Genomic DNA, 144,179 nt, shown 5'->3' with positions numbered 1-144,179 from the left:
AGAAGGAAGAAACATGAGCCTCAGCCTTGAATATATATCTTGTATGGGTGTCCCCATGGCACAAAATGTTTTCTACCATGCACCCACAAAATTGGACCTGTGGATGTGCATGCGTACATATACCTGTGTATGAACACATATCACACACACACAAGGCCGCTCGGGTGGCACAGGGGTAGAGTTCACAGACTATATGGGCACAATATACAAGCACAATTAAATAGGCTCTATGCACAGCAGCCATATTGGAAAGAAATTGGGCGTCTTCCATACTTCCTTCACAGGTGTTACCAATGCTACTAATGAAGGCTTTGTTCCATTTCATGTAGCACAGTGATTCTCAAACCTTTTAATTTCAAGGACCCCCATAACTCTCAGAGTTACACACCTTCTTAAGGTGCCATTTGGAACCCCCTCAAGGAACCATGAGGGTCCCTGGACCACACTTTGAGACCCACTGGTGTAGCAGAGTGTTTCCAGTGAGCCAACATGCACAATATCAGCACCCTGACTCTGTTTGACCAGAATGGAACAGAGCCTTCATTAGTATCATTGGTAACACCTGTGAAGGAAGGAAGGGGCCCAATTTATTTCCAACATGGCTGCTGTGCATAGAGCCAATTGGCCATGTTCACGGGAGGGAAGCCGAAATGGGAGGACACTTCGTTGTCGCTGCACACGCACGTACACACACACACACACACACACACACACACACACACACACACACACACACACACACACACACACACACACACACACACACACACACACACACACACACACACACACAGAGCCTGGGAGCCTATATCTTGGGCAAGGGATTCCCCTTTGGATGAGAGGTAGATGTATGGTTTCCCTTACACCATGCACAGAGTCAGTGGTTTGGGCCACAGAGTGAGGAAGTCAATTACTAAGTATCAAGCGGGTGGATGGACCATCCTAAAGTGCTTTGTCTTTATAGGACCCCTCCTATCTTACAATATCCCATCCTTCAACCTGCTATACCTTCTCATTACAACTCTGCACAAGTTGTCTCCCCACTACTCCCACTTTAATTTCCTCCCTCTGTCCGTGTCCCGGGTTTGAAGTGGTGCACCTTGCCTCCTCTCCTCATCTGTTCACTCATTAAGCAGCTCTCCTCCTAGCCTACACCACGCACCATTGACACGGCTCTCTCCACATTCTTAGAAACACTCCGCTCGTGGCGTGGAGTGTGCGCGCATATTTTCCATCAATCACTCCCAGCACCCCTTCTTCAACCCATTCCCCATGCAGGTAGCTCCTCCTCAAGCTCCTTGGTATAGGCAGACTGCTTTCCAATGCTCCGTCTATATCTCCTCGAGCCCCCCACCCCCCCTACCAGCTGTTGGCATGAAATGACAACAATCGCGGTCTAGGACACGCGCCAAAACCTCTCTGGCTCTAAAGAGCCACTCCACCACACCTGGACTGCACAAAGTAGAGCACAATAGCAAATACAAAAGCGGAATAAATCACCTGAACGTAGACAATACACAGTGGTGGAAAAAGCACTCAAATGTTTTACTTAGGTAAAAGTATCAATACTGCAATGTAGAAGTACTCTGTTGCAAGTAAAAGTCCGGAATTCAAAATTGGCTTGAGTAAAAGTACAAAAGTATTGGTATAAAAATGTACTTAAAGTACCAATAGTAAATATACTAAAATGTTTGAAAATAGCCGATCTACAAGCTCACAACGCGTCGCCATGCGACGCGTTGTGAGCTTGTAGATCGGCTATTTTCAAATAGCCTAGGTATAAAATAGGGCTAAAGTGGTTAATGTATGTTTTTGTTTTATAATGTAATCATTTATATCTGCAAAGTAACTAGTAACTAAAGTTTTCAAATAATTATAGTGGAGTAAAAGTACAATATTTGCCTCTGAGATGTAGTGGAGTAGAAGTAAAAGTATAGACAATTGGAAATACTCCAGTAAAGTGAAAGTACCTCAAAATTGTACTTAAGTACAGTACTTGAGTAAATGTACTTAGTTACTTTACACCACTGACAATACGTTATGTCCAGATCATGTATGATCTTTGTTTGGGCCTTAACTCTCGCACTCCAACTAATAAGGGAGTCTGAGTTGGTGATGAACAGCCCTTTTTACAGAACATAAAACAGTCATGTAAATCAATTCTAAATAGTTTTGTCCCTTCTCAAGTACCCACCACCCAACCGTCCCTTCCTCCCTAAAATAAAAGGCCAGTAGAGAGACAGTAAAGTGAGGGAAGACAGGGGGGAGGACACGTTTCTTTTTTCTTTTTATTTAAAAAGGACACAGGTTTCAACACAGGTCACCAGTCAGAATTGAACCGGGGAAGTTGTGATCAATTTGTGGTCAACGAGGTGACCATAAATAATATTTGAATTCCATCAAATTCCAGGATTTCATGCAAATGGACAAACCCTGAGTCATTATTTTCCTACTCTCCCCTGTTTGACATTGACAGGACGAATCCCCCAACCATGCACACAGAGAACAATCTACTTTCCAACCTCTTAGTACAATGTTTGGTTGAATCAAATACACATTGCTGAGCAAAGTTTCAGGTGTTTACCAGTGAACGCCAGGCTGCAGACAGTACTTGTTGAGCTAAACGGGAAAGGTCAGAGAGAGGTGGTGTTTAAGTGTAAGTAAGTGTTCAGTGTGAACTTCATGTAAGTGCACCGATCTTCGCTTACTGAACCAAAGTCTTACAAACCATGCCTTGTGTTTTCAGCACCGCAGGAAAACGAGAGCGGTGGGGCAGTGAAGAGAAGGAGAATATTCAGCATGAGCGCACTGCTGCACAAAACATCCCAAGCCTTGTTTAGGTGGAAGAGAAGCTCTATGTGGTGTCCTGAGCTTGCTGTGTTTGTGCTCAAAAAAGGTTTTTCCAAAAAACCTAGAAGACTTTTGCCTTTTGCCTCTTCAACCCTGGTAGCTTTAATAATTCAACCGCAAGTAGGATTCTGGGATGGAAAAGTAGCTCAGACAGACATACAGTACGTAGGGTCTTTTGAGGTAAGATCTGAGGAGAGCTTATAGTCACAGAGTTGCATGGTGTCCACTGAGAGGGAGAATCACACCAACATGTAACTAGTGCACATATTTAAACGGGTAATGACTTACATGTGAGGGTTCCACAGTGGGAGGTGATTGCCAGTTGCCACCAATGTTTTGAAGAATGAAAATGTATCCTGTGCGAGGGATAAAGTTAATTAATAGGAGAAATACTGTAATTGTACCTGCGAGGGTAAAGAAACAATACTGTACATTGGCCTGTTCACATTGATGTTTGAAAGAAAGGAAAACTGAGCAACCAATGTGTCTGTCAAGAATATGATGAAGTTTATATACAATCTGGATGGGATAATAATGATGATGCTTCAAGTGCAGAGTCTGCAAAGAGACACCATTTGACCCATTTGATCAGACATTAACATTTTAATGAATTTAAAATAACCAACGGCTAATGAAAATACTACATTTCGCCCTCCCTTCCGTCTGTTTTTGCTAAGTTTGCACACCAGGGGTAGCCCGGCATGCTGCGTCACCCTTTGAGGATGTCAGCAATCCACTATCTTTAAACTACAGCACTTGAGAATCATTCAAGCAGATACCTTTTGTAGTGCAGGGAATATATCGTTGATGTAGGGTGGAAACCTCATATCATACCTCAAATAGATTCATCTTTTGTCTGAAATAGTGAAACTAGCCAGTATACAAGCTCACAGCGTACCGTGATGCGAGAAGATGTGGGCTTGTAGATCGGCTATTTTCACTACTTTTGCTTGTACGACGAAGTAGGGCATTAAGTGACGAAAAAAATGGAGATATGAGGTTTCTGCCTGACAGTGACGATATGCAGGATTTATTCAGAAACCTGAGTCATGTGTGAATATTCTTGATGTACCACTCATCATTTTAATTCAGCAGACTGAATTGTGGGATATCTGACACAAACATACAGTGTCCTTTTTTTGTGTCCTTATTTAAGATGCCCTTCACACTGAAGATTTATGCCTGATTTATATTTAGTTGCGCACACCGAAAATAACAGATCTACAAGCTCACAACGGGTCGGATTAGACACACCAGTGTATACGGACCTCCATTATTTTTTGTATCAAACTTGCTTTTTGCTGTAAAGGGCAAATGAGTCTGTGAGGAAGTAAGACACATCCAAATCTGTGGACAGATTTAGTGTATGAATCATTGCCGTTTAGTGGATGAATCATAAGCAGACTCTATCCTTTAAACCCGTCAAATAAACTGGATCAGTTTAAGCATTACAGCATATTATGCCTCAAGCTTTTATCTATCGATGAAGAATGGAGAGGAGTCCACTCCTCCAGCATATTATTTTTCTTCATTCAGTGCGAAGGAAGTTTAATGGGAGATATCCAAGGAGAAGCGCAAAAATGCACGAGTGGGATCTGAATCAAGGCCAGGCAAAGGCATGTGTGGTCTTTGATGTATCAGCCACGTGCAGAAAAAACATTCTGTAGATTTTCTATTTTTCAGAAATATACCAAAAATGGGCACCAAAACACTGACAAGACTAATAACCATTCTTTGCCTGGGTCGATACACTTGGCGGCATAACCCAGTGTTGAAGCCCCTGCTAGTAGTTGTAATTGACAGCAAATGAAGATAAATTAATTCTTTACGCATTAGGACAGGACAGGACAGCCTATGCATCAGACTGGCTCAGTACGTGAAAGTGAACACGTCAGGGGAAAAATGCGTAATGAGCACACGTAGCCAAGTAAAATCTAGAGTGTTCTTTAACTTTTGTAAAAACAGACCATTATGGGTACATCTTTACACTCTCAGAGTTAAATGGACACCCCAGATTTTAGAGGAGACATATGAAAGGAAGGCGCTTTAAATACGCTAACAGTTGAGGCACATGCGCTTTGGGAGGTGGATGCTGTGGATTTGTAGCATTACCCACGTTAGGTTCATACAGGGAGTTAGAAATTCATAGCCAGGGGTTACATTTGGGAACGGAACCCGTTTCTGAAGCAGCTGAATACAAGGCTGAAAATAAAGGACTTTGTGTGGGCCTGAAATAATTAAAATCTAAGACAGTAGTTCAGATGATGATGAACTAGGGTAGCAGAAATGAGTAATCCTGCATTGCCATCATTAAGCATATACTGTAGTCAGGGCTATTGGTTGCAGATTGGATTCCTCAACTCAAGCCAGGACGGTAGCCATGCCCTTAACCCCTTTGCTCATGTTTCTGTGAGCCACTGAAATGGATTATCTTGGATATATAACTTTGTCATAGTAGCTTTGCCTATGTTATCCAAATAAGTTGTAAGGGAAAAGGCAGTATTGCACTTTGTGAGTGTTACTGATTACAGTTGCATAATATTGATGTTTCTCGAAGCAATTGCCTCCAGATAAAATAGATTCCAGATACAAAAACAAAATAAGGATGTATGCCTCATCTAACCTTTCAAGGAAGAAAAAAAGTAAAGGAAATAACAGGAAAGTGTTACTATATAATCCAGAACTTAATCCACTGTGAAGTACTAAACAACAAATGAACTAATTTGACTGATATAGATGAACACCATCAGCTGTGGTGTTGTCTTTATTTCCTTGCAGAAACTGATTACAAATTATACGTAGCCTGCAAGTTAGTTCTGGCAGCATACATAAATACATGTATGATATTAAATATCTTTTTTTTTTTAATTCATGGTGTAGATCCTTTAAATTCACGGAAGCAGCCCCGCATGAGTGGCATCCCCTGCCCCCCCCCCCCCCCCCCCTGATAGCTTAGGTAAGAATTCCATCAATCAATCAAATGAATTTGTTTGCAGTGTATTAAAGGATATAGTCTGGGAGGCATTGCCTCGGAGTTTGGACAGCGGGGGCGCGGCCACTGCGTTGTGATTCAAATCAACAGCCAATGAAGAAAAGGGGGCAGGATCCAAATGCAGTGGGTGTTGCATCTAAATAGGATCGACGGGAAGCAATTTCCCCTTGAGAAATTTCGGCCGCCATTGTTGTGTACTGCTGTTTGCCTCTCGTCGGACTTTTTACACGAGTTGCACAGCTCCAGACCGGTAAGAGGCGTGTCCACTCAGATTCAGAGCGTAAATTACATCCCGCCCACAAATCCCAGGGCTCTGGCCCAGAAGTTCCTCGCCGAGCCGGCGAAAACTTCTGGGAACTCAGATTATAAAGGATATGACATTCAGCACATGACATGGTAAAGTCATGTTGATGGAATAAAAGTAGTGTATAAATGTAGTAGCAAGATAAATCTTAAAATAAATGTTTTGGGATGTTTAAGTTGAAAGAGAAGTAAACAATTCTAACTAATGTAATTATCTCCTCTTTCATTTGTTTCCATTTGTGGATGTGTGTTTTCCTAGTTGTGTTTTACTAGTTGCAACCAGTTGCACGTCGGTGCAATTTCAGGATTCTGTTGTTGCAAGTGGTTGGAGTTGCAACTTGTTGTGTTGCAAATTATTGGTGTGGACTGGGCTTAAGACTCAGTCTGTATTGAGTGTTTTGTCAGAGTGATTGTTATTTGGGGGGTGCTTGAACTGTGCACTCTCCCACTTGCTCCTGTGACAGGGAGAGCTGTTTACTGTCCTTCTCTGCTGTTGGGTTATTACAGTGCATAACCATGTTTGATTTGAAAGAGAATTATAATGAAGCAAATGATGTGCAACAATAGTAAATGGTAGAATTCATTAATTATTTAGTATACAGTTAGTTCTGTATATTTTGTATTTTATTTTATTTTAAGTGCTATAGTCTACACAACATAGTTTCAGTTTGGTTGGGTTGTGTAGTTACTTTGCCATGATGTAACTCCAAATATTTGTTTGAATATTCTCTGTGACCGCCGTCCTCGCGGAGATCGGCTATTACATATTGTGTAATAGCCAGTAAACACTGAACCATCTTCATGTCAACTTATTGTAGTTCCACACATCCACGCACGCACGCACGCACGCACGCACGCACACACACACACACACACACACACACACACACACACACACACACACACACACACACACACACACACACACACACACACACACACACACACACACACACACACACACACACACACACACACACACACACACACACACACACACACACACACACACACACACACACACACCCTTCCTACGTGAAAGCCCCCTGTAACCCCTAGACACAACCGGGCCTCCTAACAAATGTCCCCATCACTTTTGAGCGTACCGGTAATCTATATATATATTGATAGTGTATTAGATCAGGGGTCTTCAACGTTTTCAGGCCAAGGACCCCCTAGCTGAGAGAGAGATGAAGCAGGGACCCCCTACTCTATATTGTATAAAATTGTGTTTCATATTAAAGTTTTTTTTTTTGCTTAGTCTGCTCTTTTTTCCCTCTACACTTATAGCCTCTTTGCCAAAAATAGCCGATCTACAAGCTCTCAACGCCTCGCAGCGCGAGGCGTTGAGAGCTTGTAGATCTGCTATTTTCAGCTAATGTTCCTCTCAGAAAAGGAATTGTAGGGTTCAAGTGGTTAATGTAAAAAAAACTAAATCCTATCACACAAAGATTTGGCGGACCCCCTATAGTAGCTCTGAGGACCCCCTAGGGGTCCCGGACCCCCTGTTGAAGACCCCTGTATTAGATGGCAGGGGCTCCTTCCAACTGTCCCGAATCACACATGCAGTGTGTGTCTGTGTGTGTCCATCTGCAGCTACTCTTCTAAACTACTATTCCGATCAGCGTTAATTAAGTGAATTCCTGTGTAGGATGCGTGTGCACGCACAAAGGACACAATACAGAGAGACAGAGAGAATCAGAGCGAGAGACGCAATTTGACGTTACTGTGTAAGAGTCTATTATTATTGGGGAATTGCCTCCTGGCGGAGATTGGTGCTCCACTGAGCGCCCCTTTATAGTATCTGTATAAGAGGAAACACAGGTCTCATGTGGCGGAACTTGTTGAGTGCTACATTACAGCAGTCAGGAGAGAACCAATTGTGCGCTCTTTCTGATGGACGGGTTGCTGCGGGATCACAGTGACTGCACAGCTGGAGGCAGAGAGATGGATGACAGTCCCAGAGAAACAAAGGTAAAAGAACAAAGACACGAAGGGCGAGACACTCATTACGCTTGTCATGTCCTTTCAGCGTGATTATTTAAAATGATGAATAATACGTGCCATTATGAAATGACACGGTTGTGCCTCCGCACTTAGCTTCATAATGTCCTTTGTAGGCTCTCCCGCTTCCACAATCCACATGATTCCCCCAGCTCTCTCCTCATCTGTCTGTTTGCATTGCTTCATAGTATGGCTGCAGTTTGTTGGACTGCATCCAGACCATACATGTGATTACGGTGTGACCATGAACACCCCTAAATCAGGTCTGGAAAGCTGAAAAGCAGCAGGAACAAAAACTAATTCCACAAATGCACCTTGATTGGATCAGATGATTCATGCAAACGCAGGACGGACATATATATCTTAGGACAGAGGAAGAGAAGCAGACCGAGCTAGAGGGAATGACAGTGAAAGATAGAGACAGAGTGAATAAGAGACAGAGAGACCAAAAATGCATGAGACAGTGGGAAAGGATAGAATGGGAGAGAGAGAGTGAGAGAAAAAATACCAGTTAAAGAGAGAAAGAGCATGATAGAGACTGCTGCGACAGTATAGAGTTGGGATGTCAACGTTATCTCTACAGTCAAATAGAGGTAGGCCTAGGCCTATATTTTTAAGCTGAGCAGTCCATTTTACATTTAGCTGAATCTCTTTTCCAGAGCAAAGTGCAAGGTCAGAGTAAACAGCATCCTTGTCAACCAACAACAGGGTAGTTAGGTAGTCAAGGACTTAAGACACCAAGAACGATAACTATAAAAATAGCATAAATATGTTGTTTGTATATGTGTATGTAAATATGTTGTAAAAATCCTTCTAACTGAAGTAGATGGCAGAGTCCACGCCACAACTATAACGATAGTGGTGAACAACGAATCATTTGGATCACTTTCAGAGCAATTTCAATATACTTTTATTTGGAATTTTATGTTTATTTAGATTTTATGATTATTGTTGTACTTTTATGTTTTTGTTTTTGTTTGTCTATATACAGAGAACCACAATAGAAGTAAGCCCTTGGGGTTTATTGTGTTTTTATCCTAGGTGATTATAATTGACTGTATGTCGGGTGGTAATGTGCTCTTTTATGCGATATCACCAAATAAAATCAATTTAAAAAATAATTGAAACACTGACAGCTAATTAAAATCTATCAGAAGGACATTTGGGATGCAATCGGGCTCACTCGCCCTCGGATTCAGTGGTCATTTCTGAAGATGAGAAGACCATTAGGAATAGCTGATATTTATAAGGCTAGCTTGCATTACCTCAGATACTCTCTCTCTCTCTCTCTCTCTCTCTCTCTCTCTCTCTCTCTCTCTCTCTCTCTCTCTCTCTCTCTCTCTCTCTCTCTCTCTCTCTCTCTCCATGTGTGACACGTGCTTGGTGCCACTGTTTACAGAACAATATTGGAAGTGTCCACAGAAATAGGCTACAGCTAACAGTTAAATGTTGAAAGAAAAACAAGACATGACTCAGGCATGTATACCAGCTTGCTTTCTGTTTTCTCTGATTTGTCTCGCAGAATCTGGCAACACTGCTAGTGGCTCCCCATTGGCTTAGACCTGTTGCTTATTTCTCTATAGAATCTGGCAACACTGCCATAGAGGCAAGAGGCGTGTCTAGTACCATAGCTTGGGAGGACGAGACCGCCCATTCAGAGTATGGGAAAGTATCCCCATTAGCTTAAAGGACAGCCAATGATGAAAAAGTGTCGAGAAAGTGTTGAGAAATGTTGACTAGACTCAGTCTCTTCTTAAACTTCTTAGCTTTGCAAGCACGCTGGTTGCAAGGTAAAAATCTAATGATAAATTGTTGCAAGGTAAAAATGTAACGATATGTTTAGGAGGAAATAGGCCTGTGGCACTCAAATATGAATGATGTGGGCAGAGCCTTCACATGTGGTGGAATCGGATGAGTGCGCACCCCGGACCACTTGGGTTGGTGTGAACGTTGCGTATCATTCCCCAGAACGGATCACCGTACCGTACCCGAGACCGCCTGGGGAGGTAGTCTCGGATCCGGATCATGCGTACTCGGGTACGGAACACTACAATGTGAAGCCATCCGTACCAACATAAAGAAGTGGACTAATCATATATAATTTCTATATTTTTATAATGACACATTATTTTACCTGGGTTATACCTTCTCATAGTTCTACTTGAATGTTGACAAGAAATAATAATCCCGCTAGTGTTTGAGTAGCGCGAGCAGTGGAAAAAACATAAACAAAAAACACATGTGTAGCGTAATGCTGCCACAAGGATAAATATGCCAAGGATTAGTCTGTGACGTCACTGCTAAAATACCAAGGATGAATCAGTGACGTCACTGTCATATGATTATTACAGACAGCGTTACATTGCAAGGTTTCAAAGACCATCAGCGCATACTGCTTTGGTTGTGTATTGTTGTTCTGTTATTATTATAACTCAATACGCCAGGAACACAGTCAAACTTTATTATTCACTCTAAACTCTGACAAGTGACTCTTCTTCTGTGAATGACATTCTCTATCTCCCAAAGCCCCATAGTACACAGCGCCCCCATGAGGCACATATTTACCATTACTGTTGAATGAAGTGTACTTGGGCACGGAAGAATCTTGGCCAATGTGAATGCTGGCCAGCTGGGAGAGGCCAATCGTACTCGGGAACGGTTTGAATCAACCGGACCGGGTCTGAATCCACCCTTAGATATAATAATTGTGGATTTGTGCAGGGATTCTTCTGTACAGTGTAAGAATACAGTATGGTCTCTAATAAGACACAGAGAGAGAATATTTGAGTGCATGTCTACTAATACAGCCATACACGGCTCATTAAGTTGTCATTCAATTACAAACGGCCTCCATTTGAGAAAAAGCCTTCTGTTTTATGCATAATGAGAAAACTCAATACTCAATATGCCTCATGACTCGTTAGACAACAGGCAATTCGATCTAGTCAGAACAGAGAGAGAAAAAAAAACAACGACACCAGGAAATAATACACATCATTAATCTCAGTCGAGACATGTGCTTAAGTGCATTGTGCACAGTGAATGCACTAACTTCACTGTTAAAGGACATTCAATCAATTTGAACGATTGGTTTATTCCACACCTATTCCCAATGTGAATTGTCTTGCGCAAACTAATTTGTCTTGAGAGTTAATGAGGGTTAATAGTAGGTATAGCACTGGAAGGATGTGAAGATAGCATGGCCAAAACCCACGCTGAGTGCTGGAAACTGTGGGTTTCATGACTAAAATTGCTGTATGGTGAATTCATCTACAAACAAGGCTTGACAAATATTTAATCAACTCTCTATGGTCAAAATAATACACGCTGAAGGCGCGGGGAAAGTACTGTTCAGATGGATTATGGGTGAAATGCCTGGACATAAACCAACATCCTTTACCCATTACCCCCCCCCCCCCACACACAAACGCACACACACACGCACACACACACACACACACACACACACACACACACACACACACACACACACACACACACACACACACACACACACACACACACACACACACACACACACACACACAGTATAGTGTTTAGTATCCGCTGATGCAGATAACCTGATCTAAGTTGTTACTGGTGAGGATGTGGTATTTAAACAAGGATGGAGGAATGTTATGTTCTCTCTCTGGCTTTGTTTTCTTTCAGTCCCTTTTTTAAATTAATACATAGTGCACACCCAAAGTCGCTTTACATAAAGAAAAGGAAGGAACCAACGTTGTTTAAGAAAAAACGAAAACAATAAAGAAAAGGGCAAGATTAAAATCGATGAAATGTTAAGCATGGGTTGGATTGGTCTTTTCTGTCCTTCTTTCTAGCTTTACCCCCTCCGTCTTTGTCTCACTGTCTTTCCTTCCTCTATCTTTTACTCCCTCTCTCTCTCTCTGACCTTTTCTTTCCCTCCATCTCTCTCTGGTAATAATGGGCACCAACAGCAATTAGTCAGTGATGAATACATGGTGGGGTGAGTAGAAGGTCAGAGTATGACTCAACTCTCTGATGTCCATCACCATCAACATCATAGCCATCCTCATCCTCCTCAATGGACCATTAAAATATGTTGTCGGTTTGTTGCCCTAATAGGGAATTCCAGAACTAACCTCTAATGTAACAAGAACAACAGTCTAAAAGCACTGCTATAGAGTCAAAATAGAGTCCAGGGGTCATCAATATGTCCGCACACAGACAAATATGTCAGTGGCAAAGACTTGGTCTTGTCCTGATTTGCACACCATTATACTGTTCTTATTTTGATCATAAGACCCAATTACTGAATGTCAAGTCTCCAGGTTTTCTTCAGAATATGTATGACTCTGATTTACTATGACACTATATATGACACATTAGGAGTCCTACTAGTGGTTCTCAAATGTTTTATTTATAATGACCACCATAACTCTGAGAGTGTACAAATGGAACCAAATGGATCTGCAAAAATTACATTTTGACCAAAATGTCCACCACCAGACAGCATGATGATGACATCCTGATAGAGTCTATAGTGTTGTGATATAACTTTTTTTGCGATTTGGCGTTATACAAATAATATTGACTTGATTTGACTTGTCTTGAATTGACTTGACATGGCCAGCCAACATGACCATGCAGCAAGATTATATTTCTCCGGCCAAATGTTAAATTGATCAGCCATAATGTAAGTCAGTGTCATGTTTACCATTTCATGATGCCAGGGAAGTAACTTTCCTGCAATGTTTGACTAAGTTCTTCCATGATCATTTTGCTCCAATAACACTCTCTCCATTACAATCACTTTTCTTGTACTGTAGTGTATAATATCCACAACTGTGCCAAAGTCGGAGGCTTTTTCAGATTATAGCAACGAATTGACGAATCATGACATTTTTTTTACATGTTTTAAAACTTTGAGCTGCCTTTGTGCAGCCTTTGTATGTCTGTGTTCATTGTGTTGTGTTTATTTGCACAGAGCAGGAGGATAATAGGCTAGTAGGCAGCAGGCTCTCTGAGAATCACACTGACGTTTCGTCAGATAATGTCTGCAAAAACAAATGGGCGGAAAATACCAGCTAATAGAAAGCTTGCTTGGGACCAAATCGTTGGATAGACGGACTGACCGGCATTGTCATTTTTAGAACCACACAGTTAGCAGGATTAAAGATAAATAGGGGTATAAAAACATTGCCTCTAATTACGTCCAACACCAATAATAACTATTTGCTGTCAACAATTCCCCCGTCAGGCCTTCCTTTTTTTATTGGGGGAAGATTTCAAAGCTTTGGATTAAGTCATTAGTCGTTAGTATTGTCTGGTTTAGCTTTGCATGTCTTGATGTCACTGTTTCTGCATGTGTGCCTTGAGACCTTCACAGCCATTAGCAAAAAACTATTATTCAAAAACGTGTAATGATTGTAGCATATGGTTCATCTCAATTCAACTGAGAAAAAGCACTGCAATGCAGGATGCCCGCAACACTCCAGATTAAACAACAGCCTTAAGTTGTCTCATCTCAATTCAATCATTCAACACATTTTACGGAAAGAGTGGCAAATGCAATCCAAAAGTAACATTTCACAAAACCCATTAAGTCATTAAAACGTCTTGTTTTTGCCACAGAAAAGAAAAAGAGAAAGAATCCGGATGTAAGCCCCAAATGGACTTTTTTAGAGGTCTATAACTGTCCACAGAGGTGTGCAAGGGAAATACAAATCCAAGCCACCTCCCTCCTGGATGGTTGGTGTGGCCTTGAGTAACCCCTGGAGCCACTATTCCATTTCAGGCAACTTTGTAGGAGAAAGTACTTCTCAGAAAAGGCTTTGGCTTTGATGAAAGCTCTTGGTTGATTTGCATCCAACCAGGCTGTGTTGATGCAGCCTCCCTGGATAGTTGTTAGTGGGGGGTATCATGCAGGTAAGGGGTCATCCATTTTTTACTTCATTACATTTATTTTTGTAGGTTCTAATGAGAAAAATATGGCTTACCCTTTTCAAGAGTGCCTTAAAGTTGGGCTGTGATGTCGGACGGCCTTGAAATATAAGATAGAGGGGGCATCCAAGCCGACCTCAAGCTGACACAGATGCAGGGAGTGAGAGGCAGTGGTGGAAAGTAACTAAGTACATTTACTTAAGTACTGTACTTAAGTACAATTTTGAGGTATTTGTACTTTACTTGAGTATTTCCAATTTCCAATACTTTTACTTCTACTCCACTACATCTCAGAGGCAAATATTGTACTTTTACTCCACTACATTTACTTGAAAACTTTAGTTACTAGTTACTTTTCAGATATAAACTATGATATAATGAAACATACATTTAACCACTTTAAACCTATTTCATACCTAGGCCATTTGAAAATAGCAGATCTACAAGCTCACAACGCGTCGCAACGCGACGCGTTGTGAGCTTGTAGATCGGCTATTTTCAAATATTTAGTACTTTTACTTTTGGTACTTTAAGTACATTTTGATGCCAATACTTTTGTACTTTTACTCAAGTACATTTATAATTTTGGACTTTTATTTGTAACAGAGTATTTTTATATTGCAGTATTGGTACTTTTACTTAAGTAAACAATTTGAGTACTTTTTCCACCACTGGTGAGAGGCAATATCAGTATTCTGTAATGCTGTAAGGTCACGTCGAGTTTTTGCTAAGGTAAGAGGGCAGGGTTCAGTTTCACTCACAAACAAAACTTTAAACTAGCAAGTGCTATTAGCAGCAGAAGTGACTAAAGCCTTAGCTCCCAAAGGAAACAACTGCTACAGAGCAGAGAGACAAAGACAGAGAGAAAGGCCCAGAGGCATTTTAGAAGAGAGCATTAGGTTGCAACAAGAATACAGAGCAAAAGTTAAACAGCCCTAATTGACAGATGCAACGGTGCATATTAACTCTGATAGAAATGTATTCAACAGACTCTACTCTGTTCCGACATTGACAATACTGTGCTTGTCTGGAGGTCACTGCGGGCGCTCAGTTGCCTTGTGTACCTTGGGAGGGTAACCGGACACTCACCCCCCATTTTTTTCACGGAATGCTCGCCCCCAGTGGCGGAACACTCGCCCGCTTGAGCAAAATATACTCCACTTGGTGACTATAGTCCCTAATATTACGTTAAGAAGTAGTTAGGCAAAAAACAGTTACAACAACGGAGGCGTGCCATCTGATTTGTGGTTCCGAGCGATCCGAGGTTGGCGGATTTGTGGGTCTTAACGTTCCGAGGTCGCCGGATTTGTGGGTACGACTGTTCTGAGGTTGCTAGATTTGACTGGGGCGAGTGGACTTTGGTGGACAGAAATACGTGGGTCCGACCGTTCAGAGATCGCCGGATTTGACCCGGGGCGAGTGTGTTTTGGGGCGAGCGTTCTTGTATTCCCTTGGGAGCACACACTCATCAATTTGAGCACGCATACGAGTATGTGTTTGTTGTACATGCACAAACAGAAAATGGAAACTGGAATACACCATTGAAGGTTGTTGTTGGATTTCTGGATCCAATCCCGTTTCAGATTGACGGGGTTGTAAACATATCCATAATACAGCTCCAACTACATTCATTGTTCAAAAAAAGGGAAAAAAGAAAAGAAGACTATTCTGCTTTCAATGGTTCCACCATTCTGCATTTGTGGCTAGCTTTGAAGTTGCAATGAAAAAGTACAAATCACAAATCAGCTATACAGTACATGGTAGCATGCTTTCATAGCATAACTTTGATTGGAGGAGATCACATAATAGTTGTAATATTTTTTTTTTAAATGATGATGATGATGATGATGATGATGATGATGATGGAAATAAGAGAGTCGTTTTAGGACATAATCTGAAATCCCCTCATTGACATCAATATATGTGTGTAGGAATCCTTAGACAGAGACTAAGATGCAGAGTGGCACAGAGCATGCAGCATAAAGAGAGTGATAGAGTGTGTCTGTGAGTGAGAGAGAAAGAAATAAAAAGTGGAGATAGGGACAGGGAACAGAAGAGAGACGAGCCGGGCTGTTTTCATCAAAGTCATGATGAAAACAGTCATGATGAAGACAGTCACTAAGGAACACAAGGGCCTCTCGGCTCATCCAATTATCCTTTACTCTGCGATTATTACTATGGCCATAGGGACATTACATGACATAGACATAGCTAGCTCTGCCTGTTCAAATGTTTCACACACATCCACACATGCAGCTGCCAGCTTGCACATGCATGTGCACGCACGCACACACACACACACACACACACATAATACAACTTCTACTTACAGTACTACTTCAGTATAGAGTGAGTGTGTGTGTACACACAGATGCTCCAAGCAGACAGCGGTCATGGCGAGCGGTTAGTCATTGTTTCCGAGGGACAAATAGATCAGTCAGGGCCTGTTGTGATGTGAGCTATCATAATATGCTGGGATTGGTTGAGTTCTCTGACCCAAACATGAGCAGAGAAGGCAGTCGAAGCAACACAACCTTCTCTTCACTGAGTCTGGAATGGATGTTAAATATTTATTAAGCATAAAACTGTCGCCAACACCTAGCGCTATAGTACCTATTTTTAAGAAGAGTGAGCAGTCCACTTCCCTATGGATTTGTGCTTTACTAAGACAGACTGCAAGAAAGCTGAGAGGGGGACCGTGTAGGAGACAGACAGTAGGAGAGCTGAGAGAGAAACGGTGCAGGAGAGACAGGCAGTAGGAAAGCTGGGAGGGAAACAAGGACCTCAACCATTACACCACAGATACAGTCGCTGTGTTCTGTTCTAACGAATGTCATCATTAGACCAGAGTTAAAGCTGCACTCTGTTACTTTCATTTTCTTCTATTCAAACCCAGGTCTCCTGCGCAAGTGCTGAAATTTGTACCACTGAGCTAATAGAGGCTGCCTGCTTGCTCGGGGTAAAATTAGAATTTTGACCTTCATCATGTCAAACCAGACACAGGACCTAAATGTGTTGTGATACAACCATCCAAGTTGTACAAGTTATATCTTGCCACATTAATTGACAAGCACACGCATGGAGTCTACATGAGTGTATGTGGAGGGTATCCAAGCACACACATGGCCCAACTACCTCCAAACTTACCACAAAAATGTCTCAATATTCTGCCTGTGACCATACCTGCTTCCCATACCGTTACTGTACTTACACAATGTACAATTAATAAGAAACGTATTATGACCCAGTACTATTCAGCTCGCAATTTACTTCCGGATGGTCCGTTTTAACAGCCAATCATCATCATCTGCGACAGCAACTGAGAACCTTCTTTGACGTTGCCACATCCGCCAAACGGGAAAGAAACAAGCGCTGCCGTGGTCTATGGAAACGAGCCCAAAAGCGCGACCAAATAAGCCAAAAATCGCTTAATATATACTCTACCATACAGATTGGACAAAATAACATTGTATTCACTAAAAAGATAGTCTAGCTTTAAGACAAGCACAAATAACTACCTCATCAAAATACATGTATCTTCATGACCCAATATACTTATAATAATAATAATAATACATAAAATGTATATAGCGCTTTTCTTAGTACCCAAAGTCGCTTTACAAACAAAACAAAACAAAATAAACAGGAGAGAAAGTTAAAAGGCTAGACTTGATAACACAATGTTTATGTATCAATGTTTTTCTTAAACCATGGCCTGCTCTAATTCATCTCTTTCAACCCCTTTGTAAGACGTCACTTCAGGGTCTTTCATTTGTCTTCTGGTAGTAGTAAGCAACATCAGCAGGTCTTGGCTGACCTACCCCACATACACAATAATATTTCAGCCTCAGCTTGCAGCCCACTCATCAGTGCTATTTTAAGCCTTTTCTCTCAGCCTCTGCTTTAAGACACTGACAGATGCTTTTATCAGCTGACAGACATCAGATCCTGCATATGATGCGAGGCCAAAGCTAACACTAGCTGCCTTTAGCCAAAAATAGTATGCAACCTGCACAGTTCCAATTAGATCGCTGTTGCCCCCCTTAGAACAACTGTGTCAGAGAGAGAAAATTAACTTTGATGCTAACTTGGGACCAGTGGTGGCAGTGCTAATGGGAAATCACGTGGAATAAAAAAAAAGGTCATTTAAAATTGACTGCTGTGTCAAGGGGAATAAAATGTGTTCCAGGCACTTGACTTTTCAGCCGAGCTCTCCTTAACGACGCAGGGTGAAACTGGTTCATTTTCACAACAGTGGCTTGGAACACAATGACTGTTTTGGGGGCCAACATTTTTGCTGACGACGTGTGCTTGATGGGAAATTAAATGCGAATGCATAATTGAGAATGCTGTTCAGGTTCAGAACATCATCGAGGAAATTACCATATGACAGCAGATTTAAAGAATTCATCCAAAAACTGTAGCATTGAGGTTAGTCAGTGCAGGGGTCTGAGACAGTGGGACTACCCCCCCCCCACACACAAAAGATGCATGCAAACACGCACATAATACCATTACTATCCATGCTATCCTCCGCCTCACTTAACTAATGTGAATGTCTCTTACTTCCCTGAAATATAAAGAGTAGTACATATATTTAGTGAGTGTTTTTAATTACATGGCAAAAACACTACGTGCACGTGTGTGTGTGTGTGTGTGTGTGTGTGTGTGTGTGTGTGTGTGTGTGTACTGTTCAGTGAATGAATCTTAATTTGCACTCTCCCTTTATAAGAAGCCAGTGCCACTGGTTACAATAGTGAATGGCAGGAGCGTGTTCATCGCTCTCCTTGTGAGCACAGAGGAATGTGCTCTCCATAGAAAGCAAAATCTTGCTGCTAGAAGCCACCAGGCCCACCAAGGCTTCTCCAACATTTTTCAACATCTTCGAAGAAATCTGATCTACACAGCACATAACAGTGTGACACATGAGCTTGCAGACCTTCAATTTATTTTGTATTTTCGTTATTTTTTTAAAGCCATTTCGCCATAAGGGGGGCACAGCTAGAGGTTTGGCTATTTGAACGTCCTTGGCATGGAAAAGTTTGGGGAACCTCTGAGGCTGTATTAGAATGTGACGTTCTACTATAGAAGAAAGAAGTCCTCGCCCGCGCCCCAGCCGCCCGCACAAAAGGGGGAGCCTCGCCCCGAAAAAAGCTCCCCAAACACTGTGCACTTACTGTACATATATCGCCTGCTGCACTCCCCCCCTCCCCCTGGGGGAACCCTCTGGAGGTACCAGGCTCTCCAGGTGACCTTGACCTTGATGTTTTGCAATATTCCCTAACATGTTGAGAAGAGTGCCCAAGCAGACTGACAGTCTTCACAGATTCTTTGAGGACATGGAGCTCATCTGGCATGCTGAACGCCATGGTGTGACAATGTATTATACGGTGGGTCCAAACAGCTGCTGGAGCCACCTCATGAACCTGCTATATAACACCACTGATCTTGCCTACCTTGTGCCACAGCACTGTGTCCAGTCCATGCCATTCTCATGAGTTAATTCAATGTGCATAAAATATCCCGTCCAGTTGTGTGCGCAAGCAGAGGATGACAACATTTAACCCTTTAAGGCCCGGGAAGGGAACGCATCTGTGTCATTTTAAGATTTCTTTGGCTATTCAAAAATAGCAGATATACAAGCTCATAGCGCGGCACCGAGTGCCGCGCTATGAGCTTGTAGATCTGCTATTTTTTAGAAAAATCCTGAAAATGTGTGCAAATCTTTATACATTTTTAACTCAAATCTTTGCTTCTGGGGGTCCCTGGAACAAAATATTTTTAGATGGGAGGGGGTCCGCGGTCAAATACATATTATTTTGGGGGTCCTTGACAAGTTTGAAAACCATTGATAATATAGCAACATAAGTAAAACATTTTTTTTTTAAATCAAACTTTCGGAAAAAAGTACTACAAGTAAGATTTAGAGGACATTTGTAAAATCCCCAGAAGCAAAGATCTGAGTTAAAAACTTTCGCTTTAAAAAAGTATATATATATTCAAACTAAAGATTTGCACACATTTTCACGATTTTTCGTGAAAATTTCGAAAGGGGCTCTCCCAAACACCGTCCACTACTTTCTCTTTCACATCCAGTGTCATTATCCAAAACTAGGCAAGCCACAACATTGTCACAGAGTGGAATGGGATCAAGATTTGCCACTGCTGCTTCTCCCAGCATCACCATAGAAATGTGCTATAGGGCAGGCAGTAGTAATCCTTTTTCCTGCCTTTGGAATGCACAACACTATGCTCAGTGCTTTGGTTGCCTTCATGTTCACTTTGCTGAACTCAACAACTCTCTGCTCTCCTTGAAATGTATCCTCCTTTTGAAATAAATCTTCGGGTTTGGCTGATACTGTGCCATGCTTTGAGTTGACTTCTGAAGGTCAGCTGTATAGCCTCAAGTATCAAATAATTATACTATTGTAAGTGCATTACAATATGTACAATACAAAAATAACCAAAGCATGTGACTAGCAAACTAGCTGTGTTCTAAAGCTAGATCGTAAGCAAATAATACAACTGTGCAATACACTACTTGCTAAATTTCACAGAAGGAAAAGGTGTTTGAACCACAAAAAAAAAATCAAACAGATCCGTCTTGATCACATGACTATAGAGATCATGTGTACCGATTTGCGTGAAATTTGGATAAAAGCAGAAGGAGTAATATAGAAAAATGTGTTTTACATAAGTTGGCCTCCTGGCGGCGCTATAAAAGGCAGATGTGAAAAATGCAGGGCAAAGGTTTTTCCTTGACCTCTAGGGTGTGCACATAAAAAGTTTTACACAGATCGGTGCAGTTATAAGTAAAAACACGAATCGGCCTGTTATAGCGCCACCATGAGGTTGATTTAAAAAACAAAATATACTCTCGCCATGCCTTTTGGCCTGGCGGAGACAATAATGTGCATGTAAACACATCCATTTATGTCACACATTCCTGTGATGTGATATGTGATGCTGATGGCATGCAATACACACTGTTGGAGCATGCAGGAAGATTAATAGTGTCGGATATTGAGAGAGCTTGTGAACCTGTGACTACAGTCACTGTTTTTGTGGTTTTGTGTGGTGATGCACAATTGTTGATAGTGTGTTGTCTTAACCTGCTACACCATTTCCAATGTAGACGCTCAATATCTCTATCTGCATTATGGTACAATTTAAAATTCATAGAATAGTGTCTCTCTCTCGCTCTCTCGCAGTCCCTGGGGCAAAGCCTATAATGATGTATGGTTCATATTGGAAACTTATGATCTCATGAATAGGGAGAGAACTTCAGTGCAAACATACTCCCTGGCCTACAAACAAAGTACTGTACTAAACTGACAAAACAAGAACAAATTGTTTCAATATTTTTGGTATTCTCCACCCATAGAGTACTGTGGGGCCAAATGTTTCTTTTCTGTAATGTGCATAGAATTGATTTTAGTCTATATCTTAATCTAAGCATTCCTTCTTTTTGTCTGAGGTAAGTCCAAGTATTGCAACTAATACTGTAGGTAAGGTGGGTACACATGAGACATGTCTGGGGACGGACAGACAGACAGACAGACAGACAGACAGACAGACAGACAGACAGTCCAGATGTGATCCTGAACACTTCAGCTCTTCATGTAACACAGCCCAGGTTTAAGGAACAAGAGACGGTTTTACTTGATACATGTTCATGTTACAACGGATGCATGAATATCAGATTAGTTGATTGAAATGGCCTACCAGCTGGTAAGCTTACTGGTTATAATTACACCTTGTATGTGCTGTGTTTCCCCATTGATGAAAATGGATTATGACTGATGTTCAAAACAGTGACTGAGGAATATAATGATGTTGCTGCTCTGATATATTATGTCATTCTGAGTTACACACACACACACACACACACACACACACACACACACACACACACACACACACACACACACACACACACACACACACACACACACACACACACACACACACACACACACACACACACACACACACACACACACACACACGTATGCAACCTGAACATCATCTGCATAACCCTGGGAAATGGCATTGGTGGGGGCACAACTACATAGCCACTTTAACCACTGTTTTAGTGCTAACACAAAGTTAATGATGTTGCTGCTCTGATATATTATGTCATTCTGACAGTAACACACGCACGCACGCACGCACGCACGCACGCACGCACGCACGCACGCACACATCCTTTTGGAGAGGCCGGCCATTTAAAAGTCTCTCACATCCAACTTCTTCAAAGATAAAATACAGAAAGTTACATCTGTAGCCTAGCTGTGAGATGGTTTGCTCTAGCTGTTGATATTTTCAGCACTTTGGTTAGAAAGGCTTCGTCTAAAAGCTGTATTCAAAAGTACAGCCGACCTCGAAAATAAACATCTCCCTATGGTTCTCAACTCAGTCCATTGTTGCCGGCTGCCGCTGCCTTTGCTGTTGCGCCCACAGTAGGCGACCTCTGGCATTAGTCCGTGGAAGTTGATGTTTCGTTCCGCACACAGTCATAGTTGCTCTGACAGATATGCTGGGGTCAAATATAACATCCTCTGAGACAGCCACAACCTCAGAGTTAGACCCCACCCACTCCAAGGTAACTTCAGCTCAGCAGCACAGATTATTTGAGTCCGGCCAATGTGATCACACACCGAAGCCAGGGGAGCTCACTAGGTTTCCTCTCTAGAAGCCTAGGAAGCTAGGATCCGAACCACACACCAGAGGGACCTTGCGTCTTTTTAGGTCCAAGAACAGAGACGATTGAGCAAGCTTTCTCACATACTGGTAATCTTTGTTCAACATATTTAACAGATGGGGACGAGCCTCGTAGCAGTATATGCCCATTCAAAATTGGGAACACCCACACCACTTTTTTACTGTGAAATATTATGTTGCATGTTCAGGCCAGTCCATTGTCTCACTTTACTGTTTTATGAGTCAAACCACGTAGTGACTTTCATGGAACATGTAGTTAGTTAGTTAGTTTATTTCATCTCGGTCATTCAGAAAAACATATACATTACAGCATAGAATACAAGACATTGTTCATAGACCGAAAAGGTGAGGGCTGAAGCCGAAGCTTATTATGCCCACCCTACTAATAATGTAAACAAATTATAAGTTTTGTAAAGAAACAAAAATCAAAATAACTGAAGCATTGCAGAGTGTTACATTTCTCACAGAGAAATACTAAACAAAATGAAACAAACTGGGGAAAATACAGATAAACGTGTTTGTAAACAGCTTTGACTTTGTGTCTATTTCTTTAGAAGACACTCTTTTTCTTTTAGTTTGCATTGACGTGCCCGTCAAAACACACGCACACGCACACGCACACACACACACACACACACACGCACATACACACTTTCACATTTAAATGTTTACTATATATGAAGTGGTTACTTCACATACAGTGTGAACATACAATCTTTGTTGCATTTGTGTGGTTTCACATCTTAATGTAGTATAGAGAACATAATGATGTATACACATTATGTTTATAAGTATGTATAGCTGGATCATTATATTATTTCTCTATATTTATCAAGCAACTTTTCTTTAAATATTCTCTTAAATTGTTTTAAGGAGTTACAGTTTTTAAGTACAGCATCTAATTTATTCCATACATTTACTGCAGTGACCGATAAGGATCTTTCTTTGGCATTTATTCTAGCAAATGAATTTTTAAATATGGCAGTACCCCTCAGTTCGTATTTGCTCTTTCTCCGCTCAAACAACTCCTGCATTCGGAAAGGAAGAGACCTGTGGTGTGCTTTGTACATTATTGCCCCGATGTTGAGTTTAGCTAGATCTTCTATTTTCAAGGTTCGGTTGGTATAGAATAGTGGGTCTGTTGATGCATAGTAGTCTGTCTGGTTGACAATTCTTATTGCTTTTTTTTGTAAAATGAAAATAGGTTGCATTATAGTTTTGTAGGTGTTTCCCCAGATTTCAACACAGTATGTTAGGTATGGCAAGAGTAGAGAATTGTACAGAAAATGTACATTGGACAATAGATGTTGTACCTTGGTCAATGCGTCTGACTGCCTCCATTTCATTATGTGGCAGGGGCAATGCATGCATTAAATCAAGTCTGCTGGAGTACTCAGATATTATTAATTTTCATCAACCTGATCTTTCCCCTCGCCTGCCACAAACCTGTGACCCACATATGTATTCTCATGATGTGAATAGACTTTAAGGGGTTTATTGCAAATTGTGAACGCAGGTATTGTGTCTATTTTAGAGAGGTACTAGCGTTTTCCCCCACTCTGCCTTTCACTGCATATATTTTTTTAGCTCTAATCCTGACCACTCCAAAAAGGAGGGTTTTGGAGAGCATGGTGATTATTACAGCCCTGTGATAAGAGGCAACCTGAACATCCTCTGCATAACCCTGGGAAATGGCATTGGTGGGGGCACAACTACAGAGCCACTTTAACCGCAAAACACACACACACACACACACACACACACACACACACACACACACACGTCATGCATATTACATGTATGCAAACATTTACATCCACAGCAAGTATGACAAGAGGGTAAGCACTTCTGACATGATATGATCCTACTTTAGCCCACTTAAAGTCTAAACATCCCTGCCACACGCCACACCAGAGCCCTCAGGGCTATTTGTATGAGGAACAAGCACATGAGGGCTCTCATAGGTCGACAGTTTTTATTTTCAGAGCTTGCGTGATATACACATATTATGATACAAAAATGTAAATGTTAAAGACAGTATGCCACATCATGCCTTCGAACTCTACAAACAAATAGAACAATCCAAATAGATGTAAAATCCCCATTCTAGCAGTGAGGCTGTCTAGAGGGCGGGCCAAAGAGTACAGAAACCGTACCTCACTGATCACATGAAGCCCAAAAACGGATTCTCCGGTTCTAGGTCACACAGAACAGAGGGGTGAGACCTTTTTCTTATTTCCACACATCAGCTCTAACATGACATAGAAAATGAGTGGTATTCCCCTTAAAATAACACACACACACACACACACACACACACACACACACACACACACACACACACACACACACACACACACACACACACACACACACACACACACACACACACACACACACACACACAGCGCTGAAATGGGCTAGTAATGTTCAAAGACTTTTTGTAATCATAGCATGGCGCATTAACTATCCCCCTCCCACCATACCCACCACCCATCACCACCCCACACCTTCCAGTGTGCAGAACCGGTCAGGTCAGCAAATAGCTTCTGGCTGTACCTCTCTGAATAAAATTAGTTGTGACAGTGTTTTCTGCTGATCATAATGAGGACAAATTGAGCTATAAGTGTGTTGGCTGACTACGGAGGGCTGAGTAGCCAGCGTTTGGCCCTCTGGGGTCGATAAACAGCCTTGCCGAGACACCGCCACACAGGACACAGATAATTAACACATTGTTACATGCTGTGATCATTTAAAAATATCCCACATGCTCGCTACAGTGATTACCACTCAGGCTCAGACATGCCATCAGACAGACACCAGAGCACAAACTGCAGAACACGCGCACACACAAACACAATCGCACTCACAGACATATAAATGATAAATGCCACCTTACATGTACTTACATAGCAAAGCAAAATGTGAGGGTATTACATGGCCCAGAAAGAAATTATTATGTTTCCTCTCATAGAAGTTAAATTAGCTGTCAGTTGAAGTGTCAGTTACTCTGCAGCAATTATGAAATGTTATTGATGACACAGTAACTGATCTTGTGGTTGGTTTTGATGTGTATTCTATTCACACAACGGCAGCTGGGTTCTCTTCGCCACAGAAGCTGTTATGGCTTGTGGCTCTGATAATGATGTTTACATTAGCACCTGAAGGGCATGGGCAATGTGTTAAATTCTAGTTTGATGTGATTTATAGGTAAATCATTTTTAATGCATTCTTTCAATTTGATTGAAAGGATTATGCACCCTCACAGCCACTCGTCAGAGGGCAATTTCGGACTAGGTGTGCAAGAGGTCATAGAGAAGGGTGTTCTCTATAAAATGTTAAATTTTTGTCTCCGCCAGGCCGAAAGGCAGAGCTGAGACTATGTTTTGAACCCCATCCGTCCGTCCGTCCGTCCGTCCGTCCGTCCGTCCGCCTGTCCGTCCGTCCGTCCGTCCGTCCAACCATCCGTGTGAATTTGTTCGTCCATCCGCCCGTCCGTGTATATGTATGTCTGTCCATCCGTCCGTCTGTGAACAGCTATCTCCGGCACTGTTGGCTTGATCGCAGCGAAACTGTGCACACACACTCCCTGGATGCCAGTTCAGAACCTCTGCCCCAAATTATTCACATGGGCCTGTTATAGCGCCACCAGGAGGCCGCTTTTTGCCAAAAAGAATTACAGTACTCCTACAGATTTTGTCCAAACATCACGCAAATCGGTACACAGTATCTCTATAGTCATTAAAGGAAACGTGTCTTTCAGATTTTTTAGCGGCGCTAGCCGCTCTATACCTGACTTTGTCCGTGTGCGTCAACGTTCTGATTGGTCAGATGCGTCAACAAAGTGATTGGTCAAGCTTCACGTGACACATGGCTATAAACACATTACAAACACATATCGATGACAAAATGTATCAAAGGCGCCGCTACCTTCACACAGGGTGTGATTTTTTATATTCTTGGCTAAGAATGGCTTCCAAAGTTTGCAGGAGTGCTCCGTTTGGAACAGAATGCCTCAAATCATGAACACAGCTTTTGTGTTTTCGTGTTCGTGAAAATTCACACATTCGCACTAGGCCGAGGAAGAAATGCCCCTTGAAAATTTTCAAATCAGCCTCATGGTGGCACTATAACAGGCTGATTCGTGTTTTTACCTATAACTGCACCGATCAGAGTAAAACTTTAAATGTGCACTCCCTAGAGGCCAAGGACTTTTGCCCTGAATTTTTCACAACTGCCTTTTATAGCGCCACCAGGAGACCGACTTATGTAAAACACGTTTTTGTTTCCTTTCAGGCCTCTCCTTTCAGAGAGGCCCTTTCACCAACCCCACCTAGGGTATGGGCACTGATGACGCGGATCAGATCTCACAAAAAACAAACAAACAAAAAAGCTATTAAAATACGCAATCTAGCGCAAGGCATATAGGCGTTTTCAGCTGTGGCAGATGGAGTTATGACATTTTTCTACTGTACATCATAGAAAAGGTGAGAAAACCGTGGGGCAAAGTTCCCCTTTAATATGATTGGTGAGCCTATTGAAGCTCAGTCAAACAGTATTAAGTCTTGAGCTCCTATGGATAAACAGCTTAATGAAATCATCCTTTCCTAAGGCACAGTAGAGAGTTTAACATGGCTCTGCCTGCGCAGAGCAAGTTCTGTCAGGAAACTTAGTGCAGTTGTTGGTGGCCTACCATTGGACCACGTCAGCTCCACATACTCATCCACTCACTCATTTCATTCTCAGACCGCTCTATTTAAGCTGGAAGTTTGCACTTCTCATTCTGCTTGCTTTTGCTGCACACACACTGTTGCTGCTGCTGCGCTGCTGTTCATTGCTGTTGCTAAAATTGCTGCTCACCCTCCGCTGTTTATGTACGGGGGATTCGGAGTCCCTATGGTTGGGAGATGCGCTTCATCAGAGTACCTAAAAGCAGATCCAATTCATCGCCAAACCATAATAAATATATTGCTCATTTTATATTCAATAAATATATCTTATCCTTCATGAGTTGTCTTTATCCATTTATGAGTTGTCCTGACAGAACTAGAACTACATGTGTTATAGCTATTTAACCCAGAGTGTATAAATAGAAATGTCACATCTGTTTTTGTAGAGCTGTTTTTCTTTCTAGCTTTCCTCTATTGTCTATCCCTTTCCTTCCTCCGGTCTGCCCCTCTTTTCAAACAACCTAATATTTTATCAATATTTACATAAATACCAAACCTGCAACTTTATTTTCAAAGTGCTGCTTCAGCCAGTTTAATTTTCTTTGCCTTGAAAAGCCTTCCTCCAGTTCAACAGTGATGTGCACCATTTCAATACAAGACAGGCAAAGCATTTACATCTCCCAAAGTTCCATACTGGTCTGTGTAAATTTTCCATCAAGTACAGGGAGGCTCAGCTATGGAACAGCTATATTGAGATCTCATCAAAGTCTGCTTTACTAAATCATTTTAAATATAATTAAATAGAACCCATTTGATTAATCAAATTTAACAATTCACATAGACTTCCACTTACACCCACAAACACTTGCATTTACACCCTTTTCTACTAATATTTATTTCTCTATCATTCATACTGTGTATCTATTGTTGTATTATTCATGTTGCCAAATAATTTATGTTTGTTTTTTATTACTTTGTATTTTTTGTTGTTAAGTGAGGTGAAATTAACTTTATAAACCCCACAGGATTTTCTAAATCTCACCTGCGCAACCCAACCCAATATTATGTTAAATTTGTTGTTTTTAAACTTAAAAACGATGCAGCTAATCTCCGGCAACGTGGGACCGATCATCGTGAAATTTGCACACACACTTTTCTGATCAGCCTGAAAAATTCACCAGGAGGCCAATAAACAGTATCTCGGTAAACAGTATCTCGTAATGTGATCGTATCTGTCCGATTTTTCATATTCCATCCTGATTGGCTAAGATTGGCCTCCAGAGTTTATAGGCCCGTTTTGAACAAAATGCCTTGATTCATGAACGCAGCGTCCGATTGCCATGATACTTTGCACACAAATTCACACTAGGCCAAGGAAATGCCACCTACATTTTTCAAATCGGCCTCATGGTGGTGCTATGATACGCTTCCCGATTCACGTTTTGGCCTATAACTCCTAGGTAGGCTATGCCCATTTCCGCCATGTTGCATTTGTTTTCTCCAAGCCTCACTCAAATTGGTACACTGTGTAGTCATGATCAAGATGTTTTCGGATTCTATTCAGATTGAGTACGATTGGCTTTCAAAGTATGAGGGCCCTGGGTAGGCGACCCGGCTGTGCTCCGAGGAGCACACTTTTCTAGTTTTTCATTTTTTTCTGGTCAAGATTGGATTAAATGCAAATGAGGTTCCGGACTATCAGGTGCAGCCTGCCTGCTATAGCTCAGCTGTGTTACACAGAACAAATTTACTATAGTACTACATTTATGCTTTAGTAGCACTCATTCTCATGCAGATTATGGTGAAAAGAATGACTTAAAAACCCACTGGAGGAGGAAGTGATATTTCTGTATGGGCGCACACAACAATTAGCATGTTGTGTGGTGTCAGCTGAAACAAAGGAAACAAGATGAAGACAGGGAGCTGGGGGGCGAGAGAGAGAGAGAGAGAGAGAGAGAGAGAGAGAGAGAGAAAATGAGAATGTGCAAAGAGCATAGACTAGAGGGCAAGGCCGGGGGAAGACACTGGGGAGGGCAGCTATTTTTTATTCAAAGGCACTAACAACTACAACACAGCAAATTTGGAGTGCGAATTTATGTGTGGACCCGTACCCGTACTAAGCTGTCATCCATATTCTGATACTGCCACTCCATGCGATCTTCAAGAATGACAAGAATATTGTCTGAGCATTACAGCTGTGACCCTCAAACCTCTTACTGCTTATAAAATTACATTAGCACCCGAGGCTCATTTTTATGGTTTGAGCTACTGTGAATAAGAGTATAAAATAAAATGCAAGGTAAATATCTAGGGGTGGGGAGACAGGTATGCACGGATAAGGCACGCAGGACACTTTGTAAAGCTCAGGGGGTATTATTAAAATGCTCATGCAGTATTTTCAGGTGACAGTATATGACAGAGAGCCACTTCAGCATCAATCTGGAATGTAATCGTGCCAATTTGTTAACTAAATTGCTCTATGTCCCTTGGAATCCCCAAGGGATGTGTTAGCTTCACACCAGAAGAGGAGGCAAATGATTAGTCATGCTGACAGTAGCAAAAAAACAGTGTGGGTCGCTCTCCACACTGGGAGTAGCTATGATTTGGAGTGACTGCAACGATTGACAATACTCCCACAACACATTATGAGTGCAAAAGGAGATGCATTCCGACGTATAGTTCAAATTAGTTTTATTTTGCGTCTTAAAGAGGACATGATTGATCAACTCTCGTCTTTTGCAATGGCCAAAATAGTTTCATGTGCTAAGAAAATACTGTAGCCAGCCCAGTTCTGCTGAAATGCTCTGGTAGATTCTCTACTTTCTCCAGTCCTGTAATAGAGATTGATTGATTGATTTTTTTTTAAATCTTATTTTCTTGCAGTGACAGAGTTTAGAGTAGATGCAGGACCAATTATTTTACAGTAGGGAAAACACAAAATAAATACTTAGTTTTCCAAATAGTTTATAGTTTTGATCAATGTCTTACCCCAATTAGAGATTACAGATTAGAAAACAAGTGTATACGGAAATCTGCAGGAGCCAAGATCTGAGCCATGATAAGAGATCCAGCTGTACCGCTTCTTATTCAATATTAGAAGAAAACACAACTGTCATCTTCAGTGAAAAGACAACTGTTATTTATTATCTCAATTAAAGCCGCAATCCGCAGCTTTCCAATCCTACTCGAGATTCGAACCTGGCACCGCACATCCGCAAAGATTTCTACTGTTCAGCTATAATGTCTTTTGTCACAGTAGTGGTCCTCCCCCGACCACAATAGAAAAGCAGGGACACTGCTTGTTAATGATACTGTATTAACATACTATACCATATAGATTGGAAATAACATTTACACACAAAAGAATTATGGATTGCAGCTTTAAAGAAGACTAAACTTTTAAGAGTTAAATTGTGACGTGCACAGTGGTATTTGTTATCCCAGAGTGCAGTATTTTATGTTGTCACCGTCACAATAAAAAAAAAGTTAGCCAATTAGTCTTGTATTAGGGCTGCACAGTTGGTTTCAGACACCAGAAAGATTTCGAAACTCAAAGGCAATAGAACACTACAGTATATTGCAACCAAGGGGCAAGGCTTGGATATTTACCATGAGGCCAACACGGAAGCTTATGAATGGCCAGAGTGGCGCTGTTTTACACTGCGCCGACCTGAAGTGTCAGAAAGAATTTATTTTAGCGCAAGTGAATGGGTTTTTGACAAACTTTAGACTAGATTTTCTTACCGTAATAAAAATTGTCATAAATTCTATATGCTTCCAGTTGCTAGTTTAAAGTCTCCTTTCAATCATCATGATATGCGTTTTGCTAAATTATGGTCCCATTTATTCTAAAATTGACGATAAAGTAGGCTATGCTCCAGGAGGGGCGGGATGATTTGATTGACAACCTACACAACCAATAGCATTCATTCCCCGCCCCCGCTCTTGATTGACAAGCTACCCAACCAATAGCATTTTTGGGGGTGTTTTCCGGTTCGCTGGTCACGTGTCTGGTCTCAACCAATAGCGTTTGAGTTCCGGACGTGGCCAACTGTATATATTAACGATGGAGGAATGCATGTTCCTGAACTATCGGCTTCATTTTCGTTCTGTAGAAAGCAGGGGAGTGGCTTTGTCCATTCTTTTTTACAGTCTATGATTGCAACAGTAACAAAGACAAAAGGGCGGGATCAAAGGGCTGAGGGAACATAGGCCCTAATTTGGATGGGGAAAAAAGTGTTAGGGATTGAGCTAGGGAACATAGGGCTGAGGGAACATGAGGTTGAGGGAACATAAGGCTTGACCCCAACGTGATGATCCGAAGGAATACAACACACCAAATATGAAGTAAAAACAGACAAGAAAAAAACACATGCAAGCACAAGTTAAGACTCAGGTGGCAACAAGTGTACAATAAAATCCTTTATGATAGCTTAACTTTTTAATGAATGAACACTGAAAAGTTGAACAGATGTATTTGGTTACATGTGACCACTCCTGGAGTAAAAAAAACACAAAAAAGACGTAGGCAGGGAGGGAGCAGGCTTTGATCCCAGGTCCACTGATGTGGATTAGTCACATGGGCATTGTTGAGAATAAGCGTGGTTGTGTAAAGGTGTAACCCCCAAACAGCATGGGGTCACACCATCACACGATCACGGTACAAAGGACCCTGTGATCACATGAGAAGCATTTTCATTAAGACAAAACACGGTTGAATATTTATGAATGGGCATTGTCCTCACACATAAATGCATGGGTCCTGGCTAAAACATAATATACATATTATAGTAATTGTTACTGTCAGGCAGAATTTACTTTTTATTTTTTCATAAATTGGACTTGCACTATTGTATACTTGGTGGTAATACAAAAGTAGTGAAAATAGTGATCTACAAGTACAGTAGTTCTACTATTTTCACTATTTTTGAAATTCTTTGACAATCTTCGCTCTTACTGATGCAAAATAGGGATGTAAGATTGAAAGTCGTTAAGACTGTCTGTGGGTTTTGAAAATATTTAACCAATGAAAAGTATTAACACGAGCTTGTGACTAATATTAATTACAGTACATTGTAACCATTGAAAGTAACGGTATTGGACATATATTTCTGTTAGGAACTCATGGTCCACTAAAAAAACAAAAACAAGAATGATTAAAAAAATAAGATAATCAGAAGCACACTGGCTGCGCATTTAAATGTGCTGTTCTGGCAATTGTCGACACACAGTATCTGCCCGGAACGTCTGGAGAAACAAAACGCACCTACAGTATCCGAGCTGCGTGTCTTACTCAAATCAAGATTAGCAGCAGCATGCCCATGCAGGACCGGAGATAAACAGAAGTGGATGAAAACTAGGAGAAGACTGATGGAAAATGCCTGTCTTGTTGTGCCTGTGATTACAAGGTTATTCATATTCCCTTCTGTGATGAAGTTAGCAATGCTGTGTGAAGGACTATCCACACCAAGTAATATAACAATAAAGATAAGTATAACGATAATGATGTGAGCAGCCACAAAGAAAAATGATAATATTGAAGAATGTTGAACGTGATGCCCAGTAAATTCGGATGGATTTTGTTTGGCTGTCAGTGATACTATCATCAAATTGCTCTGAAAGTGATCCCAAAAATATCACTCCCCACTGTCGTTGTCTTTATAGATGTGGTGTGGATTACACCATCCGCTTGTATTAGAAATAGGCTTGTTAAGGCGCTCGGGTGGTGCAGTATGGTAAAGTCACTAGTGCCCACCACCACGGAGGTTGTGGGTTCGATTCCACCGTGGTGCAACCGGCTTTGTCAAGTGTCTACACGAACGCAATTGGCCTGTGTTCGGGGAGGGAAGTCGGGGGGGGGGGGTGATAATAGTCATTGCACGTACTCCTACAGGCAGGGGCGGCACCTGTCAGCGGGGAGTGTTGGGCGGGGGGAGTAGGACGAAGGCTCTACGTCCTCCTGGTGGGGGCTCCTCACTGGCAGGTGAATCAGTAGGATACGACAGCTTTGACAACACAGAAATGTGTGTGTGGGCTGGGGAGGAATGAATTGGCATAATGACTAAATTGGGGAGAAAAGGGGGTAAATAATAATTGGCTTCTCTAAATTTAGAAAGAAAAAAAAGAAATAGGCTTGCTATATAATATCAAATGAACCATTGTAATAATTAATGGTAATTGGTAATGGTAACGTAGAAAGATGTTTCCACACCATTATGCTCTGCTTCTGAAACACTCCCGGTGGGGGTTGAAGCACCTGACATTCCAAAATCACATCTCATGCTTGTTACACTCCCTGTGGAATTGAAGTGTATAGGTACAGTACGGTCACACATACTCATCTGAAGGGAAGTACTAGCCAACGCATGCCATGGCATCGAACGCATTCATTACACATGTTCTCTTGCGTAGTGTGGGCAGTGCTGGTTTACCAAAATGAAAAGACTTATGTGCCTGCCTGGCATAATATGTAATCAGTTCAGTAAAACTTTAAATGATGACAGCTTCCAGGAGGCTTGGGCTTGCCATGTATTTGCTATGTTTTTCTACTTACAGAAGCAAACCCACCCCTAAACTGGTACAAATAATCTGGTCAACATGTTTATACATATATTGCAGTGTGTTTATGGCATGGATGAGACAGAGAAAAAAACAAGTCGATAAAAATAAGGGGACAAACTTAAATTCCTCCTTTTGTTGGCTCCGTCTACAAGGCTGTTTTCACGGATGGCCAGGCAGAGAGGGGAGACAAGACTGTTAGGCTATTTCTTTTCCCTGATACCTTGAACAAGATTAGCTTCATTGATCTGAGATTGTTGTTAAATCAGCACCAAGGAACATGATTAAAGAGCCAGGAGGTGCCCTCTCAATAAAGCATGAAAGGAATCTTTTAAATAGCTCGTTCCCTCTTAATCACCCATCTGCTCTGGATCTATGAACAACATACATGCCAGCAGACAAAACACACGCACTCACGCACGCACGCACGCACGCACACGCACACACACACACACACACACACACTCTTGTACCACTATACGCGTGATGTGCTTTAACGCGTGAAGTTGCATTAGACCTTAACCAAACCCTTCACAGTAAAATCAGTGTTATTTTTACTGAGTTGTTATTTTTACTCTCTCAGAGCAAAATTAACAGACAATTGTACTGTGTAATGCCACATGTATGCCAAGAACAGGACTCCCCTCCACTTTCCAGCAATAATGCATGAAGATCTGCCTCTGTGTGCATGCCGGCATTGCAGAATCAAGATGCGTGATGTGTAAAGGGCAGTTCGCACCAAGCACTACAACCACAGTATAACTATAATTATATTGTTCACCATTGTCTTTGTTAGAATTTAGAATTTTGGTGTGGACTCTGTCATCCACTTGAGTTAGAACTATTTTCAAAACGACTTTATAGTTGGCCCTAAACACAACAGCGTCCACGTCTAGTGTTACATTATGTTGCTTGACAGCTGTTGTGGGTAGATTCTATATATTTATAACTATTTCAGTATATTTCACAAAAATACAGAAACAAAATGGACTGATGACGTAACCGGTCATTGTTACGGTTAAGTTTAGTTGGTTAAAGGTTAAGGTAAAGGTTAGGCTTTTTTATTTGCTTTTTATGACCTCCCAAGGACAGTAATGCAAACATGTGTGAGAGTGTTAAAGTCATTAAAAATGGGAACATTTGTCCTTCAGTTGTAATATCGCATTCCATGGGTTCATGTGACTACAGCTCAGTGCTCATGCATGGCTGACCTCACAGGTCCCTTTGGTTACATTCGTACCACTCTCAGACTTAAATGAACATTCCGGATTTTGCAGTGTATATTGCATCAGTTGGGTGGGGTGAGTGAGTTAATGCAGGGGGGGGGGAAAGGAGTTAAACCAATTTCCCTGCGGTCTAGTAGCATGCGAGTGCACCTCGCTGTCATCCTGGAGTCTGGATTGATGGACGAGTGGAGTGAGAGAATGGAGGAGAGGGTGAGAGGAGAGGAACACCTCAGGGCTAACTCACAGAGACAAGACAAAACAACTTTCAAAGTTCACCTGCCCTCCGCAAACTATATTCTGCCTCCACAACGCAGAAATAAAGTGTTCAGGGTGAGGTCACACACACACACACACACACACACACACACACACACACACACACACACACACACACACACACACACACACACACACACACACACACACACACACACACACACACACACACACACACACACACACACACACACACACACACACAATTCCTTCTCTGATGCAAGAGAGCACACAGACATACACACATGTTCCACACAGACATCAAACCCTGTCTGTGATGTTATTGCCATCAAAGATGCCATAGCCTAGGTGAAGCTGTTACATCGAGTTGGCTTTGCCCACCAGTGAAGTGGTTGTGACTGGGGAATTGGTTGGTCAGTAGAAGGATGCAGGTGGAGGTTGGGATTGGAGGAGGTTTGGAAAGACCGCAAGGGCAGAAGAGATGGAGGGAAGGAGATGGAGAGTGAAGGGGCTAAATTAAGCATGCAAAATGTACTCTGTCATCTTTCTCCACTCTCTGCCTGCATCTTTGTGTTCATCCCTCAGTCTTATACTGGAGGAGCTGCTATGCACTTAGCAACACTCAAATTCACTTAGGGGACTGTAGGATAAACTAACATGCACTCATAACCTATATATGACTCATTCACTCACTCAATGATTAGGGAATTCACAACCTCTCTCATTCCCTTCCTCTCTCAAATGCATCTCTCATGACTTCTTACCCATTGATGCACTTCTTAGAACATTAACCCATTGACCCAAACTCAAACTCATGCTATACTCACTCACTCACTCACTAGCATACATTCTCTCACTCTCTCTCCGACACACACAGGCACATGGCAATGTCAAAAACCATGAGACAAATAACGGGAACATTTTACAACTGGTACTACATAACTGGGTGGGGTTGGGGCATGCATTCTCAACCGGTATAAGTAATATTGAATGAAGCAGAAATGCCTAAAAACCCAATGAGCCAAAATCAAAAACATTGTTTTAAATGACCTAAAACATACTTGTATGGGAAAGCGTTTTCAATAAGTCAGGCTAGCCAGGTTTAGACTCATTTATTTGTACAGTACCTGTGAATCGTATTTACATATAGTGTCCGGGTAGCACAGTCGGTAGAGCACTCGCCTTTCGACAACAAAGTCATGGGTTCGATTCTGGACACCGGCAACTCAGTGTATGAGGAGCACGGCTTGTGTGCGGCAAGTCATGTAGCAAGCACTGGGACATTTCAAAATGGTGTCCCACAGAATAAAGCTGTGTTTTGCCAACACATTTTCAAATGTTTATAAAGTATTTGAATGTCAACTTTACGAATGAAGCTTCAAACTATTCAGTACAGCCCTGAAACATTTTCCACCAGATGTGGAACCAAATCAAACGTGGGCTGAAACACAGTAATGCGGCTCAACTATGCACACTTCTAGTATGTCACCTTATTAAAAAAGGTATATGAACAACCTATCCTGAATGAGACCATAACATTGGATCTGAGCCAGTAACCAATACTGTATGCATTGTTAACTTAGCTACTGGATGTTGCATGGATTTAACCTGTGACCTTCCAGCAGGTGCAGGACGTGGCAGAGTGCAGGGAAAAAAGTAAGAATGTTGTTCCCCAAGAACTTGTGAAAGAGTTGGCGATAGAATAGCACAGAGGACAGTAAAGACATAAGGAGTCATTCCTCAGTGACTGGGTATTAATTAACACAAGGACGGAGCCTCACATCGACAGGACACCAAGGTCCTGACAGGAAGGCATCCGTTTCCCAGCTGGGGTACTGACCGCAGCATGACTCCCTGCTCTCTCGTCTCTCCTTGCAAACCCAGCGAATGAGCCCGGAGAAAAGGACCACTCGCACGGTACAGTAAAAATGTATGGGCTAATTGTCAAGAGAGGCGCAGAAGGAAGAAGCCCATTTGAATGAACTCTAATTAGGGTGCGAATTAAGGACTATATCGCACTGCTGTAAAAATCCATTAACCTTTAATCGTGCAGTTCATCGCCCACTTACGGCCACACACACGCGCGCGCACGTGTGTGTGTGCGTGTGAGAGAGAAAAAGAGAGACAGATGGGGGGCACAAGAGCAAATGAGTGAGCGAGCGAGTGAGTGCGAAAGACAGGGGCATATGTATTGCAGCAGTATATAAATAGAATATGCAGGGAGTGTATCCACCTACGGCATAGCATAATATTACTTATGATTAAGCTTCAAGAAGAATAACACACCCAACAGTACAATCAGAGATCATTAATGGATCTCATTAGGGCTTTAATGGCAAACCCCGTCAGATGAAATGAAGAGGTAGAGCTCTGTTGAAGTTGAAGTTATTTGTATTCCAGGGAATAGAATAGAATAGAGGGTGAGAAAGACAAGAGAGAGAGTGAGGACGTGAGAGAAGAAGAGAGAGATAGAAAGAGAGAGAGAGAGAGAGATGAGGTGGATGAGGATGACAGAGACACACATACTGTAAAAGCATGTAGGTAAAGTGAAAAGCAAGTGTGTGTGTGTGTGTGTGTGTGTGTGTGTGTGTGTGTGTGTGTGTGTGTGTGTGTGTGTGTGTGTGTGTGTGTGTGTGTGTGTGTGTGTGTGTGTGTGTGTGTGTGTGTGTGTGTGTGTGTTCCACCTCACCTGCTTTCTGTTGAGGAGAGTGAACGCCATCTATTGGTTTGATTGGGGTGGTGCGGTGACTGGCTATTACTGTAAAAGATCACACACACAAACACACACACACACACACACACATTTAAACATGGAGTATTCCCACTGCAGTCGGATTGTATGTACAGTATTGAACGGAGATCTCAACACATTTATTGCAACACCTGCATCATTCTGATTCGTCCCAAGTTACAGTTTCATATATATATATATATATATATTCCATCTACTTTTGTTTAGTTTAGTTCATTACAACAGAAATTAGCAATTAGTAGTTCAGTGAACAGCTTAATAGGAATATTGAGTTGTTCTGAATAAGGACAGACCTAAACCACTTTCCAATATCTCTATTACCATTGAGTAACAAGTTTTTGCACAAAACCGTATTCTAAATTAAATTCTAAATTATTCTAAAGGGAATAGGGTGTTTACATGGACCAGTGCATAAAAAGAATACTTGATTATTCCAAATATTTGTGTGCATTATTTGTGTGATGGCAATTCAATTTCTTAATGAGTATTGGCTTCACAGACATTCATAAGGAGACACGCTCAAGACTATGTGAAATCTATAGCCTATATTTAGTTCATATAGTCCTTATACTTCATATCCTTCAATGGAATTACCTCTAGTCTCCCTTTCAGATGTGCCACACTTGAGACGGCGTCAAGGGAGAAGAACCGACTGCGTGCTGGAGTTGGCCGCTTCAAAACATCTATGAAGAAGTGGGGCCTGGCAGACGGGGAGCTTGAGCAGACTGCCGAACACATAATCACCACCTGTATAGATCACCATCGGAGGTAGGCCTCTTTGATGTGGGACCTGAGACGAGGGTGTGGCTGCACGACATTGAGCTGGACACCTGATGATGATACACGAAAGAAGAAGAAGACAACTAATTTACAGAATAGAAGAAGTTGTGATGTCATTGCATCATGTAGAATAGATAATGATGACTAAATGGCCAAAAACATTGTTTAGAATCAAGTACAATGCAGTCATCTCAGGAATGATGAATTACTCTTTTTGATAACTGGGAAAGTCTGGAAGTTTTTCTTATTGTAATATATACATACAAAGTTGGCAATGCACAAAAATGCAAATACAAAAAATATATTTTAAAAAATGTATACATTGAAATAAAAGAAAGAATAAACGCATATGCCATGTTATCAAAACAAAAGAATATGGGTACTCTTATCTGGGAAACATTTCTAATTAAACAAAAGGGCTGCACGGTATAATTATTGAAGTGGTTGGTTAAATTAAATGGTTAAATTGTTCAAAAGATGGAATCCGTACTGACATTAGAAAATACTACTGATGGTTTATAAAGCATTGAATGGTTTAGGGCCAAAATAAATGTGTGATCTTGTACTATATAATAAACCATCCAGAGTTCCTGGGTTGTGGCGAAACAACGTTTAGTTTTTATGCACCTCGCATCTAGAACAAACTCTCAGATAACTGCAGGTCTGCTACAACTCTCACTGCCTTCTACACTGTAATTTTATTGTCTAATGTTTCTGTTTTATTTAACTTGTTTTTTATTGTTATCAAATGTCCTCCCATAATGTGTTTCTTTTGCACTGCCTGTCTTACGGTCTCAGTGCTTAATGTTTTGTTTAAAGCTCTTTGAATAGACTTGTTGAAATGGACTATAATAAACCTGCCTTTCCTCATTGCGTGCGTGTTTGCGTGCGTGTGTGTTCTTGGGCCATGGTCTGGGCTTTCAGGCTACCTGGGCATCCATCACTTTAGCTGGGTCTAGCTGAGGCAATCTCCTCCCTGTCTCATTCCATTCCATCACAAACCTCCTCCGTCTACAACTTCATCAGCTGGTTGGCCTTCATGAAGACCCACAGTGCTCTGAGTCTGCACAAAGGACAAGACCATCCTCAAGTATACGTAATAGAGTGGCTGCGTTTTTCTGGCAGTGTTTATTTTCTCCATGTCCCCACATGGACGGACTGCAATTCTGTTTTAGCAACAACGCTCTCACGTCACTCTGCCAGCTAATACCCTCCCCACATAACAGCAAGAACCAGTAGCCCTTCGCTGCATCCTACAGCTGGGGGCGGGATTAAGTGTTGTCAAAGAAAGATTGAATGCGTGGGCTTTTAATGCTACATCAAAAGACAGCTGTAGGAAACTTTCGGGAAAGCAGAAAATTCCCAATTTATTTGCTGCCAATTTCAAAGTGTACTGCGGTGACTGGCACTGCAGGCCCATCCTGTGAGTCTTGGGAGTGTGTAGGCAACCACATGCCTCCACTGATACACAATGGAGTTGCCAACCGCCCTTAGGACTGGGACAGTATGGAATTTATATTCAGTGAAAAAGCAACATGTCCTGGCCGTTTGGCGGTTAGCCGCACTATACTAATTCAACCCCACATTATCACATAAGAGCGGTATTGCAGTTATTGTCCTAGCCATAGCCACTACTGTACTTCTCTCCTGACAACGAGATGTTTCACCAGGAGGGTGTAGAACCTACGGAGGTTCACGCTATCCACCACAGATCCCCTCCTCGCTGAACAGGCACCCACACCAACTTCCCACCCACAAATGGCCAATGGTGTCTGTTGGTGCATCTGTCCAAGCCGGACTGCTTCAGTAAATACACATATGGCGGGAGAGCCCAAGTGAGGGAACAGAGAAAGAGAGAGAGATGGAGAGTAAAGAAAGACAGGGGGAGAAAGCAGATGAAGACAGAGTCATCAAATAACAGAGAATATACAGTAGCGAACATAGGTGGTCAAACAGACTGGAGTTGAAATCGTTTGAACTTAGTTGTCACTATGATTCCAGTGACCAAACATGATAATCCAGCAGACACAGAGACATAGTGACAGTGTCAGCGACCGAGCAGACAGCAGACAGAAAACAGTGTGAGGCAAATGTGATTTACGTTTTATAATTGAGCACTTAGCGCTATGCCACAAGACAGCCAGGTGCCAAGGCTTTTCCCCCTTGATGCCTAAATAAACAGCGATCAAAATGCCTCCGCACACACAAATACTGTAGAGCAAATCCCAGACTTTATTACCCATCACTGTACGCTCTATGGGAACGCAGGCTTATCCTCTCTGAGAGGCGTGTCTTCTGATTCTATATTTAATATAGGTGTATATGTATTCCTGTTGATTGTCTCCGCCAGGCCGAAAGGCATGGCGAGAGTATGTTTTGCACCCTGTCCGTCCGTCTGTGTGTCCATCCGTGTGTCCATCTGTCCATCTGTCTGTGAACAGCTAATCTCCGGCACCGTTCCTTGGCCCGCTCGCTGCGAAACTGTGCACACACACTCCCTGGATGCCCACATGGGACCTGTTATTTTTCACATGGGCCTGTTACAGCGCCACCAGGAGGCCGATTTGTGCAAAACACATTTTTTTGATATTACTATGATATATATTCTATCCAAACATCATGCAAATCGGTACACAGTATCTCTATAGTCATGTGATCAACACAGATCTGTCCGATTTTCCATATTCCCTCCTGATTGGCTAAGATTGGCTTCCAAAGTTTGCAGGATTGGTTTGTTTTGAATAAAATGCCTCAAATCATCAACGCAGCATGCGATTTCCGTGAAATTGTGCATGCACATTCCCACTAGGCTGAGGAAGAAATGCCACTTGAAAATGTTCAAATCAGCCTCATGGTGGCGCTGTAACAGGCTGATTCGTGTTTTTATCTATAACTGCACCGATCTGCGTGAAACTTTGCACGCACTCTCCCTAGAGGCCAAGGAAAAACCTTTGCCATGCATTTTCACATCTGCCTTTTAGAGCGCCACCAGGAGGCTGACTTTTGTAAAGCTTTTTTTTTTGCTATTACTCCTTCAGATTCTGTCCAAAAATCACGCAAATCAGTACACAGTATCTCTATTCATGTGATCAAGGGAAGTGTCAGATATTTCATATTTCATCCTAATTGGCTAACATTGGCTTCCAAATTTGAAGTGTTAAACACTGCTGTAACACTGCTGTGTGCAGTCTACGTTTTTTGGTGTGACATTCTCGTGCCAGATCCCAGAACAGTGTTTGTGCCAAGTTTGGTGCGTTTCGGACCAACGGTGCACGTCGACTACATGTGGGCCCTGGGGGCCCCTGATCCTTGATAGTTGTTTTTGCCCCACTAGTGAGAGCACTGGATTCTAATGATGTCAGTTCAAACAACTTTGCAGCGAGCTACACACAACACTGAATATTGAACATTTTGTCACTTTAGGCAGTCATGCAATAATTAGGCCTGCTAGGAAGAAATGGGCCGCATGGCTCGGGAACCCTTAGTTCCCAAAGCTATTCTTACTTCACTTACTACAGGAGGAAATTAAAGACGACCTTGAACCTCCCACACAACATTTCCATTCCACCCTGGGAATAGTACTTGCAACTCTGCACTCTGGCACCTGGTTCGTTTCAAAAGCAAATGGAATATCCTAGCCCACATTATATGTTATGTATTCGATGCACTGTTAGTTGATATATAAGTCCAAACATTGTCAATCATCTTTATTGCTTCTCTGATCTGTGATCAAAGAACTGGATGTAGCAATTCCATTCATTCCATTCTTATTGCATGGCAAAACAGGTCTGAAAATCACACTTTTAGTATATAACGTAACAGTAACAAAGCAGATTCTGTTCTGCCAATATATCAGGCCAATTTATTCACGTATTCAATCAATGAAGGCTTAAGTCATCTGTAATGCAAGGCACCAAATCTCAATTGTTGTGGGAAGATTATGGGTTCTAGTGAGACATCACTGACAGTTTCAGTGCCATCTCCACTCATCACCTGTTCTGATATGTGTGTCAACTAGACCAGCCACTCTGATGGCGGGTCAGGTCCCATGGTGGTGGTGCGCCACCGTTGCAGTGGCTTGTAACTTAATAAGCTAAAAAAAAGGTAATTACGCCTCGGAGGTACCGAGACTAGGGGGGACGATGCTTTACGATTATGTATATATATATATCACACCCAGTGTGAAGTGGGCGGTGTGTGGTCATCACAAAATGACTCACTTAAAAGTGTTTTTTTTAAGTCCATACTGCTATTCATAGGGCTGCACATGTGTCATGTGTTTCGCTAGCCAATCACAGTCCTGAATTTGCAAAGTCAGCCAATCACATTACAGCTAGTGGTGATGACACTAGCTGTAATGTGATTGGCTGACTTTGTAAAAGTATAGATTTGCATTGACTGTGGAAGGGTTAGGGTTGTAGACTGCGTTGTAGACTATTGGCCAATCACGGTGCAGGATTGGTCAGTGTCCAAACCTCACTTATAGGGGGCGGTTACACCGCCCCAAAAATAAGTCCTCTTGTATTCTTGTTTGCTAAAGGGATACTATGGGTTGCCTTTTATCTCCAAGGGAATAAAAACACCACAGTACCATCAATGAGAGGAGCTCTAACCTAAGGTCATTAAAACAGTCTGGTACTCCAGTGAGCGGAAAGGCTCTGTCTGTTGTAGTGTAGAGCCTGCGGTGGGTTTGAATCTAATGGGACATGTGAATGCTGCAAAAGGTCTCCGGCATCATCAGAAGAATGCTAATGTTTCAGTTTTGGATTCTGGAACACAGTGTCAAGTTGTTTCTGTGAAATAGTATGAGACGCCTCACCCCCTTCTTCCCTGCCAGGAATAAGAATGCTTTTGCATAGAATAATTTACTGTTACAATTTAGGCATTTAACAGATGCTCTTATCTAGTGCAATTTACAAGTGTGATATCGGAATAAGGAGAATAAGTATGAACTCTAGTCATTAAAGTAAGAACAGTGTAGTGCCTCAAAGAAACTAGGATACCAGGTAAACAATGAACCTAGCATCTGTCTAAATAACAAAATAGCTAAATCCCATTGTTAACATTTGAGATTGAGAAAAACAAAACTACAAAACAAAAACATGAGAACAAGTGACCAAGACACGTCTGGATAGTAGTAAACATATCTTAGTCAATCGCTAGCATCAATCGAAAGAAAAGGTGGCACGATGGCAAGTACAGGGAGAGTGAAGTGCTAGGGGTTGCGGTGGAGTCTGACGAGGTGAGTCTTCAATTACAGATCCGAAAATGGGGACTTCTAACTACAATGGGGAGTTTATTCCACAGTTTGGGAGCCAGGAGGGAGAAGAGTCTAGGATGTGTGGAGTGTTGTCCAGGGTGTTTTAGGGAAGACTCCTACAGCATTCCTGTGTCATGCCGTGCAGGTATGCTATGCCATGCCATTGGTTGCCTTGTTGGCCAAGGTCAGTGTTTTGTACTGGGTGCGGGCAGCAATCAGCCAATGAAGGGAGAGAGAGAGACAACAAAGGGAGCAATTTAAATGGGACCACCTTATTGTCCCCTCCTGTGCTTTCCATGTGACAAGCCTCATTGGGAATGTGAAACATAGCGCCAAAATTCTGTCGCTCACGTAGCCCGTATTATTATTTCACTTTGACATAGGACCTAACCTAAACCTAACCCTAACCCCAACCTTAGTGGGGGAACATAGAACCCGGGGAACATAGGGATGACCCCCTTTCGCGCTTTGATACCCATTTTAAATGAATCTTTTAATATGATGGTGCGTATAATTAATCTAATGAAATGCAGCTTATAGCTTATTAACAAGTAGTTCCCATGTTGTGTGATAAGCAGAGCAGAGTGACACAGGTGAACCCTGATCTGTTTATTCTATTAGGATTGAACAAACACACACATACGGTACCACTGACACACATCAGTGTTTCCCCTACCATTGTTAAAAAAATCATTCATGCACATTTATTCATAAAACTGTGCCTAGAATCCATACTAAAAGTGTGCAAAATTGTGCATGCGCAGAAAATGGCGATAGTCCGTCCGCTGTGCAAGGATCTCTAATGTGTTGACGTTTATTAGTCGACAAGCAGCTTTGCACTGATCAAGCGCTGCCTTTTGCTGATCAAGCGATAACCCCGGCAACTGGCTTGTTCGTTCATCAGTCTATTTGTCCGGGGGAAGTAGCTGTTTAGCAGTCTACTGCCAGACAGTGGCTCTGTGGCTATGAAGCCACTTGTCCTAACTATTTAAATATCACTTTTAAATACAAAATCAAATGCTAACTGTTTGTGGAGAATTGTATTGCAATATAAAATAACATCTAAATCCATATTATAGAAAATCTAAGTGGCGCTTGGCTGTGGAATGTGGATGCAGACAGACAAGGTACAAAAGGACATGGGAAAAAAGAGTGAATCATCCTTCAATGGAGGGAGAGAAGGAAGGAAATGGAAAAGATGAGAATACAGAGAAGCAAATAGAATAATCACTGCGGCTGAGAGGGGAATGAATTTTCTCTGCAAGTTTGTGTTTTAATACTTTGGAAAACCAATAAAGCCAATGAGCCATGCTGAACGAAACAATGAATCACTGACAGTTGAGATTGAGAATGAATGCTAATTTAGAGAATGTGTGTGTGTGTGTGTGTGTGTGTGTGTGTGTGTGTGTGTGTGTGTGTGTGTGTGTGTGTGTGTGTGTGTGTGTGTGTGTGTGTGTGTGTGTGTGTGTGTGTGTGTGTGTGTGTGTGTGTGAGAGAGCGCGAGGGGGGCGGTTAAACATGTGATAGATATGTCTAAATAAAGACAGGCAGCAACGATTATTTTCTTAGCGATTATTCTATCGATTTCTTTTTCAATTCATGTAATAATTGAGAAGCGCATTTGTTTTTTATATATTCCTACATTCGACATGAAAAAAAATCCAATTTCTTTTCTTTTAATTGATTAAATCAATTAGCCTGATTAGGCCATGAAAATAGACGATTTACAGGCTCCCAACCAATTTGTATATCATCTTTTTAAAATATTTTTGCTACTTTGCTAGAAAAAGAAAAGACGAAAACATATTTTATTAAAATGGATTATCGATTAAATTGATAAGCTCGATTAACTGTTTGCACCCCTAGACAGGTTTTAGGATATCTGTGCTGTGACGCGCTCTTTAACATCCTTCCTACAGAAGCTGCCGATCTACAGGCAACTATGGGAAATAAACAGAGAGGGGATTCTTTGATTTTGCCTCCTCTCCAAGTTTATTTCTTTATCGACTTAAGAAATAGACTCACGTGGCACTGTCTGCCTCTTAAAATTTCATCAGTCCACTTAACAAGAAGAGCATTCATTATTCACAAAGAAGTGGTCGCAATTAAGAACCCTGTCAATCAGCAGAGCCTCGTGAGACCCGGGTGTCGACAGTGATCTCACTGTGAACCTGACGAGAGGCAATGAGTGGACAAGATCCACAGAGGATGAACGTGTTCATACATCTGTTTAGTACCATAGAGTACTGTATGTGTAAGAACTAGAGAACGGACGACCCCGCCCCCACCTATTTATTTCAATGAAGTTGCTCACCTAGCCTGGAATTCTCACTTCACTTCTCAGTCTGGTAAACCTCAACCCGAGGCTTCCGATTGGTCTGTGTGGGGGCGGCCGGGCGGGACTAGTAAACTCGAGTCACTTCCTGACTTTCCTACGTGATTGGTGACATGAGTCAAAATGAGTCAAATAGGAGCCTGGCTAGAGTACAAAATAGCGAAGTGAGTAAAAAACAAACGTATATAACGAAGCAGCATTCCATGCTATTGCTCAACCAGCGCATGAAGCGCCTGGAAGTACCCTCTTACTCTGCATTTGTCCAAAACCACTATAGCGTTTCAGACGATAGAAACATGCGCAGTAGCGTTTTAAATGCGGAAGTCTTGCAATCCCAGATTTTACCACCAGGACACGGCAGCTTCAATAAACCCTGCGGAACTGGGAGCTTGTTTAGCACTCAGTTCCGAATAAGAAGTAGAGATGGATGGTCTTTAAATACTTTGTGGGTGTCTGGTTTGTGTGCATGGCTGCATGAGTATATGCATAGATATCTGTGTGTTCATGAATGCATGTTTATGAGTGTGTGCATGTGTGTGAGAAAGAGTGCTTCTGTATGTATGTGCACTCATGCTCACCTGTGTCTAGGTGTGTAGGTGTTTCTTTCTGTGTGAATGCACGATGCCGTGATTTATTCATATCTGCTGTGAACTGACCCTGAACCATTTTTTACTACAGAGTCTGTTTCTCATCTGTTGTGACATTCCTGCTGCTGGCACGATCGTGCGACAGTAAAACACTCTCTATTATATTCCAATGGTATTAATAAATATGTCCAATACACAGTAAAAATCCTCAGTGGTCATAGGTCCATTTGTAACTCCAAGTGTACAAATGCAACCAAATGGACCTGTATTAACACCGAGGATCTTACTGTGTTAAACTTAATTAGATGAATGATGAAGTGAATGATGAAGTGTTGGACATGTAATTATGAGCAGTGAAGTCTCTTTTGTGCTCTTTCGCTCCCTCCCACATAGAGAGTTTATTTCATATCTTAGGTAGGCTACAGCAAGTAGGCTACACAGTGTTAGTGCTTCGATCAACCTCTTGTAGGATGATATGGGTATTCAAAAGCACAATGAAATGGCTTTGATATTGCTTACAACCTTGGCTAAATACTTTAACAGGCCTAAACTTATCTAGTTCCTTGGTATTTGTTGGATTTGGGTATGGGTATTAAAATGTATGTTTTCCAGATACGACGTATCTGGCCAATTGCAGCACACTAGATCTCACTAAGCTTGCTGGGCACAATAGAGCAAAGCGCGCTAACCAAGATGGCATCAGATGGCATCAGGACCAGCAGACTTCACCCTCTTAACACATATACTGCCAATCCTGAGATATCTCGGGACATTAAATCCACCCGTTACCTGCGTATCCCGAGATATCTCGGGATCGTCTTTTAATGTGGTTTGATAACGAAAAAAAAATGTTTTGGTACCATCCTTGATTTTTTTTTTTTCCCCATGACGCTTCCGACCCATCCTATGAGAAAATTTCCGACAACCGTTTCCGGTTCGTTTTTTATCTTGAAAAAACAGTTTTTCCCTGGTTTTGGCTAAAGATCATGGTTTTCACACGGTTTAAAAAACGAATGGTAAGCTCCGGTTGTATTTTCTTTTCTTTGATCGACGAACGGTTATCCTCTTTGTGTTTAAAAACGATCTGATAGCCGATCGGAGGCTAAGCTAATCTAAGATGGCCGGTGGGGAAACGTCACAGCCACGTCACAGCCAAACGGATATGACGTTTGCAGCCTCTTTTCGCCGCTGATATCACAGAAGAAGAAAAAAAAAAAAAAGTGTAAACATTATGAGGGCTCGTACGTCCGTCGTTGCTGTTTATAAACACCATCCGATCGCGGATTTTAGTGGATATAATTTTTTTGTGAACGGTTCAAAAGGCTATAAAACTCAAAAACGCTGGTGGGTGAGTACCTTATGAATAAACTCTGGCAGGGAATGTGTTAACTACGGCTGTGACGCATTGCTGCCTGAGATATCACAATATGAGGTACAAGAGACCCTCTAGTTCAAATCTTACTCCTGACTTGTCTTACTATATTCTGCCATGTAGCCAAGAGAGGCTACTTATCTTGTTTTAAAAATGTGTTTATGATTAAATAACACTTATGATATGAATCTCTATCTGTCTTCAAAATAAATCCATTGTTTCTTTCTTTAAATTCCATATCTGCAAGCACACAAGCACATTCTGTGTCATCTCTACTACGACTCTAAAAAAAAAAGTCCAGTAAAAATAAAAGTTTGGTTATCACCCTGCAGACTAGTCCTTCATATGTTGGGTGCCCTGGGCAGCTCTCTGTGTTGCCTTTGTACTTGCATGTCTGCAAGGACTGCCAGTTCGGCAATTCCATGTCACCTGCATGTGCACTAAATATTTTACCTCCACAATCAAAAATACATTTCTTTATCCCAAAATGTGTATGCTGTGAGCCCCATGAGCTCTGCACACACACACCATTACCTGTCTTAAATGTGCATGAACCACATGTTCTCTGTTCTGTGCATGAGACTTTCTGTTATCAGTCTCTAGAGTGCGTCGCTGTCTGACAGCCTGCCTTCAGTCCAATATCAAACACATCAAAAATCCCAGTGGCGGCATTTTACATTCTGTCTGCTCCATATATCACACAACCTGACACTCTCTGATGGTGACACACAGACAGAGAGACAGAGAGACAGAGAGAGAGAGAGAGAGAGAGAGAGAGAGAGAGAGAGAGAGAGAGAGAGAGAGAGAGAGAGAGAGCGAGAGAGAGTGGCAAAAGGAAGGAGAACAAGAGAAGGGACAAGGACACAGACTAGAAAAAGGGACCAGGGGAGAGAAAATGAGAGATGTAGGGATATGAGAGAAGAAAGAGAATGCCAGGGAAAATCTGCCCACTCAAACCCTCTGGGACCAGAGAGCAAGGCGGGCAGATGAAAAGATTGAAGGTTGAGTCGAGAGAACGAAAAGAGAGAAAATGGTAGAGCCAGCAAAACAGATAGAGGGAGGGAGGGAGGGGGGAGACAGAGCAAGCCTTTTTTTCCTGTCACCTGTCTGAGAGGAATGATGACCCCAGCAAAACTTTTCCTCTGATAAAAGGCCAGTCAGCGTACCGCATGTACAGAGGAAGTCATCAAATAACACAGCGCTTGGACCACAACACACATGCTCATATCTCCCTAATCAAGTTACACAATACACAGAATACATAAATAATTACTTCTGCCTTACTATGTACACACATACAAACTTCACCATTAGCGCCCCGGGTGACCAGGGGGACGCAGTATAGAGACCAGGATTACTGCATGTTTTTGTGAGGGTACTTACCCTAGGAGACACGGGAAGAACATGCAAATTCCACACAGAAAGGCCCTTTCACCAACCCCACCTAGGTATGGGCACTGATGACGCGGAGGAGAGGACCCACAGCATCGCCTGCGGGAATCGAACTCAGGACCTTCTAGCTGTGAGGCGACAGTGGGAAAAAAATCACATATTCAGTCTGTCTTTACAACTTTACAAAAACGTTCATGGATTATGGATTTCTGGCATAGGAAGTGGGAGTCAATCTTTCATTACCCCAACCAACCAGAGTGCAGTGGGCGTCGCTGCTCTTGTCAGGGCTTTCAATGCTACTCATTGGGGTAGGAGGAGGAGGGGCGCGGGGGTGGGCGGGGGCGGGCGCACAGATTGGTGAACTAATGGGAACCCACAGATGTTTTATCCCGAGATTTTGAATTCGCCCCTCTAGACCAGCTATTAGATGCGCTCAGTGTTGCATTGGTGAATTGGAAAGTGGTTGCACTCTATTTTAATGACGTCACACACCCGTCGCTTAACACCTACACTACAGGTCACACAATGGACAATTGATATGCATCTATAGGCTCATTCCTATGTTAATCCTATGTTAATTCATGCTGGTGTGACAACCGGCGGCCGGCAGCCTTTGTTAACTTTGTTGAGGTGTGAATTTAAAGTTGTTTTAAATCTATGCATATGCCTGCCCGTGCTCCTGTTCAAAAAGGTAGTTGCACGGCGTGTTAGGCCATCCCATGACCAATGCAAGCCTGGATGCGCTGGGGCAGGCTACTTGCACCCCAATATATTGTTAAGCTCCTGTCTCCCTATTACCTTCACCATGCCCTGAGGTCCTCAGGTGGGGCTCTCCTATGGTTCCCTAGAGCTCGCAACTAAGGGTGACAGACTAGACTCTGGAATGCCCTACCCAAGACTATTCGATGAGTTGACTCTATCTCATCATTTAAATCACTTCTGAAAACAGTCTGACCACACAACTCTAAACCAGTGGTTCACAAATTGGGGTCTGGGAACCCCCAAGGGTCCTTGAGAGGGGTTCAGGGGGTACCCAGCAAAATGTGTTATTATAGTGTTACAGGTAGGATATGGCACCTAGTAGCAGATATATATTACCTGGAAAACAGGTTAAAGTAGTTCCACCGAGTCTTCTCTCAGTTATGATTTATTTCATATAACATACACACTTCACAATAAATCCCTAACTGTCTACTGCTTGCATTTGTCCTTTTACTGTTATATTTACCCAGCATTTAATACTGCATCCTTTTACTCAGCATAGCAATACTGAACTTCTTACTGTCTATCTAGAGTCTAGATAATGATTAATGATTTCTCGCAGTCCAGAATGATTAATATGTCTAGATTCTAGACATATTAACATTCACATTGTCTTGTTCATAGAACCTTCAGAATTAAATCCAAAATACAATAAACATTCTTTTCAATTCAATATATACATTCCAAATCAACACATCCTGTAACCTCTTGTGTCACTCACTATTTGCATTGACCCTTCCCAAATTCGTCTTAATTAACTTGCATCTAATGGTGCATTCTTATACAAGATGCTCTAAGCGCCATTAGGACTTAGCATAATCAGTAACAGTAATAATACCAAATGAACATATTATTTACATCTGCATTTTGCAGTTACATGGTTTGAAACCATTTCCCCAAAACCGTTTTCAACACTGTTCACAAAATACATACACATTAAATAATAAATGGAGCCAGCCAGTATATAAATCAAAACACAAATCTAATACAAAAAGAATGGAGATGTGATACCCAGACACACACAATTAACGGAGCAACGTGGTGGATGCCATTACAAACATTACAAACAATAAGACACTTTTCAATCACTCCTTTTACACTTAACTTCAACCCAAAAGTAAACACAGTAAACTCCAGACGTAACATAAACAACAACAATAATTTCTGTGTGCTTTGTTACCCACCTGGAAACCAGGTTAAAGTAGTTTAGAAGAAATAGACAGTGAAACATGAACCTGTTTCCACCGAGTCTTCTCTCTGTTATCAGAAGAAGAACCAGTGGCGCATGCGCACTAGACTACCTCAACGTCAATCTCAGAAGGCAAAGCAGGTTGATACCATAGTGTTGCACTGCCACCTATTGACCAAAGTTATTATTGTTTTTGGTGAAAACATTATACTGTATGACACAACCTGGGTTTGAAAGGTAAATAAAATACATACACTTCTCAAAACACTGTGACACATAAAACAATCACACTAATGTGATGACACTTTAGTGGGCATCACAATAGCATCAACATTTTTTAAACCACTTTAAAGACTATTTTATACTTCAGCTATTCAAAAACATTAAAAACATGTTGCACCGTGACTCCTTGTGAGCTTGTACTATAGGCTAGATAGATCTGCTATGTTTGAAACATTTTGTACAATGTGGAATTTTGAAAAATCACAAATATATTCTCTTACGGAGGTCCCTGACACAAAACATTTTCAGAAGGGGGGTCAATGGCCAAATACGTATCAATTTGAGGGTATGAAAATGTTTGAGAACCACTGCTCTACAATAAAGTGTGGAGGAGTGGATCGAGGAGCCTTCGATATTCAGGACCAATCTGTTTTTGTGGACTAATAAAGGATGAAGAAATTTAAACAAAGCAAAAGTCTACATAGCCTAAGGCCTATGGCAGAGGCTGCCGACTGTTATTATAGTTGTTGTTGTTATCATCGTTGTTGTTGCTGTGCATCTCTCTCATGGCTGCACACTGTTAGTTCAGTTGTTAATTGTTATTGATGTTGCAGTGCATCTCTCTCTCTCTCTCGGGTGTGTCTATAAATTAATGAGTATGGTCTTGACCTATTATACAGTACATGTAAAGTAGCCTGACACTCAGCCTGAATTTTCATTTTGTTTCACTCCATTGGCTAGCGATTCAGGGGCTGGAGCAGGCTACATGTAAAGTGCCATGAGATAACTTTTTTTGTTGAATTGAATTGCCTATATCTCTTGCACTTACTGTATATCCAAAGTTATTAGCCTATTGAACACATGTGTTGCAAATCAATTTCGGATTTGATGAATGCTTTGAAATTCAGGACACACTCATATCTGTTGTTAATTGGTGAGTCACCAATGTGTTGCTGACACCCTTTAGCCTAAAGACAGAGGAGACAGGTTACAGACGAGGCTAAATCATTATAAAACGTCGACAAATCCCCATGGCAGCATTGACACCATGACCCTGGTCTCATGGAGAGATTAAGGAACTCTGTCTAGTACATTTTGACTTCCGGACTTTTGCTTGTTACAGAGTATTGATACTTTTACTTAAGTAAAAACAGTTTGTACTTTTCCACCACTGGTCTTCTTCACCAAGAACCCCTGGTGTCCTTGTCTCTCCAGCTCTTTAATAAACGGAAAATGCATTTTCAGGTCGGGATACCAATTTTAACCAATCATACAGGATGCCTGATAAACAAATGAAATTGGAAGTTATGACACAAAGAAATGAGCAGACAAAATTGGAACTGGAACAATATAAAATGTATTGGCCTAAAGACCTGGAGAGATGGGGAGATCCCTGTTATTGAACAGACACTCTATAGCCATGATTAGAATATAATGCTTTAACCTTTAACTATTTTTTTCCTACCTTTGAAGATGTTGCACTACAAATCATCAGACGAGAATTGTCTTGAGCACAGCCTAATTTGTCAGTAATCCAAGTGACTATGGTAGGAAAAGCACGTTTCTTAAACAAAAGCCAACTTTATCAACATATTTCATATATATCAAAACATTCATTGACTTTTGTTATTTTTTATTTAATTGCCCACATTTCACTTCCAACTAGCCTTGACAATGTTGAAGAAAGAAAGAAAAAAAACTCACTTTCACAGCACCTCAGACAGCGACCCTCATTGAGCAGAGTTATCCACCTTGCATGCAACGTTGTTCCGCCATCCGCCTCCCTTTTCAAATGAAATGTAAAAATAAAATCCTTTTAAACACTTAAACCCTCTACACTTCGGATCAGCTCTACTTGGTCCGCTCTTTTTTTCCCTCTAGGCCTACAGTACACAATCTCTGCAAGGCATTATGAGATTATCTGATATTTTCGGTGAATGTTCCACCCAGATTAGGGATGAATGATAGGGGTTCAATATAGTACCTTTATTAGAAGGACAAACCTGTTGAGATGCATCATCTCATTTTCGAGGGGGTCCTTAGCACAAATGAACAAAGCATATAATACACAAACAATACAACAGAATACATCCATGTAGACAGACAAGACAAGAACTCTCCCAAAACTAGCCACCCCACAAGTTCTCCCCATAGTAGCAAACTTCATATGGAGACATGCCCATACAAAACTATAACTATTGAACGCAAAAATAACCATACAAAGTACAAACCAGTACAAACATGCACATGCAGTAAAATGCATTAAATGCTCAAGCAGGGTAGCCTACAAACATTAACACTGAAATACTGCAGTACATTACATTTGAATGCACATCTTTTGAAATTCTGGGGATAATAAATAAAGGATGGTTATTTGTAAAAAAATATATATATACAGTTGCAACAGACAGTATCCAGTGTGCTAAGGTAACAAAGGTAACAAATGTGTTCTAATGCTAAGGCATAGCAGCAGATTAAGCCTGACCTATTGCCTTAATCCGACTCCTCGTTCAATGTGAATGAAGGATTAAGGGAGAAATTGTTTTTTTTAAAACGGTTTCTCTTTACAGTTAACTTGGGGATTAACTCTCCTGTCTTCATATTAAATCCTCTTAGGTGTCCATTGGTCAATTTGCGTGAATAGGGACTGTACATTAAATACTATTATTGACACAAAGTTGTCAGCGTGGAGCAGGAGAGAGAGAGAATATTTGACACAATACAGTAACTTCCAACTCAATTTCCTTCACATATCATTGCAATTTAAGTTGGTTTGTCTTCCGTCACAACCAGAATGAAACACTGGTACTTTTTTCTTCTGGCATTTCTTGCTTTATAAGGCCATATTGCACTAACCTTATTTATAGTCCCTCCAGAAAATGCATAATATAGTAGTAGCCTACTTACAGTAGACCTTCAGTCACAGCATGGACAAATTAAGTACATCATTCCTTGAACCCACTGTCTCTGGGGAGAATGCTATTAAAGTTAAGATATGACGTTAAGATAAAAACATAATGTTGATGAAACTATAATGAATGCACATGTCCTGTTACTTAATTGTTTGATGTCTCTTTTAATGCCTGTTGTCTCTCTCCTTCCCTTTTTACATGAGATGTTTTTTATACTGCCGTCTTGGCCAGGTCTCCCTTAATTGTTTAAAAATGTTCCAGCGTGAAATGTTGTGAAGGGCAATCCTGGCTCTATAGTGCCATGTGGCACAGGTAGCACTGACTGTCTCTCCACACTTGGCTATTGAAGTAGGTGTGGAACTGACAGAGTGTAGCGTTGACATGGTCACAGACACTGCGCCCAAGCTGCTTATCGGACCTGAAAGGAATCAGCTTAAACCTGACTGCTGTCTTACGTTTTCAGACTGCAGGCCCGAGGTCAGACAGGAGCAAAAGTAGAAGAATTCCTCTTTTTTTTTTTTACAGCTGCATGACTTGCCACCCAGCACTGCGTTCAATTTCCATGTGTCTAGCTCTAGCAGAGTGTGTCTGTGTGTGCCCATGTGTGCACGCACAGACATACACACACGCACACACACACACACACGTATATCACATATCCCATGCTCATGTGTCGACCATTCTCGCAGTCCAAAACATTCATTGCTATTGTTGCGATAGTGTACATGCCATAAAATGACACTCAAGGTACTGTATGGGACAAACATCTACGTGAAAACATAGATCATGGTTGAAGTACCGGGCTTCTCTGAGGAAAGTATTACCAAAATACTATAGCATCTATTTAGCATATCGATAAACACGATGAGGAGATTGCTTACTCACTACTATTCTCCCTTTCACAATGCCTTCAAAGCCCTCCTCCACCCCACCATACAGAAAATCACATCACAAGTACCATTCCTGCAGGATGAGCACACGGGCAGTGTGGTGAAAAAGGCACAGCAATGCCTCTTTCACCTCATGAGGCTGAATAAGTTTGGCATTGGGCCCAAGATCCTTCAGGCATTCTACAGTGGCACCACAAGAGCATCCTGATTAGATGAATCACCGCAAAGCACTGCAAATGGTGGTACGGATAGCCCAAAGCATCAGTGGGTATGAGCCTCCCTCCATCCGTGATGCACACCAGCTTTTGCCACCGGGTCGTATTAGTAAGTTGGCGACGCCCCCTTCTGTGACGCACGCGGAACTGCCTCTCACATGGGCGGACGGCTTTAAATTACTCCCAAAACCCCTGAAGTACTAGATGGCACCGTGGCGTCAACGTTAAGCATTAGCCTATCAATCCATGTGCCTCGGGATCAAATCTTTCTCATGGCACATCGTTTATTTTTTTTAAGTTTTTGTCGCCCCTAGCAAGGCAGACCTCTCGGCCCGTTTGGTGAAAACAGACTATAGCCCCTAATGTTAAGTTAGGAAGTAGTTGGCCAAATAACTGTTACAACGTCGGAGGGGGCGCCGTTTCTGGCGGACTTGAGCAACGAGAGGCACCGCCGAGCGAGTCACCGTGCCGAACGTTGCGAAGTCCGCCAGAACCGACTCAGCACCATTTGAGTTATGTACCAATAGGGACAGAATCTTAATTATCATACACCCCCCCCCCCCCAGGCAATGCCAGCACCGAGCATTATTTTCCACCATAGAGGAAAGCCGTCCAGTGCAATGCTGTCCTCCTATAGAATGTGAAGCATAAGGGCGAAGCAGTTCCGCATGTGTCACAGAAGGGGGAATGTAACTACGACCCGGTGGGAAAGCAGGGCTTGCATCCACGACATATGCAACGGACAGTGTGTCTGTTGCACACACACACTCGTGCGCGCACACGCACAGAGTTAGAAGCAGCTGTGCATACATAATCACACACAAACAAGTAACCTTTGATGGTTCACAGAGCGGCTGTGTAACAATGGCAAGGCACACAAGCTGAACCTGCCATGTTCTGAGGCAACTCCCTCCACAGTCACGCACTTCCCCAACTTGCCAGGCACAGACACCATGGTAAGAGACACCATGGCCCTTTATTGTTCTTATTCGGAGGGATGGATTTGTCCCAGTCTCCTGGGTCATATTCCACCAGCTGAGCTCAAACCCAGTTTAGGCCCTCTGATGTGCTCCTTGTGGGCAATAATGAAGTCAGAGAGCCCAGCTCTGGGCTGCTCCAAGCGATTCCATATTAGTCACAGAAGGACGCCTAATGCACAGACGGCTGTAAAAGGACTTTCAAGTAGCCATGGTCTGTGGACTTTAGATGGCTCCCAGTTGGCCATTCCTGCTGTATGTCTTCCTAAAGGGTGCTAAGAATAGTGTTCATTGCGGATAAGACGACACCCTTGCGAACGGTATTGTTTTTGGTTGCTATGCAATCAGTATAAGAAAAGTGCTTGCAATATTCCATGTGCGTCAATGGTCATTCCATTTAACGTTTCATGAAGACATTATGGCAGAGCATTGAATACATTCTGTTCAGTATTGAGTTAGACTATAATTTTCTCCCAGAGAGAAAAAGTGCACACTGTCGTCATATTTAATCCTCACCTGAACTCAGAAACTCAGTGAAAGTAATTCAAACAAACTGCTTACTAAAGTACCATTATGGCCTCATACAGCTCCAAACGGAAGAGCAAGCAATTTCACCTTTTAAAATTGCGTAAAGGAGCAACCTAGCAGAAATAGAGACTTCATCTACTTTGACAGTAACCTGTAATTTTCACATAATGGCCATGAATTAACTCAATCACCTATAGAAATGACATGCCTCAGCAGTGGAAAACATGCCTCACAACTTTATGAAATACTGACTTGTGAGGAATAATGTGACCAAGCCCAACCCAACTCGATTGTTCATTTTGTCTTTCAGTGTTGGGTGGTGGCTTTTTTATTCAATATTCAAAAGGAGAGTTATTGATTCAAACTAAATGTTTTATTGAATTAAAGATAAAACATTTTGGCAATTTAGACATTTAACGTAAACGATTGAGCTTTTTATAGGGAGAGAACAGAGAACCCTCGCCTTGAGTCTAAGACGCTGGTGGTGGCAGTGCAAATGAACTTCCTTCCATCTCAACTCCAGACAATTCAGACTTTTAATGAGGTGGAGCTGGGAATAGAGGTGAGTTGCTCAACGCTTGCTGAAAAGAGAATGACAGGTCAGGATCAGAGGATGTGATATTTAAAGACTGAGCCCAATCGCCTGGCTGGCTGACGATTGGGTAGAGCTCTCGCTTCAAGCTGTGAATGAAAAGATATTTGAGGAGAATTCCCATCAATAAACTAAAGTGCAAACATGAAAGCGTGAGAGAAGAGATCTTCCTTATTGAACTTAAAGGGTCTACACCATGAATTTTAACTTTTTCTTCATTTTTGTGTGTTTTTGGTCTCCCCCACCTCTCTTCTGTTCCAACAAATACCCGACTTCGAGCATGCAGGCTTTCATAGGCTATCTGTGGTTTTCATGTAAATTGGTCTGAAAACAGTCCGTCAGATTTGTTCCCCCACCCTACGTCACGTCTGGGAACAATTCCTCCCGTTTTTCAGTTCTAACCAAAAAAAAAAATCGAAAAAAAAAGTTTTTTTTTTTTCATTTTTTTTTTTTTATAATTTTTTTCTTATTTTTTTTTTTTACCTTTTCCACACAGAACCAGGACATGACATGCATACAAACTGGCTCAATAGCGCCCCGTGCCAAACAGGACAATGTGGTATTGCAGGTATAAGTGCTTTATAAGCCAGAGAGAAATTAGTTGGAATGAGTATATCTGAGGCTTGATTTAGGCTCAAACCTTTTGAAAAACGTTTGAGGGACATAAACAATATGATATCAAATATTATTATTATTTTTTAAATTCATGGTGTAGCTCCCTTAAAGGCTTAGAGTTAGAGCTACAGTACATTATACTGTACTGAGCCTGGTTCACTGAGCCTGAGATTTGCGGTGCACTGAGTTGGAAATCCTTAATGTACAGATCATAACCGGTGGTCTGGCAAATTTAGCCTATATATACACTTGTCCTTACAGCCAGTTTGTTAGATAACTTTGTTAGATAACAAAGTTAGACTAAAGTTAGGCTAAAGTTGGGCTGGTCATTTGGGCAAGGAAGAACTGATTCACTTTTCACAATGATTGCTCAAAGGGGGGGAGGACTTCTTCTCACAGAAATACATGCTGTATAACTTCTGAAACATAAAACTATGTGTGCCTATCAGCAGATATACATTTTTGGCCCATTCAAACAAGATGGAGGCATTTACAGCACTGAACGCATACAGCGCTGAACTGTGGGAAAAAACAGTGGGGAAAAAAAATGTGGAAATGGCATACCTTGACAATTGCATAGCGTTGCTGGTGGTACAGTATGTGCTCTACTGCAGTCATTCTAGTTTACAATACTGTCATTTTCTCTTCAGCGTCCTGACACATTGCAGCATGGAAATGTTAGGTTCTGGTTCAATTCAACTCAAAAGGGAATTCTGAGAGGCCAATTGATTTATAATTGCTGTTGGGTATATTGATGAATACTGTGTTGCACTGTGAGCCTTGTAGATCTGCAATTTTTTGTAAAGATTTCGAAATATTTTGAAAATTTGCACCTATACGTGCCCAAAATAGGGACACCAGGTCTGTCTGTGTTTTATAAATATGTAGCTAATGAAAAGTATTAACAAGGGCTTGTGATTAAATAATAACTACATTGAATCCACTGTAACACAGGTTATTTTTTTCTCCATTTCCTGAAAAGCAACGGTTTTGAACAGGTTTCTGCCCGACAGCGACAAAATTATCTTTGTAGTTTACCATTCAGCATGATACAAATCAAATTCTGAATCATTTCAGCTTTTTTCAGTACTGTGGAAGACTGAACCCACACACTTTGCATCACTAGTCTGATATTTGAATATTTTGGAACACTTTAAAAAGCATTGCACCAGCACCACTTGCATCAGAAGCATTGTTCAGAAAAAAGGGATTGTAGAATTAAGTTTGTTCACAGCAAAAAAAAAAAAAAAGCCCCGCCTCTCTCTCTCTCACGCACACACACTTACGCACGCAAGCACGCACGCGCACACACACACACACACAGGTTATGTGGGAGTACCATAACTCTGGCCTGCTACTGTACTGGATGAGATGGATGTTTTTACCCCAGTGCACAAATGTGATTTTGAGACAGTTGATATGCTGGCTGAAACTGCACCCTTCTTCCTCTCTTCTCAGCCAATTCTTTTTATAGCAATGTGGAGGGTAATGCTATTGTTACTGAATGGATTGTTTGTGAATGAGAATGAGAGAAAGTCCAAAAGAAATGGATGACGGAGCCCAAGCGACGGGAAACGTGTACGTATAACCAATGGCGGTTGCATAGTTGCAGGTACATCGACACAGCCTGCACAGTTTTACCACTTTCAACGTGGCATCCCTATTTTGGGCATGTCAGTAGGTGAAAGTTAAAAAAAATCTTACACAATATTTAAACAATTTCAAAATTGTGATCAAAGGTTTATAAGATATTAATAATAATAATAATTTTAAAAAGTACAAATATGAGGTATTTCACCAGCTGACCAATAAGTCATATCAACAGCCACACTTGCATTCCTTTTACATTTTAGTTTTTGTGTTAGATAAAAGTGACAGAACCCATAACCACAGCAGGCATTGGCCAAGTTGTACACTGTTGGCATAACATAGGTTGTAAATGTGTGCAGATGACCAATGTCCGTTCAAATTCCCAAAACCACCTTCACAACAAGTGTTGCTTGAGATGCCCTTGAGCAAGGCATTTGCACCAAGTTCCTTCAGTGGAACTGCTAGACTCGCTTAGCCAGATGATTGAAGAGCTTTGCCTTATTGATACATGGGCTTGATGGGCCCAGGCCCAGGGGCCCACCCCCCAAAGTTCAGGGGGGCCCTCTAGAAAACTGGGCCAACTGAGACCCACTGTTCAAGAGCCTGATCCTGAATTTCCGAAGGTGAACCAAAAAGACCCCACACATACAGAAGTACATTTTCAACTGTCACGGTGCGAGGCAGAGAGGTGTAGGACCCGAGCGCAGACAGTGAAGCGGAGGCAGGAAGTTCAGATGCACTGGGTTTTAATAACGGACAAAGAAAACAAGGACAACACAGTAGGTCACTGACTGAACACAGTAACAACATTAACAAACCAACACACACCGTAAACACAGCGGCATATTCACCCATAGACATATAAAAGGTAGACGCCTCGTCTGGCTCTGAAGTGTATGTATGGCGGACGCACTTCCGCTTCTGGGGAGCAGCTGGAAATGTCCGTGTGCGTCACAGAAGGGGGCGTTCAGTAGGCCAATCAGACGCAGGTGGGGGCGGGACAACTAGATTCTGACAAGTCCTGGAAAAGACGCGCTGTGGTAAGGTTGGCCACAATGGCCAGTAGTCAACACGCTGTGATTGGCCAGTGCCCGTTCCCCCCGGAAATATGGTGGGCACCATACCAAGCATGTCGCTCCAATGAACTGCAGAGGCCAATGAGGTATCTAGGTTTCTATATCTGTGTATTCACCTGTTTCCTAGGCTGTGTGTTTTCCACTTCCTGTCGATTTCATTGGTCATCTGACCAGTTTCATTGGATCAAATCGACAGGAAGTGGAAAACACACAGCCTAGGAAACAGGTGAATAAATTGACAGGGACTAACTAGGCACAGGTGAACTCAAAAGCCAATCAACACTGGGATAGGCTGGGGGACCAATAGGACACAGGTGGAGAAAACAAATAATCAAACGGGAAGTGAGACAAGAGAGGTAAACCGTAACTAAGCAGACAGGAAGACACAGAACAAAGCTACAAAATAAAGGTACGCACGAGCAGGGCAACAACAGAGTAAAAAATAACAAGACTAAATACAGAACAACAGAACAAAGGCCTAATAAGTCCAAGACCGTATAAGGGCAGTCAAGGGCTAAATAATAAAGTCAAAGTCCAAGGCCCGAGGAACAGACCGTGACAGCAACTACCTCGGGCCCAGAGCAATATGGGGCCAACGAGGGCTAATTTACGATGGTCAGAAGGGGAATCGCCTAAATGGTTTTGCAGTCCTTTCTGGTTGTCAATGCCCCCTGGACCTTATAGACTTTCTCAACCTTATAGGCTTTTCTCACCAAAAGTTCCTTTTCTTCACCATTACTGTGCCGTTACTGCTGATGAGACAAATACATTATGAGAAAAAAAAATGTAGGTGGTGGGATTCGTCCCTGCTGATAAATGAAGAACTTTATAATAGGCTATTATATACTGTACACATAAAAATTAAACAATTACCTAATACAGTGTAGCCTAATACTGTAAATGAGGCAGTGTCAGGCCCAGGAGCCCATGGACCATCCAGCCCTGACTTTCGACCGGTCCTTCATATTGGAACGGTATCTGGGTTGGTTTTCAAAGCAGTATAGCCTAGGCGTAGGCCCCTACATAGCATTTAGATTTCCCCAGATAAGATGTATCGGTAAACAGAGAACTCTGTCTGGTGACTCAAGATTGGGGTTGTACAGGGCAACTGTATGAATGTGGGCAGCCATAACCACAATGCTCAGTCAAATTTCACTGGTAAAATATAGGCTAGACAAATCACTTGAAGCCTTATCTTTCATATTAAAGCACAATGGAAATAGCTACTACTGGGTAGTTAACTATTTAAACTCAGCAGCCTGTATGTTGCTGTTACCACTCCACTGGATCAATAAAGATCAATTACAGATATCCCTGACTGGGCAGAAATTCAGACTTCCAGGAATACAAATCAATCTCCCTGATCAAACAATGAAGGGAGACACTTACCGTCACCCTTGGAGGCTGCCTCCATCATTGATCTGTATTGATTTGACTAATGTGGTTTCTGTAATGCTGGTGATAGAGCTACACAAGACGCATAACGGCATTATTGGTACAGACCTACTTGGTTTCCAAGAATACAGTATTGCACTGTTCCTTTAAATAGTCACGCAGCAATGTAACGGTATAAAGAGGAACCGAGTCGATCCCATAGCCCGTGGGGACGAACGCGCCGTCATTGGTTAGATGGTTGGTTGTTTATAGTCAACGATTGGTCGTCAGCACGTGCCAAAGCTTCTACTGTAGAGTCTTGTCTGAGTAACAGAGTAAATATACGTTGTAATCGTATTTATCCTGGGTAGAATAATTACTCCTTAAATGTTTGGACACTGTTGTTGTCCCCTCGATATATATGTTCCATATGTATTCATCAACGCAATTTATATGATATTTTGCTAGTGGTGTAATGAGTACTTTTACTTTTGGTCCTTTAAGTATATTTTGATACCAATACTTTTGTATGCAAATTTTGAATTCTGGACTTTACTTGTAACAGAGTATTTCTATGCAGTATTGATACTATAAGTAAAAAATGTGAGTAGCCTATTTTTTCCACCACTGCCTTTTGCTGTCTGTACTATGCTGCTTGGGTTGCCTGACAACGAATTCGCTAGCCAATCATAGCGCGACCGTTCGCATCCTGTCTGTCCGGGCCATGGGATGTATCCTCCTGAAGCTGACACATTGGAGCGTTGTTGTTGTCGTTTCCTGCGAGCTTTAATATATGGTAAGTAATAAAAGCCTGGAGTTTAATTACATGTCTATTACTATGTATGTATGTATGCGTACGCTACACATTAACGGGTGTAGCGTCGTCTTTGAGCAACAATGCTGAAGCGACGTGTCATTCTAACGGAAGACGCAAAAAACAGTCCAAGAAACTTTGTCATGTAAAGAAAGTTATTAATTATAGTTTTGAATTATTGATTCTAATGCTGCACCTTTAGCGTAATAATTGTTGTACAACCGTTCTAGTGAGCTATTATCGACATATATAGCACACATTGATAGTGACTGGTTGGTTCCTTTGTTTTAGTGCAGATTATTGTTGTCGCATTCCGTAAAAAAAGGCGACACAATGCAGCAACACAATGCAGCAACATCTGGGGCGGAAAGCCACATTAGTATTAGTCCATTGACGGAAACACCTGATGCTGTCACCGCTGGATAACAATAAACCTGCAGACATGCATCATAATATCCGCTTAATTGTCAGCATGCTCCAGTATGATCCTGCCTGATAGAGAAGGACTGGAAAACAATGTATAATGTAGCCTACTGCTGGGGTCTGCAACGTTTTTCAGGCCAAGGACCCCTTAGCTGAGAGAGAGATGAAGCAGGGACCCCCACTACATTGTTTACAAATACAAACGTCACAAACGTGTTGCAGATTCAACTTTTTTCATAGATTTCATACTGTAGATAGCTTCATTGACTATCATCAGTGCTGTTGATGAGAATGTCAATCCCTCCACCGTGAAAACTAAACAATAAACATAAAATAAGCATGTTACATAACATAAGTGACAACCATGCACAGCATGTAAAATAGGCACATTTTACCAAAGTAAAATACAGACAATTCAAACAAACAAACAAACAAATACCTCGTTGGCTGCATGCTACACATAAAGGGAGTACTCTTCAGTCTTCAGGTCCTTACTTATAACCCTTTCTTATGACTTTAGACAGTAACCTTTCTTATAACTTTAAACAGTCTCTTGTGACCAACACAAACGGAGCCTCTGCACCTTGCTTGTTGCTCGCTGCTTCTTAATTGCTTAATGCAAAAGTCCTGTGTGAACCCCACTTCACGTGAGAGCAGACCAAACGAGACACAGAATAGGACTTTCACACTTCAAAATAAAAGTAATACCACAACTTGACAAATGACCATGAAATACTGTATACATAAATGTGACTTGAATAACTTCTTAATTATGAACTTGGACTTAGAAATAATACATTGTATTAACTTATAATGACAACAGTTACAAACTCTGTATTCTCTTCTCATATTTGGTTTTGCGTCACGGTAACTTTAACTGAGTATTTCAGACTCAAGATTTTCCTAGCTATCAACTGTGTGTGTAAATGCATATTTTTTGTTCATTTCAGACATTTAGCTATTTAAACCTTCAATTCTTATTACTTGATTCGCCCCTTTTCCATCCTACACCAAACCTCTTTGCCACGAGCCATTGTGAGCTTGCAGATCTGCTATTTTCGGCTAATGTTCCCCTCGGAATAGGGATTCTAGGGTTCAAGTGGTTAATGTAAAAAAAAAACTCCTATCACACAAAGATTTGGCAGACACCTTATAGTAGCTCTGAGGACCCCCTAGGGGTCCCCTGTTGAAGACCCCTATAATGTACAGGATGAACTACTTAAAGCCCTATTCATAAAGAAAAATACAATGGTCGCTTTGTCAATACTCATGAGTATTGGTATTAAAATGACGTACACACTTGCCCCATGCCATGGACATAACATAAGTAGCCTACAGCAGTGGTTCTCAAACTTTTTCATGTCAACGACCCCCAAAATGATATGTATTTGGCCGTGGACCACCTGGAAAATATTTTGTGCCAGGGACCCCCAGAAGCAAAGATTTGAGTTTCAAACGTTCGCTTTAAAAATATAATATTCAAAGGTTAGCACAAATTTTCACGGTTTTTCAAAAATAGCAGATCTACAAGCTCATAGCGCGGCACTGCCGCTATGAGCTTGTATATCTGCTATTTTTGAATAGCTAAAGTATAAAATATCCAAAGTGGTTAAAATTATTGTGATGCTATATAGTAACACATTTTGCTGGGGACCCCCTGGAACCCCCCCAAGGACCCCTGGGGGTCCCCGGACCCCACTTTGAGAACCAACGGCTTACAGGCTACATCATTTTGAATGGCTATAGTGAGTGTGGTGGGTGAAGTTGCAATCTGTGTTCCCCCCCCCCCCCCCCCCCCCCCAACCAAGAGCGGAGATGAATGAGGACGTGTTCGAGGTCCCAGAGAGGACGGAGTACCGCTACCTGGTCCAGGAGGAAGGAGAGGAGGACGTGCAGTATGTCCACCACAGACAGAGACACTACATCAGCCCCTTCCTCGTCCTCTCCAGACGCTGCATCTTCCTCATCTGCGTGGGGGTGATGTCTCTGCTCGTCCTGGCGGGTTACCTGGCCTACGTGGCCCAAACGCTGCCCCCGGGTCTGGCCCAGGTAGCCACCGACTGTGGAGAGTACAGAGGACGACATGTGAGTTTACGCTCTTCACGCAGTTATCTCACAATACCAGTATCTAAAGGTTTGTGGGGCACCTACGCTGGACACGAGTTTTAACTTCTTTTTTTTTGTCATTAAAGTATTTGTTTATTTTTCAACAAATGAACATGACATAACAGACAGAGACCAACAACACAACAGTACAAATACATTTAGAAATTTAGAAAAAAACAACAACAAAAATAAATAAAACACAACAAAAACAGGCAGTCAAAGCGGACACCCCTTTATTATCAGTTGTGATTATATATCAATTGTGATCTGTTTCAACATATGATCAACGCAGCAAACCCTTTATGTACGAAAAGAAGTAGTCCCATACTAGATGGAACTTCCCTTTTACATTGTTTTTCCTGGCAATCAGATATTCATAAGATGCAGTCTCAGTCATAAGTTGTGTCCATGAGTTTTAACTTTTGACCAGAAATACAGGAAGTTCAGGGCTACAGGAAGTTCTGGTAGGCTGGTGGACAACATTTAACCTTGTACTTCCTTTACTTCTGTTTTAGAAATTTTAGGCAATAGTTATTTTCAGGCTTTATCTCCTCATGTGATATAGAACTGGGAATGAGGTTGGAGGCACCTACGATATCCAAAGTTTATATTCCATGACAAAAGTTACTATTCCCTTGGAGTTGCTGAAAGTGTACAAGTGACAACATAGTAACTTGAATTTGTAAATATAAAAGGCATTTCGACAACACAATATTAACAGCCTCTGATCTTAGAAGCATTTTGAGATTTTGTCTGACTCTCTCAACTTACTCCAGCATATCATGTGACCTGTTAGTCCTATATCTGCTTGTTTGGCATTTCTGTTCAACGACGCCGTCCTCCCTTTCCCAGGTAAACGGCGCTTACTCCTTCAAGGGCATTCGCTACGCGGCGCCTCCCACCGGCAACCAGCGCTGGGCCCCGCCGGCTCGACCAACGTGCAGGACCACCGGCGTCACAGACGCCACCCGTGTCCGCAGCATGTGCCCACAGGTGCGCCCACTGTCGGAGGGGACGGGGAACAAGGTAATGGGTCAGGAGGACTGTCTCTTCGTCAACGTGTGGACGCCCACTCTGAACGCCGGCGCCAGGCTGCCCGTCATGGTCTGGATCCACGGAGGCGGCCTGAGCATGCTGAGCGGGGCCGAGGAGGGCTACTCGCCCACGGAGGAGCTGGCCGCCGAGACGGGAATCGTTTACGTCAGCCTCAACTACAGGCTCAACGCCTTCGGCTTCATGGCGCTGGAGATTCTGAGTAACGGCTCTCCCACGAACACCTCAGGTCAGTCCTCTGCACCGTTAATGATGTAACAGTGGTATTAACTTCTGTGGAAGTCCAAGTGTATGCAGCTTTTCATTGCAACAAAACCTTTCATACACTAGAAAGTGGAGCGCAAATCTACAATGAGGAGGCATGCCCCAATAGTAATACTCACACAGGGAGAACTTAACCCAAGACCTGAAGCCGATTCTACAAATGCCTGTATGTTTCTATATCAGTGGTGCTCAAACTTGTGCATGTCAAAAAATGATATGTATTTGGCCACCGACCCCCATCTCAAAATATTTTGTTCCAGGGACCCCCAGAAGCAAAGATTTGAGTTAAAAATGTTCGCTTTAAAAGAATATATATTCAAAGAGTTGCACACATTTTCACGATTTTTCAAAAATAGCAGATCTACGAGTACCGCGCTATGAGCTTGTAAATCTGCTATTTTTTAATAGCCAAAGTGTAAAATAATGCTTTTTAGCTCAAATCAAAAAATGACACAGATGCGTTCCAGGTCTTAATGGGTTATGTAATTATTGTAATCAACTGTGGGTAGAGATGGGCTAGAATGAGAACCTGCCTATACAGTTAGTTAGAGATCCAGGGTCCGTAATTGAATACCACTGATTTTGTTACTTCTTGAGGTAAAGCCTAATTTGTACAACATGTTGTTAGCTTGTAGATTTTGGCAAGCAACACCGTCATGCAGTGGAGTATAAATTAGAGCTTGTTGTAAAGGATTGTTTGCTAAATGGTTTGCTTTTCTGTGGGTTTAGCTCAGCTCACTGCAGCATATCTTGTTGTGTTTAAAAGGTTTTATTGGTGGCACATGTTACGTTATCATGAGCTGTTTATCCCATCTTCTGAGCTTTAGTTTGAAATATTGATGGTGTTCAGATTTCACTCCTGTTGGCTGTATTCTTTTTCTATTAAGATATGAATAGTTAATGTCTAGTATAGTGGTTTGGATAACTGGAGGTCATTTGTCTTGCTTGGCAGAGGATTTGGGAAATGGGGTTTCTTTCCTAACCTCTGCATTACATTGACACACGCGTGCACGCACGCACGCACACACACACAGACTAAATGGCATGTGTTTGAAGTTGAGCATTAAATGTTGCATGTAGCATACAGATCCCCCTGTAACAGTGATATGAAATTAATCATGAAATCTGCATGGCACAATGGCTCATGAAACCAATGTTTTCTGTCTGTACACCACCCCCTCTCTCTCTCTCTCTGTCTGTCTGTATGTCACTCACTCACTCACTCACTCACTCATAGGGCTGTAACGATTACAAATTTAAGTTGACGATTATTTGTCACTCAAATAATTGCGATTAACGATTTAATTGTGTGTTTGATATCAAACATTGGAATGTATGAAGCCTTTTATAGGCTTCGTAATAAAAAAATGCACAGGGCAGATATGACAAATAACTTAAACATACAAAGACATTATTGACATTATAATTACATGTTTAAAAAAAAAAAAGAAATAGCTGATCTACAAGCTTACAACGCGTCACGAAGTGACGCGTTGTAAGCTTGTAGATCAGCTATTTCTGCGTTTTTTATATTTGAAAATGTGTGAAAATGTTTCAACACGGATCGATTATGCAAACATTATTGCGATTATCTCAAATAATTGCGATTAGACCATTATGTAATAATTGTGACAGGCCTACTCGCTCACTCACTCACTCACACTAACACAGGCACATGCCCGCACACGCACACACACACATTTCTTTTATATTTCTGAATGTGTGGCCTGTTCCCATGTGCCCTCCGTTTTCAAATCAAGAGTTAAATTAGGTTTGAGCATTTCTGGAACGCTACGGTAGCTGGTTTTCTGACGGAGAAAATGGGCCATGGGAAGAACAAGGCCATATGAGGGGTTGTCGTTTGGTAATTGCTAATGTGTGTGTAATGTCGGCCAGTGGTGGAAAAAGTACTCAAATGTTTTACTTAAGTAAAAGTATCAATGCTGCAATGTAGAAGTACTCTGTTACAAGTAAAAGTCCGGAATTCAAAATGTACTTGAGTAAAAGTACAAAAGTATTGGTATCAAAATGTACTTAAAGTACCAAAAGTAAAAGTACTAAAATGTTTGAAAATAGCAGATCTACAAGCTCACAACGCGTTGCGATGCGACGCGTAGTGAGCTTGTAGATCGGCTATTTTCAAATAGCCTAGGTATAAAATAGCGCTAAAGTGGTTAATGTATGTTTTATAATGTAATCATTTAAATCTGCAAAGTAACTAGTAACTAAAGTTTTGAAATTATTGTAGTGGATTAAAAGTACAATATTTGCCTTTGAGATGTAGTGGAGTAGAAGTAAAAGTACTGAAGTACCTCAAAATGTACTTAGTTACTTTCCACCACTGAATGTCGCTACTCGCTGCCTCTCCCCAGGGAACTACGGCTTCATGGACCAGATAGCAGCTTTGCAGTGGGTCCAGAGGAACATCCACGTGTTTGGAGGTGACCCTGCAAAGGTCACCATCTTTGGACAAAGTTCAGGTACGAAATTAGATAGAGATGAAGACAACAGTGTAGAGAGTGAGGAGGTGACATCATGGGTGGATTTGAACCCATGACCTCATGTTTGGGGATCACTTCTGTTTTAAGAGTGACTTGCCCTTTGGAGTTCTTCTTCAATGAAGGTACAATATGTAACGTTTCTACGGTTACAAATAAACTAGAAATGATCTGCAGTAAATGTAAAAATGTCCTCACCACTATTGTACCATATAATATATATAATATGTTTGTGAACAATTCATTCTGTGACAAGACATTTTGATGTGTTTACATTGAAATTCGGCATTCAACTTCATTCCATCTCGTTGCCAAAAGGTATCTCCGTCTTTTAAAAGTACACGCATTGCTTATCCTAGTGTTTCTTTTAATGTTGTTGCATTTTGGCCAGGACACATTTTATCTGACGGTGCTGGGCATTTACCACAGTGAACATACACACCCTCTAGTGGATAGAAATTGCATTGCCCTTTAAAGGCCTATTTACACAGAGAAGTGTGGATCACGGATCACCTGTCAAACTGCAATGGTTGGCCAATGAATGACATGGGGGCAGGACTTTAATCAAATAAATATCAAGCCATTCTTGATTAGTTTGGTTGGTTCTGCTGCTGCAATAAACAAATTTGCGTGAATAGAACATTCATTGGTTTGATCTCATCAATCGGAAGTGATTCTGCTGGGGGGCCTTCACCAGTAATGATATGTTACATTCATGCCAATAAAGCATGTAGTAGAATGTATCAATATACATGTCACTGGTGTACAAATTGGTATAATAATCTGCGTAAAAGACCATGCCGATTCTAGTATGCTACTGTCCGGTTCCTGTGTCATTCAGAAATTACAAACAAGACGTCATACTGTGTATTGAGAAATAGAATTTTGGTAATTTTATTATTTCATAAAAAAAGTAAAAAATAAGTACAGAATGGAAAGTTTTACTTTGGTCAGCTGGCAACCAACCAACCGGCTGTCATCTACTTTTTTTCATCGCGGGTGGTCGGACTCGTAAATCACCTCTCTCCCCCTCCATCTCCCCTGGGCGATGCAGACTAGTGCATTCTGTGCTCCTAGCTATTCCCTGTGAGAACAGGATCTAACGGTAAAAAACTGAATAATACATTGGGACATCCTTGCCATCAGCAGGCACATGTGGTCATTTCTGTTCATCAGAAGCTTGGTTTTAATATTTAACCCGTCTGTCCGTGTAGGTGGGACGTCCGTATGGGCCCTGATGATGTCGCCCCTGGCAAAGGGTCTGTTCCGCGCCGCAGTGGACATGAGCGGCGCATATGTGTACAACGCCTCACTGAAGCAGGCCGAGTCAGACAACCTGGTGTTCTTGGAGAAGACGCGCTGCAAAGACCTGGCCTGCCTCAGAGGGCTCTCCATCAAACAGATTCTACAGGCAGGACACACACACACGCACGCGCACGCACGCACGCACACACACACACACACACACACACACACACACACACACACACACACACACACACACACACACACACACACACACACACACACACACACACACAGAAAGAGAGAGAGCAAAATCATGTCATATGTTCATCCTATATTAACCCATTAAGACCAGGGAAGCATCTGTGTCATTTTAGACATATTTGGCTATTCAAAAATAGCAGATATACAAGCACCGAGTGCCGCGCACAAAATGGGCGTGGACTGACAGATACAGAGATCTCCATATATGGACACAAAAGGGACACAGACAGATGGGTACAACAGGTATCTGATAAGGCCCCCCTCTCTATGACTTAGACATATCGGTCGGATTGACGGTGCGACGTAGGTGTGAGGGTTCTACCTAAACCTCTAGTTTAACAAATGTAGCCAAATGGACCAACCCTTGCGAGTCCATTTTGTTACATTTGTACACTATCAGAGTTACAAATACAAGATTTTACTGGGCACAAACCACCATTATTAGTGTCACTATCGAGAGAGTAATCCGTTAACAAGGGGTTTTCATTTACCCTCCATGCTCTTTCCTCAGGCCATCCCATGGGAGGAGTATCCGTCATGGGCAGCGGATGATCTGGAGGATCTCCCCACTAAAGGGAAGTTCTACGGCCCCGTGGCGGTGGTGGACGGACACGTGATCAGCGCCCCGCCTTTTGAGACGTGGGAGACGGGGGGAAACTTCAGCGACGTGCCGTTCGTCATAGGCACCACATGGCAGGAGATGAGGTGACTGCTCTGGCCATGCAGGTCGAAATGTAGTCCCAAAAGGTTTCACCACCATGTTGTGTATTATTGCAAACCCAACAGTTTATCTGCGTTTCCTTTGTAGACCCCCGTATGAGAACATCTCCACGTGGACATGGGAGGATTACCGGTGGTTTGTGACAGGTGAGATACACTATGGACAACATTCTGACCTCTTAAAGACGGGGTGCCGTGATTTTCAGTGACCCCCCCCCCCACCCTCAAACATAATCATCAGGTATTATGGTTATACTAGGAGGAAGATTTTTTTCAAAAAAGTGTACAGAAATTGTTAAAAAATATTTTTTTATGTGGACACGCCTCCAGTTCATTAAGTATACCTGGTTCTCACCTTAGCACCTCCTCCACCACCTTAGCACCACCCACCTGTCCTAATCCCTCCTCCTCCTCCTCATGCCCACACCTGTTGTGTTATGATAATGAGGGGGAGGGTATGTTTTTACTATGTCACTAAAGCGCTGTTTCTCTATTGGCACGTTTGACCCTCAAGGTTTCAGCCTCCAGGAAGAAACTCCAAATAGTCAGAGAAGACATAAAACACCATAAAACCACCACCGGGGGGCTTAATGTTCTATCAACCTCATAGACACATGAAAAACAGAAAAAGTGAAAAAACTTGGCACCAGCTCTTTAAGATTGAAAGTGTTGTAATGATGCTGACACCAGAACCAGGGTTGCCAGATCTGCTTATTATAATTTCCCCGCAAGATTTTATTTGAAAATAGCCGATCTACAAGCTCACAACGCGACGCGTTGTGAGCTTGTAGATCGGCTATTTTCAAATAGCTGATGTATATGTTAAAGTGCTCATTTGGCCCATAGTCGCTTCTTTTGGGCTGGTTTTCCTAGACCTGGTTGCTTGTTTCTCTCACAGAATCTGGCAACACTGACCAGAACCGCTGCACAGGTGAACCGCACCATGTCAATGTTGCCATGCGCAGAATAATACACAGTGGGTGCAATAATTATACCTGGGCCCCCAATTAATTATTATGAGCAGGGGGACCCACAACAATTCCTACACCCAGGCCCCTTGTGGAAGACTTGCGTACCACTGGCTAAATTACTTTGAGTTTATTAATCTTATTCCTAATTTTAAATAACACACACACATAGGGCCGAGAGGGTGATATCTGATTATCCCAAGGGCTGATATGATTGTAGCTGACATCGCCGCCATGTTTGCTGCATTGATCAAATGCCGTTTCCGCCTTGTCTTTGTGACTAAATAAGGTAGTGTTATGTGATGAATTAATTATCACATAAAATGACATTACATCTATATACATACGTATTGTATTGTATTTGTGTATTTACATTTCCCCCTCTCTGTGTGCTGTGTCCAACTCAGACAAACTAAGGCCCTTTGGTGAGGACCTCCCTGAGCAGGCTTTGGAGCTGTACCCCAGCTCTGCTCCTTGTCCCACCATAGACCGCTGTCCTGAGAGGATGTACTCCACCATGGTGTCAGACATGAGGTGGACCTGTCCCCTCAATGACCTGGCGAGGAGGGCTGCAGGTACGCTGGCATACATAACACCGATTTAAAACCATAGTTCTCAAAAGGTGTACCATGAGACAAGTGCAAGTGTGCCTTGGGATTTTCAAGCATCAGGAATGCTTCAGGAATGCTTGCAGTTCTTCTGCAGGAGTGCAGTAGTTGGAAGAAAGGAGGTGTCATTTGCAGTAATTGCTGAATTGTTTTGCTGACTTGGCTCTGTCTTCAACAATCTCGTTTTTTTGTCCACAGATCTGTACATTTTATGTGTTGGCAGAAATACTGTACCTTCAAAATTAAAATTCTATGGGCTGTGAAATTATCTTTAGGGGAGTGTCTGGCTTTAACCGAGTCTTTGTGTGAAAAGATAACAGAGGATCAGTGTCCTTTTACAGTTTTTACATTTAGCAGTGACAACTGAAATTAAATACCCAGTCAGATATTGTAAATCATGATTAATTATGGTACACACTAAAGTTCTCAGTGTTGTTCCGAGAGCGTAAAATGGATCTGTGTACATTCTAGAGATATACTGTACAATAGTTACCACGGCTTTCTTAACCAATGACTCACTCCTGGCCTATTGTCACTACATCACAGCTAGGTGGTTGTCGGCTCTCTGGTTTGCGCCAGGCTGAGCAGCTCCCTTTGGGTGTGATATACTGTAATCCCAATATGGCCTGGAATGAGTTATTTCTTTTATAAATATAAATATTAACTCGTACCAATTCATCTTTCTACAAGAAAATAGTTCCCAACTGCCTGTGCAAACAAGGTGGTTGCTATGCAACGTTAACATTTACAGTAGATTATTTGATTTTTATTTTTGCTAGTTTGTCTCATTGTGCAGGTTTGCCTGCTGTCCTTTGCTGTTTATGATACTGACATAGAAGTTTAGCCATGGAGTGATATAGATGGCACGTTTATTATATCACATGCTAAGGAAGCACGTTTGTGTGTTGTAGCCGCCCGTGCTAGATAATAAAACATGAGGATTTGAAGTGAATGCTGGACATCTTGTGATTTTGTTGTATTATACCACACCTACCAACCTGCGATTTGACATGCTTGTTTTATAATTCAATATTTATAACTCATGTATTAATGTACGTTTTAGTGTTTGGCTTAACCCATGAAGACCTGGAATGCATCTGTGTCATTTTACATTTCTTTGGCTTTTGAAAAATCGAGATAATGTGCAAATCTTTGAATATATATTTAAAGCGAACATTTTTAACTCAAATCTTTGCTTCTGGGGGGTCCCTGGAACAAAATATTTTGAGATGGGGGTCGGCGGCCAAATACATATCATTTTGGGGGTCTTTGACATGAAAAAGATTGTGCACCACTGATATAGAAACATACGTTTTTTTCAGAATACTGTTAGGATTTAGTAGACATTTGTAAGAATCGGCCTCAGGTCTTAATGGGTTAATAAATCTCATCTCTGTTCCCAGCGGCCTTGCGCAGTCCTGTGTATCGGTACGTGTTGACACACACTCCGTCCGGCCCGGTCAACACATCAGCCGCCGGCTTCTTGCGCTTCCCTAGCCGCTTCTCCTTCCACACGCTGGATGCGGTGACCTTCTTCGGCAAGCTAGAGTCCGTGCTGAAGAAGCCCCTCTCTGTGGAGGACAAGGCCTTCCAGCAGCTGCTCACACAACAACTTGTCCACTTCGCCAAAGAGGGTAAAACACAAACGGGCTTGTGTGTGTGTGTGTGTGTGTGTGTGTGTGTGTGTGTGTGTGTGTGTGTGTGTGTGTGTGTGTGTGTGTGTGTGTGTGTGTGTGTGTGTGTGTGTGTGTGTGTGTGTGTGTGTGTGACTTGAGATCAAATGGGTGTACCTTCATGGAAGTTGATGGGAATGATCAGTAGGCTGTGTCCCGAAGAGGCAAAGGGGTCAAGGGTCACTGTTAAGGTCAGTATTATAGAACCGGTCTCAGGAATGGAGAGACGCAGAACTATTAGTGTAACTGTATTGTACACCATTGTCTTTGTTATACAGTAGTTGTGTTGCGGACTCTGCCATCCACTAGAGTTAAGAATGATTTTGAAGTCTACAGTATATCTTTATAGTTATCGTTGTATTAAAGTGCTTGGCGTGAACGTCCCTTAGTCTCGTTTCAGTACTTTTGCTAAGTTTAATTAACACCTTTTACTCTTTCTTCCAGGTAAGATGACGGACCAGTGGTCAGAGTACCCTACAGCCATTGCCCTGCTGTCCCACGACTTGTCTGTAGTCCACAACGACTCTGCTTTCCACTGCCAGTTGTGGCGGGACAGGGGTTTCTACCCCTACGCCGTAATCAACTGACCCCACATGACTCCAGACCCAATCTTCTGGCCCATTTGGTCACCCAGTCCTCTCCCCCCGGGTGTCATTTGACCATTATCATTAACCACTAGTCTTAACTGCTCTGTTGCATTGAGGTATAGCACCCCATAGAACCTAATGAGCCCATGTTCGTGGCCATTTTATGCCAGGACCAGTATTTATTGAAGTAGAATAAAGAGCAGCATATGAAGACGGCTGAAAGTGAATGTGAAGTGTGAGCATGGTTGTGGTGTGAGGATTCAGTGTTTTTTTCCAGTTGCAGAGTGAATGTGGTTTGTGTGTTAGTGGAATAAAGTAGGTTGATTTGTGTAAGTCGGTAAGTAAGTTTATATTTTTATAGTTTGACCCCATTTTAACCCATTAAGACCTGAGGCCGATGAAAAAAAAAGTTTTCTAAATCCTAACGCTTTACAAAATACATATATATATTCAAAGATTTTCCCAAATTTTCACGATTTTACAAAAATAGCAGATCTACAAGCTCGTAGCCCGGCACTCGGTGCTGCGCTATGAGCTTGTATATCTGCTATTTTTGAATAGCCAAAAAAATCACACAGACGCGTTCCCGGTCTTAATGGGTCAAAGTCAAACAATTCTTGTGACCCCAGGATTTAAAGCACATGGAAAGTAATGTATGTTTACTTTTCAGTCAGGTGGTCTGACTTAATTTACCACTTAAGCCCCAAGGTTGTGTGACGTTGTTTATGGGCAAACATTTTTTTAAATGTTTGCCCAAAATTGGGACACCAGGGTGTCAAAGTGTTTAACAGTATTGACTGAATGCTAACACAGCCAAAAAAAAGGAAAATATATATATGTATATTTTATGTATTTTATTTTAGCCACTAAAAATACATTTCTTCCATTGGACTGTCATAATTGTATGTTTTTTTCACAATATTGTTTGTGTATTTTTATACGAGATGTATTTTTCCCCACTGTATGGGATAGTAGACAGTCAGCCACAGGTTATCGTAGCAAAAGGATTTTTTTATCGAGACATTGTTTAGTACATGGGGTTCCTAACTCCAAAATGGGGGAAAACTTTGTAAGTAAAAAAGTTAGGATTTATGATTTTGTCATGTTGTGTTACCTTAAATGCATCCACGTACGTTTTAAAGGGAAGGTATTGCCACAGGATGTGTATTCCATGAAGTACTGCTGATTGCACCAAGTCATTTAACAAACATTCTCTACTGACACTGATATTAAGTGCACTCTCTGTTATGTGAAGGGATTTTTTTTTAATGCATTTGTTTTATTTTCTGACTGACAAAATGGTCAAAAAAAAAACATCATTTTCTTTTACTCTGGTGGAATCTCTTATCATGCAATGATCAAATGAATTGTTATAATTTGCTTTGAATATCTTCAGTAAATGATCATGAAGGGATTGAATATCTCCTAATTTGTCTGTTCATTCACTGCTCATTGTTTGAAATGTCCAAAAACAGTCAGTCCTCCCATTCAACTTCAAGATCAAACGCCACACGGGCCAGCAGATGGAGCCAGAATCGCACTTAAATGGGGTACCGTGATGATTCTGTTCCTTTGTAGACGATCTATCTAATAATCAGAAACTTACATCTAGGGTATATATGGTCTTCAGTCTACGATCCCATCGCCTGGAGTGGCGATATAGCGTCGTGATTGGCTGTTTTGATGTTGTCAGGCAACCGCTGGTTTTCTAAACGAGTTTGCATTAACTCGTTTTTAGCTAATCTTATCCTCAATATACATAATGAAAAATGAGGATATACAGGTACGTTAGGTTTGTGTTCCAGTTCATAAAATGGCACCAAACAAACTACCTCTGTTATTGTAGACATTGTCTTGGATTATTTTCTTTGGACGGTGGTGTTTCCTTGACGTGTAGACCCACGCCATTTATTTGATCATCAAAGCATTGCCTTTGGATGATTTTTTTCTTTGCAGTTTTAATCATGTAAAAATGCTGCAGCCTGTCAGTCAGTCAGTGACCACCTAGCCATGGTGGACCACACGACAGTCGCCTGTCACGACGACCGTCATGGATGAACTTCAACCTGGTGTTTGCATGTTCTCCCTTTTTGGCCGGTACATCTACATAAACGTTCAGATGTCAAATATAATTTGCTTACGCCATGGCCACGGATGTTATAATTATGTACGGGCCCTCCGAAGAACCCGTATCTTCAGTATTGTTCAATAAAAAGCATTTTAATCCAATCGGTGGCCATTTTCTTACCTAACATATCACAGTGCAATACACCTACCAACCGATAGGTTCACGCAGTTGAAAACACATGGCAATACGGAGAAAATGGCCACCAATCGGATTAAAATGCTTTTTATTGAACAATACGGAAGATACGGGTACTTCTGATGGGCCGTACATCGTTTTAACATCCGTGGTCATGGGGTAAGCACTTTATATTTGAAATCTGAACGTTTATATAGATGTACAGACCAAAAAGGGAGAAAGTGCAAACACCAGGGTGAAGTTCATCCATGACAGTCATGGTATCAGGGCTATATCAGTGACCGTACCTCCGGGCTATGGAATCTAGACTACGGTTTATTTATGCCACGCTGCCGCGCCTGCTCAGTCCGCCGCTCTCTGTATCTCCTGTCCCGTCCACCGTACAGCCGTTACTCTGACTGTAACCTACCATGGATAGACGTGGAGAGAAACGGCTATTGTTGTGACTGGATGAGAGAAATTCGTGAGCGACAAAGGGAAGACATGCCTGGACGAACCGAAGCCTTAATGTTGCTGCACGGATAACGCAGCAGAGACACCCGAAAAGAAAACGGTAAATAGCCGGTTGTTTGCCTTTACGTGAGATATTATAAATAACCCGCATCATAGCTGTCATCATACCTACCGTTATTTCTCATGAGAATAAAGGCTCACCCGCGTCCACGCGGTGTGCAACGCGCTTGTTGTTGTTATGCCGTTAATATGTTTTGGTGACAATTGCATTCCATCAGATCAGGCCCTAATATTATATTTATTTAATGATATTGTGTATTAAATGTCACTCGCCAGGCTGTTTCATCAGCATCATAAATTGAGACATCATCGTTTCGTATAGCTTATTATTCTCCCTGTCACCTCTGTGCATTAATGCAGGCCTGGTGGAGATTGTTGAAAGAAAAGTCATTGTTGGAATGATCGCCCTTTGTTAACACAGTGCACCGACCTGACACTATCAGTCTATTAATAGAAAAATGACAGCAGGAACCAGGCCTGGTTGAAAGTGATAGTGCTTGCATGTGTGCGTGTGTGTGTGCGTGCGTGCGTGCGTGCGTGTGTGCGTGTGTGTGTGTGGTGTGCCTGCATGTACCTGTACGTGAGAGAGAGAGAGAGAGAGAGAGAGAGAGAGAGAGCATAGTTTTTGCCTGTGTGAATTGCACTTTGGACTACATTGACAGTGACACATGTATAATATGTGTACTCTGTGTACTCTCTGTGTGTGCACTCTCTCTCTCTCTCTCTCTCTCTGTGTGTGTGTGTGTGTGTGTGTGTGTGTGTGTGTGTGTGTGTGTGTGTGTGTGTGTGTGTGTGTGTGTGTGTGTGTGTGTGTGTGTGTGTGTGAGAGTGAGAGAGAGAGAGAGAGAAAGAGAGCCAGAGAGAGTGCGGTGCAGATGTATTCATGTGTGTATGCACCACTATACTGTGTGGATTCCCCATGTGGACATGTGTGCATACGTCAATGTGCGCGTAATGTATGCATGTGCATGTGTGATATTAAACAACTCTATAGCTGCATGCTGGACAGTCTATAGGGATGTCATCGGTGCTGGCCACCGCCCTTCAACAACCCAGGAATCGGGCCAGAACCCCTGAAGGCCTCTATGATTTAGTCTGCTGACCACACACTGCTTCTGCCATATGGCTTAGAATATGATGGGTCATATTTTAAAGAGTTCCCAGGCAGTGCCACAAAAAAACAACCACCTCACACTGCTTATTTTCCCATTTCAGCTTCTTGACTGTCCGCAGGGCCACGGCCATTCTGAAACACTCACAATCAGAGTCGGTGAGGACATGTTTGTTACGTGTTGAGAGTGCGGTGTGCGGGTCTAATTTTCCACTCTCCAGAGTTAAATCAACACTCAGGATTGTGTAGTTTGGAGACGATAGGTGACTCTCGGGGGGGCCAGAAATCACTGTTCGACCCTTGTGTCAGACAGAAGCTTCAAGAAGGTTCGACCTCAGGTCGACTGAGGTTGGTGTGTGGTGGTTCAATGGAACGTCTGTAACGACTCCGAGCCCTGCCTGCTTGATAACCCCAGGAGAAACACGCTCTCACACTCACATAATCCTTTTCCTCCAACAAATACGTCTAGATTTCTACTGGGTGTTTATCCTAAATAGTAAAGGAATAGTTACCTCTGACCCTGTGTGTCTTTTATTACAACTTTATTCACCTTTGATTGTACACTGTGTCGCACAAGTATAACGGCCTCCCCCAGTAGGTCTGGTGGCCCCTGCCCCTCTTCTTCATCTTAGCATTTCAGGCTGGTAACTGATTTTGCCGTAGCCACGTTTTGCCACATTGAGAGAACTGTGGAGGAGCCATGGGGTTTGACTGCTGCATTTAATCTGTGTCACTGACCGTCTGCTAGATGCAGACTCCATACACTGAATAATTTAGCCTGGTTAGCCCACATTCAGACACAGATATTGGCCATGGAGGAGATTTTACCCACTGACAGACAAATCACAACCTGCATTTTAACATCAAACCCTCGTCAAGTGACAGCGACAGTTTTTTATACATGCGTTCTTTACCACTTCGCTGCCTCGGGTGGTGAATTGGGGCATTTCAACACAAGACTGGGTTACCACTGTGGGACCAATGGGCTTGGATTCTGCAGTGCACTATACCACACTGTGCGACTGTGGTAGATGTTAAGGCCACTATGCAATCAAACATCGGTGCATGTGTGCATGTTAGCAATTTAGTCTTTTGGCTGACACATTTAAATCCAGAGCAAAGCTGTGATTTAGTGGGTAGGTGTCTTGCTCAAGGACACTTTGGCTGTGCGGAATGTGTATTTATTGACGTATCGGCAAATGGGAGGATCAAATCTGTGACTGCTGACAATCTGTAATTGATTACGGGTCTGTCTCTCTGACCTGTAAAACCCCCCTCCATACTATAGCTGCAAAAAGCCACAAAGGCAGATGCTTTGTCTTCACCATCGATCTGTGAGATGGGTTCTTTTTGTATATGTCAGTGTTAGGGAGTCGGAATCCCAAACCATACTTCTCCATGCCGTGCCACTGTACTGTGGTCCTCTTGTACTGTATTCCTCTTGTCTCTGAACATGCATGATTAGAAAGCATTAGCCACAGCAGTTCAATAGGAGTTCTTAATTGAATGTGGTATTGACTCTGTTGTTAAGCCTTACTGTCTATAGTACAGACTGCATAGTCTTTGTTCTCAATTCCTCTTGCATCCAGGTTGGGAATAGAAAACTTTCATTGCATGATCCTGCTTTAGAGATATTCCTAAATCCAGATGGTTATAGTGTGCATCCCGTGGTGTGTCCAGATTATACAACTCTGGGACCTCCATTTGTAAGCATCCCTATAGAGAATGTGGATTATCTGGGATTAATTACTTTGCTTTGTTTGGACTGGAGAGTAATTTCATGACAGCCCACTGAGCCCAGTGGCTCCAGTTGTATACAGCAATTTTCTTCCTGGTCATGACGAGACAGAAATATAGCCTTTATGACTGTTGCCATACTGTACCATAACATAACATTGTACCTGATAGTTTACCTACTACATCATGTAATTCTGTACCGTACCGTTCTGTCCAACACCATGGTGAAGAGAACCATAACTTACTGTAGGATAGCATACAGTAGCATAGCACAGTGGTTCTCAAACGTTTTCAGGTCAAGGACCCCCAAATTGACACTTATTAGCTCGCGGACCCCCATTTGAAAAGATACGCCAGGTACCCCCATAAGAGAAGATGTTTACGGCTCTAGCAGTGATTCTCAGCCATTTTAATTTCAAGGATTAGCATTAGGCCACGGGTCCCCATTTAATGGCATTTCTGTCTCTGGGACCCCAATTTATATTGTATTTTAACTCTGAGAGTGTACAAATGGAACCAAATGGACCCCCTGGAACTCCCTCAAGGACCCCTGGGGGTCCCCGGACCTCACTTTGAGAACCAATGGCATAGCACACCAATATATCTGTAAATGAGATAGAGTTAAACTGCCGAAAGCCCTGAGGTTTGGTTCCATTACATAGTACACACATCATCTCACTGATTTCTGTTTTTTTGTCATGCTATTCGCTGGGCGCTAGCTGTAGTCAGATGACGGCATATACTTCATGTGTTGTATAGGTCTACACTCTGAATGTAGAGCTACAACACATGAATTATAGTGTAGTACAGGGGTTCCAAAACGTTTTAGCTCAAGACCCAAAAGAAAAATTAGACGTTTGCCCGGGACCCAAACTGGTGAAACTAGCAGATCTGCAAGCTCACAGCGCGTCGCTTCGTGCCACGTTGCAAGCTTGTAGATCTGCTATTTTCACTACTTTTTAAATGTATTGTATTTACGGGTTTTTTTGTTTAAACCTTTTTCAATCATTTTAATTTTCTTTTCTTTTCTTTTTTTTTGTGGGAAACAAAAAAAAAAGATATTTTACAAATGTATCCACGACCCAAACATGGGTCCCAACCCACTGTTTGAGAAACGGTGTTGTAGTACACTCAATACTGTGTCCTGGCAAAGCACTGAAAGGTCCCCACACTGGCCCACAGATAGTTTTGTAACAGTAACCACTGGTCACTTGGCCAGTAGCAGACACTTGGCATTCAGTGCTTTGGCCGTTGGCCTTTGCATGAACCAGAGGATCCAGTTGATGTTGGAAAATGGCTCAGTGAGGAATGATTAGTGGCTGTACCATATGTAAAAGTGGACTCTTACAGGTCAATGTTTCTGCTTTAAACATACTGTATACTTTCAGAGTTAAATTTAAGCTGCAGGTTTTACTGTGTGAACGCTGGTTGGATAATATAGTTCCCAGAGACTTCTATTACTAAGTTCTTCAGCAGTGTACCATACAGCAGTGGATCCCAACCCTGGTCCTCAAAGACCCTACCTTTGACTACTGACTCACGATTATTCTATTGATTACCTTTTCAATTAACTTAATAATTGAGAAGCAAATATTTTTGAATAATTTGTTTACATTTATAATGAATCAACACAGGGATGTTTTTTTAAATAATAGACTAGACCACACATTTTTTTTATTTGTTATAATTGATTAAATCTATTAGTTTGATTAACTGTTGCACTGCTAATTTATATACCGTGGACAAATCTTAACAGATGCCTGTTAAGGATAACTGTCCATCATCATCCAGATAATCACTTTTGAAGGTCTGTTGACAGACCGTATATAATTCTCATATTCACTGTTCACATAGACTACACATATCCATTCTTATAACAACTGTTGTTATTCATATCCTCAGTGTTGATAGACTGTTAATAGACCATGCATATATACACTCATTTGACTCATTGTTAACAGAGTGTTCATTACATTGGAAAAATATTGTTTATAGTGATAAATATCCTACATATTCATTCATAATTTACTGTATATTTAGGCTATATTAATTGATACATACAGTATGTTCACTCATTCAGAGCAGATATCTATCTAGGGCCAGCAGGTCATTATTTTATTTGTATTCATATTTATCTTGATGGGTTATTGAATCTTATCTGTACCAGGTATGACACCAGAAGAATATTAAAAGGGGTGTAAATGAAAGTGATCTTATCTGATCTAATCTCATCTACAGCTGTTTTTCCCCTTATTTGCATTTCCTTGGTGTCGGAGGTCTATCTAGTTCACTGTTTCCCAAACAGTGGGTCGGGACCCATTTGTAGGTCACGGATCCATTTTTGTGTGATTTTTATTTTAGTGAATATCCCTTTATTTTTTATTTCCTACATTTTGTTAATTAATTATTATTATTTATTAACATTTTCTAAAGATTTCCACCAAAAAAATCACAAATTTATGTTGAAAACAAATTCAAAAACATTTCAATAAGAATTTCATAAATAAACACAAAATAATCAAATAAGTTGTGAAAATAGCAGATCTGCAAGCTCGCAACGCGGCGCGAAGCGACACGTTGTGAGCTTATAGATCAGCTATTTTCACTAGTTTGGGTCCCGGGCAAACATCTGATTTCTCTTTTGGGTATTGAGCTAAAAAGTTTGGGAACCACCGAGTTTCTCAGACAACTAGAATGACAATTATTAAACAGGTAGGACAGAAAATCATCACTGTATGAGTGTTCCCAGAGGGCCGGATCTGAGATGCAGAGCTTCTTCAATAGAGCACAGGGATACTTGTTGTCTTTGTAAACGATAGAGTTGCCAGCTATGCTGCCCACACACACTCCATATACTCTGTGTGTACAAAACAGTAGGATTGCACGTCTAATGCTGAGTCAAATTTTCAAAACAATCCATGTCTCAGATGGTCAATACCAGTGGTATTCAGTTATGTGCCATGGAGCTCTTCAGTGAATTCTGCTTGTCACACCAACCCATCAGAATAGTACAGCAGCAAACATTGGGATTAGTTAAATTAAACGCACGCACGCACGCACGCACGCACACGCACGCACGCACAGACACACACATTTTAAATGTGTTAAAAGAGAGTACCAGAGTACACAAACGTCTTTATTTGGCTGACAACGTTTCGATCCTGTTGTGGATCCTCATCAGGTCATGTGATAATGCACACCGTTTTTTTTCTTTATAATGAAGCACCCCAATTGTCTGTCACCCCCACTTTGTGCCACCCCCGTAGTCACAGCAGGTGTGACACATCACCTAATGGGTTAAATGTGTACAAGTTACGTAAATAATTCTATGAAATAAAAATAATAAATCTGTCATTTCAGACACTGTTTCAGTGTTGACACACAGGTGACACAGTGGATTCAGTGGCACAATGAGCAGTGAACACACACACTCACACACGTGCGCACACACGTGCGCACGCACGTACGCCCGCGCGCACACACACACACACACACACACACACACACACACACACACACACACACACACACACACACACACACACACACACACACACACACACACACACACACACACACACACACACACACACACACACACACTCAGTGTGTGTGTGTGTGTGTGTGCCAGAGAGCTGGCTGGAAACACAGGAAGTGGTGGTTGGTACAAGAGACACCGGGAGCGTGACATAAAAATAACATCCCCTGTGATTATGAGGGTGACTGCTGAGGGACAGTTTTACTCTCTCAGTGTTAAATGAACACTCCACATTTTTGCTATGTGGACACACTGAGTTGCACCAGCAATTATTTGTGTAATATTAATATGCAGCTTGTTTCCATGCAATGGATTGGTAGTGTCATATTACATAACAACAGTGTGGTCTACTTTGAGGTATGCCAGCTCCCTTTGTTGGTTCATAAGCCAGTTAAGTTCAGGCTTCAAGCGTTCTCTGTTTTAACTCGGCTAATATTGTTGCTGTATGTTCCTGTCTCCTCAGATATTGACATGAAGAAAGACATTGAGACGCTGATTGCTGAAGAACGTGCTGAGATCATCTTGAAGTATGCTGCGGTGAGTGAGACTCCAAACACGTACAGTTCTTGGCCAACGTCGAAAAAGCACAGGTCGATTATGAAAGTTTTAATAAGGATTCTTCCGTCAACCTTTGTGTCTTGTGGGAAATTGATGTACAAAGTAGCACTTATATTTTCTTTAATGTTCTTAGCCTAATGTTCAAAACCTGCTCACAACTGCTTACTCAGTACAGAGAAAAGTAAAATTGAGTCACATTTTTGCAGTGGTGGAAAAAGTACTCAAATGTTTTACTTAAGTAAAAATATCAATATTGCAATGTACTCTGTTACAAGTAAAAGTTTGGAATTCAAAATGTACTTAAGTAAAAGTACAAAAGTATTGGTATCAAAATGTATTTAAAGTACCAAAGGTAAAAGTACAAAAATGTTTGAAAATAGCAGATCTACAAGCTCACAACGCGTTGCGATGCGACGCGTTGTGAGCTTGTAGATCGGCTATTTTCAAATAGCCTAGTTATAAAATAGGGCTAAAGTGGTTAATGTATGTTTTAAAAGTAAAAGTGCTGACAATTGGAAATACTCCAGCAAAGTAAAAAATACCTCAAAAGTTTACTTAAGTACAGCACTTGAGTACATGTACTTAATTACTTTACACCACTGCATCTTTGGTGGTGCACACGTGTGTGATCATTATTGTTGGTGGTCCTTACATTCATTGTTTGTCTGTTTCCTATCATGTTGAGTGTCTCTGCCATAATGCCTAAACAAATTCCTTGTATAAACCTCAACATTATTCAAAGTTCTGAGTTGTGTGTTATCGTTTGAACACGCAGGAGGAAGAGTTCACAGCGTCACGTGGTTAAAAACGGCGACGGACGTTCTGAGAAGGACAAAGGGGAGAAAGACAATGCAAACTCACATGTGTGTTTTGTGATTGTGAACAGTGCCTGTAGCACCGTGTGACCCTGCATGTGTAGCGGATTGTACATCACACACACATGTGTGCAGGTGTGTGTGTGTGTGTGTGTGTGCGTGTGTGTGCGTGTGTGTGCGTGTGTGTGCTGCTGAAGTGCATTAACGCCTATGAGCTTTCAACTGTTTTCACCTGGGAACAACTTTGGACAAAAGGTGTGAATTGTTGTTCCAAAATAACTATTTAGAATATCAAGTATGTTTATGTTATTTGGTAGAATAAAGATTTGACCAGCAAATCATGCAATTACAGTACGCTTTTTTAAGACTAATCACCCGGGACACTTTGTTCACTGGTGTTTGACATACAGTGTTTTAAATTTAGCCCTCACTTTATTTCTTTTTGGCAAAGAGTAGAGCCATGGAGCTGTCGTCCTGTCTAGTCGTGACATGGCGCATAGCCACCGATTCGATACTGTCCTCTCTGCGGGGCAGTGGTTCTCAAACTATTTCACGTCAAGGACGCCCAAATGAATACGTATTTGGCCGCGGATCCCTATACGAAAAGATTTTGTATATATAACAGAAAATGTGTGCTAAAACGTTTTCAAGATTTTTCAAAATGTTTAGAAAATATCAGATCTACAAGCTCACAACACGTCGCATCGGGAGGCGTTGTGAGTTTGTAGATCGGATATTTCCAAATAGTATAAAATAGGGTTCCAGTGGTTAAACTGCGTTTGATGCTACATTAACCACTTAAACCCCAGCATCGGTTATTGTGAGGAAAGCTTCCCCCACAATAACCGAAAACAGAAAATACACTAGTATTGAGCCCTGAGGTACTACGGTTACCCATATGGGGTTTAAGTGGTTAACTCAATTTGCTGGAACCCCCCAGGGGTTTCCCTGGTCTCACTTTGAGAACCACTGCTCTGGGGACATGGTGATTTCTTCTACTATATAGGGGGTCAGTGGGAGTTCTCTGTCTCGCTGGGGGATTTGTAGCCCTGAGGCAACCAAACCTACAGTATGCAGAGCAAACCCCTCCCCTCCCCGACCACACAGTACAGTACTACAGTAACAGAGAAGGGACAGGCTGGCAAATAGATCAAGAAGCGAGCGGGACGTCTGCACAGCTCTCCTGGGAGTGCTGCATGAGCAGACGTCTGCTGCAGACGCATGTTGGCTGTTTGTTACTGCAGGTTTTTCTGAGATTCGGCCCTCTTGACAGTTTCTCCTCAGTTGTTTCACAATTTTATACATCATATCTCCAACACCACCTTCTCTCTCTCTCTCTCTCTCTCTCTCCTTTCATCACTGTGTGTGTATCCCTAAAGAGCCTCCATTATTAGAAAGGTATTTTTTAGCTTCCTTTAGCAGCTTTTTGCAGTGCCCACAGGGGTCCTTTTGCAAGTGCCTATCTACAAGAAAAAAATATCTCTATCTTTAGACATCTATTTCTCATTCTTTCTTTCTGTCACTCTTTTGCATTTTCTCTCTCTCTCTCTCTCTCTGAGCCTCAATTAGGCACTGTTGCGTCATAGACCTGGTGCTATGACACAGTCTGTGACCACAGACCACAGAGACTTACGGAGCCACATAGTTTCTATGTTATCTCTTCCCATAACAAAAAAAAACATATGTACAGTATATCTTATGCATAGAAAAAAATATAATACTATTTGTGTGTTGTTCTTTACTGCATGGGTATTATTGAGTGATCCTCTCTGGAAGAAATAGTTCCTCTGTATCTGCTGGGTCAACAACACCGGCATAAGGATTGTTGCATCAACATTGGAGATTTCTAAATGGATTTTCCATCAGAGAGCGGCCAGTTAAACATTGTTTGGGCTTGTTGGGTGATGAAAGCTTAAATGCACGTTTTGACACGACAGGCAGATTGGACAATAAATGTGATTTATAAAGTGTGAGATTATGCATGGTGTGTGGTCTGGTTTTGTCTAGAAATGAAACTTGGTGTTGGATTGAGGAGCCTGTGTGTGTGTGTGTGTGTGTGTGTGTGTGTGTGTGTGTGTGTGTGTGTGTGTGTGTGTGTGTGTGTGTGTGTGTGTGTGTGTGTGTGTGTGTGTGTGTGTGTGTGTGTGTGTGTGTGTGTGTGCGCATGCATGTGTGTGTGTGTGTGTGTGTGTGTGTGTGGGGGGGGGGGGGTTCTGCCCAACACCACATGGAGACTGGGGGGGTTTGATTTAAATCCTCTGTAGTGCATCCGGCCTTAGCCGCCAAAACATAATTAAAAACATGAAACTAAATTGGCCGTGTTGGCGAGAGGGAAGCTGGATGGGGAAGGCGTTCCATGTCGCTGTACTGACCAACTGGTACGGGTTGGTCAAGGGTGCCTGAAAGCTGCAGTGTTGGAACTGTGAGGAATAGGTTGTTCCTCCGTCCTCCGGGCGAAGCTCCTCACTAGGGCTGCAACCATCAATTATTTCTGTTCTATTTATTACTTTTACTATACACACAGGGTCCGTTGTAATGCAGCGTTGATTTAGTTTTCGTCATAGTCTTTTGAATAAAATTCCATTTAGTTTTAGTCATATTTTAGTCATCTGAAATGTTTTAGTTTGTCTAGTTTTAGTTGACTAAATATCATAAGATTATAGTCGACTAAATCTAGAGTTGATTTTAGTCTACTAAAATGTATTTTGGCGGTGCCTTGATGGCGTTGTAATGGCTGATTTTACACGTGGTTGCATGCTGAAAATAGCCGATCTACAAGCTCACAATGCGTCGCGCTGTGACACGTTGTGAGCTTGTAGATCTGATATTTTCAGAGCAGAACACCCGAGCGCAACCAAACATAAAATGACTTGTCTTTTATTTCTACTGGATCTCTTCTCCACTCGTCCCTCCCTAACATTTTAGTCTAGTTTTTATTTGTTGACAAACGTTGTCAATATATTTAGTCTTAGTCATCGTTGCTTAGTTTTTATTTAGTTTTCATCATTGAAAAAAGGTAGTTGACGAACATTTTTCGTCATAGTTTTAGTCGACGAAATCAGCGCTGCTGTAATGAACTTAGAAAACCTGAGTCGAGTCCATGGGCCCCTGGGCCTGAGACTCCACCTCACCTCACATACGATCGTTCAAGATGTAATGAGCAGATTGCTATGAAATTTGCAAACACGCATTCACGCTCCCGGGTGGATGAACCTTAATCATTTGAGACACCCCATGACCTTTTCTCCAGCACTACACTCAGGCCATAATATCAACTTTGTACATAAGATATCTGGCAGCATATCAGTGATTTAGTACAAAGCTACTACTACTTTTCAACCACAGCTAATTAGACAACACATCATTAGAATGAGTTTGGGAACAGATGCCATGAGTGTTATTTTCTGTTATGTCGAATGAGAAATGTATTTGCCTCAGCAGCAGCAGCAGCTTCGCAGCAAGGGCGAAAAATGGGAACTTGGAAAGGAGAGAGAAAGAAGGAACTGAAATCTCAGCCATACAGTATATATACCATAAGCATACATGAAACACATGACACTACGTCAAGTTCTGTCGTCTCACCTGCAACAAATGCACAGTGGTGGCAAAGAACGGGAACTTGGAAAGACACTTTTGAGCCATGAGTGAACTGAGGATAAGAAAGAAGGAACTGAAATGTCATGCCAAAACTTTCCCACCCCCTGTTCTAGAGAAGGTCCAGGGGTCATGATGGACAACCAGAAAGAACAGCAAAACTAAATATTCCACCTCTTGTGAACAGAGGGCGATTCTTGAGGCTGTTAGGACCCTGAGCAGTTAATCCCATATAGGGCCCTTCTGACCATCTTAAATGAGCTCCTCTCAAGTTAATCCAACACTGGATTTTACTTTGCATGTGCCTTTGTGTACTCTCTACCTTCTATGGCTATATGCATGCGTGCACTTGTATTCATATGTGTGTGTGTGTGTGTGTGTGTGTGTGTGTGTGTGTGTGTGTGTGTGTGTGTGTGTGTGTGTGTGTGTGCGCGTGCGCATTTCCAGGGCAGACAGGAGGGGGTGGACATTGACCCATGGGAGGATGCTGACTACAGCATCTACAGAGCCACAGACCGCTTCGGCTTCATGCAGTGAGTCTCTTCCACATGTCTCACTGCATCCCCCTGTCTCTGTCAACATGTCTCACTGCATCCCCCTGTCTCTGTTAACATGTCTCACTGCATACCCCCTGTCTCTGTCAACATGTCTCACTGCATCCCCCTGTCTCTGTCAACATGTCTCACTGCATCCCCCTGTCTCTGTCAACATGTCTCACTGCATCCCCCTGTCTCTGTCAACATGTCTCACTGCATCCCCCTGTCTCTGTCAACATGTCTCACTGCATACCCCCTGTCTCTGTCAACATGTCTCACTGCATCCCCCCTGTCTCTGTTAACATGTCTCACTGCATCCCCCCTGTCTCTGTTAACATGTCTCACTGCATCCCCCTGTCTCTGTTAACATGTCTCACTGCATCCCCCTGTCTCTGTCAACATGTCTCACTGCATCCCCCTGTCTCTGTTAACATTCTAAATGTCAATGTCAGTTTCAATATATTTTCGTCCTCCTATCTCTGATTGTATTTGTCTCCCATCCCCAGTGAGGAGGAATTGCCTGCCATTAGTGCACATGAAGAGAAGGTAAGTGTGTGTGTGTGTGTGTGTGTGTGTGTGTGTGTGTGTGTGTGTGTGTGTGTGTGTGTGTGTGTGTGTGGTTGGTTGGTTGGTTGGTTGGTTGGGTGACTGGAACATCAAATTCTCTAGCTATCCACTTTCAGAGATGTGATCCTCAGGCATGTCTCTTAGCCTGGCACTGTCGCTCTGCCTCACCAGAACCCCTCCCTCACTACAGCCCTGTTCTCCTGATTGATTGGTTTAAATAACAACAATAGCATTTGAACCTCTGTGAGAACAGAGGTAGGGTGTATCTTCATTCTATTGGAATGCACTTGGTAATAAAGAATCCCAGGAGTCATGCTGCCCCATGAAGGAGAGCAGAAGCAGCTACATTTGAGTGTTTTCATTATTACTTCCAGAAATATGACTAAAAGAAAGAAAGAAAGAAAGAAAGAAAGAAAGAAAGAAAGAAAGAAAGAAAGAAATTAAACAAAAAACAATGCTGTTATTTTAGTGCACTCTGCAAGTTGTGAAGATAAATATCACTGATTATGTCATTTCTACCTTGCTTTAATTATGATCATGTCCAAAAGTCACCACTTCCATGCAACTTACTGATCATTCGATCCAAGTTGAAAATCCAGCCATCCATAATGGAAAACAAATTGTGCAGAAATGTGTTCGAAATAGTTTGGACCATATATTTTGGCCAACATTTTGAAACATTATGGCCTTTCTTTACATTTTACTGTCTATTTCTGTACCAGTACTTCTGCCTTTCAGAGAATAGGGCTTCACGACACAGTCCAGGATAGCAGTTATGCTAAAGAATTTTACTGTGCAAAAGCGTTAGCTTGCATTCTGTCGTCCTCATAGCGGAAGCAGCTGGAGATAGAGAGAGTGGAGAAATGGCTGAAGATGGTGAAGAAATGGGAGAAATACAGGAACAGTGACCGGGTAAGTGCCGTAGGAGCCACACCTACAGCTAATGGGTCTCATGGTTTATTTTGGCCGGATTGCATGCTGGGAAGTTGGGGGTGAAAAAATTATGATTGACAAAAAATGTAGATAATCACAGGAAAGGATATTAAAGTCATTTCCATGTACTTTTCTGTGACTTGCAGCTTATTAGACATGTTGGTAAACCCCACCCATCCCATAGTAATTCCATGTAGGTTCGAATAATAACGTAAAATTCTTTCCAGCTATTCTTTAGGACCATAGACTGACTCACACGCCATTAAAGCCTCTCATTATGTCTGCTTTAAACAATGCTCTGGCAGCTCTCCTCTCCTTGTATGGGCTCGGCTCAACACTCTTGTCCTCTCCTTTTCCCCTCTCATCCTCTGCTCTCCCCCCCTCTCCTGTCAGATGGTAAAGAGAGTGTATAAAGGCATTCCCCTACAGCTGCGTGGTCAAGCATGGTCTCTGATGCTGGACGTGGAGAGAGTTAAGAAGCAGAATGAAGGCAAATACGAGGTAGTGATGACAACTTACTAATTGACCATGTTGGCCATGTTGGTCTTACAGTACGTCATATGACATGCAAACCTGTATCCCACCCCGAGGGTAACGTAAGAGGAAAATGGCATCGGGCTGCATGGCGTGGACAGACAGTGATAAAACAAGCCCCCCCCTCCATCCACTGAGCGCAGTTTCAGGCTATACATTAAAACAATACAGTACACATTCATCAGAAGGTACAAAAATTGCCTGGATCTCTGTACGGAGGACATACGGTGAAAAAAGCCTCCAAAGAGGACACAAGTTATTGAAATACATGCATTTCCCTTTGGGAAATGTAGGCTGATACGTTTGATATTTATGTCTTCATAATTAAAAAAAAAAACCTCAAAAATAGCATGATTGAAAAGTCAAAGTATAAAATAATGGTTATAGATAAAATCTAAAATGACACAGATTGAATGGGTTAGGGGTCAATGAGAAGAGCACAAACCAACTGGGATGTAATGTGAGATGTGAAACATGCAGCGAGGCTCACAGTTGTTCTGTTCACTGTAATTGTGTATAATATGTACAGTATCTTAATCATAATCATGCCACTTGCTTTCTTCTTTCCGCAGAGAATGAAGGAGCAGGCGCGGCTGTACTCGTCTGAGATTAAACAGATAGACCTGGATATCAACAGGACTTTCAGAAACCATATCATGTTCATGGATCGATTTGGAGTGAAGTAAGCACCAGTTTCTAATTTCACAATCAGAATCACTTATTTCTGAAAAAATCACACCCAGTGTGAAGTGAGCGGTGTTATTTAAGGTCATCACAGTGATGGAAGCTCACTTTAAAAAAAAAAATATTTTTTTGAAGTGCGTGGTGCTATTTATAGGTTATGAATTTCATCATGCGTCTCGCTAGCCAATCACAATGCTGAGCAAAGGGTCTGAATACTTATCAGCCAATCACAGTACAGCGAAAGACAAATTTTCACGACGGATGGGTCATGGGTCCCAACCCCACTTATTGGAGCGGCTACACCACTCAAAAACAGGATTGGATTTCGATATAATAATAATATATAGAAATAAATTTTATGTTTTGCATAAATAGCTGCACGATAGCTGCATGTCACACTGATAAGAACCAGTATGCGCGTGCAGGCCGCAGCCAAAAGAAACCGACCGCTCATAAGATGTAATGTAAAAGTGGTCACAGCCTTACGTGTAAAAATGCATCCCATCAAACTTTCAGATTCTGTTTTCCTCCCAGTGTGGAGGACGAATGTTTAGGATGGATGTTTACTGTGATCTCTCGCTCTTGAAATATATACCTTGGTTTATGTTGTGTGTGTAAACAATTATAGCGATTTTCAAAGCATTTGTCCTCCAAACCCCACCTCCAGTCGCAGAGATCGCTCTATGATACGGGCCTTCTTGATCGCACAGCTGTATCCCCTCAAACCTAATTTATGCTCCGCCGTGCGAAGGTGTTGCTCGCAGAGAACAGCCGAGAATAGCAGACCTCCAAGCTCACAGCGGTCGCATCTGCGACGCGATGTGAGCTTGTATGTCAGCTGTTTGTGCAACACCGTAACGGGGTGAAGTGTATATGTCTCGCTAGAAGCGTCTCGCCAGCCAATACAAGAGGAGGTTGAATGAAAACAGAAACCAATGCTCCCCAAAACAAAAGGTTTGGGGATCTGTTGGGAATTGATTACATGAAACCGGCACCTGCGTGTGCAGTCTCAATGTTTGTAAACACAAAATCTGTCTATATGACATGGGATTAAAAAGGATACACAGTTTTTTCCCATTTCATCTATACTTTAAACCTACAGAACATGCCTCAATTCAGGTTTTAACATCTTGGATACTTATTCAACAGTAAATACCTACCGTACCTATCTACCTTCATTACCTTATTCCATGTTTTGTATTTATGATCAAGATTTGGTTTGATGCCACGTTAGTTGCATGTTTGTCTGTCTGAGACTTTTGTGTTGACTTGGCATTGCTGCCTACCATGGCCAGCTCACTCTTGCAAAACAAATTTGAAATCCATCAGTGACTCTTTCCTGGTTAAAGATTCACTATGTAACTTCTTTTTAATGAATACAATATCATTTTGTAGAAGAGTACGTTAATACAAGATAACTTACACAATTTGGGTGGTTAGATTTTGTCTCCGTGCTCTTCTATTGAGACATTTAGATCGTGTCAAAGGTCATGGCTCACCTAGACACAGGATCTGACACAAATTTTGACCTGATGGTGAAGATATTAGCTCAATGGTAAAAATGTCAGCGCTTGTGCAGGAAACTGGGTTCAAATCCAGGGTAGAAGAGGAAAGTTAGAGAGTTACATAGTGTTGCTTTAAATACAGGTTAAATAAAATGAGTAATAACATTAAATTCCACCCATTTGGAAATACTGTTTTGTGTGACTCAGTGTTGTTATATTTTGTATTTTTGAGTTGTTTGGCGATTTCAGATTTAGTGTGTGGCAGTTTGTTAGTGCAAGTTTAGAATGCAAACTGTTCCACTTTTAATGCAGGGAATTTGATTTTGCAACCTCAGCTTGAACTCAGACTGAGGAGGCGGGGAGTTGGGGTGGTGGTGGGGGGGGGGCGGACGAGAGAGAGAGAGAGAGAGAGAGAGAGAGAGAGAGAGAGAGAGAGAGAGAGAGAGGTAAGCCCTGCTTGTGTGGAAGTGGAGCCAGTAGCAGAGTGATGTCACTGACAGCCTAATAGACCACAGAGGCCTGCAGTGGAAAGTCTGGGACAGCAGCCTTGTTGCAACAAAATGCTTCAATATTTTACAGCGAGCAGCGACCCTGCAAAAAGGCAGCCCTTACATAGCAAGAGAACGCATGGTTGCTGCTGTTATGTGCTATGGCGTGAAACACGGTTGGCTGATGTGACTTACAGTTGAAGGTCTGTTGACAGAGACTGTATATATTCATTCTAACATTCACTGTTGTGATATACTGTACACATAATATGCATTCTTATATTCATTGTTGATAGTCTGTACATACATGTACAGAATGTACTATACATAACATCTAGATGTACAGTATATTCATTCATAAATCATGTTCACTGTACATTATTGATAGACTGTACATATGTTCACTCATTCAGAGACCAGTGCAGATATCTAAGACCATCTATTTCTGCTCAGTATTCTATTTTATTTTATTTTAACTTGGATGGGTCTTGAGTCTTACTCTTATTTGTACCTCTAATGTGTTTAATTGTTATTGCTGAATTCTCCTCTGGGGATCAATAATGGTTTATCTTATCTTTTAGTGTTTTGTAAGATTCATTTGGATTATATTAATAGTATGACTTTTTGTGTGGTCAGTCCAACAACTATAAATACATGTATACAGTAGCTGCATATACAGTATATATTATGTATGAATGAATACATGGATTGCATATTCCCCATGAAAACCTGCTATTTACTAATCTCTCCCCTCCTCTTCTCCTCCGCCATCCACACAGGCAGCAAGCTCTGTTCCATGTTCTGTCTGCATACTCGGTCTACAACACGGTGAGTTTATTGTCCATCACATTGGACACCAACATAACAGCTAACAGATATCCCAGAATCCTTGTAGGAAATACAGTAGATATAGCACAGAACTGGACTTTGTCTTCAAAATGTGTTGTATAAATATAATAGTATTAGCGGTGTGTCGCTGTCTGTTCATTTCCAGTAGTAGTATTAACATTATGACCTGCAGGAGGTGAGTTACTGCCAGGGAATGAGTCAGATTGCTGCACTGTTGCTGATGTACATGAATGAGGAAGATGCCTTCTGGGCTCTGTCACAGCTGCTGACCGATCAGAGACACGCCATGCACGGTGAGGACAACCACGACTGCAGAAAAATAATACTATTATTAATAATAATTGTATTACGAATAATACTACTTATATACAAATATTCGTCTTCTTCTTCTTCTTATTTATAATAGTTGCAGTAGTAGAATAATACCTGTTTTAATGTGTCTTGTTAATTTTTCCATTTACTGTACTTTGTTTCTGTGTGCATATGCCTTGACTTAAGTTCTTGTATATGAACTCACATTTGAATTTCTTTTGCAAAGAGAATCCAGCTGACACTACACATGCAAAGTCAGGGCGATAACCAATAACCATCGTAGATCAGACTGTATAATAGATGGTAGCAAGTAGCACACGACCGTACATGACATGCATGACAACACATTCACACGACTGACTATAAACGTGTTCCTCGCTCCCCTAAAGGGCTCTTTGTTCCCGGGTTCCCTAAACTGCAGCGATTCCAGACACATCATGATCAGATTATTTCCAAACTCATCCCCAAACTGAAGAAACATCTGGTGAGATCACAGGCCTCAGCTTGAGTAATGCAACATGTTCATCATTTCATAACAGCACTTTATGAAATGAGAAAACAGAAGTGTGCTGTATGCTAATGTCTGATAACCTTAATGTACATTTAATGTGCATAATTTAGAGTATGGCATTTTATGGCAAGTACACTGACTCTTTCTTTGTATCCCTATGTTACGTTTTTCTTTCTCTCCCTCCCTCTCAATATCACCCACTATCTCCCTTGGTCTCTCTCTATCTCTGTCATTCTATTTCTGTCCCTCCATTAACCTACCCATCTCTGTTCTGTCTCCCCTTCGGTCATCACTCCTGCATGTCTCTCGATCGCTCTCTCTCCATCCCTCTCCAGGACAGAGAGCAGATGTCCACAGGGATTTACAGCACCAAATGGTTCCTTCAGTGTTTCATTGACAGGGTGAGATACCTACTTCAAATCACAGATTCCTCCTCCTCTATCCACACTGTACAATCTGCTTAATTTATCTCTGAAAGTATAAAAACACTCATTTGTATAACTTTTTAAACTCAAAATCATTTTGTTTTAACCAATAAATATCACTTAGACCACCTTTAAATTAACACTCCAGTCTTTGCTGTGCATATTCGCCGCATTCAACTGCATCGGAGCTCAAACGATGGATCGAAACAATCAACACATTTAAAACCCGATATTTTTTGGTATGACTAAAACAGAAAAAGACAAATAATAACGGTGCCTGTTGATATTTGATCTACATTAACAGTTTTTAGGCTAAACTACTATTAGCCTTCGCTGTGCATGCCCACAATCCTGTGGTGCTGGTGGTCTGGCAGGGGCAAGGCTGTTGTCAGCACTTCCCAGTCCCCGGATGGGCCCGTGGGTTCCTGTGGTCTGGGGAGAAGCACCACACAAACCCCCTGACTCCAGCTACATGCAGCAGGAAGCAAGAGACCAGGGGATGGGAGATGAGAAACCGCTGGCATTGACAAGTCCGAATGAACTACCGGTAGCCAGAAATGGAGACGAGGGTTGAGACCGTAACAATGTGTGTGTTGATACTTTTATGCCTGTGCGTGTGCGCATGTGTGCGTGTGTGCGTGTGTGTGTGTGTGTGTGTGTGTGTGTGTGTGTGTGTGTGTGTGTGTGTGTGCGCGCGTGTCATCGTAGACCCCATTCACCCTGACCCTTCGCCTGTGGGATATCTTTATCCTGGAGGGAGACAGACTCCTCACCGCGATGGCCTACACGATCCTCAAAGTACACAAGAGTAAGGAGAATCTGGGGGAAAAATGTTGTGGGCGCACACAGACGGTTGCCTTAGGTTTTGGTTCACTGACACTATGAGATAAAACACTTCACACTATTAACATATGTACAGGAGAGACTTATGATCTAAAACTGAAAAACATGTAGGCCTACTTGCAATACATCCTTGCCGAGGTTTCTTCCTTTTCTATTTCTCGTAAAGGTTTTCTTAGTTTTACTATTGATGCAGCTGGTCATTATTTTGGTGCATACATAATATTCATATCATATCAGACTTTGTTTGCTAACAATGTTCTGTCTGTGTGTGCGTGCATGTGCGTGGCGTGCAGAGCGCCTTCTGAAGATGTCTCTGGAGGACCTGAGGGAATTCCTGCAGGAGAGGATTTCTCAGACCTTCCTATACCACGATGATGTCATCATAGAGCATCTGCAGGCCTCCATGACAGAGCTACGCAAGATGAAGCTAGACATACCGCCTCCAGGTGCTCTACACTATTGTCCTACATGCTAAATTGTGTTTTTTTTCTTAGCTCATTTGGTTGTCAAAGTGCGTGGTTTGCGTGTCTGTTCGGGTTTCCCCTGCATATCTCGAGAACCGTCTGGCCGATCGACTTCAGTCATTTTGTGTATATTGCTGAGGACCCAAGGGAGTGCAGTGCTGAGTGGGAAGTCGGTTAAATCAGCCGTTGTCCAGAAATCCTTTTATAAATCCACAAATCTCTGTATATGTCTGTCTGTCTGTCTGTCTGTCTGTGTTCCTTTTATGCCCATATAAGTAGATCTCTGTATCTGTCTGCCTGTTTGTCTGTCTACCCGTGTCCTTTTTATGCTCATATATGGAGATCCCTGATGTCATCAATGTGATGTCATAGTACTTGTAGACTGGCCTCCTAGTACTATGATAATGGGTACTCCACGGGTACTCTGACAACGGGTATAACGGGTAATGCATAACCGATGGGCGTGCATTCCCAACAGGCATTGCCCTAGTAATAACAAATGAACATTCAACTAGACAACAGTGTGATACACTCACATAACAAAAAGATATGTTGTTATTTCTGTAGGGAAACCAGAGGAGCTGCCTCGTAAGCCTCTGGGCCAAGAGCTGCCGGTGTTGCTGAGTCCGGTGCACCCCCCGGGAGGGAAGCCGGCCTCAGCCAGCACCTGTTGGCCTGGAGCTGACCTGAGTCTCCACATCATCTCCCACCAGCCCGACACCATCTCTCCAGACCAGAGCCCCTCCAAGAACCCTGGTGACCTGGATGCCACAAACGACGAAGAGGAGGCTCCGCTGCCATCCCCGGACCCCATCATCATCCACAGTCGGACTACCTTCACCCCCCATGGCTCCCCGCTTACAGGGCCTCCCCCGTACCAACCTCCTGGGAGTGAAGTTGCGAAGGAATGTTGTTTACCATCTTCCTTTATGGAGGGCTCGACCGATGCTCTGCCTGACCCTGTTGTTACTACCGCGGGTCACCCTCCTCCACAAGACACAGAGTTGCTTTCAGAGGACGACCCAACGATTACCACCAGCCCCAACCAGTCCTCCTGCAGGCTCACGAGGACTCGGTCATCGTCTATGCACCACATTGACTCGCAGCCCTCCAGCCTGTCCCAGACAGAGAGCCTGTCAGCGGCAGAGAGGGCTGAAGATGTGCACCTGGCCCAGTTGCTGGAGCAGGCGGCCACGCTGCCTTCTAACGAGGCTCAGGACACAGGCAGAGGATGCGAGGAGATGTAGGACATGTAGCTAAACAAAGACTCTGTCCCCGCATTCAGCTGCTGCGATTTTGGACACATTAAGGCAACGCTCCTCAACCTGTGGGTTGGGACCTGGACGAGTGCCATGATAACTTCTACATGGTCACAGACTAAATAACAACTTAGATAACAGAATGTTGTGCTGTGAGGTGCCCCGAGTTCCACATCACATCCACAGCATTTTCTTGTCTTTGTGAAAAGACCAGGTGACCTGGAATGACCACTGTCCTTTTGAAGGGACTCTTGGGAGAAGAGTAGTGGGCTGTCAAACAAGAAGAGGACAGCAACACGTTACCCTTTAATAGTGGAAAGAACTGACTTTTGTAGTTTTTTTTCTTCTTCAATTTTTGTCAAAGAACAGTATGTTTGCTTTATCAGCCTTTGTAAAATGTTTGCTAATATAGTCATAGTTTTATTTTTTCAGGTCATAGGATGCCTTATTTGGATCTGCTTCAGTTCTGGTGTTGAACATGGCTCAGTAATGGAGAATTTTAATGTTGGTCAAATAAAAAGGAAGTAGTGTTCAGATAGTGTACATATAGTACAAAACAGAACTGTAAACTGCGCATGTTACCTCAGTGAGCTGGCTCACTATCATTATGATTGTAAACTGAAAAATAGTCTCAAAGATCTTAGGAAAGACTTGAAGTCAGTTTTAACAGTTGTCTCTTGTGGTCAATAATATATTGATCACTTGCTCAAATATATTGATCACTTGCTCAAGTTATTAAAAAGCATACATTAGAACCCTTCTCTAATGTTCAATTGGAACATTTGCAACAGTACAGTATTTCTGTTGACCTTGTGGAATGGTGAATGTTACAATTAAAGTTACAATTAAGGCTTTGTTGAGCTTACAAAACATCTCTTATGATGACTTTTGATGTAAATGTATTGGTTTCTGATAACGTGTTTAAAACTATAATGTACTGTAGGGTCTACTCTGTAGGCAATAGCCTTGTTAGTACAGTATGCCCTGGATTGTCCTCTTCTGAATTGAGGCTATGGCACCAGTACAATAGCTCCATGATTAGCAGTAGTCAATGACTGACATCTAGTGGTTAGTTTGAAGTTAGGCATGTTTTTATTTTGTTACTTAAGAAAAATAGAATTCATGTAGAATGGGGACTGCTAGAATTCAGCTAAATTTAGCAAATCTTCAACGTTTTACTGTACCAGACCACAGCTGTTTGTGGCGGAGTGTGTCATTTTCAATCCAGTTTATTTGCAGAAGAACAGGATCTAAACATTTAATTAAAAGTTACTCATTGATACCCAAAGCGGATCAAAGTTGCTTGATTCTTGCCTTTACTTTAACTGTCCGTTTCCATTCAAGTTCCACTTGTCGATAGAACAGTCAACTACACCAGTGTTCAGCACACACACACACACACACTCTCGGGTAGGGGTCAGCAATCTTAAGTCAAAGAGCCATTTGAGCACAAAATAAATACAAAATCTGGCTCAAAAGATGAGCCTTAAAATGAACACTGGCTATTACGTGCATATTCGCCTACCAAAACTACTAAATACAAGCAAAAACGAGCATTCAATAAATGTTTGACAAAATGTTCTCTTTCGCGATGAGGAGCTGAAGTGTTTTGCATTTGGAATCCATAGTGTGACAGGGAATCACACCCCGGTTTGTTTATACATCTACCTGGCTGGCTCCTCGACGATAAATGAGTTGTAGGATACGATAACATTTTAGTTGACAGAAATGTTAACTCATTTTAATCTACAAATCTTTACAATATTGGAGCACGTAAGAATGTATTTGTCATATTTGGCCTACTACAGCAACGATACATTTTAAAATAATGTAATAATTTCCATACAATATGTTTTCGTTAAGCTACTTGTTACTTGTAAAACATTACTTGAGCCCTATGGTTTGTGCTTGTACTTTGGCTTCTTTTTCAGTCCATGCTCCTGCCGGCCGGTCCTCCCTTAAGCCAATTTTAATATAGGATGCATCACATGACTGCAATTTGGGTATTTTTCACACTTTTATTGGGAATTTTCTCATTTAAAACGAACAAAGAGAGACCTTTATTGGTCCCGTGAGGAAAACTCAAAAAAATACAGCTGGGTATAAGACACTTAAAAGAAACATCAATAATGAACACAATTTACAACAATATACAACCAACAATTCTTGCATTATGCAGGACAAAATAAAAATAAAATGCGAGTACACGCCGTAACCATGTCAGATAAGTGTCCTTACTGTAATGAACTGTGTTGTTACCCCAGAGCTAATTAGTCTGTTCAGAGAACGATTAACAGGTGGAGAGTTTCCAGATTATAATGATTAGAATAAACAAATCATTTTTGATACCTACAACTATTATACCAAGGAAATTAAAGAATCCCTTCAAAAGTGAATGGTGTGATTACATTTTCTTTCCGCACCAGCATCTTTCCTTAGCGCATCCACATGGGTAGGTGGGTTAGATGTGGACAATTCACATATTCTGGAAATGTCACCAAGTATAGTTTTTCTTAAATGATACACAAGATGCTATAAAAGATACAGGGATATGTTCCTATGAGCTACCTTATACTCTGTGTTATCGTACCGTATATCGAGGAAAATACAAATACGGGATAGTTCTCTGGTCAAAATACTATTTGCAGCTAGTAAAAAGCCATCACAAGGAACATGGGGAAAGGTTTGAACCTCCTACCCAGAAACATAAATCTATACAATGATAAAACTGACGCATCATTTGAGATTGGGGTTGCAACACTTAATTGAACTAATCAATTATTTAAAAAAAAATAGTTTAATAAAACAATCGATTCATAAATCGAGTTTGGGGTATGTCATTAGGCAAAAAAAATCAAAGGCTTTCAAAAACCTTCACAACTAGTGAAAATGGCCGAAATACAAGCTCACGCATTGAGCATACCCTGACGTACAGTTCTCCTAAGGGGTGGTTCTGGTTACAATAGAAACGCAAAAAAAACAAAAAACACTTTTCTGTAAAGTTTCAGTGTAGGCGACAGCGTTACAGCTACATACAAAGTCAGTGGCGGTGTGAGTGCAGGGTTACACAGGTAGAAGTGGTAGTCGTCAGGGTTACAGGTAGAAGAGGTAGTCGTCAGGGTTACAGGTAGAAAAGGTAGTCGTCAGGGTAACAGGTAGAAGAGGTAGTCGTCAGGTAGAAGAGGTAGTCGTCAGGTAGAAGAGGTGGTCATCAGAGTTACAGGTAGAAGAGGTAGTCATCCAGGTGGACGCTGGGCTGCCTGTGGATGCTCTGACCCACAAGGAAAGCCAGCTTGTGTGCGTACTGGCAGGGAGCTGGAACACGGATGATCCCCTGAAAAGCAAAATACAGGGAAACATTAAATGTTGGTAAGATTCTTATGTCGTCGCTGTCTTTAGGTGAGACAGACCAGCTTACCTGCCAGTTGTAGTACATGTGGCAGAGTTTGTAGGTCAGTCGCTGCATGTGGTCCGGCTTCAGTCCGCTGGTGTCGTACACGACATTGTAGTGGGTAGGGGAGACACTTCCCATGCGAACGGCCTGGCTCACAATGTAGAAGTCGTACCTGGGAGTAAGATTGCAACCATTCTTTTGTTAAAGGATGTTCAACACATCGAGTGCCATAAACGGTCCGGACCGTTTTTGACCCAATTCTATTTTTGTACGAGGAGCCCACGTGGGGCGCTAAAACGAAACTTTGGGATCATCCAAGGAGTTTCTGAGGAGGAGAGGCTGGATGTGGCTCCATGTCAAAAATCCTTCCGGTCGGTCATTCCAATGTTATCTCCTTGACTAAAAGCTTAATATCTCCATTTCTTTTTAACGTGGTGGAAGCGAGCCGTTTTCGCTCGGCGATCACGCTGCAATGGAGGATCGCGTTGGAAATATTATTGTTCCAGGCGTTAGTCGGGACCCTCCGCCGTCTCGCACGCTTTGTTTACATGCACTTCCGCGTCGGGGCTTCTACAGCACGAAACGTATAACGTAAGTGGATAGAAGAAATGCAGGCACTCAACGTATAATATTTTAATAAACCTCTGGCACCCAATGTGTTAAAGGATGTTTAAGATGAAACAAAACAAAAACACTTCTAAATGTTCTAATCAACCCTCATGTGGGTATTCTAATTGTTTCTGTGGGGTGGAAACATTGTGATGCATTTCTAAAGCTTACCATTCAGGCCTGGTGACATCTGTGTCAACAACAGTTCCAGGGGGAGGGTTGGACAACTTGCCATTGAGGAAGGCAAAGAACCTCTGGCAGACGCGCTTCTTCACTACCACCATAGTCAACTTGGGCCTAGAACAGAGGACAAGGTTATAGTTGGAGACCAGAAACCGTTTTTTGCATTTCATAGTGCACCTCGTTGCTGTCGGTGGAAACCTTGTATGTCTACAACCATTACCTTCAGCTGATATTGTGGTAACCAGTGTTTTAACAGCCGAGCCATAATGCCATTAAAGATTGGACTTGTCGTTCTCAACTATTTTCTGTCATATGCATTCATGTCTACAAAAGGTTCCTTGGTTAGATGACTAGAATCAAAGCCAACAATGCTCTTCCCAGGAAAAAACACTGGTCTAGATAATAGAGAAGACTTTGGACATGTAAGGTTCTTACACGTAGTCTGTTCCCATGGATTTGATGGAAGCCAGCAGCTGGGGAACCTCATAGTCAACCACAGTGGACAGCATGCCATCTCCTACTCCATCTCTGAAGACAATGATGCGGGCAGGCAACTGGTTGTTGAACTTGTAGAATGATTTGAGAGCACCTGGAAAAAGAAATGTACATTCCATCTCAGATAGGAGTGCAAAAGTTAATCGAACTTATCGATTTAAAAAGAATCCATACAGTCATCGAATAATCGATTGGTAATCCCTATTTTGAGCATGTCATATGCGAAAACTTTCAAAAAAAACTTAAAATTGCAATCTACAAGCTTGTAGATCTACTAGTTTCACCTACTATTTTCACCTAATAATAAAACAAGTGGTTATTGTTCTTTTATATACACATACAAACGTGCTTCTATTCGGTTCATCAAAAAGGTCATCGATAGAATAATCGCAAAGAAAATAATCTGATAGTTGCAGCCGTAGTCTCAGAAATGTTAGGCCGAAATCGAATGAATGGGGGCACAGTCGGCCTTTGAATGAACAGAAGCGCAGAACATTTATGAACCCAACTTACCGACGAAGGCCATTTTCAATCCATCCATGAGTTCCTGTCCTCTGTCCTGCAGAACACACTTGGAGTACCACCTATTCAACAGCACAGACATTTGAATATTTAAGGACACCACCACCAAGCAGTTTCTGACCTCCTCACTATTGGTTCTACAGGTACATGTGTAAGACCTGTCTCCTAAATACCCAAAATGTTAATTATATACTTTGATCATCCCAGTTTTCAGGGCCTGGTTAACTACCAATAGCATGAAGCAGGTATGACAGCTTAACTATAAAAGCATGAGATGAGTTGCAATGTTATAACTCTGGAGCATTCATAAGTGAGTTGCGAGCCCCCGCTTTGTTTTTACAGTTTGGCTCAGCACCAAGAAACCGATAATGAGTTATTTTTTCTTTGAATGTTAACACATAAGTACAACATCTAACACCAGCAGCGTTTAGTGACTGGCAGTCATTTATTTCTATAGCTGACTACAGTAAGCGACATATAGATTAATAATAGATAGCTTCCAGACAAGCGGCCATTGCTCTTCCAACTTTCCGCTTCGTCCAAACTACAGTACGTTAACACCACCCACAAGCTAGCTTTAGTGACAGTAACTTGTAAACACACAGGCAAAATCACTGGCGCTGTGAGCACAGGGTAAGACTGATGTGACTACATACTAACCTGGTCATGCCCTGGTTCAGACTGGCCACCAGAGCACCAATGGACCTCTTTCCAGCAACGGTGTCATGGTAACAGTCGATTCCCACAATCATCAGCTGCTTGAGCTGCAAAAACAGGGAGGAATACCAATAACTGACTTAAACTTGTTCATGTAGGTTGATCAAATAGTCATGCAGAATTTCTTTAATTGAAAAATTCTTACAGATTTTATAATGCACTAAATCGATTATTCCGATTAAACACTTAACCCTGTAATATACTTTGTTGTATAATGGTGACATACAACAATAGCCAAATTTACCTTTCTACATTGTTCATTAATCGTATACGAGACAAAGGTTTGGAATAATCGTAATAATCGTGTAGACTGTATGCCCCCCCCCCCCACTCCATTTATGCACTTCTCACAACTTAAAATGTATTCTGTGACAGGGGGACTAACAGGGATCTCAAGTGACCACAGCTCTCCTCCCATCTTGCAGGCCATCTGCAGTGCAATCTTGGTGGCGATGGTGATTAGGGCTTGTGGACGGCCGAGGGTGCGAGACAACACACACTGACTGGGGGTAGGGCACTCCACACAGAGGTACTTCTTGACGGTGTCGTATTTGTCCTTCTTATTGCTGGGGAGGATCACTACCACCTGTGAGAATAGACCAAATGACAACACCAACAACAGTTCCATGTTAATATTATGGGTAAACACAGGTCACCGAGTTAATTATGGACTGTGGCTCATTCAATTACAATGCAAGTGCTTCTGAGGATTATTACCCACAACGGCAGTGGTTTTGATCAGTCAGGATCTGCCATGTCCACTGTTTCCCCTACCTTTAACTTGAAGGTGTCTTAGGTGTTTAATTTAAGAACCGAAATGTACATTTATATTAATAAGCTCATTTATGTGCACCAGTTTCTACTGCGTCATTTCTCTCCTACTCTGCGTTTTGCCAAGAGACTCTTACCAACAGCTTGCTTAGGCTCTGCGGATCCACAGACAGACTCTGCTTTGTTTGCTTTGGCTTATGTTGCTGAGGTTTTCTCTTCATATCTTATACTTGGATTGGTTTAATTAATGATTGTTATAATTATACAACACCATGCGTTGTGAGATTGTAGATATATTTTTAGGCTATTTTCTGTGAACTTGCTGCAACACCATCGTACAATGAAGTATAATTATGTTTCAGTTTCCAGACTTAATAAAAAGGTTAAATCTTGAGTTTTTAATCACTTACCATCTGGGTCTCCTGTGTTACATTTTGCTGCAAGGCTCTGAGGAGCGCCTCCTGCCGGTCATCATATTCCACCCTTTAAAAAAGGAAACAATTGTTTAACCTGTCAACGCTTAACTGTGTGCAAAGTACGCATTTAAAGGTTTTATTTAAAAAAACATAGTTGCAGGGTCTGCCAAAGTACTTCACAACAGGACAAAAGTACAATTTAAGAATTTAGGAACGCTCTTATCCAGATCAACTTACAAGCACGATATTGGAATATGCAGAGTGAACTCTAGTCAATAAACAAGGTAAATAATCACATTATGTAAATAGAATGCAGAACAGTATAGTCCCCAATATAACTAGCATACCAGGTAAACAATGAACTCAACATCTGTCTTAAACAACAACTGATGTATAGCAGGCTATGCGACTATTTTAAACAAGACGGATGTTTTAAAATGTGATTATTGCTCACACTACTTGCTAGTCGTTATGCATTTATTTGATACCGATATTGACATGTGGTTAATGATCAACTTCAACGTAAATAACTCACATGGTAGGTCTGTCCACTTTAATGCCCAAAGGACCTGAGACCTTGCCCAAGGTCTGTACAAGGGTCTGGGCGTCGTTGGCATTGCGTCTGGTGCAGAACACCACCCATTTCTGCAGTGGGGGGGCCTTGATGATAGGAAGCCCTTTCATCTCCCTGGACCAGTCAGCTTGCATGGGGTTGTAGTCAAACTGTGTTGAAAACAAAAAGCAATAGCCAAGTTTGACCCAACTGCTTAACCACATTCTGAACAGGTTTTACATGAGAAGACCTTGTTTGACTCATGACTTTTGATAAACAATTTGGCTGAAGATTAACAAAAAATAATATCAAGATGGGTCAACAGTTACATAAGGTTAAATATCGGTACAAAGACTATATCTATTCTTCTTCTTATAGATGGGAAAGGACAGACTATTTTCTATATTCTTCCTGACTTGCACGTTTCCTGACAAAACCTGAGAGCAATTTATTTTGCTTTTATACCGAACGGGAGCCCTGGAAAATCCTCTCAGATTGAAGAACTCTGCCCTTTATGTTCAGGAGCTCTTTATCGAAGTTGAGTCCCCAGGTATTCAGCTCCGCCTGGGCTTGAGTGTTCCTAAAAACAGGACAAGGTTATTAGAGTTAACTAAAATAATTAAAAAATGATTTTAATGATCACATTGATATTAAATCATTTATATAAAGAAATACATTTACAAATTTTATTTTCATTGTGATATTGATGAATAAGAACTTAAGTATACTACATTAGTTACATTGATCCAAGCCAGAACAAAATCGATTGATTAAAATAAAAATGCTCTGAAAATGCACGCTGCCCACCATCTGACCACTTTACACTTGCCGTGTTAAAGGGCAAGACCACTTTGGTAGAGGTTTGGGTTGTTGACATGATGTAAGTCCAAGGTGGACAAGAAATCAAAAATAATTGCTCTATTGACTAGAAATTAGCAATTAAAAAAATGCTCCTCAAAGACTTACATGGTACGGTGAAAAAGCCATAAAAGTCACTCTTTTAGCTCGTAAACGAACGCAAACAAACTTGATTCAGACAATATAGAACATCAAAAACCCAGCACTGTTTGTTTTTTAATAGAAATGTTAACTTCCTGTTGATTTAGCCATTTTTATTAAGAGGAAAACCCGGACTGGATCCGCGGCTCCAGATCTTCAAATAGTAAAATCAGCAGGAAGTTGACATTTCTATACAAACAAGTAACAGTACAGGGTTTGGTGATGTTCTATATTGTCTGAATCAGCTTTGTGTTAGTTTACGGGCTAAAAGAGTGACCTTTGAGAGCTGTTTTACCATACCATGTTAAGGGGAATTTTGCCCCACGGTTTTCTTACCTTTTCTATGTTATGGTATCCTTGGATGAATGGTACAGTAGAAACAATTACCTTAAGTCTCGCTAGACAAGATTGAAATCTCATCTAGCAAGACTTCGGTGGGGCGCATTCAAGACAATCACGTTGCATAGTGTTCTGTCACTATGAACATCAGATCTCACCAAAAAATAAAAAGCTATCAAAATAGGCCATCTAGCGCAAGGCCCATTGGCGAGCGTTTTTGGCTGTGGCGGACCCAGGATCACGCTATGATATTTTTCTACTGTCCCATTCATCCCATCATAAAATCATAGAAAAGGTAAGAAAACTGTGGGGCAAAATTCCCCTTTAAGTCAATGAGGGGCATATTTTGAATTATCAATTTCTAATCAATGGAGTTACACCATGGCAAGGCAACTACACAACCAAAAACTCTACCAAAGTGTTCAGATGGGTGGGCCCTGAACACTTGATATAAGTGGACCCTGATCCAGAAAAGGCTGGTTATCACTGTTGTACACATCAGCAAAACATGGTAATGTGTGTGACCTACCCATGAATGTTGCCGGCAAACTGTTTGAGGCGACTTTCTCTCTGCTCAGGGGTCAGTCTGGTCTGAGCGGACAGGTCCTTCATGATGTTGAAGTCAGCACGCATCTTGTCAGTCAGACCTGTGGGCAGCGCCGGTTTGTTTTCAGTGGTTGGAAAGTAACCAAGTACCATTTACTCAAGTACTCTACTTAAGTGCAATTTGGAGGTACTTGTACTTTACTTGAGTCCATTTTTAGATACTTTATACTTCTACTCAACTACATCTCAGAGTCAAACACGGCTTTGAACCAACTTTGGTTCAAAGCATCTTCATACACTGACTCAGTGTTCTCAAACTTTTTCATGTCAAGGACCCCCAAACACCATTTGAAAATATTTTGTGCCAGGGATCCCATACAAAATCTTTCAAAACTATGTCTCCCCCCTCCCTGAAAATAGCCAATCTACAAGCTAACAACGCATTGCATCTACGATGCGTTGTGATCGGCTATTAAATGTCCTATTTAGATACATTTTAGGTGGTTAAACAAAATTGTTTTGGGGACCCCCTGGAACCCCCTTCAATGTCCCCACTTTGAGAACCACTGATGTATTCAGACGGTTATGTTTTCCCTTTGAGAGAAGAGCAGAGCAGAGGAGCTGGCATACCTGTAAGGAAGCAGAGTTCTGGGATCAGCATGGCTGGTCCAGGGGGAGGTCCTCCAGAAGGACCTCTCTTGTTCTTCAGCTGGCTGACCAACAGCGCCTGGTCACTGCACCGGATGTCCAGGCTATATTGCTTCAAGATACATTCAATAATTAGTCAAGTGTAGACTAGGGGTGCAACAGTTCACAAACCAATCTATTATTACATTTAAAGTATCTATTAATAATCAATCCCCATGTTGGGCATGTTGTGTTTTTGAATTTTTTTTCCTTACAATGATAGAAGAAAACATAAAAAAAAAACGTTCCAACGTCACGATACGCGCTGTGAGCTTGTAGATCTGATGTTTTGACGAATGCAATACAGTATAAAACAGGGCGTAAGTGGTTAATTAATTTGTTGATATATTAAGAATATACACTGTACATCAATTCATCTAAAAAGTAATCAATAGAATAATGGCTAAGAAAAAAATCGATAGTTGCAGCATTCCCTAAAGCAGTACAATTGTTCCCAGCAGAAAAACCTACAGTCTTGTAGTAGTCCTTGAAGGAGATCTCAGTGTCTGCCCTGGTGAACGTGTTGTTCGGAGTGTGATCCCATGCAATGTCATCAATCCTGTACGTTTTGTTGTTGTACCTGAGGAATGTAAAAAACAAATTCTGGTGTTTCTGGTGACATACACACACAGCATTTATACACTGCATTATAGAAACTCATTAGCATTCATTTCAGGTGAAAACATTCACATGTGCTGTTTTTGTCTGCTTGCCTAGTGTTGAAACCATTTTTAGGGGAGTACCTTGCGTTTCAACTGGGAAGAAATTCTTTGATGGACAGGCTAAAATGTTTAGATTGTGTACAATTAAGCTGTAATAAATGGACATCAAGTCTGTTTCTCTTGGCTGCCTGTCAAGCACTGCTGCTGACTGTTGGTGTGATGTGGGGGTCACTAAATCTACAATATAGTTCCTCAGCACAAAACAATGATTTTGTTTATACATACTGTAGGTTGATCATGTTTGTATTCTCTTAAATGCAGACCTATTAATATATCACTGTAGGAGAGCTGTGAACCAGCATTGGATCCACTGTAACACATTTCTGCAGCCATCCCCAGCATGGTTGACAGGGGGCCAAGAGAAAACAGAGGCTCGGCATACTTACAGTATATAAGTTAGATTGCACGTTGCTAGATTGGGGTAATTTTACACAAACGGCTAGATTAAAACTTTGTAATCAATATGCACTACTTTCCCCAGTCATTTATGTCAGATTTATGTCAATCACAAATGCAACACAGCCACTAAGCTCATTTGTGACATTCCCACAGGCGTTAAGTGGAGCAAACATGGCGCTTTCATTTACTTTGTGAGGACGATGAGGCCGACCAGCTCCTTGGTGCAGGCCTCTCTGAAGTGCTGCATTGGACACTGCTGCTTGAGGTTGGTCATGAAGTCCAGCACAGTCTCACTGCGCAGCACCTTGTGACTCACATCGGCACACATCATGATGCCCGACTCGTACTGCAAGATGCTGGTTTGGTAGCCAGGCCAGATCGTCAATCTTTGAAGAGAAAGATAGTTTCAATTACGGTATTTTTCAATTTCCAACCTGTTCAATCTTCAGCTATCAATAGCAAGGTTACTACTGTACGTTTGCAGTGTGTGAACAAAATCCCGCAAATATGGTCACCACCAAATCGGGAGCGGCCAAATACATCTATTTGGGGGTCCTTGATATGAAAAGGTTGGAGAACCCTGCTGTACAAGACTAGATGAGTGAGATTCATACAGTACCTGTGCTGTGGGATGTTCAGTGGGTCATTGGGGTTGTAGTAGTGCCGTCCAATCTGCTGCATGTTCAGCATTCTCAGGATCCTAATGAATTCCACAAGTATCAAGTTCAATTTGTAGAACGCTGCTGTCGGCAGAAACCATGCAACTCCTTATTTCAATTTTTTTAGAGTTCTCTCTTGTATACCAATGCTCCATTACACAAAATAAAAGATCATAAATCAGCTATTTCCGCTAGATGTTTAAGACTTTAAACTTAGAGTGGTTAAGTGTGTCTGCAGGTTTTTTAAATATTGAATCAATAAAAAGGATTAACTAGACCTCGTGCCTAAATAACAACATTGGATACATTTGAACACAGGTAATTTTTTCCGACAGTTTTGGACACGTTTGTTTCTCACCCGACAGACGAAATGGAGACTGAACTAATGGTAGAATTTGAATGTTAAGTGAAGGAGCAGTCATTCACAGAGTTTAGTTAACATTATGTTCACTGAGCAAACGTTTTACCAGCACCCCGCTTCACACTGATAGCTATTCACATTTTGTATACAGTTACAGCCAGGACTGGGGCAGTTGGGGGGTTAGGTGCCTTGAGGCATTTAATGTGTATTGAGGGAGGGATGATGCTCATTCACTTTGCCACCCAGTATTTTTACAGTCAAGACTTCTTAAATGTGCAGTTCTTATGCTCACGTTTTAAGTTCTTATGCCAACAAGTGTGTCGTCCATGTAGTTTGAAGCATGAAAGACAGTTATATCATCAACTTCACTTTGGCAACGCAAGTCACACCAATACTCTCAACTGCATCAAACCCATGGTCCTAAAATGCTCATTCAGTGCAGCATGTTGTTACTGTCGGGCAGAAACCTTGTGTCTCCATATTTCAAATTTGTAATGTTTTTTTGTAAATGAATGCCCTACATCATACAAGAGCATCACGCCATCAAGTAGCGAAAAAAGCCAATTGTGACTCATTGGATCCACTGGAACACTCCCCCCCCCCCCCCCCCCCCCCCCCAACTTCCTGAAAAGTAACTGTTTCAGACATACAAAGTTTCTGCCTGGCAGTGGCAATATTTTTCTGTTACATGGCACATCTAAATACTCCCATATTGGAAATGAGCTGCATTTTGAACTGTGAAGTGTAGGACAGACCTTCTAAAGATGATGTTGTAGAACTGAAGGCACGCTGGTGAGGTGGGGGGCAGCTCATTGGTCAGTGTAACAGTTATTCGGACCTTCTCTCCCATCCGGGTTTCACTGTGCAACACCGTCTCCTAAACACAAGTAAAGGAATCATCAGTAGGGCTGGAGTGGTGGTGGTTTCGAAGACAAATATTGTACTTTTGAAATGCTTCTGCACTTAAAAGTACTCATCTGTTCCATGTCAGATGTGACCATTTGGATTTTAGTCAATTTTAGAAAAGGAGTACCTTGTTGTGAAGTCTGCGAGGCAGAAAGAGGAGGGCCCCATCGAAGGAGCGTGCCGTGCCAAGCGCCTCATCATGCTGATAGAGAAGGGCACTACGCAGGCGGCGTGACTCCATGGGAGGGCTGTAGTCCACATGGTACTGATAGAGAGCCCACTGGGGACGGGATATGATCTGCAGGAAGTTGGCTTTCAACTGAATGGCAGAGCCAGTGGTGCCTGGGAAAGCAAGTAGAGAATACAAAGTGGTAAAACAAAAGAAAATTAAATGCATTAATGTATGGCGGCATATTTTGGTTCTCATGTTTGCAGGTGTGGACTATACTGTGAAGCTCTCAAACAAAGCACACAGTGGGAAAGTTTGTCAGATTTTCACATTTTCTCAAAATAGAATGAAGGGGTTCATTTGAAAAAACAGTCAATTCACCCTTTTAACTACATGAGCCCAAGCATCCCTATGTTGCCCATGTTATAATAGGCGAACATTCAGCGAACATAGATCTACAAGCTAACAACGTGGCGCATTGTTTTTGGGCCAAGACATTTGGTATGTTGTGATCAACCTTCTGTCAAACTCTGTGCAGCCATGATTTTAAGTTTTCGTTTGAGGAGCGCTCATACGTGCAGTTCAGAAAGAGGTGGTTCAGTGAGTGAAAGGTTTGCACTCTTAATTCAAGGTTTACTTAAGCCAGGTACAAGAGGCCAGCATTTAAGTCCACAAATAACATTGGCTTGCACACACAGTAGGACGTTGAGGCTCTTTGGATGCAAAAACATATGTTTTACAGTTACTGTGCCCCTTAAGCATCACATCTTCATCAAATACTATGGTCAGGTCAATACTTTTAGAGTTGTATTGTAGTAAGTTGTATAGATGACTTGTAAATAAGATTGTCATCTCTTCTCTAAGAGTGATATGATGATAGAAAGATAAAAAAGATAATAATGATATTGGATTGATTCCATGTTTGTTAACTGCATGGAATGTATGTGTTTATATTGTGTGTTTATACTCATTTCCTTGCAGAACCTTTGACCACAACAGGGATGGTGGGCTGATTGATGGCACACACACTTCCTTATGATTGGCTACCAGTAATGGGCTGACAGCCTGCTTATAGCCAACATTAAACCTGCATTCAGTGTTGATGGTCTGAGGAAAAAAAACTTGTGTAACTTCTGTGTCACCTTTTTTCACTGTGCAATTTAAAATATAGATATGTTTTTGCCTCAACCTCCTTCTGTCAAGGTTCAAGCCTTTTCTATTATTTGTGCAAAGAGTTTGACAAAAAGTTGCTCATAACATGACAACTGTGAAACAAAGGATATGGTGCAATATTGGTGAGTTTATCATAATTTAATACGATCGGATGGGACTTTTCTGTTTATGAATGGGCTGTCAGTGGAGGGAATTGCAACTTAGATGCAGCTAGCCTCCAAGTTGCTTGCGAATAAGGATTGTGCAGCTTCTGTGTATTAGAACAATGTCATTTCTACATCATTGTGAACATGGCCAATTGGCCATGTCATATACAGACCAGACTTTGATTCTCTGACATGCTCCATCGCCTGTCTGGTGTGGACTCCTGCATCGGAAAAATCACGGCGACGTCCTCTTTCTCCAATCTTCACCTTCTGGAAACCCCCCGAAATCTGCAGCACTTCCTCTAAAAGGAATAACCCCCAAAACACCACAAGTTACAAATTACATTCCTTCTGCTTAAAGGACCACTTCGCCCATTTTCAACCTATCTTCATATAAATGGTCCGCACTAATGCTCATAATAAGATAACACAATTTCGGTCTACTCACTGTCTCAAAGGAGGGCTGTGGACACTTTATAAAACTGGCTACTAGTTCCTAGTCATCAGTAGGCAGGATTGGTCATTTCAAAAAAGATTTCAAAGTGTTTTTGTTGCAGCCTTAAATACATTAATGTTATTGCAACTTTTCCATGCACATTTTGACTAATGAAATGTTTATGAATCAATTAAAAGCAACAAAGTTTAAGCCTATAACATGAGATTCATACTGTACCTTCTGTAGTTGCAACAGCTCCTGGGGCAGTTTTCTGTCTTCCTCTGCCAGGCAGCTCACCCTCCACAGGTGGAGGAACAGCTGCTACTGCTGCTTCTTGAGCCGAGGTCTGAAGAAAACACACATTGCGTTATTAAGTACTCCCCTTTTTCCACAATACCACATTGTATTGTAAAGAGCGTGCCGATTTATCAGCTTAAATGTTTTGTGTTCCAGTTTTGAATTTTGTCTGCATATTTCTTTGTCATCACTTCCATTTGTTTATCCTGCATCGTGTGCAAGTTCTCTCTCCTGATTGGCTAAAATTGGTACAGTATCCCAACCTGAAAATGCTTTTTCTGTTGACCAAATAGCTGGACAGACAACTGCAACTCTATAGCAACGTCTACTATCAGAATATAGCTATTAACACTTATTTTAACAAAAGAAAATCATTTAAATGCACCATTACACTAAAGTCATAATGTTCTGCAGTGACATTACCATTGCAGCCATTCCAGGGGCTGCAGTCTCCTGACCACGTGCGCGCCCTCTGGATCTCGCTCGTGCACGTCCAGTCATTTTCACTCCGTATTAAATTTCTGCATTTGAAAAACAAATTATAAAAAATAGGTAGAACAACACACAGCAACTGAATGCATGCAGACAGGAACACTTAGTTGTAACACTTTTCACATTAAACAGGCATTTCTCTAAATCAAAATCACCTAATCTAGATCAGTAGTTTTCAAAGAGGGGTCCAGGACCCTCTGGGTTACTTGAGGTCAGAGGGGTTCCAATGGACCTTACAGGTTTGTAACTCTGGGAATGTACAAAACAGAACCAAATACCCTTTTGTTACACTCAAGAGTTATAGGGGTCCTTGAAATTAAAAGTTTGAGAACCACTTAGCCTTGGATCAAGACTATCATAGATTAGTTAAACTTGATAAAATACATGTATGATAGTTGTTACCAATGATACCAATGAAGGCTCTGTTCCATTCTGGTCAAACAGAGTCAGGGTGCTGATATTGTGCATGTTGGCTCACTGGAAAACACTGCTACACCAGTGGGTGTCAAAGTGTGGCCCAGGGACCCTCATGGTTCCTTGAGGGGGTTCCAAATGGATCCTTACGGGTGTGTATGTAAGTCTGAGAGTGTACAAATGGAACCAAATGGACCCGCATTTGGTTATATTTGTACACTCAGAGTTATGGGGTCCTTGAAATTAAAAAGTTTGAGAACCACTGTGCTACACTAAATGGAACAGAGACTTCATTGGTATAATTCAGGGGTCTTCAACAGGGGGTCCTCAGAGTTACTACAGGGGGGCCGCCAAATCTTTGTGATTTTTACATTAACCACTTGAACCCTAGCATCCCTATTCTGAGGAGAACTTTAGCCAAAAATAGCAGCAACAATTTGCAGCAACAAGGTTTGGTGTAGGGGAAAAAAGGAGCAGACCAAGTACAGAGTGGGTCAAGTTTACTTAGTATGAAAACACACATTAACATGAATCCAACCCTGATGACAGTGCTGTCAAACAAGTCTATGAAATCTATGAGGAGATTATAGTCTATACAATATAGAGGGGGTCCCTGCTTTATCTCTGTTTTAGCTAGGGGGTCCTTGGCCTGAAAACGTTGAAGACCCCTGGTATAATTGGTAACACCTGTGAAGGAAATGAGGAAGAGGCCTAATTTCTTTCCAACATGGCTGCTGTGCATAGATAGAGCCTATGAGGTTGTCAGGCAAATCACACTTAGCTTTCTAAATAATGACAAATAATTTCTTGAAAATACTTCAGAATAAGAATCAAAACAAATTGTCCAGTTCCATTTACAACATGGCGCCTGCATGTGAAAGTCTCCCTAGTTCCAACGGGTGAAACCAATTGACTTCATTAGAGAACACGTGGTGGTCGCTACCATTAAATCAATGTTTAATATAAAACGGGCATTTTGTTCTGTAGATAAATACATTTTATATAAATAAAGCCAATGAACCTGTATAAAGTCTTGATCATATCAGAAGAGTTAAAATTAAGTTGTAGCTGGTATTCACACATTAACCACCATGAATGAATGAAGACCTAAATCCACTTGATTGAACATTGAAGTGACCTAAAAGTACAATATTTCATCTTAACAAGTACACAAATGTGAATAAGTACCATAATTACCAACCTTTATAACGTGAAATTCAGTATTTTTGCAGGTTTTACACGACGGGTTGTGTCAGTGTTCCTGGTGCTCTCTAACAAACTCTGGTGTCAGACTATCAGCGCTGAGAGCATGTTGCCAGACTTTGTGAGAAATAAGCAACTTGGTCTAGGAAACAATTCCAAAAGAAACAACTTGGCCACATGAGGACTTTCTACAAGCTCACAACGGGTCACATCTGTGGAATATCTGGAATATTTTTTGAAACATTCTAAGACAAATATTGAAATTAAAAAGTTTGAGAACCAAATGGAACAGAGCCTTCATCAGTATAATTATTAACACCTGTGAAGAAAGTAAGGCAGAGGCCTATTTTCTTTCCAACATTACTGCTGCTGTGCATAGATCGTATCTAGCATACACTTAGCCTTTGATGACAATTTCTCGAAAATACTTCAGAATAAGTATCCTCAAATCAAACATAATTTGTCCACAGTTCCATTTACAATGTGGCGCCTGTCAGTTGATTGTCTCCCAAGTAAAACAGGTGAAACCAATTGACTTCGTTAGAGAACACGTGATGGTCGCTACCATGAAATCAATGTTTAATATAAAACGGACATTTTGTTCTGTAAATATAAAGACAATGAACCTGTATGAAGTATTGACCATTATAGCCTTGGATCAAGACTATAGATGTAGGCTACTTATATTAAATGTACAGTCAATGAACCTGTATTAAGTTTCGATCATATCAGACCTAGACCTTAGAGTTTCAATAAAGTTGTAGCTGGTATCCACACATTAATCACCATAAATGAATGAAGACCTACATCCACTTGATTGAACATTGAACCGACCTTAGCGGTAGTATACAACCCTCGTAGACGTATTTATGATTCTGACGTTTTCAATAAAACGTCAGAATCATTAATACGTCTACGAGGGTCGTATACTACAGCTAAACCGACCTAAAAGCACAATGTTTCATCTTAGCAAGTACAATAATGTGAATAAGTACCATAATTACCAACCTTTATAACGTGTAGTTTAGTATTTTTGTAGGTTTAGCACGATGCGTTGTGACTCTGTGTTCACGATGCTCTAAGCTCTGGTGGCAAACTGTCGGCCTTGAGTTCCTGTTGCCAGATTCTATGAGATATAAGCAACCTGGTCTAGGAAAACTATTCCAAGAAACAACTTAGGCCACATGTAAGACTGGTGATGCGAGGTTAGGGGCCACATGAGGGCTTTCTATAAGCTCACAACCGGTTGCATCTGCTATTTTCAAAAACTCTTGCAATAGAATGTGGAATATTTGGAATATTTTTTAAACATTATAACAACACAAATAATCCCTGTGGCACAAAACATTTTCATGAAAATATTTGAGAACCACTGGTTTAAATAATAATCACAACATTTGGAAGCAAGCAAGCCCACATAAGCACGTAGCCTACACCTTAAGACACAAGCCCAAAAAACTGCAACCCGCAACTACCAATATAAATATTTACAAGCCCAACGTCTCTTATAATAAGTGGACATAGCAACCCTGGTGTCAGACTGTTGGCACAATAGAGTTAGAAATAAGCACTTGGACCTTGATATGAAAAATGTTGAAAACCACATTTACATTTGTATTTTTTTCTGCAATTTATAGGTAGACTACAAAATGTCAAGTTCAAACACAAACCAAAGTTACAAACACAAATATATTTTTTTACAGCTAAAAAAAAGGCAAAGTAGCCTACAGACACAAACCACAAGTTACAAGTGTACGTATGTTTTTACAAATACAAAATATTATTTACAAGTGCACATACGAATGGACAGACAGACAGACAGACAGACAGACAGACAGACAGACAGACAGACAGACAGACAGACACACACCTGGGAGGTCTAATTAAGTAAGTACAAATGTACAAATGTGTGCAGGGTCCAAAAATATATTTTCGAATACATCATTGTTGCAGTTGAGTTGCAGCCCACTTATTTTAACTCCCTTATCTTCCCACACGGTGGCGCTGTAAGACGGCAGTACACAAAGTCATTATAGCGCGCACGTGTGTCTGATTGGTTCTCTCAGCACCGACAGATGATTGGTTCGCTTCGCTGTGCGTAAAGTACCTTCACCCCTCCATGCTTTGGTTATTTTTGGCACGGCCGGACGAGGGTTACGTTGGTCCAGGTATTCCAGGTTGTTTTAAGATAGAATACCGGCTTATATTTCTTATATTATATACAGTTTCTTCAGAAGCTTGGTTTTTGAAGGATGTCTGGTACTTGTCAAATTGAAAGCTCGTAGCCAGGTTACTGTCATGACAACAAGTAGCGTGGGGATGAAGAAGACCCTGGAAGACATGGATAAGGACTCTGGCTATGTGGCCGGGGGGGATTCCTCCTGCAAGTCCCTCAGCCGCTCCTCGTCCCGCTCCAGGCAGTCTCAGTCCCACGTGATGATGAGCTCCCCTCAGCGGGGTTACACCACGGCTTACACCGGCTCTCTGAGCAGCAGGAACGGCAGCTGGGACACGGTGAGCAGCACGGCGCCAGAGGACCGGGAGTCGGACCCGGGCGGCGACCTCCTCGTCCTCCTCCTCAAGTGTCCGTGTCTGCCGGAGCTGGAGGAGTACCCGTGGACCGACGCGGAGCTGCGGGGCGTGCTGCGTAAAGTCACCGGCGACGACGCGTCTTTCAGCTGGGACGCCGTCCACAGGCTGTCTGTCCTGCTGCGGAGGGCCCTGGTCCGCGTGTCCCGCGAGGCGCAGAGACTCAGCGAGCTGCACCGGAGATGCACGCGCTTCGAGGTCCACATTATTATAGACCTGTCATAATTATTATATAGCCTAATCGCAATTATTTGAGATCATTTCCGTTTCCATGTTGATTTTTTATATATATTTTTTAAAACATAAAAAGAAAATAGTGGAAATCTACACGTCTATATTTTATATAGGCCTATATTAAGTTTGAAAGTATAAAGTTATTAAGAAATATGTCAGTCCTTTCTTTGTAGGCTATATTTCAGTTTTTTGTCTCAATCTGTACCTATTCAAAAAAAAAATGTTACAAAGCCTAAAATCCAAACAGAAAAGTAGCATTTATGTTCCAATGTTGAATGGCAAAAACACAATTCATAATCGCAATTATTTGTGTGACAATGCAATAGTCAAGTAAATTGTCATCATGATTTGTGTGCATGGGGATCTCATCTTAAACAAGCTCAGTGCTTAATGAGTCTTCCAGTTTAGTAGACCTTGTATTGTGAATTTGAACTTCCATGTGCTGTTGTTCTCATGTCTTACTAAATAAAGTACATCAATCAATCAATCAATCAATCATGATGGTCATCACACTGCACTGCCCTACAGGTCCAGAGCGCCGCCAGACTGGTGCTGAGTTGGGGTCTGGCAGAGAAGTGCGCGGCCTCCGCCGTCAGAGCGCTGTCTCTGGACAGCATGAGCTCCGGGAGCGCAGCGGCGAGCCAGCCGGGCAAGTCCGCGCGCTGCGGGCTGACTCTCTCCGTGGGCCGCTTCTTCCGCTGGATGGTCGAGACCCGCGTCTCGGTGCGTGTGCACGAGCACGCCGCCATCTGCTTGACCGCGTGCGTGGAGAGTCTGGTGGAGGAGGTGGGCGCGCGGGCCATGCAGGTGATGCTGCAGGGCGAGGAGGAGGTGGTGACCGGCGGCCAGGTGGGCGCAGAGGTCCTGGAGGCCACGGTCAACAACGACGCCGAGCTGTGGGGTCTGATGCAGGTGTACGAGCATCTGGTCTGCGGTAAAGACGCCAACGGTAAGTCAGACTGATCTGTCTGTCTGTCTGTCTGTCTGTCTGTCTGTCTGTCTGTGACTATCTATCTATCTATCTATCTATCTATCTATCTATCTATCTATCTATCTATCTATCTATCTATCTATCTATCTATCTATCTATCTATCTATCTATCTATCTATCTATCTGTCTATGGTGGAAAAAGTACAAAATATTTCTACTTAAGTAAAATACTGCAATGTAGAAATGCTCTGTTACAAGTAAAAGTCCGGTAATCAAATTATACTTGAGTAAAAGTACAAAAGTATGGGCATCAAAACATACTTAAAGTACCAAAAGTAAAAGTAGCCTACTCATTATGCAGAATGTCCCGTTTCACAAGTTATCATTTGTCTAAAATTAATAAAAAATCTTTTGAAAATAGCAGATCTACAAACTCACAACGCGTCACATCACGACGCGTTGTGAGCTTGTAGATCGGCTATTTAAAAAAACAAGTTTAAATAGTGCTGAAGTGGTTAATGTATTTTTTTGTAATAATAATAATCAAAATCTACAAAGTAACTAGTAACTAAAGCTTTCAAATAATTGCAATGGAGTAAAAGTACAATATTTGCTAATATTTACTACCTACCTACCTACCTACCTACCTATACCTGTGTGTGTGTGTGTGTGTGTGTGTGTGTGTGTGTGTGTGTGTGTGTGTGTGTGTGTGTGTGTGTGTGTGTGTGTGTGTGTGTGTGTGTGTGTGTGTGCGTGCGTGCGTGCGTGCGTGCGTGCGTGCGTGCGTGCGTGCGTGCGTGCGTGCGTGCGTGCGTGCGTGCGTGCGTGGGGGGGTGTGTGTGGGGGGTGTGTGTGTGGGTGTGTGTCTAATCTTCTATTTTAAGAGAGAGTGAGAGTCAGTCGGACAGACTGACAGACTGACAGACAGACAGACAGACAGACAGACAGACAGACAAAAGAGAGAAGAAAAGAGCTGATGGAGATAGAAAGACAAACAGACTTGTCACGTGATGCGATGCATTGTGAGCTTGTAGATTTGCTATTTCTGGCATGCAACTGAACACCCACGTGCAACTAAGTGTAAATCAGGTGACATTGTAGAGCCTACTGTAGATAAATCAGTTTAGGTTGGGGCACGTGTGGGTGGATCACTCATAAAGGCTCAAATTGTGGGGGATCCAGGGGTGGGAGGGCGGTAATTTGATAAAAGATGAAATGATTAAAAAAGATATCAATCACTATGTCTGTCTCCTATTTGATCACATTATAAAGCTGTAAGATTGTGGGTAATTGTTAGTTAATGATGTCTCCATCTCATGTTGATCCAGATGATGGTGGTGGTCGATGATAATCAGTGGTGGTTTTTAGAAGCCTAGCAGTACCGTGACAGGGTTAGAGCCAAAGCCACTCAGACAGGAAAGTAGCAATTTGGGGAATAATAAGCGACACGGAAGTAGAGGATACTTGCTGATAAACATCTGCATTATCTGCTTTGGGTCTGCTCTGTCTGGGTGTGTGTGTGTGTGCATGTTTGAGAGCATAATAATCTAGCTATTTAAGTGTGCTTGTATGTGTCCCTGTGTGATGGGAGTATCAATTTCTCTTGATATTTGTGTGTTGTATGTGTGTGTATGTCTTTATAATTGGTGTAAACGTACTGCAGTATTTAAGATAGTTCCACATCACCACTTGAGCTGGTTCTTTTAAAGGTGGCTGGACAACATCTATTGTAGCCTATATTAAGCTTTTGCAGTTGGGTGCAGCTGAGAAGACAGGGGTCACAGTTCAAGGAAACTGTTGAATTGCCTCCCATTGACCAAGTGACCCTTCTTCACCACATCGACTACACATTTCCCCCTGATTGCCGATACAGAACCTACCCTGTTATTAGACACATCCTGTTAGGAACCACAAAGTAAATTCTTTCCCACCATTTGCGCAGTTCTCTCTTTTAACAAGCTGGGATCTAATATTTACCAGAACTAAGACATATTTCATTCACCTACTACAATACATGCACAGGATTTTTACTGCACAATGGTACAGGTGTAGCAGAGTAGCCCTGCCAGTGAAGATTCAAGGGGGATTCCCCTTTAAGTGAGTGGTTGATGTATTATTTTCCCCCATGTGGTAGACATGGTTTCATATCCAGGTGGTTACATTAGGGGATCATCCAGGATTAGGTTTCCCAGTGGGGGGTGGTCAAAAGGGAGTGAATGTAGCAGAGTACCCCTGCCGGAAGCCTATGATATCTCCATTGGCAAAGGGCGATTCCCCTTTGCATGAGCAATGTTTGGGTTCCCAATGTTTACCCCCAGGTTTAAATTAAGGCCAGGCAATTTATTGATTATTTAAAGATATTCTATTATATGATTTTGTTGGAGATACAAAAGTATCTAATCTCCTTGACTCCTTATCAACTTCAGTAAAATATGGTGGCTGGTAGGGCTGAAATATGGGTGCAAAAGAAAATAGCAAGAATTGCATATTTTCACCATGTATATGGAGATTTGCATAATGACCTATCTAATCTTCAGTAGCCCAATTTGGAAATAATGTAGCAATGATTAGGGTGATTTTAGAGGGTGAAATAAAGCAGTCGTTCAGTACTGGAAGTTGTCTAAACATGACACCTCTGTGAACGCAGAATGTGCATGCAAGACTAGTTACCAAGATGTTTTTAACCACTTAAACCCTATATACTTCGTTGTACGATGATCAATTTGGCTTATTTTGAATGTTTTACATTTCTTCTTTGGTTTCTTTAAATCATTGCCGTCGGACAGAAACCTTTTATCTCCATATTTTAACTTTTTTTATTAAATTAATGCCCTGCTATACTACAAAAGTAGCAAAAATAGCCTACAAGCTCACAACACGTCGTGATGTGACATGTGAGTTTGTAGATGTGATATTCATGCTATTTTTTTAATATGCGAAAGTGAAAGGGGTGAAGTGTGTCCGTGGTTTTATAAATATTGAACCAATGAAAAGTATTAACAAGAGCTTGTGATTAAATAATAACTACAATTAATGGATCCGTTGGAACACAGTTCCTGAAAAGTAAAGCAAGGCTTACAACCCGACAGAGACTAAATCATTCATTATTCCCAACTTCAAATTGGGAGCCAGAGAACAGTGGCCCTGACTTTGTTACAGCTCATTAATGTCAACTTAATGACTCACCCTGGTGGTTAGCGTCCTTAGTTAGCTTCTATTCCTCACACAGGAGCCAAAGAGGCCTCCATTCATGCTCCCTGTGCAGGGGCCAGTGGTTTGTCCACCAGACTAAATAAACACAGGCTAGGTGTTGTCTAAGCTGCCCCTGGGTACAAAGAAGCACGTTGAAGGCTGTTTTCACAGTTCAACTTGTGGTCAGGGGTAGTTGTCAGCCCCCCATGTGAACACTGCAAATGCACTCTCACATACACAAATAGGTACATACATGTACTGTAGAGACGTGAGACGTGTGTACACACACACACACACGCACGCACGCACGCACGCACGCACGCACGCACGCACGCACGCACGCACGCACACGCGCGCACACTCACTCACTCACAGGCACAGATATAGACACTGTACAGCACTGGCTCTCAAACGTATTCGTGTAAAAAAGACCCCCAAATATTTGGCCGCGGACCCCCATCTGAAAATAGTTTGTGCCAGGGACCCCCAGAAAAGAAGATTTATGTAAAAAAAAAAAAGAAAAAGCAAACCAAACAAACCGATATTTTTCATTTTCTTTTTCAGAAATAGCAGATGTACAAGCTCCCAGTGAGATTTTACATCTGCCATTTTTTAATAGCCAACATATAAACGGATAAAGTGGTTGTGATGCTATAACTACTTTTGCTGGGGACCCCCTGGAAACCCCCCCCAAGGACCCTACTTTGTGAACCAATACTGTACAGTATACTTACACTTAGTTATAAAAGCTGGAACACAATACATTACCTCATGCATCGGTTCACTTTTTAATGGCATATTGCACAACAAGCGTCAAACAATGGCAAAACTGTTCTGCCTCTTTACCCGACAATAAAAGTAAATCCCTGCAGTGAAACCCGAGGCAGAGTTACAGTAGGAACGGCTCTGCTCTCGGCCTCTTCCCCTGCTAAGCTCATCCAGGAACACAGCTTGTAATGTCGTTATCTGCTCAAATCACTACAGCAGCAAGCACTCAAATATGTAATGGATGTGCGGTGTGTGATGATTTCTCTCAGCGGAGATTGGGTTTTACTGTGTTGAAAAGTATCACTTCCATTTTGTTTTTAACGCTACCCTGTAATTTCTCCACACTTGTAGGGCCCCGGTGCTTTATTAAGTGTTGTTTTGTCTCCACTCTCACATCATTTTTGTCATTTACTTAACATCCAGTTGCACTAATTTGACTCCTGATGTCCAGAATGTCTATATAGCCCATGTCTTTTGTCTTGGGTCAGTTGAGTGTTTTTTATTTTGTATTTTATGATGGTTGTGGTAGTTTTGGGTGCAGACCAGACACAAAGTAAACCATGTATTAATCTCATACATGGCACAAAAGTTAACATAGAGATTATGTTACAATCAGTATTACAATCAGTGAAAAAGAGCATCCTGCACTGTAATACTTAGAATTTAACATTGAAGTTGTAAAAATGTTTACACAGTCGGTGTTAAATTAACATTCTGCATTTTGCAGTGTTGAGTGAAAACGTGAGTGAAACACATTTCAAACACACTCAGAGAAGTGGCGGGAAGACATTGTTATGGCAGCGTAATGGTGTTAACCTGTGACATGCTGGTATGCTTTGTTATCCCAGGACGCTGTGCACACAGTTGACACAGCCTAGGGCTTCATGGATGTCAAACGAGTACTAGGAACACATTAACATCCTGTGTTAATTCATCAAAAATTCATTTTTGGGACTTACGGTAAATACCATATATTTTCCCATGTATTTTATTTAATTTTTATTCAAAAAATGGCATCTATATGTTTCATATCAAAGAGGCTATATCCATACATAACCATTAGAACACTATTATTATTAAGCCATCAATGGATTTTCCACTGTAACGTGTTGTGGTATTTGTTGAAGAAACCACAAAGTCTGATCCAAGAGACAGAGGGACACATTTCAATAAAATTATCAACGAGAAAATCACCAACCCGTTGATTAATCGTCTTGGACCGATTATTTTATCATCAGATCATCCATCTATGTTATCCTAGAACCAAACAACTGATGTGTTTCACAGAGTTGTTTCTCCATGAGAAACATTGTAGCTAAAGCTTGAAAAGGAAAAGCTTGGAACAAAATAAAAAAAGGGCCTTCTGTTTTTACAGTTTTGCATCGAGGCCAGATGGAGATAACATTAAATTAAATTTGGTGGTACAGTAATGTGATTCTTGCTCTAATCCTGCTCATAACTCCAGTGGTATGAAATATCATCTGGATCACAAGTTTCCTTCAACAGCCACAAACCCTTCCTTGACCTGAACACACGGTGTACAGAGGTCAAGGTAAGTTACATTTTATTTGAATAGCAGATTCTTATATACAGGGAATCTCAAGGTGCTTCTAATGGAAAAGGAAATACAAAATATGCAGTATACTGTATACTATGCTCATACAATGCAGTGGACTGGCACTCTCTTCAAATAAGAACTGCGATGTTATTTACATCATCGCAAGTATACTTGCCAGCCACTATGCCGATATAAGTAGGATTTTATTTTCTTCTTTATTCACTCACTCTGCATTTTCTTTTATTCTCACTCTCACCATTTGTGAGTCCCCCTGGAATGGGTTCAGTATTTCTGAGCAGCACATTGAGAGTCGCAGGGATTTTAACTTGCGATCCTCTGGTCACAAGAAGGAAAGTCTATTTAACCCTGTTAGGCTAAACTCTTCAGTTGAGACCTTTGTTCCACTTCATGCTTTTCCAGTTTGGCTGATTACTGACTTGAGAGACACATACATCACCTGGGCTGGAATTATTGTAAGATAATATTATTTTCTGCATGGAAAGTAAAGCTTGTCTGCTCTCCAAGTAGAAAATATTGAGTTTGCATGGTACTCTAGACTGGATTGGGTGCATTTCACCAAAGGGACAGAATAACTGATAAAGACTTAATGCTAAAACATGTGTGATAACCTCCTTTCTGACGCAGTTCAAAAGACGTTTAAAGAAGAGAAAGAGGAGTTGTCTTTCAGGGAGCAAACCAACCACTCTGTTTACTCCTAATACTCAACTGTGGTCCATTGTACTTTCAGAGTTAAATGAACACTCAGCATTTTGCTGCCTAGAACACCTCATAAAGTCTCATTGAATTTGTCAATTTGAACCTAAATCTTAAACTTTACCAAAACCCGAGCGCTAATGTTAACCCTTACCATAACCCTATTTGTATCCCTAACGCGAACCCAGACGTTAACCCTAACCCTAAATAAGCTCTTGATACACAATAAAATCCTCAGTGTTCATTTATGCATTTGTAACTCAAGAGAATGCACAAATGTAACCAAATGGACCCTCCGTATGGGTCTATTGGGTATTTGGGTTACATTTTTACACTCTCAGAGATTTGACCCTGTATTTTGAATGCTAGTTTAAATCAACAACTACGTTGTGCACACCTCCAGCTGAGGTCTAGCCGGTTCACAGCCCTCTGTCCTGGCCCCACTGTAGTCGTGTTTTCCAATAATCACACAGTTGGAGCATTATACCACACAGTAGAACAGAGCTGTTGTGTTGGCCCGGGTGACTGCGTGCCTCTGTTCTCATTTGACCACAGAAGCGCTCTCTCTCTCTCTCTCTCTCTCTCTCTCTCTCTCTCTCTCTCTCTCTCTCTCTCTCTCTCTCTCTCTCTCTCTCTCCCTCTCTGTCTTTCTCCCTCTCTCTCTATCAATTCAAAAGGGGCTTTATTGGCATGGGAAACATATGTTTACATTGCCAAAGCAAGTGTGAAATAAAACAATCTAAATTAAGTAAGAAATGTACTTACTATGTAGACTTTTTCATGTCAAGGGCCCCCAAAATTATATGTATTTGGCCGTGGGACCCCCTTCTCAAAATATGTTGTTCCAGGGACCCCCCAGAAGCAAAGATTTGAGTTAAACATGTTCGCTTTAAAAAATATATATATTCAATGATTTGCACAAATGTTCTCGATTTCTCAAAAATAGCAGATCTACAAGCTCATAGCGCGGCACTCAGGGCCACGCTATGAGCTTGTATATCTGCTATTTTTGAATAGCCAAAGTGTAAAATAATGCTTTTTTAGCTCAAATCAAAAAATGACACAGATGCGTTCCAGGTCTTCATGTGTTAACATTTGCCTGTGTAGTTCTGTCTCTTTGCCTGTGTAGTTCTGTCCCTACCTTTCCCCCACTCACAAACAAGAATCGTGTGGGTGTTCTGTTTTCATTCAGTCACACACGTACACACAGGGACAGAGTGAAAGGAAATGACTTAATCACACATGATTATGGACGTAAGCACACAGTAGCTCAGCCAGGGGTGGAGGGGGTTGGGGGGGGGGGGGGTCAGTCTCTAGGTAAGGGATTAGAAATCAGTCATTTGTGCTTTGTCTCATGCCAAAGACTGGCCTCTTGTGTTCATGAATAGATACTTGTTTGAGCAGTTTACCTCTCTTTTCTAAACAGAGCGAGGTAATCAATATCAATTATGTGCTGCATTTCATTCTCGTGGTGGCACATTTGGAACGAAAGCTTTTCTTTCAGTCAAGACCCTGTGTTTACGGTTCCCTATGTGTTTTCCCAGGAGGACAATGCTGAGGTTTATCCATTTTAGAGCCAGTAAAGTGCCTCTGAAACTCTGTTGGACATTTTCATTTATTATTTTATCAGTTTACACAGTACACATACTTTTCTTAACTGCTCTTCCACACCAACTTCTGCTACTACTTTCTTAGATGTCAGTCAATTCACTACTCTGAGTTAGATTGAAACTCAGGATTTTGCTGTGTAATAGGCCTCAGGACATCTCCATACATTCTCCAAAGTATTAAAATATATGATTTTGTTTTGTGGCTGTATGGGAGAGCAGCTACCAGCCATGTATATTCATGGTCAGTATCATGTCAGTATCATGGCAGTATCATGGTCAGTATCATGGTCAGTATCATGTCAGTATCATGGTCAGTATCATGGTCAGTATCATGTCAGTATCATGGTCAGTATCATGGTCAGTATCATGGTCAGTATCATAGTATCGTGGTCAGTATCATGATACAGTACTGACATGATTCTGACCATGATATAGAGACACAATGACCAGTACCTTATTGACACAATGACCAGTACAATGGAGACACAATGGCCAGTGCAATGGAGACACAATGACCAGTACCATATAGACATGGTCTGCACTGTATATAAATGCACAAAATGTAGAGGGAGAGATACAGTGCTTAATTCACTCAGGGTACATTGGCGACAGGAGCTGGTTTGGGATAACCATCTGGATCAATGTGGATCTATTCCCAACCACTCAATGACCAGTTACTCCCACATATCTCAATTATTCCCTTCCTTTCTCTCTCTCACACACACACGCACGCACGCACGCACGCACGCACGCACGCACGCACGCACGCACGCACGCACGCACACACACACACACACACACACACACACACACACACACACACACACACACACACACAGAATAGTTGAAGCAGACTTGCCAATAAGGTGGGGTATGATGGCCTGTGAATAATGCTTCCACCCAGGCTTGGCTTTTGTTAAACTGCCCCTGTTCTGCTAAAGCTGTTTCCATTGTACAGAAGTTCAGGAGTCAGCAGATAGCCATTTCACCATGACATAATGGATGGAGAGCTCATCTGTGTGTGTGTGTGTGTGTGTGTGTGTGTGTGTGTGTGTGTGTGTGTGTGTGTCTGTCTGTCTGTCTGTCTGTCTGTCTGTCTGTCTGTCTGTGTGTGTGTGTGTGTGTGTGTGTGTGTGTGTGTGTGTGTGTTTTTTTTTTCCCCAGAATGTGGCTCTGTGGGTTAGGGTGTGGACATCGTACATAATGTCTGACACTGTGGTTTATTGTTCAGTAAAGTATATTTTGGGGAACATTTCTCATGTACTGTGTAGATGGAGTTTAGTGCCTGACTAGCTGAGATGGTGTGTGTGTTCAAAACTCTTTGTAAATCAGACTGAGGACAGAGTAAAGACTAAAGGTCTTAACAGACAGGGAGGTGGACGCAGATCAGCGGGGATCGCGGCGCAATCATTGTTGCTTAGTCCTCCTGTGCGGGAATGGGGAAAAGAAAAGCTCACCACAATCCAGCTCTTGCCGCCCGCGTGCACATGCACAAACAAGCGTGAGAATTTCACGGGACCGCGCCCGCCCCTCAACTTCTCCGCGCGTCCCAAAAGATCGCCCGCCTCTCATTGAAAATGAATTACATAGGCACGTCGGCCGCTTGCCGTCTGAAATGACCTCAAGAGAGTCAAGACTAAGAGAGTCAGTAACTACACAGTTAATGTAACTCTGAGAGTGCACAAATGTATTTTTTTTTACTGTGAAACCATCAATGACATTGTCATTGTGATGATCAGTTGCACAGTATGTAGGTTTTGTTTTGTTTAGCTCCTCAAGTAGCCCTTATAGCTATTCTCAACAGTTAAATCACTTATTGTTCAAATAACCCATACAGTTGATGCAAGACACCTTTTTGTGTAAATGAACAATGACGTTTTGATCTTATGTTATCTTTTCTTATGTCATATGTGATATACATTCAAGATTTCCATTAAAGAATCTCCTCAGAATGATTTTCTGCAAAATAATGTGTGGAACATTCTGCGCAGTTGTGTGACAGTAAAACAAAGTAATGATTGCATTATGTGTGTTCAGGTGAGCTGTCACTGCCAGCCCACATCAGCCCGTATACCAAGGTTCCCCTGGACCCAGCGGAGAGCAGGGAAGATGCCTTCGTTCTGCTGGAGCTACGTGCCCTGGAACAGGCCCTGCTGGCCACCTGTGTAGGCAGCATCACAGAGCTCAGTAAGTGTGTGTGTGTGTGTGTGTGTGTGTGTGTGTGTGTGTGTGTGTGTGTGTGTGTGTGTGTGTGTGTGTGTGTGTGTGTGTGTGTGCGCATGTGTGTGTGTGGTGTGTGTGCGTGTGTGCCGCATTCAGTTTGTCCCAACAGTCACAGTGGGCTACTGTGTGTTTGTTTAACTGCGACCTGTGTCTGGTCTGTAGGGACAGATCATTACAGCACCCTCAGGTCCCCTCGGTTACATAACAATCTGCTCGCTGTGTCCAGAAAACAAGGACGCCTTCACATCAATGTCGGTGTGAAGTCAGCCCCTCCATGCACACACACATACACCTCATTATCCAAACACTTGTTAGAGAAAGAAAATAGACAAACTGAAAGCTATTATTGTTTATGCCATAATGCAGGGGGGGGGGGGGGGGGGTAACATGTACAGCGGTCCCTGTTGCTGTTAACGCCCACTGTTAACATGGTCAGAGTCAGAGGGCGCAGACAACCACATGCCTACTCTGTGTCTCTTTTTACCGGACAATGGGGAGTTGCACCGGGACAGTGTGTAATGTACACAGAGGTTCATGCCATCTCACCCCAGAACCTTTCCTCATTGAACATGGTGTCCAGACCAAACAGGACAATGACACAATCCCCTGTTGGCTTCCCACCCACTAACACTGACCTTTGTGACAAAATGTCACGATCTTTCAAAAAAAATCACACCCAGTGTGAAGTGGGCGGTGTGGTCATCACAGTGGTCATCACAGTGATGGAAGCTCACTTAAAAAAAATGTGTTTTTTTAAGTGCATAGTCCTATTTATTAGGGGCGGTGTAGCCACCCCTAATAAATGAAATATGTACTAATCAGGTTGGGACACCTGATTAGTACACCCTTCGCTGTACTGTGATTGGCTCATAATAGCACACCCCTCTACATTAGTGCACCCCTAGCTGTACTGTCAAAAATAGCCAAAGTATAACATATGGTTGAAGTGATTAAAATGATTGTGATGCTATTTAAGTAACTAATTGTAACTAATTTAGCTGGGGACCCCCTGGTACCCCCCCCCCCCCCAAGGACCCCTGGGGGTCCCCGGACCCCACTTTGAGAACCAATGCTTTAGAGCGGCCCGCTAAAAGCTGGAGGCTGTCTGATGTGTGTCTATATATGACTCGATGCACTGTATCATCATCAAACCTCACAACAAAGTCATTGGTTATTAGATTTCTCAACTCAATGTCTAACATACCATGTCATACACAATTCAAGATGTGAATGAGGCCATTTCACTTCCCTGCAATTAAAGCTACCATTCTGAAGTTTGATGTGCGTTCATGTCCCTCTCCCATTGGAGAGAGGTAATTACAGCAATGTCCGAACTACAATAACGATGGTGGCACATCAAGTGTCCAATCCGGTTTGCCGTCTGCTTCGAATAAACTCCACTGACATCGTCAACCAGGTGTCCTACCTGGCACCAGGGTCTAAATGTCTCAATTGAAGAGGAGGGAGACCACCTCCAACCCCTACAGATATGCTAGTTATATTGTATTAACCTCGTTAAAATATTTCACAGCTCAACTATGCACACCTATATAATAGGTGGTCCTTGTAGTCATTGCAATACGAACCTGCACATTAAACACAACACGACAACAGGCTTCAATATTTCAATATTACTGTATGGATATTCTCACCTCAGTCTACTCTTTACAAATAGCATGGTCCAATCAGATGACCAAGTATAAACAGAAGACGTGTGAACCCACAACAAGCACCCAAAATGAGTGATATACTGTAGATGTAAATGTGAATGTCTGTCTCAGCGAATGTGGGAATGTGTTGATAGGGACGGCAGCAGCCTAGAGACTCTATAAAACGGGCTAGTAACCGGAAAGGTGCAGGTTTGAACCAGTGGACTTACTGGGATAATTTGCGCGGCGAGAGTGAATGAGAAGCACAATCCCCTTCCTGTTGAGATGGCCCTTTGAGCAAGGCACTCTATCCTCAGTTGCTCCAGTGGAAAGGGAGTGTGTTAGGGCTTTCACGACTAGAGATTTTTACTGGTCGACTAATTTGACCCAGTGGTAGTCGACTAGTCGATATTTACCTATTACATATTTTTTTGCCATTGTTTTAATGCCATTACTATTATTATTATCCTCCTGCCTTTATTTGTATGCCGTTTTAAGTGAAGTGCGTCTGGCACAGCGGCACAGCAGCACAGCAGCGTCTCCAAGGATCCTCAAAAGGGGGTTATTGCCCAATAATAGGCTATTATTGGGCATACTTTTGACCCCCTTTTGATAAAAATAAAGGCAGGTGGATAATAATAATAGTAATGGGCCATTACTATGGCATTAAAATAACAACATTTTTTTCCCCCCCAACTATTCGATTAGTACCACCAAGGTCGACTAGTGGTTATACCAGTCGACTACTCGACTAATCTAGTTGGTGAAAGCCCTACTGTGTGTCTTGAATGAATAAAAGGTTGAAATAATTCATTAAATGATGTCGTTTTCTCATTCTCGCCCAGGCGACCTGGTGTCGCGAGCAATGCATCACATGCAGCGTCTGTGCGCTGGCACCAGCAGCCCGCTCTGCCCGAGCCCTGCCCGCTCTGCCAGTCAGCCACCAGTATCCTGGGCCCCTGACGCTCTGCACACGCTCTACTACTTCCTGTCCAGCCCTCACATGGAGTCCCTTGAGAACCCCAACCTGGAGCCTCCCGCCATGACCCTCAGCAGGGAGAGGTATAAAGGATTGGTAGTAATAGTAACCAAAATGGACCTGGTTTCATTTGTATACTCTCAGGGTAAAATGAACACTGAGGACTTTACAGTGTAGATTGGGTCCCAGAGATTTAACCTAATTAAGACATGGACCGCATCTGTGTCATTGTTTGATTTGAGCAAAAAAAAAATATTATTTTACACTTTGGCTATTCAAAAATAGCAGATATACAAGCTCATAGCGTGGCACCGAGTGCCGCTATGAGCTTGTAGATCTGCGATTTTTAAAAAATCGTGAAAATGTGTGCAAATCTTTGAATATATATTGTTTTAAAGCGAACATTTGTAACTCAAATCTGTGCATCTGGGGGTCCCTGGAACAAAATATTTTGAGATGGGGGTCAGCGGCCAAATACATATCATTTTGGGGGTCCTTGATATGAAAAAGTTTGAGAACCACTGATACAGAAACATACGTTTTTTCAGAAAACTGTTTTAGATTTAGAAGACATTTGTAGAATCGGCTTCAGGTCTCAATGGGTTAAACAAATAATATCAAATGGGGGTCAATGACCTAATTCATATCAAATAAGGGGTCCTTGAATTTAAAAAATGGTTGAGAATCCCTGCTGTAGGTACAGTAGGTGTGTATGTTTGAGAGTATAGTATCAGTGTTCTACCTTTATGCAGATTCAATTGGATAGAAAGGATATAAAGATGAGGGGGGAAAAGGTGTGAAATTTGCCTGGTCCTGTAGGTAATGGCTGAGGTTTTTGTTGTGTGTCTGTGTGGTTATGCGTTGGTATGTCGTGAGCAGAAATGAGTGGAAGTAGAGGTGGCTGTGTGAGTTATCGGCCATAACCACATTTATCGTCTCCCTCCAGCTGGTATGAATTATCAGCACGGGCCTCGATAATCTGCCAGTTCTCCTTTTCCATAACGAGCCCTACCTCAACAAGCACAACGCCTGGATCCAGGCCAGTGTTTCTCAATCACCGGGAACCAAAAGTTGGCGTTGATAGCATTTGATGGGGTTGTAAACAAACAATGACCAAATTAAACAAAGGAATGCTGTAACATTAACTCCATTGGGTCAACTAATTAACTCAGTATTGTCGACGTCAAGAAAGATATTTAATTTATTGTCTGCAAATTTTGCCCATTCTGTCTATAAACTAGAGGCGTATTCTAAAAAGTACTTGTATACATTTTAAGCTGCTCCTTAAATTGTAAAGTGTTGGGCACTTAGAAAAGCGTTATATAAATCTGAGCTATTATTATTATTAAATTGTGGAAAATAATAACCCAAACCATAAAACATGGCAACCTAGAGGGGTGCGTAATTAAGCTGTGTTTTCAGCACTTACCTTTTCACATTTGCCTCGCCGGGCTCAACTGATAATTTAACCACATTAACCCTCCGCTTCCCTATTTTGGGCAAAAAGACAATATGTGATTGTCTTTTTTCTTTTCTTAAATTGCAAAAATAGCCACTCTACAAGCTCACAACGCTTCGCTATGGAGCACTTTGTGAACTTAGTAGATTGGATACTTAAGCTATGTTGTGAACATTTTAGAAATTATTTTGAAATAATGTGATTTTTTAAATTTTGTTTTATTTGTTTATGTTTTGAAAATGTGGGTGGTTCTGCAGTAGAACACCACTCTAAACTGTGCTGATGGTATGCCCCCACCCCAGACCTTTCTACCTCCTGCCCCCCCTCATGGAGTGGATCAGGATTGCTGTGGTGCACGCAGAGCATCGACGCAGCCTATTGGTGGACAGTGATGATGTCAGACAGACAGCGAGGCAACTCCTCCCTGGAGTAGACTGTGAGCCCAGACAGCTAAAGTAAGCTAATAACAAAGTGTTTGGGTTAATGTCACATCGAAATTTGGCACCCCCCATTCGGATGATATCAATGCATTGAATGGGAGATTATCACGTTTTATCAGACCATTGAATGGGCGAAGTAGGCGGCGTACTGACCTACAAGCGATTTATCAGACCATTCATCTGGGTGTTATCAAGACATACTGACCTAAACGACAGTTTCGGTTTCAGTTTTGGACCATGACGGAGGTCTCAAGCGAACTGGAGCCACGTGAGGGACCACCGAGCGAGCTAAAGCGAGCGAGTTGCCGTCCCGAGCGCTGTGACGTTCGCTTGAGCCTACTCAGTGCCGTTCGAGTTATGTACCGATAGGCACGTAATCGTAAATTATGTTGTGGGGACTGCTCTGCCTCCGAGTAGGTCAGTAGCTCCTGATTACGTCCAATGAATGGTCGAATGGTCTGATAAATCGTGGGTAGGTCAGTATGTCGCCTACTCGCTCATTCAATTGTCTGATAAAACGTGATAATCTCCCATTCGATGCATTGATAGCGTTCTATATTTGAATGGAGGTGAATTGAAGTTAAAAGTCCACATTAAATATTATATTAGTAATGGATGGTGTTTTGTCACTTAGGGTGTTTCTCTCTGTTTGTTTGTTTCTATCTTGTTTATCTTTGTTTCTATTGACGTTCTCTCCTCAGGTCAGAGTACTGCTTCCACTCATTCAGGGGTCTGGATGCGGAGGCTGCCTCGCATAAGTTCCAAGTGGACCTGGGCTTCAGGATGCTGTCATGTGGGCGAGCGGACCTGCTCCGCCAGGCCACACGACTTCTGGGCACCAAAGGTCTCGACACAATGGACGACCAGGTGCGTGTGTGTGTGAGTGTGTGTGTGCGCGTGCGCGCACAGGGATAGGGTGAATGTTTTTTTTCACCATGAATTCACATCATTATGGGGATTGTTAAAATGTCTACCAACGTCAGCGGTATATTCAAATAATTATTGCAATTGCTCTACAGATCTGAGTACTTTTTATATACAAACACTAGCAAATAATTTAAAGTCACACTTAATATGTTGATGTTTGATCTCATTTTATACTGTAGCTAATAACGCTGTGCTCTTTTATAAAAAGCGTCTTTATGTATGTCACCCCTTAGGGTATGACTCCTCTAATGTACGCATCGTCAGCAGGAGACGAGGCATTGGTTCAGATGCTAGTGGAGGCTGGTGCTAAGCTAGACCTGCAGGTAAGCACACCTGGTAACCCACGGTAGACATGCAGATAAACACATTATGTCCATTTCACTTGATATAATGGGAGGCTAGACTGAAATGCCTTAAAAGATATCAGGTAAATCTAACAATCAGTCCAAAAATGAATCAGCAACTACAGTGTGGGTAGACTAAAATAGGCAAACTATTCACTATGGAATATTATCCTTAAAAATCAAAGAAGCTTACGTTATTATGTTTAGTTTTATCCTATGGTAGCACTGTGTCTACATTGCATCTGACAGTGGTGGCTGGCTGTTTACCATGGAATCGTTTTCTTACAGTGCAGATTATATTTAAAGTAATACTAGGTAACGTTTTCAGTAAAACTAAAGTTAAATTGTATATCATTTGTAAGTGGCAAATGTTTCACAACATCCACTCCATGAATTTCACCTCCGAAAGCCTTTTATTTATATATTTTCTATTGAACGCTGTCGAGCATGACTTTCCCTCGGAAATTACGTCAGCTGGACGGAAAAAGGAAGCGGAAATCCACCGGGTTCCTGTTTGGCCAGGAACTACCGCGCTAATAACAAAAGGAAACTCACGCTGATTTTAAGAGATTGTATGATTTGAAGAACGAAAAAAAACAGAAAAAGAAAACACAGCTCACGGTAACTAAAGCTCCACTGGCTAAGAGAAACGATTCACAGATCGTATAAAAACAATTAAAAGAACGCTTTTTGAAACACTTCCGTCTTCTGGTGAAAACGAATGGAATTCTGGGTAACAGAGGATAAACGAACGGCCTGCAGTGACGGTAATGACCAGCAGAGGCTGCTAAAAGTCGTTTTTTGGAAATTTGCACAGAACAACTTTAACGTGCTGCTGTTTCCTCTTTGCGTTGCTTCAGATCCCAGGCTGTTCTCCCAGACATCCGTGTGTCCACCCTGGCAGCAGACGCTGGGTGGCACTCACCTTCGCTGTGCTGCACGGGCATCTCTCCGTGGCTCAGGTACGACCACTCTCTGCTACAGTATGTGCACCAGTATCTTAAATCAGTAACGGGTAGGTGAGACACTGCCAGTTTCTCAACTGATACTTGGATGTACTGAATGGTGTCAACGTGTTCTCACGAAAAATGGAATATGATATCCTATGAAAAGTGATGGCTGTCTTATTCGTAATATATAATAACTACAAATGTTTAGTTTTTTTTTTGCCATTACAATAATTTAGCTGAAGTTAGGCAGTTTTTCTTTGGTTAAGGTTAGGGTTAACTTATGGGTACGGTTAGTTTCATGCCAATGTCTTTCTTTTGAGTTGCAACATTCTGCATTTTAATTGTACATTAGCATACAAAATAAGGTATAGGCCTTTAATAGCCATAACTATTTTCTGCTAAATCAGGCTCATAGTATATATACTTCTGCACATACAGTATACAGTATATAAGGAACAACACAGGTTGGTGCAAATATGACCCAATTATTATGGGGCGTTTATCAACATACAGGATGTAATGTAATCACACGAAACATGAGTTTGTCCTCCCACTCATGTCATCAGAAAGCTGTTTATACCACCTAGTGTTAAATATAGCTCAATGAATGAACATAGGTGAAAATAAAGCAATGGCATTTCCCAAAACTGAGAGAGTTTGGTGGGGAGACAGTGAGTGTGTGTGTCTAATGTGTTTTATATTTAGTTGCACCCGGGTGTCATGCACTAAAAATAGCAGATCTAAAATCTCTCAACACACCACAGCACGACACATAGTGAGCTTGTATATCCGCTATTTGTATATCGGTGTGTGACACCCACGCGCGACTCAGCATAACTCAGGCTTTTCTTGTGCTCGTTAGCTGTTGCTGGAGGCAGGGGCAGATGTGGAGGGGGGAGCCATGATGGACGATCAGGACAGCTGTGCCGAGACACCACTCCAGCTGGCTTCTGCTGCAGGTGGATGGCCACACATACGCACGCACACACGCACACACACTGAGGAGGCTCATGGCCTTCAATGTGTGCGACAAGTTGCTGCAGGTTTTCTACCAGTTTGCAGTAGCCAGTGTACTCTTCTTTGCCGTGGTTTGTTGGGAAGGGGGGTCACTATCAAACTGAAGCTGTTGAAGAAGGCTACTGCCTCCTTAAGGAAGGAAGGAGGAGGAGGTGGTCCAGGGGCGTCATTTGGGGTCTCAGGGGATGGCAAATGTTCACATTTAACCTCAAATTCAGTTATTTTATGCATATTTTTCCCAACTCTGAACATTTTTAGTACATTAATGTGATTTCAGATCATCGCTGAGTGCATTTTCAAAGTCTAGATGAAAAAAAAGTCTAGTCTTACCTGTACCTCTTCTGTGTTTCATTCTTATTGCTGGACAGATACACACGGACAGGGGCGAAAACATACTGGTGGAGAATATAAATATGTATCAATTAAATTCTGTAGTCTTTCACATACACATAAATACAGAGAGGTGCTTGTATCCGGGGTCCTATGACAATCACGCAGGACCCCTTATTTAATAAACCATAAGGTCTACAGTGCTATTGTGTCTTTGCATGGACCTTGGAATTCCCTATTTGGAGCTTGTCTCTAGTACATCTGATTGCTGAACAAGTTCTTCATTTTTTTAAGGTTACTATGAGATGGTGAGCCTGCTCCTTGCCCACGGAGCAGATCCTCTGCTCAGAGTGCATCATGGGAGTTCTCTGACATCACCACTGTACGAGGATATGAACTGTTTCAGCTATGCTGCTGCACATGGACACAGGTGGGCACTAAACTCTACTGCTGCTAGTACTACTACTAATGCCATTACTAATAATAATAATAATAATAATGACCAGCCTCATTCTGACCACTTTTACACTCTCAGACTTAAATTAACACTCCAGATTAGTACAGCAGGTGGTCTAACTTATCTACAGTATATAGCAACATTCTGTACTGCAGCTTTTCTGATCACTCACTCACACTGCCGTACCTAATGTACAGAGACCGTGCCTTTGAGGTTTATTGGAATTATTTGTGATTATTTTAGTCTTTAGTTTTGTCGGAATGTTGAATCATCTATTTACATGATTTATGTTTAAAACTTTCCCTGCCGCTGCAATGACTACATCTCCCCTCAGGGATTATAATAGTTTCACGGTGTCTTGTACAGAAATGTGCTGAGGAGGCTGCTGATGCAGCCACGGCAGAGAAAGGAGGACATCCTGTCTCTGGAGGAGATGTTGGCTGAAGGAGTGGAGGAGGCGGAGGAGGGAGGTGATGCTCACAAACAGACATCCACCCTCAGTGCCTCACCCAGCCCTGCTGCTCCCAGGCTATGTAAGGCCAGGATGAGGGCTCTGCAACAGGCTGCCTACTACAGTGCTGAGCACGGGTACCTGGATGTCACCATGGAGCTCAGAGCAATGGGTACAGATGCTGTTATTATTAACCTGCCCGCAGCAATGTATGGCAGGGCCTTGCAATCGGTCCAGTCTGTTTGTGTTTGTTAAAGGGATGACTTCAGAACGAATGGACAGATTTTCTTGAAACCACCCTGAAGAGATGATTGTTTTTTGGTAGGGGTGTGCCGATATATCGTCCCACGATATATATATATATTTTTGCAATAATAATAATGTAAAAACAGAAGTATTTGTTTGCATTTGCTTTTTTTCCCCCCCATATATTTTCATAAGCTTTTTTTCCCCCCCATATATTTTCATAATAAAAAAGTGCCATAAATCGTATCGTATCGAGGCCGATATCGTGTATCGTATCGTGAAATTAGTGTATCGGCACACCCCACATTTGGGGTCAAAAAGTTAAAAAGTCAATGTTAAAATTAAGGACAAGGTAATCCTTTTCCTTAACATTTATCTCCATTATCATGGGTGGATGGTGCACGGCTGGGTAAGGTGGTCGTTTGTTCTTGAGAAATGGGAGTACTGGTGATTTTGGTTAGGTTTCAAAAGTTAAAAAAAATATATATATATTGTTTTAATATCACTTCCCCTCCCCTCTCTAACACGTGCTAACGTTCCTCCTCCTTCTCCTCCTCTGTCCAGGAGTTCCATGGAGGCTCCATGTGTGGCTGGAGACTCTACAGAGATGTCAGAAGCTGTCCAGGGACGAGGTGATCCTCTCCCTCCTCACAGAATTCTCCTCTGTCAGGGCCGAGGAGTACAGCCAGGAGCTCATCTCCACAGGCCTGCCCCTCATGTTCAGCATGCTCGTCACCAGCAAGGTAACACAGAGATGTTTTTATATACATTATGTCAAGTCTTCACACTAGTGTGAAAGTATTTTGTGGTGCACTTTTTCCTCTTTAGGACTACATTTCATGTTAACCAGGAAGCAGTGTTGATTTTGACATCAAATTTGGATTTAGTCTTTTGAACAAAATTCCATTTAGTTTTAGTCATATTTTAGTCATCGGATGTTTGTTTTACTGTTAGTCTAGTTTTAGTCGACTAATTATCATAAGAATAGTCGACTAAAACTACAGTTGATTTAGTCGACTAAAATATGTTTTGGCGGTGCCTTGATGGTATCGTAATGGCTGATTTTACACTTGGTTGCATGCTGAAAATAGCCGATCTACAAGCTCACAACGCGTCGCGCTACGACACGTTGTAGATCTGCTATTTTCAGAGCGCAACACCCGAGCGCAAAAGAACATAAAACTGCTTGTCTTTTAGTTTTACTGGATCTCTTCTCCACTAGTCCCTCACTAACATTTCAGTCTAGTTTGTTTTTGTTGACGAAATGTTCAATATATTTAGTCTTAGTTTTAGTCACCATAGCTTAGTTTTTATTTCGTTTTTATTTCGTTTTCTTCAGTGAAAAAAGTGAAATCAACACTGGCAGGAAGCTCTTTTTCCTCTGTAGGACTATGTGATAACTAGGAAGCTATTTCTCCCCCTCTGTAGAACTATGTGATAACTAGGAAGCTATTTCTCTTCCTCTGTAGGACTATGTGATAACTAGGAAGCTATTTCTCTTCCTCTGTAGGACTATGTGATAACTAGGAAGCTATTTCTCCCCCTCTGTAGGACTATGTGATAACAAGGAAGCTATTTCTCTTCCTCTGTAGGACTATGTGATAACAAGGAAGCTATTTCTCTTCCTCTGTAGGACTATGTGATAACAAGGAAGCTATTTCTCTTCCTCTGTAGGACTATGTGATAACTAGGAAGCTATTTCTCTTCCTCTGTAGGACTATGTGATAACTAGGAAGCTATTTCTCTTCCTCTGTAGGACTATGTGATAACTAGGAAGCTATTTCTTTTCCTCTGTAGGACTATGTGATAACGAGGAAGTTGGCGTCCGTGTTTTCCCACTGCTACGGAAAAACTCCTGTTCCATCCATACCCCCCATGGACATCACCCTGTCTACACAACTAGGTAACAAACGTTCCTACAGTGATATTGATTGATTGAATACTTTATCAACAAGATTGTGAACAGTACAGGTTGTACAGTCAAAAGTTATGCTAAAAGGATAAACAAAAAGCCCCAGGGGTTTGTTTCCATTGTGGTTCATTTTACTCAATTCACCAGTAAGCGAACAATATATACATATCGGTAAAAGCTCAGTAGCAGCAAAAGGTATATTTACAGAAAAAGGAGGGATGGGGCCGAGGGGCAGAGGATGGTACTACCGAGGTGTTCAAAGCTGTTCTACAAACTCAAATATCGTCAGGATAAAAGAAAAAAGAAATAAAAGAAATGCCTAAGCCTTAAATGTGGTGCAATGGTTACTGTGTTGAAAGTTCTACATTTATCTTAATTGGAACATAAGGTATTGTTTGATTTGGTCACATTAAACACACTATCTGTACATACACCACAAATAAGTACTGTACATAACAATTTGCACGTATTAAAGGTAGGGGAAGTGATAATTGTTTGCTAAAATAAAAGTAGCTCTATATTGTGATAGTAATCATTGCTATAGTGTTTGTTCAGTAACAGGATTCTCCCTGTCTCTCCAGCTCTTTAGTAAACAGAAAATGCATTTTTAACTATACACTTTTAACCAAGAAATATCACTTACCCTGCCTTTAAAGCACAATCAAAATGGTTCAGCAATAAACAAAGTGGACTATTCGCAGCTACACATCCAGTCACACTGTTACCAAACCATGTATCAGGGGGCCCCACAATATCAATATCAGTCTTTCTGTATGTTTCATCATTTACCGTTACCAATTTGTCTCTGCTCAGATTGTCACTTCCTGAACAACAGAGAGATGTCGGACGTGGTGTTTGTGGTGGAGGGCCGTCCCTTCTACTCCCATCGGGTGCTCCTGATGTCTGCCTCTGAGAGGTCGGTGCCATCCAAGTATTCACATCAACCTGAGTGTGGACTTATTAACATAACCTCATAACATTTCTATCACAGTAAAATCCTGAATGTTACTTGAATTGTATAATTGTAAATTAAAGTATAAAAATGGATACTTACAGAAAAACGTAAGCGTTAATTGAACGTTCAAGATCTTAACCACTTCGAGTAAGTGGTTAAGATCGTGGGTCTAAGTCTTAGACCCTGTAGACTTAAAATCTGTGTACTTCAGTACACTTTTCTATATACTGTAGCCAATGGCCATCTGCATATTCTAAAACATATGAATTCTTTGTCTTCTCTCCGATCAGATTTCGTCTCCTGCTAAGCGACTCACCTGAACAAGGCACCATTCACATCAGTCATATCAGCTACAGCACGTTCCAGGTAGGATGGGATGTAACTAATAATATAAATATATATACTAGAAAATGTGCTCCTCGGAGCACAGGTCTCCGCCAGTACTGTTCCTGATTAATCCTGTCTTAC

General features: G+C 41.8%; 4 protein-coding genes across 5 annotated transcripts in view; 3 read left to right on the top strand and 1 right to left on the bottom strand.

Moving 5' to 3' along the window:
• The first annotated feature begins 63,623 nt into the window (after positions 1-63,623).
• Positions 63,624-77,004, top strand: LOC311045721 (para-nitrobenzyl esterase-like). The gene is made up of 10 exons (XM_084057736.1): positions 63,624-63,702; positions 65,952-66,228; positions 67,102-67,531; positions 69,939-70,046; positions 71,279-71,475; positions 72,085-72,278; positions 72,382-72,440; positions 73,669-73,836; positions 75,273-75,503; positions 75,987-77,004. Exons 2-10 carry the CDS (start codon positions 65,959-65,961, stop codon positions 76,127-76,129), a joined length of 1,800 nt encoding a protein of 599 aa, XP_083913862.1. The 5' UTR covers positions 63,624-63,702; positions 65,952-65,958; the 3' UTR covers positions 76,130-77,004.
• Positions 77,005-78,801: 1,797 nt separating this feature from the next.
• Positions 78,802-101,612, top strand: LOC311046372 (USP6 N-terminal-like protein). Of its 2 annotated transcripts, XM_084058629.1 has the most exons (15): positions 78,802-78,945; positions 85,755-85,828; positions 86,625-86,712; positions 90,706-90,791; positions 91,301-91,340; positions 92,193-92,273; positions 92,688-92,795; positions 93,401-93,510; positions 96,285-96,333; positions 96,527-96,647; positions 97,056-97,150; positions 97,513-97,578; positions 98,311-98,410; positions 98,739-98,891; positions 99,477-101,612. In XM_084058629.1, the coding sequence occupies exons 2-15, from the start codon at positions 85,821-85,823 to the stop codon at positions 100,154-100,156; spliced, it is 1,785 nt and encodes a 594-aa protein (XP_083914755.1). In that variant the 5' UTR covers positions 78,802-78,945; positions 85,755-85,820; the 3' UTR covers positions 100,157-101,612. The 2 variants fall into 2 exon arrangements, with proteins under 2 accessions (XP_083914755.1, XP_083914756.1); XM_084058630.1 differs by lacking the exon at positions 86,625-86,712.
• A 1,568-nt stretch (positions 101,613-103,180) lies between these two features.
• LOC311038537 (piwi-like protein 1) lies at positions 103,181-116,168 on the bottom strand (the record flags this gene model as incomplete). The annotated part of the gene is made up of 20 exons (XM_084048110.1): positions 103,181-103,502; positions 103,587-103,734; positions 104,343-104,468; positions 104,790-104,943; positions 105,363-105,433; positions 106,032-106,135; positions 106,474-106,674; positions 107,270-107,342; positions 107,811-107,998; positions 108,294-108,408; positions 109,696-109,813; positions 110,343-110,472; positions 110,871-110,979; positions 111,709-111,906; positions 112,140-112,220; positions 113,296-113,417; positions 113,574-113,788; positions 115,108-115,236; positions 115,608-115,716; positions 116,091-116,168. 20 exons carry the CDS (start codon positions 116,166-116,168, stop codon positions 103,386-103,388), a joined length of 2,586 nt encoding a protein of 861 aa, XP_083904236.1. The 3' UTR covers positions 103,181-103,385.
• A 3,810-nt stretch (positions 116,169-119,978) lies between these two features.
• Positions 119,979-144,179, top strand: part of LOC311047791 (ankyrin repeat and BTB/POZ domain-containing protein 2-like) — a 27,541-nt gene continuing 3,340 nt past the window's right edge. Inside the window, exons 1-15 of the mRNA XM_084060664.1 lie at positions 119,979-120,563; positions 121,128-121,548; positions 131,410-131,559; positions 134,090-134,306; positions 135,985-136,137; positions 136,824-136,989; positions 137,283-137,372; positions 138,254-138,355; positions 139,206-139,302; positions 139,985-140,120; positions 140,514-140,770; positions 141,409-141,587; positions 142,642-142,747; positions 143,570-143,672; positions 144,002-144,077. Of these exons, the coding sequence (XP_083916790.1) occupies positions 120,075-120,563; positions 121,128-121,548; positions 131,410-131,559; positions 134,090-134,306; positions 135,985-136,137; positions 136,824-136,989; positions 137,283-137,372; positions 138,254-138,355; positions 139,206-139,302; positions 139,985-140,120; positions 140,514-140,770; positions 141,409-141,587; positions 142,642-142,747; positions 143,570-143,672; positions 144,002-144,077 (2,742 nt within the window). The 5' untranslated portion in view covers positions 119,979-120,074. The remainder of the gene's footprint in view (positions 120,564-121,127; positions 121,549-131,409; positions 131,560-134,089; positions 134,307-135,984; positions 136,138-136,823; positions 136,990-137,282; positions 137,373-138,253; positions 138,356-139,205; positions 139,303-139,984; positions 140,121-140,513; positions 140,771-141,408; positions 141,588-142,641; positions 142,748-143,569; positions 143,673-144,001; positions 144,078-144,179) is intronic.

The sequence above is a fragment of the Gymnoscopelus microlampas genome (genome assembly GCF_963454915.1).
Source record: "Gymnoscopelus microlampas genome assembly, chromosome: 1".
In the NCBI taxonomy this organism is placed as follows: domain Eukaryota; kingdom Metazoa; phylum Chordata; class Actinopteri; order Myctophiformes; family Myctophidae; genus Gymnoscopelus; species Gymnoscopelus microlampas.
Note: the sequence above shows the minus strand (reverse complement) of the source record. Positions and strands in the feature narration are given on the sequence as shown.

Bases quoted from the DNA above. Each gene is read 5' to 3' on its own strand.
- LOC311045721 (XM_084057736.1), top strand. From the start codon at position 65,959: ATGAATGAGGACGTGTTCGAGGTCCCAGAGAGGACGGAGTACCGCTAC. The intron at 66,229-67,101 runs GTGAGTTTACGC...TCCCTTTCCCAG, and splicing joins GAGAGTACAGAGGACGACAT to GTAAACGGCGCTTACTCCTT. The intron at 73,837-75,272 runs GTACGCTGGCAT...CTCTGTTCCCAG, and splicing joins CCTGGCGAGGAGGGCTGCAG to CGGCCTTGCGCAGTCCTGTG.
- LOC311046372 (XM_084058629.1), top strand. The intron at 90,792-91,300 runs GTGAGTCTCTTC...TCCCATCCCCAG, and splicing joins GACCGCTTCGGCTTCATGCA to TGAGGAGGAATTGCCTGCCA. The intron at 97,151-97,512 runs GTGAGATCACAG...ATCCCTCTCCAG, and splicing joins CCAAACTGAAGAAACATCTG to GACAGAGAGCAGATGTCCAC.